Below are 144179 nucleotides of genomic sequence, written 5' to 3'. Positions count from 1 at the left end.
CCTCTGAATTTAACTAGTTTGGTTTTTGGAAGGCAGACATAGACTATTATTAGGATTACACCCCAAACATGTCTAATTTGTGTGCTATATAACCCAATTATTATTGTGATTTGATTTTAAATTATTTCAGGAAAACCTTAAATGTGTTTCACTTCATTCTCTTCTCTTTAGTCTATGTATAGTTATAGCTAACATTTATACAACACTTCTGGGTTAAGTGTGTTACAATTATTATCTTACTTGATCTGCATAATCACAAGTATTATTCTTATCCTCTTTTTACAGATGAAAAAAATAAATCAAAAAAGAAGTTAAGTTCTTGTGGTGGGAGGCAGGAGGTGGGAGACATATCTAACTCGTTACTCCCCTGGACAAATACCCTTTCCCTCCCCACTTCTCTACCCAATCTTTCTATGCCCAAACTTTAGTTGTAGAATCTTGAGCTGTGATCAAATCAATTAATTGCTGCCCTTTCCCTCTTCTCTTCTCTTCTTCTTTCCCTTTCCCTGTCCTTCCTTTTCCTCTTTCCCTTTCCTTTATTTTCTTTTCCCTTCCTTCTTCCCTTTTCTTATTTCCTTTCTCTGAAAAAAATGAATAAAGCATTTATTAAGTGCTTACTGTATGAAGTGAACTCAATGTAGTGACAAGACATTTGGAAGGTTTCTGCTCTAGTAGAAGAGAGCTATGGTTTTTAGAATGGCAAAAACAGTGACAAATAAGATGTCAATATCTCTTCTTTAATAGAATTTTCATTGATAAAAATCACATGTGGTTTTGATGTAGAAGAACCATTTGATAGTCTCAGGAACTTTGGTGATGAGAATTTTCTTTCCTGAGTCTCTAGTAGCACCCACTTCTCAATCCTAGACTGGGAGTTTCATTCTATTCTCCCTATGTACTACTTACAATCCCTACAACTTACTGGAGTAAAATGTCCCTTTCCTGATCACTTCTTGCTTGGATGTATCATTTCCCTATTAGAAAACTCTTTGAGTTTACTTTGGAATTTGTATGCCTAGCACTTAGCAAAGTGTTTAATAAATATTAATAAATATTTTATATGATAAATATAACAATTATTTTTCTTTCATTCATTCTTCAGCTATGGATGAGAGTTAGTTGCTATTTTGTTGGAGTATTTTTGAGGCATTCAGCATAAAATTAAAAAGCTACAGGATCTTGATTGATGCTATTGAGGCAATAATGACAACTAGAAATAAAAGAAAAATGTTTGAAGTTTAAATTGAACTAAATTGCCCTTGATATTTCTGTCTACATATACAATAATGTGTTTACACATCCAATGATCTTGAGTAAAAAAATAAAGCAAACCCAATTAGTTGAGCTTAATAATGCTTCTATACAAAAATGGCTTGTTAAGCAAATTACTATGGATAGATATAAATTCTAATTCAATGTTCATTTATTTATGTGGCATTGCTTTAAAAATTATGTATTTTTCTTCTTTAAAACATATCTATTTGGTATAATTATTTTAATTTGTTTATCACTGGTACTGCAAGTTCTAATAGTAGAAATTGAATAAAGGAAAAAGAAGATAGGAGTTTTTCTTAACAACAGAAACAACAAAGCCATTACTTGAGGATAGGTAAATTGGAAGTGTAATATTTAGATGTATAAATATATAAAAGGAATAGAATGATGATCAAAAAGGCACTGTATGCTATTTTTATTTATGAAAAGTATATTAGAAAGACAACTCCTTCTCAGGTTAGATAATAAGACAAAGAGACGTCTTGAAAATAGTGAGTGATCCTGAGGAAAGGATGTTGTATAACATCTAAACTACAGATTGACTTATTGAACAAAATGTGAGTAAAAATAAGCAAGCAGTTGTAAGTGGAATAGAAGCTTTTCCTTAGAGAACTATAGAGAAGAAACTTAATAGAGAGGACCTTCCAGACCCTAAAATCTATCAACTTACAGAGAGAGAGAGAGAAAGGAAAGAGGAGAGAGGAGAGAGGAGACAGGAGAGAGGAGAGAGAAGAGAAACTCCCTGAAACTTGTATCAGGTTAATTAGCTTCTAATGCTTCAAGAGTAATTTTTTCTTTCTTTCTTTCTTTTCTTTTTCTTTTTCCAAAAAGTTAATATTTGCTGCTGACAGCAAAGTCAAATTTATTAAGTGCTAAAATAGGGAAGGTTCATTTAAACCCAAACTTGAATAACTAAAAATCAAATATTACACTGGACTATAGAAATGGCTTTCAGAGCTCCAGAGGAAGCCTGTATCTGTTTGACTAATTTTAAAAAAGTATGTAAAGAGTTTCAGGGCTTCTCTGTATTTTCTGTCTCCACAGGAAGATATTTGCAGAAAGAATAGTTAATAACTACCCCAGAGTTATTTTTGTTTCAGGATGTTCAACAAACATTCCATTAAATTTAATAAACATTTATTAAGTATCTATTATGTGAGGATCAGCATGGGGTAGTAGAAGGGGAGACAACCTGTAACCCTGGAAGACCTAGGTTAAAGTCTCAGCTTTCTTTGTATTGATTATAACGAATTTGTCCTGTACATACCTTGTTTATACATAATTGTTGGCAGGTTGTCTCTCTCATTAGAGTAAAAGCTGTTTTGGAGGGAGGCCTATTCCTTCTCTATATCTACCCATTCATCTCTCTATCTATTGATTGATCTATCTATCTATTCATTAATTTGTTGCCTTTCTTTGCACCCCCGGCATATAGCACACTTCATGGCACATAGGAAGTGCTTTAATAAATGTTTGTTTACTGACTGACATACTGGCTATTTGATCTTGGGTAAGTAACAATCTGCATGGTAGAAGAAATCGCTTCACCTGGGAGTTTCCTAGACCAATGCAATCACAGACTCAATCCCTATGCCCAGGTAGGAGGCTCTGTGTTATGTGATTTTAAGTGAATTGAAGTAGGAATAGTAAAAGTTTGCTGTGTTCAGACTCTGTGGTAGCATATGTTTTGCTTCATCAATAGAATCAGTTATAGCTGCTATTGATTTTATTCAATAATTTCATTTAAGTTTATTTAAGAAATGGCTGGCTGGAAATTGTCTTGAAACATATCTGACATTTTGGAACCCAAAGTAGGTTATGTAGTTTATTTCTTTAATATATTTTAGCACTTATGGTATGTTTTGTTTTTTTATAACATGCCTGTCATTGCAACGTCATGCATTGCTAAATAAATCATTTGTCTGGATGAAATTCAGTTTCTTTATTCCATCCTAATACTGTTGTTTGGTTTCCACATTAATGAGTGAAATTGATTCGTGTTTTCACTGCAGAGTGAAGCTTAGGGCAGGTAGCATTCATATCTTTTCAATAGAAGTGCCCTATTATAGTATAAAACCGGAGTCACCCTAATGCTTCTAAAGAAAACCTTATTTAATAAATTAAAAGGGAATACTTGTGATGCATTCTGCTGAGGGTAACAGGAATTTTTGAATAAATATAATAGATTTTGATATTTCTTAGGTATATTATAACCTCAGTGTTTCATATAATTGTTAATAAAAAATTAATTGAAGCAAATAATAATTTTTAGTGTTTGCACTAATTCTCAGTGGCTGATTCTACCATTTGGAGAGATGCTCTGTTTCTCCCACCCATTCTCCAACATCTAGCAACAAATGATTTCTAAATGAATACTTAATTGACTTCTGTATCACAAAAATAGAAAGTAAAACCCAACTAAAATTATATTTGTTCCAATTGGGTTTGTTGAAAAGCAATACAACTAGCCAAATTTCAGGCTGATATGTACTAAAGGAAATGTGAAGGTTGTCAGGGTCTTTTCATGTACTTCCAGGTAAATTTTTCTGGCTTATTAGAGTTCCTGATCCCCTATCATGTATTGCATACATATGTAAGTAGAAATTCTACAGAAGGATTATAGGATGGCCTTTTGTAATCTGAGATAAGATTATTTTTGCTTAGAGAAAAGGCTCCATCTCTGGTAATGCTTAATAATCAACTTTCCTTCTTTGATTGGTCATGAAATTTTGGGAGCATTGACTAGCTAACATGTAGGCAAGCTCATAGACATTTTTTCTGAACTCAGTATTTGGATAATTTGGCTTTGTCACAAATTCAATATCACTAGCACCTTCAGGTGCAAGTGGCAATTATTATTTGGGCTTACATTGGGAATTTCTCATAATTAGCCTAAGGGTGACATTTATTCAGGAATATTGAAAGTAAGCCATTATCTTAGACTGACTATCCTTCACAGTTCAGGTGCTAATAATTATCCTAAAAATGGCTTTGGAAGAAGGGTCTTGGAGTGCTGGGGTACAAGAGTGGATGACATGATATGTGATAAGCCTCATCAGGCTTCTTGCAAAAGATCCAAAAGGGGAAAGGAAAACTGCTGAATTATTAGTATCTAGAATACTTGGTGATAAATGGCTAGTTGTAGCATTTATATAATATGTGTATAGACTCATGATGAGGTAAATTATTTAAAAAAACAACTTTCCTGTAACAATGTCAGTATCAATTGGATTATAGCTCTGGAACTTGAAATTGGAAGAAGGAACAAAGATATATACAGTGAGAAGATAGCTAGTGAGAAATTGGCAGAAGAATAAGGTGAAGCATACCTGGAGAAGCTAGCCTGCTATAGTGGGCCACAAGTGAGGCAAGCACTATTCAGAACCTTGGTAGTCAAAGGGCAAATTTCCTTGAATTGAAAGGATCACGTAATCCAGGGTATCATCTGGTCAGTGTGGCAAATTTAGCACAGCACCTAAAACATAATAGTTACTTAATCCATGCTAGTTAATTGACTGAGAAGGTTAATTAACCCAGAATATGGTAGGAGAGTTAAGATTCAGACATAATGTAATTAGATTTACAAACTCATTCACCCATGATATCTTTGTAGACAATTCAGAGAGATGTATGTAAGATCAAAGCTTCTTAAACTATGGGTTGCACCCCTATATGCAGTTATATAACTGAATGTGGGGATTGCAAAATGATGATTTATTACCATTAAATGTTTGATTTATATACCTATTTTATATACCTATATAGTCAAGGTCACATAAAACATTCTCAGATAAGAAGGGATAGTGATTGTAAAAAAAATTAAGAAGCCTTGTATTAGATGATAATCATTAGAAAAATTGGGAAATCATTTCTGGGGCTCAGCCTGAAGAAGTAGAATGGTGGTAAGTGAATCAATGTATCAGTGTTATCCTAGAATGATGTCTTTTGTTATATACAATTGTTCTCTTTATCATTTTTATTAATAACAAATAAAAGCATAAAGTTAATAATTGGATTCAAAAATTAGGATGTAACAGTATCTCAGGAAATTGGAAGAGAAGACTCAAGTTAATAAAATGAATTCCAGTGGAAATCAGTATAGAGTTCTACAACTGATATACATCAGAACTATTGTATTCAGCTTTATCAGACCACACTGAAATATTGTGAACATTTTCTAAGTGCTACATATTAGAAAGAAACTTGACAGTTGTTTTATTTTTATTTTAATAGTATATTATTTTTTATAATTACATGTAAAGATGATTTTCAACTTTCACTTTTATAAAATTTTGAGTTCCAATTTTTTTTCCCTCTCTCTCTTATCTCCCTCTTTTCCATGCTACCAATCTGATATAGGCTACATTCGTTTTTTAAAGTATTTTCACATGAGTTATGTTGGAAAAGAAAAATCAGAACAAAAGGGAAAAACCATGAAAAAGGATGAAAATAGCATGCTTCAATCTGCATTCAGTATCCATTGTTCTCTCTCTGGATACAGATGGCATTTTCCATGCAAAGTTTATTGGAATTATCTTATCTAAGGAGAACTAGATCTATCATAATTGATCATCAGAATCTTGCTCTTCCTGTGTACAATGTTTTTCTGATTCTGCTCACATCACTTAGCATAAATTCATATAAGTCTTTCCAGGCTTTTCTGAAACCAGCCCACTCATCATTTCATATAGAAAAATAGTATCCCATTCCATTCATATACTATAATTTATTCAGCCATTCCCCATTTAATGGGAATCCACTCATTTTCCAATTCTTTGCCACTACAAAAAGAACTGCTATGAATGTTTTTGCACATGTAAATTCTTTTTTTCTCTTTTTATGATTTCTTTGAACTACACAATCAGTTGTATTCTGCTGAATCAAAGGATAGGCACAGTTTGATAGTTCTTTGGGCTTAGTTCCAAATTATTCCCTAGAATGGTTGAATCAGTTCACAACTCAACCAATAATGCATCAGTGTCCCAGTTTTCCTACATCCTCTTCAACATTTATCGTTATTTTTTCCTGTCATCTTAGCCTATCTGATAAATATGAGGTGGTGCCTCAGATTCGTTTTAATTTGCATTTCTCTAATCAATAGTGATTTAAAGCATTTTTCACATGTATATAGATGTCTTTAATTTCTTCATCTGAAAGTTTCCTGTTCATATCCTTTGATCATTTATTAATTGGGGAGTGATTTGTATTATAAATTTGACTCAGTTTTTCATATGTTTTAGAAGTGAGTCCTTTATCAGAAATACAGGCTATAAAAATTATTTCCCAGCTTTCTGCTTTCCTTCTAATTTTGGCTGCATTGGTTTTGTTTGTTCAAATCCTTTTTTAATTTAATGTAATCAAAATGATCAATTTTGTAATAATATTGTCTATTCCTTGTTTAGTCAGGAACTTGACACTTGTAATAAGCTCATTGGATAGTGACTATGATCTGAAGGAGAGCCTTGAATCCATGTAATGAAAGGATATATTCAATTAATGAAAGATATTTAGCCTGCAGAAGAGGAGATGTAGGATGGAGTAAAGGGAAATATTATTGTGGTCCGAGTTTTTGAAGAACTCCTCTGTAGAAGGATTTGAATCATTCTGTTTGTTGTCAGAGGGCAGAAGCAGGAGCAATTGTTGAGAGGTAGGTATAGGCACAATGAAAGGAAAAAGATCTTAGAGTTGTCCTAAAGTGAGACAATTAAAGTGGGATGTCTCCAGAAGTAATAGTTCCTTTTCACCTGGATGACCATTTACCCATGACACTATACAAGAGATTCCTGCTGAGATATGAACTGGACAAGATGAATTTATAAGATGTTATCCAATTCTCTGATTCTATGAAATCCTTTCTAATATCCCATATAACTCTGAAATCTAAAAACCAATTCTTCAAGTCCAAACTATTCCACACATTTAGGTACTAAGCTAGGTTCCACAAGCTACATACAAAATTCAGTTGATTCCACCTCTTTATTGAAAATTATTTAGAAATCCAGAATTAGCTTAGGCTAGGCAAACCTTGAAAAACTCAGTTTGGCTTATATTCCTTTCTGAAACTTTTACAAAATATGCAAAAAAAAAAGAGAGAGAAAGTTTTAACATCTTGAAACCAGTTTGGAAATCTCATGGGATGTAGTTCTCCCACATGATTTTCAGAGCTTCCTGGTTTTCTCCAAGCCAGCAATAACAGAACAGGCTGTGTTTATGGTAATTCTGCTTTTGGGTGAAAACAGGAAAGGGAGAGGCATGTGAAAATTGAATAGGAAAAATAGTGAATTGAACTTAAAAAAACTGATTTCAGCTTGGGAAAATAAAATTTGAGAGAATTTGATGTTATACAAAATCTTTTCTCCATTTTTAATGGGATTTATAAAACCTACAATACATCACTAAAATATTATTATCTTTCTGGTCATTTTAAAAACATTTAATTCTGCAAGCTGTAGAAAGAGACTACTGTACCTTTTGGGTGTGGGTTTTAAATGCCAGGCTAAGATGACAATCCTAAATTCATCTGTCTGCCCTATTTACAGTAGCTACTTTGCCTGAAAGACCTGTCATTTTCCACTGACGTCAGTTCTTAGGATCATGTCCAATATTTATGCGCCGAAGGGGCAGGAATCCTTCCAACTACCACTTAAGGGTTAGAAGAAATATTAATACCTTTATATTTTCCTTAAGATTCTTCTCATTAGTTCTATCAATGCCTAGTATGAGCTGTACTCATCTTAGTTCCAGACATAATAGAAATCCTAGGTACCTCCTAATTTGGACTGATCCCTAATGTGAATAAAAACTGCATTTCTCAAATGGAATACAATGGGTTTATGTTCACTAGTTTGAAGGTGAATTTCTTGTTATGTGAGCCAATGCCCTTAAGAAACAAATGCTATTTAGATATTTTGTGCTTTCAGGGTGTGTGTTCACTCTTACTGTGGACAATAAACATATTTCCTGCATTCTACTATCACAGTATATTTTCTCTAATCCTTTTGAAATGGTGTCATCCCCTCCTTCCTCCCCCTCCATCCCCATCTCCCATACTAATGTTATTCTTTCTACAATGGCAACCTTGGGATAACAGAATGAATCAGTAAATGCTTTTCTTTTTCTTTGAGGCATTTCTAATTTTTAATTAAAAAGAAAAGTCAGACTCTTGCTGATCACCTAGAGGAGTGTGCCTCTCCATGGTTACCTGTCACTCAAAGAGATCTAGCTTTGAGGAATGCTAATTAGCCTTGTTAAAGTGCTGGTAATTGAGCTAGAGAGATAGGCTGCTGAATGAACATGTCTGTATTCAACACTGCCTTGCTTGCCATATAAATGAACTAGTATAGTGCTGAAAATGAAGGGGATGAATGGAAATCGAGGTGGAGAAGAAAAATACAAGCATTCAGTTTGTGATTTTTTATTCTGAATTCCACATCGATGACCAAAATGCAACCTGGAAACAAATGATTATGTTCAAAAATATTTTCTTTAGCTGCTTTCTACTCTATGCTTTAGTATTTGCTTGCCAAGGAGTTTTATAATAGTTAATGGATGTGAAATGCATCCCAATATAAGTTATTATGTTAATATACCATAACAGAATAACACTGATAATAATAGTAACAATAACAATGGTTTGTCTAGAAAGAAAAAAAAAAGACTTCCCTTTTATGTAGTTGGCATTAGTTTCCATGGGTACTGATTTTATAATAATAGTTCTTAGATGGTTTCTGAGGCATTAGAGAGAGAAATCTTGGGCTTGCAACCAATGAAATTAAAGTGTGAATCAGAGACATTATACCAAGATATATAATTTTTGGGGTCCAACTCCTTATTCTTAAAAATAAAAGAGGAAAAACTGAGAAGATATCCTTCATAAGAACTTACTATTAAAAACAACATTCAAGATTATTTTCCCCAATTACTACAATTAGAAGAAGCATAGAATTATGGAATGATTGAGTTGGAAGGGACCTCAGGAATGCTCTAGTTTGCCCTTTTCATTTTATAATCTGTGGAAAATTACAGCATATCTCTAGAGGTGAAATGATTATAGATTTAAAGATTCAGAAAACTTTGAGAAAACAATGTCACATAAATCAATAGAATCATAAATATGAAACTTGGTCATGAATCTAAATCATATTTATCTTAAACTATTTAATCGAGCAGGTTATAGTGGTCAGCATGTAGCCTTGAAATTAAGACATACTGGATTCAGACTCTGACTCTGAAATTTGCCAACTATTCGAAGCTGGGTTTACTCTCTCAGAAATCCAGTGGCTCTAAATTGCAGAGAAAGTACTAAATTGGTAAAAAAAAGAGTTTATTCACCTTGAAGTTATCTATGCTTGTGAATCACAGGTCCCATATCCTTATCTTCCTACTTTCCTTACTTCTAATTTCTCTTTGTACTTAAAGTTATCCTTATAAGACAAATATTCATATTAACTGAGAGTGTGGCCTCCTTGTTTGGTCTTATTATTCTTGATATGACATTGTTTCTGGGTGCTTCCTCTCCAGCTTCATTATTCTTCTCTGAATATAGTCTAGTTTATCAATGGCCTCTTTTCAAGGAGCCTTAACCAGTACTGCAAATGTGTTCTGATCAGGACAGAGCTACCTCAGATTACTTCTTCCTTTGGTCTATACTATCTATTTTACAAATTATTTTTTCCTAAACTAATACTTTTTTTTTTGATAACAGCATCCTATTGTTGACTCATGATGAGCTTGTGATGAGCCAATCCTTATTTCTCCTTTTTATGTTAAACCCATCTTTCCTATCATGCATTCATAAATTATACTATAATCCCTCTATATTTTTGTTTTTCATTATTCCAGCTGTGGAGATAATCTTGAACTCTCATTCCATTGACTAATATTAGCTTATTCCTTCTAAGTATATATTTGTAATTTGAAAAGCATGTTACATTGTTGATTTAAAAAATGTCACATGGAAATACTGAGAAAAGAACCCTGCAACATATCATAGTTATGTCATTCCATTAATTCTTCTTTATGCAACACGTACCTACAACAGGCAAGGCATCAGTACTGATCACCTGAGGGGAAAAGGTCCAGGAGAGGCAAGAAAAGAAATTCACTCTCAATCCTCAAGGAGGTTACATTCAGCATTTGTTTTTAGTTATGGCATCACAGAAGTTTGGAAGAAACTTTTAAGAACATCTCAATCAACTCCCTCATTTTATAGATGAAAAGAGATCTAGGGATTTCATGTGACTTGCCAAACATCACACCAATAATAAGTGCCAGAGGTTAGTAGAAAGTGTTTAGGATTTGCAATTGGAGGATTTGGGTGTAAATTTTAGCTTTTCTATTTGCTACCTGTGTCATCTTGGACAAGTGACTCAACATGCCTGGATTTTTATTTTCTCCTGTGGAAAATGAGGGGATTCGCAAATGGTCAGTCAAAAACATTTAAGTGTTTAATACATTCTAGTCATTATGATCTGAGATGAGAATACAAATTAAGAATAGTGTGGTTCATTCTCCCAAGGAGCTTACCTTCTAATAGAAAAGACAATACATAAAAGGAAGCAGGAAAAGGAGAGAAAAGTACTTTTTGAGGCCAAAATAGAGAATGTCCAGAATGCAACCTGAACAGAAATGAGAAATGGCTGGTTAGGGTGCCTTCCTTCAACAGAGATTCTGGGAGGAGTCATACAATCAAAGTGAGAGGCTGCAGGGGCACTGAGGAAATATCTTTTGTATGAATTCTAGTGAGGCAATGTGTAAGGCTTCAGGATGAAGAGTTGGGAGTGGAGGAAGATCTTTGTGTATTCTGGAAAAGTATGAGACATGGCTCACCAGCATGATCTCTTTAAATGGGAAGCTCCAGATGGCCTCTGAGATCACTTCCACTTCTAGACTTAATTTAAGTAGGCCTAATTTTTTAGATAGGCTGTGAACCCAGGAACTTTGACTCATGAGTCAATGCTTTCTCCACTGTTACAAGGCCATCTTCTTTGTTAGATATTACTTCATTCTAATGACTGATCTCAATGGACTATTAAATTAAGCTCATCATAGAAGTTCACACTTAATCTCCTTAAGTAGCTTTTCTGCTCTTGCCTTTATTGTAACATCTCTATTGTGCAATCCTCAACCCAAGTTTATACGATGAATCTTCCCCCTTTCTTTCCATCCATCATACTTGCATATATCACCTACTTTGACTCATTTGCTCCAGGAAGCTTTTCTTGCTTTAACATGAACAAAATTCTGTCCGCATAAAGGAAACACACCTACCTTTTCTCTTCATAGCATCTGATACTGAGTGCTTAATAAATGTTTGTTGACTGACTTATTGCGCGCAATTATTTGCTTGCCTATTTCTCTTATTAGAACATAAGCTTCTCTAAGGCAGATACCAAGGCAAATATTTACCATGTGCCCTGGCTAAAAATCCTCTAGTCACTAAATAAGAAAGGATGATGATGATAACCTAAAAAGTTATGAAATGTTATTGATCAATAACAGTGAGTCACTGCTAATGCAGATAGCCTACTGGCTATCAATGGAAATTCAGATGACAGGAAGATTTATTCTCTAGGCCACCTGGGAAAATTACATTGGATCACCAGAGCCAAAAAGAATTAAAAGTATGTCAGGTGGGCTCTTTGCCACACCTTTTTACACCTGGCGAATGAGGAGTCTTGTCACATCTTGTCAAATCTGCATTGTTCATTTGAATGGAATGGTTCAAGCAGACCAGCCCTATTCCCTTAACTCTTGCCAGGCCACTCTGGAAAGAAACAGATCCTAGCATTGGAAGAAAGGAAGTCTCTGTCTGCATTCCAAGAAAGACATCTCATTCACAAAAGGTGCTAATTGGCTTGCAGTTAGTGCTATACCAAAATGTTGTTTGGTGAAAGTTTTTTTTTTTTTTTTTTTTTTAATGTGTGTGTGTGTGTGCTAAGGAAGTAATTCTAGCTATTTTTGTTGTTTGAATCAGGTACTCTATTTTATTAATCACAGCTTAAATTGTGTTAACTTGGATGAATAGTTATTTGGGTGAATAGTTATTTACATACCATTTACAAATACCAAGTGTAATGATGATTTAGCATCAACCATTATAGATATTTCAGGTGTATGCTAAATTAGATAACATCCTTTCTGCCAGTTTCTCTTATTAATCAATCTTTTCATATTACTAGATGGTCATCAACTAAAGATGTTAATCACTGAGTGTCCATACCATTAGCAATTATAAGACTCAAATTTGTTTTTGTTTTGTTTTGGTTTTTTGATTTGTTTATTGTTCTGTGAGTATCCTTAAGTCTTCTAGTTAGGTGGTATAATGTATAGAGCTTTGGACCTGAAGTCAAGACCTAACTTCAAATTCAGCCTCTAACACTTACTGGTGGTGTGATCATCTCAATTTTCTCAGCTATAACATAGATGTAACAAAAGCATTCCTCAGGTTGTTGTGAGAATAAATTGAGATAATGGCTACAAAGTCCTTTACAAACTTTAAAATGCTATATAAATGTTAGTATTATTATTGCTGTGGTTATTATTTATTATTGTTAAATAGCAAAATGTAGGGAAAAGACCTTACAACAAGGAGTTAAAATCAATCAGTCATCCAGAATTTAATGTGCCTATTATGAACTAGTCACTGTGCTAGGCTTTGGGAATATAGAGACAGATAAAAATGGTCCCTGTCCTCAAAGAATTTGAATTCTAACAAAGATTTCAGGGGAAGCAATAATTATATAAATGTTGTTTCTCAATTACTTCAGTCATGTCTGTCTTTTTATGATCCCTTTGGGATTTTCTTGGCAAAGACATGGAATGATTGGCCATTTCCTTCTCCAGCTCATTTTACAGAAGAGGAACTGAGGCAAACAGGGCAAAGTGACTGGCCCAGGGTTACACAGCTAATACATGTCTGAGGCCAGATTTGAACTGAAAAAAGATGAATCTTCCTGACCCTAGATCTGGCATTCTATCCACTGTACCACTTAGCTTCCCTCAGTTGCATAAATATGCTAAATAAAGAAAAGATAAATTTTGATAGAGAGGTAGATAGTTGGGGATCAAGAAAGGTTCCCTACAGAACATGTTATTTAATATCTTTGAAAGGAAACAAAAGATTCCAGGAGGAAGAGAAGAGGTGCTAGCACATTTCAATAATGGGGGGAACATATAGGTCAAAGACATGGAGATGGGAGAAGTTTTTGTAATATATGAGGAATAGGAAAAGAGCCATTTTTGTTGAATTGGAGTTCAGAAAGGGGAGATGTTATAAGAGAGGAAAGGGTATTATATGCATCATTTCATTTCTTCACTTCCAAACCCCCAATATTGAAGAAAGCTGAGTGAAGGTAACATTGTTTATTAGTCATATAGATGAGTAAGCTGAGATTTATATAGAGGAGCCAAGGTACTTGCTCCAAACTGAATACAAAGCAGGTCTGACAAATTCTGTTTTGTTTTTTGAAGTCAGTTGAATTCATAATTAATTATCTTTAAATATTTGGCTGGTATAACTTTTTCAAGTTACTAGCTATTGAACTGATGAAATCTTTGGGGCTTTTCCCATGTAGTCAGCTGATTTTTTTTTAAAAGTGAGAACTTTAATCACATTAGCTTTCTAATTCCAAAATAATCACCTCTTTTAAAAAATGAAGCATTCATTTTAAATTATCATTGACAACATGGTGAAAAGGGAAAATTTTTTATCTAAATTTAGCTTTTGCGTTAAAGACTGAATTCAATTATTGGTCTGTAAGAAATGACCAGCAGGATGAATACAGAGAAGCTTGGAGAGACTTACATGAACTGATGCTAAGTGAAATGAGCAGAACCAGGAGATCATTATACACTTCAGCAACAATACTATATGAAGATCAATTCTGATGGAAGTGGCTATCTTCAGCAATGAGAGGATCCAAATCAGTTCCAATTGATCAGTGATGAGCAGAACTAGCTATACCTAGTGAAAGAACACTGGGAAATGAGTGTGCGTCACAATATAGCATTTGCACTCTTTCTGTTGCTGTTTGCTTGAATTTTGATTTTTCTTCCCAGATTTTTTTTTACCTTCTTTCTAAATCCAATTTTTCTTGTGCAACAAGATAACTGTATAAATAGACACACATATATTGTATTTAACATATACTTTAACATGTTTAACATGTATGGAACTGCCTGCTATCTAGGGAAGGAAGGGAAAAGTTGGAACAGAAGTTTTTGCAAGGGTCAATATTAAAAAATTACCCATGCATATGCTTTGTCAATAAAAAGCTGTAATAAAAAATAAAGACTGAATTTAGTCTAAGCAACTTGGTTTCTGGTTAAAATATGATGAAAGTTCCATTTATGAATCTCATGCTATTTAGGTAGAGAGTTAACCAGCTGTCCTACAGTCTAGTGTATAGATGGATTTATTTGAATCAACATGGGAAAACCCAAATTATCTATACAAATTAAAATCATGTGGCATGGTTTTCCAGATTAGACAATTGGAAGAATGTTTAGATGGGAAGGGAAGGGAAGGGAATAAACATTTATATATCATTTACTATGTATCTTACCTTGCTAAGCATTTTATAAATATTATCTCATTTGATCTTCACAATAACCTAGAGAGGTAGGTGCTGTTATTATTCTCATTTTATAATTGAGGATACTGAGAAGTTAAATGACCTGCCCAGACTCATATAACTTATAACTATCTGAATTCAGATTTGAACTCAGGTCCTCTTGACTTTACTGTGTCACCTGGATTCATGGAGGCTTCAATGAACAGATATTTTTGTGAGATGATTTGATAAATGAAAGGTCCTGAAGAAAAGGAACTGAACTTGTTTTGGGAAGACTTTTTTTTGGTTGTTTAAAAAAATTATTTGTGCATTTTATTTTTATAATGTAGTTCTTTCTGAATATATTCTTCTTCCTTATCACAAAAAACAAAAATAATTAAGCAAAATCAACTGATATAACATGCAACCTTTCTGATAATATAAGCAAGATTTTTTATATGTATTTTATTTTTATATTTTTATAGTACATTTTATTTTATATTTATATAGTATAACTCTCCTACCTTTCCATTAAAAAGAAGGAATCTTATGTCCTCAGCTCTTTTCTGGAGCTGAGTGGGCACATTACCTGATGATTGACTTTATTTAACTGTTTTCATTTATATTGCTATTATAATGTTTGAAGGTTTAGAAAGTACTTCATTCCATAGTGTAGTGTCTATATGATTCTGCTCATTTCAATCTATATCAGTTCATATATGACTTTCCATATTACTCCAAATACATTATGTTTATAGTTTATGATACAATATTATTCTATAACATTCATATGCTAGGAGTTGCTTTGCCATTTTCTCATTTTCAAAGTACCTATTTTGTTTGCAGTTTGCAGTTATTTGCTAATCTGCATTTGAATTTTGGCCTTTCTCTTCATTATTTGTGTGACATTGGACAAGTCACTTAATGTCCCTGGACCTCGGTTTTTTATCCATGTAAATGGAATGATTGCACTAGATAATAACAAATGTCTCTTCCAACTCTAAAATTCTAACCTTATAATCTTCTACAAACTAACAGATCCATAGTTTGCATATATAGCACTTAATGGTAGCTGGCACATCTAAAAGGCAAGTCATAATTCTCAAGAACTACTTTGAGATATGATATATTCAGTGATGTCAATATGAGATACCCAAGGTGGAGTTCCCCAGTGCAGCCACACCACAGTGTCATGCTTGACTGTCTTGTTTGTTCCTAGTGGGCTGTTTCTTCTTCTTTTACAAGTCACTAGGCAGAAACTTTTGATATACTGCCTTTGTTTTTAATTTCACTTCTGTTAAGCTGAATGCCCATTCAAGAAAATCAGCTGTGTTATATTGGAGATCTTATAATATTGAACAAGAAATTACAGGAGAAATGGGTTTGGGTGCTACTTACTTAACAAAGGAAAATGATAGGATCTTCAATTAACTTTTGATGTTTTATTGTAATATTGAAGTTTAAATATAAATCAACATCATAAAGTAGGATTTAGAACTGGAAGATATATTAAGGGTAAGTAGCCCAGTGTTCTTTCTTTGGAGATAAAGAAACAAACCCAGAGGATGAAAACAACTTGCTCACAGCTATAAGCTTTTCAACCTAATAAAATCAGAGTTAGGATTCCAATCCAGATCTTTTGATTCCAAATTCAAAGGAGTGAGATTCATAGTTTGGCTTATTTAAATGTTGGATTGTATATAGTAGATGCTTAATAAGGCTTTGCATGAATAGAATTATTTTGCTGAACATTTTTATTTTTGGAATTCTATGTTGGGATTAGATTGGTTTTATGTTAGATGAAAATTTACTAATTTCTTTTCTATCTTGAGGACAATGCAGGCTTCTTGAAAGCAGTGACTTTTTTTTTAACCTTTGATTATATTCCTACTACCCCAGATAATGTCCGACACATAGTAAATGCTTAACAAATACTTGTTAAATTGCATTGCATTTTTATGTGGATTTATTTTATATTCTGCTATTTTGCTAAAATTATTAATTGTTTCAACTAAGTTTGAGAATTATATTTGGGATTTTCCAAGTTTATTATAATATCATCTGCAAAAAAAAGATATTTTCCTATCTCATTCCTTACTCTTATTCCTTCTATTTATTGTTCTTCTCTTATTGATATTGTTAGCATTTAAAAAAATGAATGCTGTTTTCCTAAAGGGTATTTTTAAAGCCACCTTTCCAATAGAATGTTTTGGCTAGTATAATGAAACCATGATTTACATCAACATTCTCATGTAGATTTACCATAGTGTTCTTTTCTAATCAAAGTTGGTCAATATGTCAGGTGTGGAAGAGCTTTTGAAAACAGAACACTACAACCTCTGACTTGATAAATGCCTCCCCTGCTTGGGCTCTCCTTTCCTTCAATGCTCCACTGTTGTTATGGAGACTTTTAGCAAAATGTACTTTTGTCTTCCACATGGTTCAATATCTTGGCATGCTCTGCTGTTACCATGGAGATATTTGGACATGAATTTTGCTGTTCCTTTCAGCAGCAGAGCACCTTCTTGTGCCTCAGGCAGCTGTGTGATGTCACTGGGTGACTGCAAGCATCTAAAAGAGAAGAGGAAAATTGTAACTAGTTCCAACCTGTTCCCTAATTGAACAAACAAACAAATAAACAAACAGCAGTGAAATCCACACTTGGGAAGGGGTGAGAACCTTATTTGAAATCACCATCTTTTAGAACAAAAATGTTATTGATATCCAGGTGTTGGAAAATTAATATTATTGATGACCAACCTAATTTAAGAGCTTTGCTGGCCCCAAATAAGAGGAAAGTTGGGAGTGAGAACAGATCTATATATTCATTTTGTTTCAGCTCATTGAAATTATATTATTAAAGCTTTATCATCACTAAGCATCAGTCGTTTCTCTCCTTTCCTCTCCCCCTCCTTTTCCCCTCTCTCCATTTCAGTCTCTTTATATAGAGAGAGACAGGAAAATTGGAAATGAGAATGGATATACATGTTTATTTTGTTTCAGCTCATAGAAATTATATTATTAAACATTTATCATCATTAAGCATCAGTCGTCCTCTCTCTGGTCTTTCTGACTCTCTTTATATATGTGTGTATGTGTGTGTACATAGATATGTATGTTCTGAGTAGTTAATTATTGACTAATCAAGATATTTGGATTTCTACTATATCCAAATGAGTGACCCTGGCCAGCTCTTCACTTTTCTGAATCTTAGTTTATCCATGAAATTGGGGATAGTAGTATGTGCACTACTTATCTGAAAGGATTGTTGTCAGGAAGGCACTTTGTAAAATATGAAGCATTATATGAACGTCAATTATTGCTGTTTAAATAATTATATCAAAGGGGCAGTTATGTGTTGTAGTGTTTAGAGTGCTAGGCCTGAAGACAGTAATATTCATCTTCACAAATTCAAATCTAGCCTTAGATATTTACTAGTATATGATACTGAGAAGGTCACTTAATCCTGTTAGCCTCAGTTTCTCATATGCAAAATGAATTGGAAAAACAATTGGCAAACCACTCCAATATCTTTGCCAAAAAAAACCCAAATGGGGTCAGACATGACAAAAAATGACAACAGTAAAATTAAGGAAGTGACCAGTGAATTTTTTTGATATGAAGAGTGCTTCATTATTTGAGTTAGAAGATGGAAAATTGTGAGGACAAAATATCAGCTTCTTGAAGGGATAGATCATGTTGTTTATTTATTTTTATTTAAGCCTGATTGCTAGTAGCATTTAATAAATGCTTGTTGATTTGAATTGGATACTGAAATCCATTTTCATTTAAAAGCTACATTGCTTAGGATTCTTTAGGTAATGAAGTAAAACATGTTCCATAGGGAAGTTATGAGGGCAAATGAAATAATATATATGAAAATTGTTATTTTTTCTGAAGAAATGTCATAACATTTAAGATACGAATAAAATCTCATTAGGTAAAATATTATTTTATCTGTGCATAAAAGTTTCCCAGACCTTGACCCATGGTCTACTCTTTCAAACAGCACAGATTATGGTTTCAGCACAAATAGTTCCACACAGATTTGGGGAGTTCAATGCAATTGAGGTATTTTAGATTAAATACTTCTTCAATTTGATCTTTTAGGGAACCTATCTTTTGACAATACAATGAGCAAAGATGCTTCTCTACTCCCTTCTCCTGTTATTACTGAATTTAAAGTTACATTCTACAAAAAAAAGAAACTATATCTGAGCCTCCTGAACTGATATCCTTTTTTCTTGGGGTTTAATAAGCAACTGGATATTCATGTGTGCAGATAGATAAGATACATGTATAACCTTACTGGAAAGAGAATGTATTACATCTCTCATGGATAGAGTCACTTCTCTATCATTTGATGGGTAGCCAGAGAGGATACTTAGGCTGAAAAAAAAAATTGGTATTGGAGTTATAGAACATAGGTTCAAATTCTACCAGGTACCTTGGCCTTGACCTTGGCCAATTCACTTAACAACTAGTAACTTCCTTGCTCTTCTTCTCACAAGATGCTCCATTTCCTGACAGGGAATTTTCATAGTTGGCCTCCATACCAAGAACTCTTTCCTTCCTAATTTCTAACTTTTGGCTTCTTTGAAGCCTTGGCAAAAATCTCACTTTTTATAAAAAATCTTTCTTGGTCCCCACTAATTTTGGTCCCTATCATCTGTTGACTGTCTCCCATTTATATTGTCTATATCTTGCTTATATATATCTTGTTTGCTTGAATTTTGGCTCCTCCACTAGATAGGGAACACTTTTAAAGCAGAGATCTCTTTTGCCTTCGTTTGTATCTGTAGTGCTTAGCACAGTGCCTAGCATATAGTTGAAACTTAATAAATGTTTGCTAGCTAACAATAATCATGGATTTTAATTTCCTCATTTATAAAATACAGTGGTTGGATCAGTTAGCCTCTGAGATGGCTTCTACTCTATATCCATTGTTTAGAAGAGGAAACTGAAGTTTACAAGGGATTCATCTAATTTTCCCATGCTCAAATAAAGAATTGATGAGAGAAATAAAATTAAATTTCTCTTTCTTGGCCCACAGTTAAGAGTACTTTCTAAATAGACAAGGCTGCTTTCATTAAGACATGATGGCTACATTGTATGGTGAATTCATTTGCCAATGAAGAAATCATGTACAAAGAGCCTAAAAGTAACTTACTGGAGTTATATAACTCACTGGTAGAGATGGTGCAAGAATATGTGACCTGAGTACTAGTCCATTTCTCTTAACACCTGATAAACTGAGCAATGTCTAAGACCCTTAGGACACACAAATAAGGCTAGTCTGTTTCTTGATTGCTTTTCCCTATGAGCCAATGAGAAAATTCTCTGTGATATAGTTATAAAAACTTGGCCTGCATTGAATTCATGATATCATATAAACTTTAAGTTGGAAAACTCTGTTTATCTAAAAGAATTCTTGTCCTTGTTAGCACATTGCTTTATCTTACAGATTGAGAATTATTTTTCCAAGTTTGTAACGTGAAATTCAAGTCTGATCGGAAATATACTTTGCAATGGGGAAATGTACTGTGAGCATTTATATTTCTGTGTATATGATGCCTTCCAACCTTAGCTTTATAGGAATCTGTAATTACCTGATTTCATAACATTGCTAACATTATTTATTCCAATACTGTCATTGTGCACAAGAGCTTCATTATAATTATTACTGAATCCAGGTCAGGGACTATGCACTGGAGTGTCTTACTGAAATTGGTGGAGAATATCATGTATAGATCCTCTGTCAGAAAAGATTCCCTACTTTTAATTAATGCATTACATATAAGTGAAGATGATTTGCAAAGGGAAAATAATTTTGCTTGGAGACCACACATAAGCCATTATCAATCTGATGAAATGTTGATTGTATGCAATTATCACTGTAAAAACGCATACCTTAAGCTTCTTCAATTTCCAAATGACTATGCCACTATAACATTTTGGGGGGTTCAGAATTATTCTGTAAGTGGAAATTATTCAATTATAATTAAAGCAATGACCTTCAAGCAGAAGAAGATTGGTTTCCCACTGGAGAGTGAAAAAAGTTAGAAAATCCCCTAGCTATGATTATATGTGAATAGAAGTATTCAGTATACCACATTCTAGTTTCTCTTTCTCCCTATATATCTGGCTTTATAACAAGCAAATTCTCCAAAGTAAAAAAAGGGAGTATGTGGGCATCCTCATTGTAGGACTCTAGGGATCTCATCTAGTATAGTACTAAATTGACAGGTAGCCCACTAATTCAGCTGAGATAATTTGAACCCATTTTGTGTATCAACACAGACCTGACAAGATGCTAAGTTTTAGAGCATATTATGGGATCCAGTGCCATTATGAACTATTATTTTTGTTTAGGAAAAGGGAACTTTAAAATAGGAGCAGCAATTATTAACTACTTGTTAAATATCTATTGTGTTCCAGGCATTGTACTATGTGGTAAAAAATACAATTTCTCTCTTTCCCCCTCTCTCCCAATGATACTTCCCATCAAGGAGCCTATGTTCCATTGGGAAATGTGACATATACTCAATTAAGTTTATATTAGTTACAAATAATATAAATACCACTTAACTTTTAGAAAGGATGCCTTAACATTTAGTGGAATCAAGGAAAATCTAAAATTCCAGAAACTAGTATTGAGACTGAGCTTTAAAAATATATATAGGTTTTTTTAAAGAATGTAGAGACTAATGACTATAATGAAATTATTTCTTCTTGATAATAAAGATTGAATGGAGATGGACTAGTCACTGGTCTCCTTTTGCTGAAGATGAAGACATCATCTCAAGCTATACTCACAACCCTATGCTGATTCCCCCCTTACTTCCCACTTTATAGGTCCTATCACATATACACAGGGAATAATATCCCTGTGGGGGAAAAAATTGGATAGGAATGGATATACAAAATGAATTATATAATAAGAAATTTTAATTCTAAAAGAATAAAAATATGAATTAAATCTTAATTAAAATTCTTCTTAACAAGTTTGCTGATAGCTCTCAGATGTAGTTCCTTTGTATTTGCTAAGGAGTTTTCCTTTATTCTAAGGTTCAAAGGATGAGTATATCAAGAAATGACTGAAATTAAAAAAATGAAAGGCAGCAATAAGGCATTTTAAAAAGGTCTATTGATAGGTATTTGGAAATTGGAAATTCCTTATAAGAGGAAGACTATAAGTGAAAATTAAATCACTCAAACCTCAATATGGATTGTAGAATTATAGTTTCCATTGAGAAACATCTAAATTTGAGGGTAGTGAAAGCTAACTCTGGCTAAACACAAACTAAATAGAGATGGATTTGTGAAAAAATGTTTCACAAATTTTATTTCACATACAAGTGAATAGAAAAATAGGCATAAATTTAGGATTTACTAAGTATAAATATGAACATATTCCCATAAATGTTGCCTGGAAGATTGTTATAAAACTTCTATGCAGACAGTTTCAGTACTCCATAATCTGTGATTGTATTAGTCTAGTTTTTCCTTCTGGTGACACAGACTGCATCCTCTCCCAATCTTAACTGATGCTTTATCAATTACTATGATCAGTGAAAATCACCAGTTAATGAAAGTTTGAGTGATAACTTTCTCTGAACTTAATGGCAAAATTCTTAGATGATAGTCCAACATTATTGGACTAGAACTTGAAAACTTTGGTTTGGTAAGGCTTGCCAGAGCTTGAGGTCTTCTGCTTTTGATATGATAACCTATGTGTTACAATGAGGAGTGTATGTGAGTCTGTACAACCCATTCAGGCAATTTTATAGTTTAGGTCTCTGGAATACATGTTTAAAAGAATTTCAAATAAGTAAATAATAGCTAAATCGATAAATGGCAGGAAGTTAAAACTGTGTTTCCTTAATGGAAGAAAAGAGAAGTCCCTCACTTGGATGTATGGTGGGATAAGAATTCTGTAATTTATATGTGTGTATATATTCAATGGCCTCACTAAAGTATTTTAGTAATAAGAGTAATATATACTATTAGTAATATATACTAATATGTGTGGATACATGTAAATGTACACACACATACAATTTTTTCAACAAATCCATTTCATGTAGTTTGTTTTTAACTAAAGAGACCAACTTTGATATTCCTCAGTAGAGACTATAATTCTACCATCTATATTGGGGTTTCCTTGGTTTTCTTTTTATTTGTCTTCCTCTTAAAAGAGATTTTATTGTTTAATCATTTCAGTTATTTCTGATTCTGTGTCAGCCCATTTAGGATTTTCTTGGCAAAAATACTGGAATTGTTTGCTGTTTCTTTCTCCAGCTCATTTTACATTGAGGAAATTGAGGCAGATGGGTCCAGAGTCCACACAGCTCAAAAATCTCTGAGGCCATATTTGAACTCAGATTTTCCTGAGCACAGAGTCAGTGATCTGCCCACTGCATCACCTGACAGACTCATATTGTGTGTGCATGCATGTGTGCATGTATATATGTATAACATGCAAACATATATATGTACATATATTTATATAAAATAGGATATATTCTATATAGCATATATTAATAATAAGAAATACTTTAGTGAGACCACTAATTAGCATAACAAATAGAGTACAGAACATAGAATCAAGAAGACTGTTATTTGAAATCTGCCTTAAAGAGTAGTTGTGTGACCCTAGATGAATCAATTAATCTCTCAGCCTCCATTTCCTCATCCAGAAAATGGAAATGATAATAACACCTCCCTCACAGTGGTGTTGGGAGGATCAAATGAAATTAAATGTGTAACACTGTAAACCTTAAAGTGCTAAATACATGTTAGCTATTATTATTTTTTTTACTGATATTTAAGAATATCCACTATCATAGTAGATAGAGAAGTAAGTCTCAGAATTAGCATAACCTCAGTTCAAGTCTGGTAGGCTGACACACATTTCTGCTATTAGGTAACTCTCTAAGATTACAAATTGCAACAATTGCAGATTGGCATCAGGAAGCTCCATATACTAATAAAATCACAAATCCAAACTCTCTATCAGTCTCTTTTTCTCTTTTTACATATTTACATTAGAGTCATTGTATCTATTATGGTCTTCAGTGAAATAGATGTAACAGAAAGGAAAGTACAATTTAACTTGCATAATTAATATATAGGTATCAAGAGAAAGAATGGTGGAAACAAGGTCCCCTAGATGTGGAATCTGAATACCTGACTTGTGTATTAGCTTTGCCACTTATTGATTGCATGAAACCTGTGGTCTCAGTTTCTGTTCTATAAAACTAGGGGAGGATTGTCAATAAGCATTTCCTAGCACTGAACTCTGCAGAACACCCGTACTCTGTGTAATGTAAAGAATGATTTACAGAAAACAAGTTGATGGTAGTGGTACTTTTTCTATATACTAGTGAATATGAAACTATTTAATTATCAAAAATATTCATATAACACTGACTACCCTAACCCTTACTGCATGGAAGGCAAAGCATGTCTTATTTTACCCCTCCCTCAGAGTTCTCCCATAATCTTATGGGGCACAGGAGTGTCTAGGCTCTCTATAAATGGTTCTTGTCCCACTGGCAGTGTTCCTTCTGATTTTAGGGCTGGTCCCAGAATGCCCAGTTTCATTTAGTCACTAATAATTGGATTAACTTTTACAAAGATATATTTATTTCAAGAGATATAATCCCAATATGCAAATTTACTGTCCAAAATGTGCTTCTTAATTTTCTTCCCTTCTTGCACCACTAAAAATCTCTAGGGAGGTGGGAAAGATTAGATCCATAGTTTAGCTTGCTTCTTATAGTATGTAGTTGCAGTTTCAAGTCCAACCCCTCCCCTCTCCTTGGGCTCAAGTTAAAGTTGGCCTGACTTCTCTGACCTTTCCTGCCAGGCTGGTTTGGCTTCAGCATCCTGTCTGCAATCTTCTACAATCCAGATTCTAATATCACCATGGTTCAAATCCAATGAAGATAGACCAGGCATCTAAAATAGAAAAGGACAAACAATTTAGAACAAAAACCAAACACCCTCAAACCTTCCTGGTTCTTGTACCTAGAGTAAAAGAGGGAGGGTAAGAAAAGAAAGTCCTTTACCTTTTCCCAGCTTAGTTCATAGTGACCATACTATGAATGAACTATGAAATCTTCATTCTCTGGGCACAGCAGGAAAAAAGAATACAACAAAGAACAACAGCCAAAAAGAAACCAAGTATCTTATTCTGGCCAGTTTTAAAGACTCTACCTGTTTAAGTCATGTTGCAAATCAAAGAAGGCCGCACCCTTCCCATGTGGTAGAGGATACAGAGAGCTTTCCTCCATGTTATGCTATTTGGGTATTCTCAGGGAAAGTCTCTCAGGGAATCTCTAAGCCTATTTGAATTTAATCTAATCCTATTTACTTTTAAGCTTTAAGATTAGTTTTGTTTTCTTTTTTAGTATAAAAAGTGGCTTGATTTAATCAATTTTATTTCAACATACTCTTGTAATTACATTATATAAAGGCTATTTAAAACTCCATGCTTCCCTTTTCAAGACCAGCATTTATGAAACACTTCAATATATTTCAAATTACAAAGATTAAATTACCTTGAAAAATGCTAGTCATAGTATCATAGATCCACAGGCTAAAGAACCTCTGAAGTTAAATACCTCAACCATCTTATTTTATAGATGAAGAATGTGGAGTTCAATTAGGTTAAATTTACCCATATTCACTGAAATGTAACAAATGTCAAAGCTGAGACTCGAACAGAGGTCTTCTCATTTCTGACCCAGGGACTTTTTTTCATTATAACACACATTACAACTTGAGCTCCTTCACCACTCTATGATTTCTTAATATTCATGTTTAACATTATTTACATAAAGAAATATAGGAGAATGGGTATAGAGAAAGAATATGAGGTATCAAATGAGGAACCTAACTAAAAATAACTTCTTATTTGGTTAATATACATGAGAGTAGAACTTGAATGACATACAATAGTTAGAAGAGGTCTATTAAATCATTATAAAGGTTATGTACCATACTTGTAAATAAAAACATCCTGCTAGTGTCTCATAAGACCTGGATATAAAGATAAGTCCATCTGATCTCAAAGGAACTTAAGACAGCCTGTGTAAATGGGTGTCTGTGGTTAAAAAATTTTCTTTAGAAAATTATTAGTTACTGACATTTGTTCTCTTAGCATTGCAATACAGGAAATAGTAGGAGGGAGTAACAAGTGTACATTAAATGATGGAAAATTATGTGGGCAGGTGAGAATCTTCATGGGACCAGGATGTTTTTATACAACACCCTTCAGAGTATGATAGAATTTGAGAATTGACTGATGAGCTGATTTTGGAGAAGAAAATGACAAATGACAAACTACTCTAGTATCTTTATGAAGAAAATTCCAAAAGGGGGTCACAAAGAGTCAGGCATGACCAACTCAACAAAGTTGAACTGATTGTAATTTCAATGGCATTTATCACCTCACTTAAATCCTTGAACAGCTTGATCTTGAATGTCAAACTTGAAGAATAAATACCAAAAGATGTGATAACCTCCTCTTCTCTTATCTCTGCTTCCTTTTTCTTTCCTCCTTCTCTCTCCTTTTTGTTTTCCTATGTTTCTCTGTCTCCCTCTCTAACTTTCTATCTCCTTTCCTCTCTTTTCTATTAGTACACACTTGATAACCTTTTCAGAAACTATTCTACCAACTATTATAATTTTCTTAGCTATTAGATGCTTGCTCTCCTAAGAAAACAAATCTTTAATCACTCTAAAAGCTCTCTGCTTCCACAGGATTGGGTTTTCTCTTAATTGATGTTCATTATAAATTCCTGTGTACTTTGAAAGATAGTTTTATAAGTTCCTCCAAAGTTAATAATTTGGTGCCCACTTTCTGGTGATAAGAAGAAAATAATTATTGAATTGGTAATATGGTGAATAGAAAACTTGACCTGTCAAAAAGATCCTGAGGTCAAAATCTTCAGACAGTTTTTAAATGTAGTTTTGTGACCCTGGGCAAATCAGTTGCTCTCAGCCTCAATTAACTCACCTGCAAAATGGGGATAAAATAATCATTTATATTACTTCCCAGGGTTGTTGTGAAGACCAAAGAAAATTACATTTGTAAAGCACTTTAAAAATCTTAAGGTACCACATAAATAAACTATTATTAGTTACTTTATTACTAGCTCAAGTTAAAATTACATCTGTAAAGCACTTTGCAAATCTTAAGGTACCACATAAATAAACTATTATTAACTTTATTACTAGCTCAAGTGAAATCAAGGAAGATAGCAAAAATACTTTTATCTCTTTTTATTGATAGTGAAACTGAGACCTGGAATGCTTAAGTAATTTGCTAATGGTAATACAACTAGCAAATGTCAGAATCAGAACTGGAACATCCAAGGCTTCTGTCAGCTATTACTATTATTAATAACATATTTAGAAAAGTGAGAAATTCAAATAGTTTCAGCTTCTAAATAGAAGGCATTCATCTTTGGAAGCTTCATTTAGAATGAACTTAAAGTTTACCTCCAAGATAAGAACTAACTAAATTACATCTTATTATTTAGTTTCAGCGTCATATTGCTCACTCTAGGAACTTACAATCTAATTCAGAAAATCTTAATGTGAACTGAGACAGCAATATTACACATATAAAAATTCTTTTCCCCCTAAATTGCATTTCAGAGCATTTACCAAATCTATTATTCTATTTTAAAACTTTAGTGATTTCCTCACTAAAATTTAAGCAATTGATGGTGTTTCCTTTTTATAAGTAACATATTTGAAAGTTCTCTTTTTGGAGGAGTTAGATCTACATCTCAAACACTCATCAATTGTTTGGGCAAGAATTGCAAAACATAAGGGAACTTAGTGTGGCTATATAGTATTATGAAAATCCTGGAAATATAAAGATTTTAATATTTTAACACCTCTATAACTGATATGATTGGTGTCACCAATGAAGACTGAAGCAATTCTATTTTATTTTCAAAGAAGTAAGAGAAAACATCTGCTTAGTAAATCTAAAGCTTAGGAGACATATTGGTTCACAGGAAAAGGCTGTTTGAAATGGTCCTGAATTTTCTCACTCTTATTATCCTAATAGTACCTATCGACTCTTAGACATGCTGATGAGAATTCATGGTCTTTCCCACCCCCAACCCCTCACCTACTAAAAGGCAGACTGAATCTTGGCACTTGGGTCAAGACACTAGTGATATAACTCATTGCCAATTCAGGTAGCAGAGTGAATGTAAGGAAGCACAGGAAGATAGTTCTTTTGAAATAATAAAGCTATCACCTTACAGCTATTCTATTATTTATCCTTGCAACATCCCTAAGGAATAGGTAGGGGCAGGTATTGTTATTTCCATCTCATAGATGGAAAAACTGACACCCAGAAAGGTTAACTGATTTACTTAAGGTCACATAGTGAGCCAGTGATGGGATACTAGATGTTCTGATTCCCTAGCAGCATTTTTCCCATTAAATTTGATAGCTATTCTTAAGAAACTTGGTGGGCAGGTAACACTGCATTATATAAATTCCATTTTGATGAATCAATAAAGGAATAGGAGGCTGCACCCATATTTCAAAATAGAAAAGGTTCCCACAATGTTGGACCTACCTTGGGTACTTGGCAAATTGACTGGGCCTAAATTGACTGCAGGTCATGGTCCCTCAGTACTTTAGGGCAGTCCATTCTACTTAGAAACAGTTATTAGCTATAAACTATGGAGGTCTTTCGGTGCTTGTGATTTTATGCAGGGCTAGCCCTAGATAAAATTCTTAAATTGGTCAAAATAGTTGGTACCCTCCCATTTCCTTTTTCAGTTTCCCTTCCTCTCTCCCACTCACTCCCTTAAATACTCCCTCTACCTCTCTGTCTTTGACTTTCTCTTATTACAAGTGCCTAGACCAAGAAGGTGTTAATTGATGCTGGTTTAAGGTGTTACTTCTTTTAGATTGATTTGCATTTTAATGGAAGCCTCTGAAAGAGGGGAAAAGCCTTGAATGAATTTCTACACCAGGACAGGTTTGTTGAGATCATCCCCCAATAAAATCGTATCATTCAATCACCCATTTCAGTGATTCACAAAGCCAGCCCTGGTTTCACACATCAGTGAATTTACATGTTGTTTTCCACATTACTTCAGGAACTCCCCCCCACCCCCACAATGGCTTCTAATTCTTCATTTCTTTTTCTTAAGTAGGTAGGTATGTTTTAAATGTTTCTGATGATACTGACATTGATAGTGATAGTCACAAAGAAGAATTCCATGGTTCTTACAAGGTAGGTGGAAACACCATCACTATAGATCTGGGGACAGGAAGAGATCTCAGAGGTTACACTTGGAAGTTTTTTTGTTTTGTTTTGTTTTGGGAAAAAAAAAATTATAATGGCAGGGTGGGGCTCAGGTACTTAAGCATTTGCAAAAACAAAAACAAAAACAAAACCTTGACTGATATATTCCTGGCATAAGCAGGGAGTGTAGAGAATTGAACAATATCGAATTAAGAGGTTCCTTAATACATCCACCTTAAATTAGTGTATTTTCCCTTACTCTATGAGTAAACAGCTCTAATTTCAAAAATAAGGGAGGAGATTTCTAAAGAATCAGCTGGCAGTGAAGTAATCCTTTGTCAGTCTGCTGCATTTCCCACACAATGACAATGGAAACCTACCATCAGTCAGGCATGAACTCAGTTTTTTTTTTTGTTTTTGTTTTGTTTTTTTTTTTTTGGTTCTCTACCTCCTTCCTACTCCGTCATCCCCCCACTGATGGATTTGCATTGATCTATCCCTGCTCACTTACCTGCTTCTCTTTGTAATCAAGGGCAAGCTCTTTGAGATGGCTTACCAAGATTGTGGATGCAGTTTGTAGGCTTGGAACAGGCTCTCTCTGTGTAAAGGAAACTTGCCCGTACAGAGATGGGAAATATGACCTTGGCCTCATTAGTAGGCTGGTTTAGCGGAGCTTGCTAAGCAACCCAGACTACAAAGAGCCACAGGATGGATAGAACACACATGGCCATTCACTTTGTAATCAGCTAACATATAGGTTGTGTCAACACGAACATACACTGGTTGGAATGTTTTGACTGTCAAGTCAGTCAAGAAAACAGTCAAGTCAGTCAAAAACAGTCAAGTCAGTCAACATGCTTGTCTGACTTTTTTTTTTTTTTTTTTTTTTTGGACTGACTAGACTTTTTTGTACTGATTTAACTGGATTGTGTGTGTAGACACAGCCAATTTTTACTTGCCAAAAAGGGGTGTTTTTCAAATGTAACTTAATGAAATAGCTAGGTTACAGCATATAAATTCAGTTCTTTATGAATATATGTCAGGCTATCAAATCAGCAAAGGGTATATTCTTTCTCTCTCTTTTTTTCTTCCTTGTTTGAAAATATAGATAGGGAACATTGGGTTCTTGATTAGATGAATTCATGGTGCCATCTAGTGTTCAGCTCCAAGATTACCACTGCTATGAGGAGAAGTTTTAATCAGACATTTATTGATTTATAACAGAAACAACAGCGATAGAACTTTACTTTCTCTGTTTAAGTGATGATTTAGATGAGTGCTTGGCCTGGTATGTTCCCTTCTAAGGGTGAAGAAGGTAATCTAATATAAATAATGGTTCAGGAACCCTAATGATGTTAGGATTAAATTAATTAGAAAAAAAATATCTTAAAATTATGGATTTGGAACAAGAAAGGACCTTGGAAGTCAGATACCTAACCTCTAATTTCACGGATGGGGAAAACTAGTTTTAGAGATTAAATTACCACAGAACGTTTGAATAAACACAAAAAAGTATCTGAACATGTTCTTTCGTCCTATGCTTTCATACCAGACACATGATTAGACAGGGAGGACTAATCTTAATTAATGTTCTTTAAAATAATTAAAATACTTTTGGGGTTGTTTTGAGACTAAAATTAATAATATATGGGAAATAATTTGTAAACCTTAAAGCACTAAATCTGAATGAATATTATGATTATTATTAATGAAAGTTATAACTCAAGGGAATCACCCTTCCCAGAAATAATGTGACATTTAGCTGAGCAATATTGGCTCAGAAATGAGTTTACATTATTTATCTTTTGTGACATGGCTCATATTGCTAAAGCATATCCCGAAAAAAAATTTGTGAGAAAATTGATGACGGCACTTAAAGTTTCAAAGAAGAGAGGCAATCAATCTAAGACTTTAATAAAGCAAAATATCAACCAGCATGCACCATTGGCTGTTTTTAGCAACTGTAATACCAAATGAGCTAACTAGTGTGAGAGAATTAATCTGGCGAGTAGCAATGTTAACAAATGTGTATTCCTGAGGCAAGTTAAATACTTTTTTTAAAAAATCAAGAATCCTCAGTAAAAGCATTTTTTCCCCTCTGAAACAATAACAGAACAGAAAAAAGCATGAGGAATTATTTGTGGTAGAACAGCTCAAGAAGAATTACAGTGATGTTTGAGAATAGGAAGTGTTTGATTTCACCTGTTAGAGATATGTCAGTTCCCTTTAGCCAGACCTGGCCATCACATTCCTGAGGACCTCAGCTATGAACATAGTTGGCAGAGGTGGAAGTTCTTAAAGGAATCCAATTCTTACCTCAGCTCCATGTCCTTAAGAAAATTCTTCCTCTCTCAAAAGCATTGATAGATGAGAAATATGAAGAAGTTCTAAGAGCTTGGGGGAAAAAAGATATTTTAAGCAAAAGAAACTGCAAGGTAAAAAATGGGAAATTAACAATTTAAAGGAGGAAGATTTTTATATCATCTATAATATTATATAGCTGGGAGATAATGGATGTGCAGTATGTTCTTTTTTCTGAGTAAAATCTTTCAAATACATTATTTTATTTTATTTTATTTTTTTTTGCTTGATGAGAAGAGTACAGATTACTGTGAAGAATTCTACCCCTGTTCCATGAAGGATTCTTAATCCTTCTGATTTATGTTACTGAAAGATTCTTTTCACAAAAAGCCATATTGAAATGATAATAGTAGCCTTGCTCATCAAACCCATTAAAACCAATATTTCCAGAATTAAGCTAATTCATTCTATCTAACAAAGACTAAATAAAATAATATAGATAATTTTTTTTACACTGTCCCAGATTCAATAGGCTACAGATTATGAATTAATTAGCTATTGAGGCATATTATCAATAGTCAGAATCAATGGGAATAAATCTAAATATAGCTTGACAGCTCCAGCGTTTTCATTGAAGGAAACTGTTTTAAAAATCTGACTAACCTTATTTTAAACTTGAAAATATTTGAGATTCTTTAATCATAAAAGATATTTTATGGCTGTTTCTGGTTCAAAATGGATGTTCTTAATGATAGTTGATGGGTTAATTACTTATGAGGTGCTGTTACTGTGCCAGTATCATTTTTGAAAATAGTTTTTCATTTGGTTTTCCTTCTACTAATGCAAATGAGCAATTAGTTTATTACCCAGTCTCAGAGTTGTCTGGGTCACTGAGAAATTAAGGGACTTTGCAACTGAATCACTAATTATGTATCCAAGCTTCAAAAACTTGAACTTAGGGTTTTTATGGTTTTAATAAAATCTGAACTCCTTGAATGCAAGAAGAGTTTCATGTTTGTCCCTAGGTCTCCAGGACCTAGCCCAGTCTGGCACCATAGTGGGCACTGGATACTTTTTGAGTGATTGATTCTTAAGACCAAGATCAATTCCTTATTCATAATATGACATTGCCCCTCATATCATACTGAAAGGAAAGAGCTCTTGAAGTTGTAAGAAGATTGAGATCTAAGCATGATCCTTTGGGGAAATTTTATGCTAGAATGATACTTATTTAGGGTTTTCTACAATAGAGATATCTATTAATACTGGGTACTAATAATTGAGTAAAATCTTCGATAATTTTGATGGAAAAGTCACTTGGTTCTATCTACATTATGACAAAAATTTAATTTGTTAAGTTAACTTACCTGGTTTGCACCAAATCTCTCTCTCTCTCTCTTTTTTTTTTTTTTTGGCAGGGATGGGAGGGGTGGGGGAGGGCGAAGAGAGGAAATGAGACAATTGGGGCTAAGTGATTTGCTAGTGCTAAGTGTCTGAGGACAGATTTGAACTCAGATCTTCTTGACTCCAGAGCTGATGCCCTATCCACTGTGCCATTTAGTTTCTCCATGCCATGTAAATCTACAATATTTACAACAAATGGGTCCAATCAATAATTTATTTATTTTCAAAGGAAATGAATTCTATTTAGATTTTATATACACACATCAGTTTATAGGAGAAAACATTTTAAAATTCACTTAAACATTTGCTTTGAATTGAAAAATGAAATGGTTAGCTATAGTCAAAAGTTGATTTTTTTGATCCAAATATTTTTCCTACCTCAAAACAGCAGGTAATTTAACTGAGATTAATTCTCTCCCTCCCCCAACTCTCTATTTTAGCTAAGATAGAATGAGGCTAATATCTCCTGAACAACAATTAGCAAATTCATGAATTATCCTGCTCATACACCAAGCAAACTGTCTGTTTACCTAATGGGCTGTGACTTGATTACAGGCCATTCCTGACCTTCAATAAACAAAACTTTGCTTATGTTTCAGAATGATTCTGAATTTTCCAAACCTTTCATTTCACACTAGGGAGCCCAGCATAGTCAACATTTTGATTTGTAAACACCTATGATCAAGGCATTAGATATGATTTAAATTAATATTTATCCTTTGGAATTGAAGTAAAAACATGAGGGCAATTCGTGAATTTTATGATTGTTCCATGGACATTACCCCTATTCAGTCATTAGTTTGACATCTTTTTATTTTGAGCTTTATGAACTAATAATGACATCTCTGGATCTTTGTTCTTGTTACAAAAATTTATACAGTACTTTAAAGTTTCCAAAGTGTTTTTAGTACAACCTTGCATGGCAAAGTACTATTTTATGGATGAGGAAATCTTACCCATGCTAGGGAAATGTTACAGGCAGAATTTGAACACAGGTCTCCTGATCTGAGTCCAATGTTCATTTTAATTGATGCCAGCCAAGGATTCAAAAAAGAGTATCTTGGTTTTTTTTGGAAGCCAGTAACTCAATAAACAATTGTGAAATGCCTACTCTGTGCCAGCTACTGTCTTAAGCATTAGGGATACAAATTTGAAAAATAAAGACTTTCTCTATTCTCAAACAGTTACAATCTGATGGGGAAAAGACATCACACCAAAATGAAGCTGAAAAGGTAGTGGGAAATAACAAGCCTAGAGATATCATGGAGAAATCCCAAAAAATGGAGCTTGGAGGGAAATGAAGAGATTTCTGGACTGAGTAGCCTCCTTAAAATGGTAATTTGGAGAGGAATTCTTTAATCCACTCTCTAATTTGAGTGGCAAGGAGTATTGATAAAGTATGAATGCCAAAATTGGGGCCATCTTACAGCATGATGAGGTTTCTGATGATGAAGTTCCTAGGAGCATGATGGAAAAATTCCAAAGGAGTGTAGGAGGGTAGGAAATTTGGAGGGAGGAACTTTCTACTCTGCACTCCAATCAGACAGGCAGGGGTTATTTGTTCCTTCCAGCTGTTTAGGGATTATCTAATACAAATTTTTATGTGAAATTTGAGCTATATTTTAATATAAATGTTTAATTACTAATGAATTAAAGAGACAGTGCAACATAGTAGTCAGAGAATCAGACTTCAAGCAAGGGAGATATGGTCAAGTCTTTCCTCTGATTAAAAACTGGCTTATGTGATCTTGGGCAAGAAAAAGCCTCTGGGAGGTTGTAGGCAATTCTTGAATATTCTAAGCTGCAGAGCAGGTAGGTACTGACCTCTGTTGATGGAGGGAATATTTTATCTCGATGAAATCTCATGTGTAGTCCAGGTTCTTAATCTCTCAATCATGGGAAATAATAAGTCTTGTCTCCCTGTTAGATTATAAGCAACTTGAGGAGAACTGTCTTTTGCCTATTTTTTGTATCCCTAGCATTTAGTAAAGTTCCTGGCACATAGTAGGAGTTAAATAAATCTTAATGATAGATTGATAGAATCTAGTATATGCTGAATCCCTAAAATATAAGATTCTCTGTCAAGTTCTATGGAAGATATGAAGAATTAAAAGATAACTTCTTAGCAAGTTGTCCTTTGTAAATAAGTACTTTAATTATTTGTGGAAAGAAACATGGGTTATGTCTTAGTAATATTAAACCAAGTCTCTTCACATATTGTTTTTTTTTTTAACATTTAATACAAATTAAAAAGTGATCTGAGATTTTCATAAATAGAATAAAAAAGAGTCAACAACCACATACATGAAGTGATTTAAAGTTCCCTGAAATATTTGGAACTGCCTTTGGTGCTCCAACTAGCTCTGACAGTACTTTAAATTCCTGAGGTGTTCATTTGGGTTAAGACATTGAAAGCCACTATTAAAATGCAATTGTTACATGGGTAGGATAGCATAGTTAGCCATTAATGCTATTATTTTTTCAAGAAGAAGAGGGCTTAGACAGTGATTGAAAAATAACCATTTCATGGTTTTGCTAGGGCCAAATCTTACTAATGAAATTGCATTTTTTCCCTTCAACCAATGGGGACAAAATGTTTTTAATACTATAAACAATGATACTTTGACAAAACATTCTTTATAGCAGAATGCTAATAATTCTCAAGGGCACTCACATAACTTTTAAATCATAATTGTTAACTCAAGGAACTGATAACATGCAGTGAGGTTCAAAGGTTTCCTAACAAGCTAATAAATAGTATTAAATGCAGCTGGAATTACTCATTGTTTTCCCTTAGCCATCCAGGTCTCTTTCAGAAGATATGTTTCTTACATTTAATATTTCCAGGTGCCTGAAGTATTTTATAAACATTTTACTAATTTAAAAATGTTTTTTGTAAATGTTGCAGGTGTTAAAAATGTGAGAATCCACATGCTATTCTAGGTAATGCTTTGTATAGTAATTGCAAGTTTTGTCATTTTACCCACTTGATTTAAAAAAGGCCTCTTTTTTTAGCTTAAATATTCTAATCTTTGTTCACACCCATTTTTAATTACCCATCCTGAAGAGAAAAAAACAACAACAACAACAACAAACAAAACCCAATACCTTTGCCAAGTATAACATTATGCTCTGTGTGTGTGTGTGTGTGTGTGTGTGTGTGTGTGTGTGTGTGTAAGATAGCTTGAATGCTAAAATATTTATGCTTTTTCTGACCTATATTATCAACTCTTCTTGACTTAGTGGTAGGCAATTGTTGTGCCTCTTGGCTAAAAGAGCAGTGCCATGAGGTTTCAGGTTCAGTGCTGCCAGCTATGACTGAGGGTACCTCTAGATACTTCAGTGCTTTGCCCCTGGCAAAGAACTTAAAGTGAGCACAACAAAACATATTGTTGTAAAACAGCAAAAATGCACCCAGTTTGCATAATTCGGTGCAGCTACCAGACTCACAGGTAGCTATGGGCACTCCTTGCAGCTTTGCCAGTCTCACTGTCTTTGAACAAAAGTGTTTTGTTTTAGGCCATCCTGGGGGGGAGGGTTCCTATGGGTATTTTGAAGATGATTTCAAGAAGACATTTTTTTGGTTTTGTTTTGCCTTTTTAAGAAAATCAATCACTGAATTTTAATTTACTTGTGCAAAGCTTGAGCAAAGGAAAAGCCACTGGGAAAATTCTCAGTGGCTACAGATGGCATGTTTATTTGATTTATAGTTGATGCAAAGAGGGACAGATAGCTAACTCACTGGATGACAGAATCAGAATTCAAAATCATCTGGAAAGTCTAAGTTACTGGATCAAATCTGCTAAAGTGAAATTACTAGGGATAAATGCAAAGTCTTTCACTTGGGTTCAAAAAACAAACTTCACAAGTACAAAATGGAAGAAATAGGAAATGTTTACCTAAAATTACCTGAGGTATTGAGCTACCAGCTTAATATAAGTTGACTATGTAATGTGATATTAAAGAAAGAAGGATGTTTTAACAGTGGCATCATGTCTAGTACTAGAATTGGGGATGTCTTGCTGTCCTCTACTAAGGGTCAGATCCCCTGTGCAATATATGTTCATGTTGAGGCACTGAATTTTAGAAAGGATATTAACAAAATATCTGAGATCCCAGAAGAGGGCAAGCAAAATGGTCAAAGGGTTCAAGTTAATTCCATTTAACAATTAGCGAAAGAACTTGAAATATTTAATATGGGTTAGAAATAACATAGGTGGGGTGAAGGATTATCTTATGCTGGAGGAATTTTATCTGTTCCCTATGATTCTCAGTCCCTCAAAGAGTAGAAATATGACTGATGGGGAGAAGTCAATAGGTAATTCAGCCTTTATGTAAAGCAAAAACTCCATGCTAACCATGAAAGTTATCCAAACGTGCCATGATCTACCTGAATTCCATGGGCTGTTTCTCACTAGAGATCCTTGAAAAAGATTGGATGGTCATCTCCAGTGATGGTGTAGAAGAGATCCTTATTTAGTTATGAATTAGTCTAGATAGTCTAATAGGTTTTAGATTCTGAAATTCTTTTGTGCCTGCTGGTGCAAAATGAAATAGTTCTGTCTTGGCTTTCAGAAACCTATTGTTGGACATCAAAAGACAGTAAAATGAAGTTTTCTGATGGCAAAATTAAAAATTCTGAACTCAGAGGAATAATTTAAGAAGGAAAAAAGTGATATATATATATATATATATATATATATATATATATATGTATATATATATATAAATGTAAGAGAGGATTAATATCTATTCAATTTGATGAATATTTATTAAGTAACTACTCTGTGTAAGGCCCTGTGCTGTATATACAAAAACACCAAATAGTCTCTGCCCTCAAGCCTGAAGACTTCTCTTTAGTGGGCCCCAAATTTCCAGCTCCTTCAGCAATTCCTCACACAACAGAGTGGTTTAAAGTTGTAGTGTTAAACTCAAATAGAAACAGAACTTGCTTAATCCATAAATAAGAATCCCTGTGGTTCACATATTGACTTAGTTTTAAAATGAAATGTTATGTGTATTGTATTATTTGTATTATTGTATTTATTGTATTAAAAAAACCCAAATTGCTAAATGTTTCCCAATTACATTTTAATCTGGTTTGCGCTAGTGAGTGTTGTAGGCAGTTTGTGACAGTTGGCCCATGTTTGACACTTCTAGTTAGTTAAAGAACCAGGGTTTTTTATATTCATGAGTCAGAGAATCTTGCTTCAAGTTCATCCAATTCATGTAGTAACTTTGGACAACTCATTCAACCCCTTTGGGCTTGAGTTTCTTTACCCATATTGAGTTTATACTAGATTATTTCTAAGACTCCTAGTTCTAAATTCTTACTTAGCTTCTATTACTTTCACTCTTTTGGTTATTTTTTTTAAAACATGTGCTCTACTTATCAATATTCCTCTTAAAATGTGGGTCCAGAACTGAATATGCTACTTTAGATATGATTTGACCATTATAGATCATTATAGATGATAAATTTAGAGATGGAAGGAAGGGATGAGGGAAAGTAGGAGGAAGGAGAATTAAAAGAGGAAGGGAGAAAGAAAGGAAGGAAAGGAGAAATGAAAGGAAAGGGGAAAATGGAAGAAGAAAGGGAAAGGAAAGAGTATTTACATAGCACCTATTATGTTACAGGAACTGTGATGAGTACTTTACAAATTTTGCCTCACTGAATCTTCATAAGTCTCACCATTTTAAAGTTGAAAAAAAAAGTAGATAAAGGTTATGACTTATCCAGAGTTACAAGATAACTAAGTGTCAGTAACTAAGAGATCACATTTGAACTCTAGTCTTACTGACTCCAGGTCCAATGTTATATTCATTTCACTTTTTATAAAAAAAAACCCAAAAAACCAAAAACATACAATCTTTTTCTCTCCTTTCACAGAAGAGGAAACTGAGGCAAACAACTTTAAGAAGTTATACAACTTGTCCAGGATCACACAGTTAGCAAATGTCAAAGTTAGTATTTGAAGTCAGGTCTTCTCTACTCTAAGCATTCTCTCACTTCTCGACAGGAACACTGAAATTATTACTTGCCTTATTCTGGTCACTGCTTCTATTAATATAATTTAAATAATTCATCCCTCATAATTCTGCTCCAAAGTCTCATCATGGCTCAGTGGTGATCACAAACTCATGGTCTCTGAGAAGTTGAAAAGGATTTAATTATGAGCTTATTGATGAACTTAATGTTTATTGTGTGAGAGACAGCTTATTAGCTGTGCTCAGAAAACTTCAACATTGCAGTGATTTGTTTTTTGGCAAGTACTAAGAGTTAGTGCTTAGCTGACAAAGCCTTCAAGAATACAAGATTAGCTCTGAGTCATGATGAGGCTTTGGAGTGGAATTTTTGGGGAGGAATTCAATAATAAACATCAAAAATAAAATTCAATAACAGAATTAGTGTCCAGATCTTTCCATCAGCAATTTCATGTTTGTTTTTATCTCCTTTCAAGAGAGGGAAGAAATCAATGAGGTAATGAAACCATCAGTGGCTGCCAGCTACCATTTTAGTGGATTATATAAAAACCAGTATTCTTCCAGTGAAGTTCTAGGGCTATATATATGAGGTTTCAAAAGAATTGAAGTTGAAGGTCACCCAAATGATAATGGAAACACACATAGTAGATATGAGTAGATTATAACACATTATAAATGAGAAATTACATAGAATTGTTTTATAGGGATATTTAACAACTGATTCTCCAGAGGAAAATGCATGTATGAAATGCTGTTTTTATTGTTGTTTTTGAGGTAATCAGAGTAAAGTGACTTGTCCAGTATCATATAGTCAGTAAGTGTCTGAGGTTAGATTTGAAGTCCTCTCTTCTTGACTCCAGGGCAGGTGCTCTATCCACTGTGCCATTATATGACACTTTTAAGTTTAATCAGCATTATTAACATTCCCCCATCACTTTCTTAAATCTATATACCAAACTAAACTATGGATCTAGTCCCAGTTTATAGTATTTGCCAAATTCCAAGGTATAAATACTCACAATTGCCTTTTGTAAACTGATGTGAGTTAGCTCCAGTGCACTACCCGTGTTTCCCCGATAATAAGCCCTCCCCCGAAAATAAGCCCAATTGAGATTGCTATTGTAGTGAAGATGATCCCCTGTGCTACACGCTACATTACGGTACCCTCTGTATGCACTGTCCCCTCCTCTCCCCTCCCCCAGGTGAAACGCATGCCACGCTCCGAGCTGCATCCAATCAGAGCTGCAGCAGTGAGCGCATCATCCTGTTCTTCCCCAGTGATTTGCTTGCTGGCGCCATTGAGAGCAGTATCCTGCTGAGGCAGGGCAACATAAAAACCCGGTATGTAAGCGGGAGTGAGGGGGCATGATGGAGGATAAAAGAAGAACTCAGGGGGCATGATGGAGGATAAAAGAAGAACTCAGCCAGCACTCACCGCGCTAAAGAAATGAAGAACTTCCTTGCAGAAAGAAGAATAGATTAAGTAATGATTCCTGTAGGAATGTCTCCAGATCCTTGATATTGCAATAAACAAGCCATTCAAGGACCATTTGCGCATAGAAATCAATGACTACATTGAAAATAGAATGGAAAGAAATCAGTGTGGAAACTTTGTGAAGCCCTGTATGCAAGAAGTTGTGACTTGGGTGAAGAAGTCATGGGATAAAATTACTGACAGCTGTGTCGCCAAGGCACTATGAGCAGGTTACCTGGACAAGACATGTTCATTTAAAGAGAGTTGTATGGCAGGACATGACAGATTGGGTTCCACTTCTTCTGAAGGAAATAGAGGCGCAAGACATCCAGGATGGAATTCAGGGTATGGACACTTATGACGATGTTGTTGAAGAAGATGACATGATCATTATTGAATAAAGGTACTTTTTTTTGTTCACATTTACCTGTTTATTAAAATTGCTGTCAATGTTCATTAAAATAAGCCCTCCCCTGAAAATAAGCCCTCTGGGGTTTTTCTGTCCAAAAAAATAATAAGACAGTATCTTATTATCAGGGAAACATGGTAGTACTTGAGATCATTATCTTATCTTTTCTTTTCGTTTTTTGCTGAGGCAATTGGGGTTAAGTGACTTGCCCAGGGTCACACAGCAAGGAAGTGTTAAGTGTCTGAGATCATATTTGAACTCAGGTCCTCCTATTTCAGAGCTGGCGCTCTATCCACTGTGCCACCCGGCTACCCTGCTTGAGATCATTATCAAAGAAATATATGATAAAAAAGATTCCATCACAGAATAAAATTTTGGAATAACAGAAGGACATCCTATGTGTTCCATTGGTATACACATGTAGTACCTGGAACTTGTCATAGGTAGAAATCCAGAAAGCCATATGAAGAAGAAGAGAAGAAAACAAACCTTTATTAATCACCTACTATGTGCCAAGGCTTGTACTAAGCACTTTACAAATATTATCTTGATACTCACAATAACTCTGTGAGGTAGGTTACCCCCATTTCACAGCTGAGGAAACTGAGGCAGATAGAAGCTAGATAATTTCCTCATATAGGTAATGACTGCCTGAGGCTGGATTTGAGCTCATATTCAGAGTCCAGGCCTGTCAGCATCAAAGTACTTTGTCATTCACTATCTGTTCCAAACCCTAGCTCAGGAGCTGATGTCAATTTGTTTTACTTTTTCTAAGCCAGCCTGAGTATACATTGGTCGAACTAAAGGACATTTAGTCAAACAGTATAGTAAATTAATTGATGACTTGTCCCCATGTAGACATGAGGTATACTGTTTCACAGATAAGAATACACAGGCCAAGGGAACATGAGTAAACAAGAAATATATGTTGAAATCCTGCACCTGGCAGAAGCATACATGTGGCAGAGGTTGTGCTCAGCTAGAATACTTAGATGTCCAGTGCTATGGAGCTGCTGTTTCTCTCTAGTGATACCAGTCAATCAATAAACATTTATTAAGCTCCTGCTATGGTCCAGGCACTGTGCTAAACTCTGAATTTGACAAAATTTTGACAAAATTCTGTCCCTGCTCTCAGAAAATTCATAAAGGAGAGACAACAAAGCAGATCTTATGAAAGACAAACAGGAAATATTAAGAGAGAAAATGTCCTAGAATTAAGAGGAATTGGGGAAAGCTTTCTATAGAAAGTAAACTTTACCTGATATGGAAAGGAAGCCAGGGAAGACAGTAGGAAGGGAAGTTGAGAGGAAAGAGCATTGCAGGTATGGGAAACAGCCAGAAAAAAAAAGCCTGGAGTGCAGAGATGTAGTGTCTTGTTTTCTGAAAAATGAGGAGGCCATTGTTATTGGATGGAAAAGTACATGTCAGGAGGTAAGCTGTGAGAAGATTGTAAAGGCAGGAGGGAACTAGGTTATAAAGGGCTTTGAATGCCAAATAAAACATTTTGTATTTGATCGTAAAGGTGATAGGGAACCAGTGGAATCCATTGTGTAGAGGAGATGGCATACACTTAAAGAAAATTACTTTGGTGACTGAGTGAAGATGGATTGGAGTAGAGATCCTTCAGACAGGCAGACCTCTCAACAGACAATTGAAATTGTGCAAGTATGAGGTGATGAGGGCTTGCACACAGTGGTGGTAGTGTTAGAGAAAAGAAGGGCATAAAAAGATATTGCAAAGGAGAATTTCACAGGCCTTGGTGACAGATTGCATATGGGGTGGTGAGAGATAATGAGAATGTTATTTAGATTGTGAACCTAAGGGACTGAGAAAATGGTATTACACTCTATAGTAATAAGGAAAATAGGAGTGTATATAGATATATTGTGTATGTATGGCGGTAGGTGGGCAAGTGTTTAAGAGGGAAGATAATGAGTTTGATTTTGGATATGTTGAATTTAATATGCCTACTTGACATAGTTTGAGATGTCTGAAAGGCAGCTGGAGATACAAGGTTAAAAATCAATAGAGAGGTTAAGATAGGAAAGTTAAATTTGAGAATCATCAGCAGAAAGATGGTAATTAAATGCATGGGAGCTGATTAATTTACTTAATATGAAAGGGAAAAAGAAGAGGGCCCATGACAAGATACTATAAAATACCAATAGTTAACATATATTTATTAGATGAACATCCAGCAAAGGAGACTGAGAAGAAATGATTTGATAGGAGGAGGAGAAACAGGAGAGAGTAGAGTCTTGAAAATCTAGAATGAAGAGGGTATCAAGGAGGAGAGAGTAGTCTTCAGGGGCAAAGGAGACAGAGAGGTCAGAGAGATGGGGTTTGAGCAAAGACCTTTGGATGTGGGAATTAAGAGATCATTGGTAAGTTGGAAAAAACAGTTTTGGTGGAATGATGAGGTCAAAGTCATACTGTAGTCATGAAGAGAATTGGTAAAGAGAAAAGCAAAGGCCCTTATTATAAACACTCTTTTCAGAGTTTAGCCATAAGAGTAGAAGAGACATAGGATGATAATTAGCAGGGATGGGAGGATCAGTTGAAGGTGCTTTGAGGATGAGGAAACATGTGATAGTTGAGGATAGGAAGACAAGACAGGGAGAAGTCCAAGATAAGTGATAGAAAAGGGATGACAAAGGGAGCAATCTTTTGGAGAAAACAAGATAGAATGTAACCAGCTGTGGTAGTAGAATGATTAGTGTTACTATGAAATAAAGTTAACTTTTCACATGAGACAAAAATGAAGAGATTGTGATATAAGTGAGGAAGAGGAGAGAAGAGGGAGCTCACAGTTTTATATTGTTTTTGCATCATTTTGTACTCTTTACTGGGTGACATGTCTCTGCTTTCTGTGGAACATTTTAACACCATATCTCTACTCTTTGATGGGTTTCATGTTCTTTGTGTTTCTTTTTTTTTGGGGGGGGGCATCTCAGATTGTCTCATGATCTTTAAACTGTTCTCTGACGATCTTCAGTTACTCAAGCTACTTAGGTTATCTGCTGCTCTATTTTACCATCTACTGGGAATTAATGCTTAACAAGTCTCTTCCTGGTAAAGGAAGACTAAAGCTCTTTTAGTTGACAGAGAGAATAACAACTATTACAATTACCAGGTAGTGAGCAAGCCAGCAATAACTCTAGACTAAAATTAATTGTATACTTTTAACTGCTTTTCTTTGGGTTTAAATTCAAAGTCCCTCTATCTACAATACATTGTATATTTTGTGATTAGTAAGCTATTGATCAGTTCACATTCTCAAAAGCATTTTAGGAACACTATTCAACAAAACTACATAGATGCTGTACGAAGACTACTGCAAGTGAGAATACCATCAATTCCCATGAGCTTCCTGATTAGCATGTCAAGCAACCCAGGAATAAGAACTACCTAGGTGTAATTATCAGGGAAATCTTCCTCACCTTTGTTTTATGTTCCTACTTTTATTTTTCATATCTGTCGGAAACAACATTGCTGGTCACTGAATAGCATTCTGGCTGTCTCAAAAGGGTTAGTTTCCCAACACATGCAATGCCAATAGAGATAGAGGAAAATCCCTAGAATGTTGGATGCACCTCCATGGAAGATTTGTAAGAGCATATAGACAAAAGTAAAGTAGAGAAGATATGGATAGATTGTAATTTGCATCACTGAAAGGAACATTTAAATCTATGAGATCATAAAGTCATGGAATATCCAAATAACAGATATGATCTAGATTTGGATTAATGTGCCTCCAAAATGTGACTATTATATGAAAAAAAAGATAGGAAGCTACTGTTTCTATGATTCAAATCTATAAGGCTTTATGTGATCTAATTCCAGGTGGGCAAAGCATCAAGTGAGAAAACTAATCTTATTTTATTATGAATAAAGGACAATGTTTTACTCTCAGATCTTTGCCAAGATAATAGGAAAACACACATACACACTCACATACACATATCCAAGTCCCAATTACCTTAACTAAGGTTTAGGAGGAGTCAGACTGATACATGATATCATTGACATTTTTTTTAAAGAATATATAATTTAAGAGACAAAAATCTTTTCTTAAGAAGTAGATGCACAGACTAATTGGTTTAATATAGTAGTGCTAATGTCTTATTAGAGAACAACTATTAAATCTAGAGTATAAATACTATAAATGGACATATCCATTTGGGAGAGCATTTAGAGTACAGCAGGAGCTGGAGGCAAAGCATCCTTGATTTTAAAAGAGATGTAGCAGTGTTGAATGACAGACCTGTGGGTGATCCATGCCGTGAAGGGAAACAATAAACATAGATCTACATGGGTCAGGTAAATGAAATTTAGTGTATCTTTAATAAGAACAGGAACATCCCTGAAGATAATAAGCTGGCAAGTTGGCATGGAATTCTATATACTGTCTTGTCCTGTAAGTGCTGTAAGGTTTATTAATAATACTCCAATGTCACATTTCCCAGGCATTTTGCAATAATGTTGGTTGGGTAATGTATTCACAACAAGTGTTAACATTCCTTAGGGAAGTTCCCCATGGTTTGAAGTGTCTTTTACTATTGTAAAATGAAGACCAATAAAATGAAGCAAGGACAAGCAACTGAAATCGCTGGAAAACATGACCCTAGTGTATTGGGTAAGAGGCAGTTGTTTGACTTTTGTATAAACAGGAATTAATAAAGTGATACTGAAATATATAGATAGCCAGGATAAACTATAATTTAATCTCAGCAAGCAGAAAAAGATGCAATTTCAAATTTACTTCTATATGTAGCAGATGTCTTAATGGTTTCCAACAAATTGAAGTTAGAGGGATAATTTAAACCAAGAATCCACTGATCATTAATGGGACTGATTTGTCTCATACTAAATTTATTAATTAGATTCATTACTTAATTGAGAACTTACCATACTTATTTCTGAGATCAGTTTTAATTCTAATTGACATGACACTATATGAATTCTTGAGAAAAAATCAGTGAGGACATAGGAGAGAGTTATAGCAATTAATTGATGTTGGTTGATGCTAACTCCTGTACATTATATTATACCATTTCCTCTCCTCCCTGTCACAGATTTATATATAGTAAGGAAAGTTTTGACATAAATGGGAGAAAAGGTCAACTAGAAATTCAATATGCTGTTAATAGGTAAAGATTATCTTATTATTCTTTTTTAACCCATAGATGTTTAATATCCTATGAAATCAAATATATAATTATATAGATTCAAAATTAATTGATATCTAAGTCAATTAACAAATATTTACTTGTTTTTGAAGGTGAAAGGTTTTTGAGTGGACATAATGTATATACATACATTTATATGTGTGAGTAGATGGGAGGAATGAGTATATGTATGTCTAGGGAATGTTAGTGTGTGGGATTTTATACTGAGGTAGACAATCATGAATAAGTCAGATCAAGAGAAACACAAGAGTTATCCTGGGTTGCTGTTTATTAAACTCCTCAGTAATTCTGTTTCTGTCCATTTATACCCCATTTAATAGAGTATTGGATGTAGAATCAAGAAAATCTGAGTTGAACTCCAGCCTCAGATACTAACTAACTGTGTGACTCTGGACAAGGGACTTAATTTCTGCCTCAGTTTCTCCAACTCTAAAATGAGGGTAATAATAGTACCTATCTCTAGGGTTATAAAGATCAAATGAGATGAAATTTTTACAGTTATTTAGAAAGCTTAAAACATGATATAAATGGTAATTGTTATTATTCTTACTACTATGAATTCTAATTGTATTCTGAGGAGGCTAATTTCTGCTTATCCTGCATTGGTATATTTGTAAAGGACTCCAGCTTCCCTTTGTCCATCACAGATTCTCAGACACTGTGAACATCCAGAACCAGTCCTTATAGTTCTAGGCAGGGCAGATTGCCTGGAGTTATGGCATATGCTGCTTCAAGTCACAAAACCAGAATCAATATCAAGATGCTACATATACATTCTCAATATCTTTTGATTTGTAAAATATCAACAAAGGCTGTAATTAGTTCAGGATTATCTCTGAACCTTGAAATTCAGGTTTCATGAATTATGAACATTCCTGTTCATATAATGAAGAAATGATGCAATATGAATAATGAAGAAGAATGCAAATGAACTTAAAACATATTCTATCTACCAAATTGACAAAGGCTACATAGAATTCAAGGAGGAAGGTAACTGAGAAAGCAATTAACCTGAAAAATTTCTATCAATAAGCACTGTACTAGGATTTCAGGCTATGGATACAATGAATCTGACATTCTAAAAGGAGAGAGAAGAAGTATATGTAAGAGCATAAGTAATACACATATGAAGAGAATAAATATTAAATAATGCTGTTAGGGAAGTGCTAGCAATTAGAAAATCAAGAAAAGCTTCATGTAGAAGGGAGTATTTGAGTTATGTCTGGAAGCAAGAGAGGAATTCTAAGACATGAAGGTAGGTAGGCAGGCAGTTCATTATAAGTTTGGGGAAGGGCTAGTGCTAAAACAAATGGGAATGAATGAGGAACAGGGATGATATTTGATTGGATTGTGGGATGAGGGGGAATATTCAGTATAGCTGGAAAGCTAGGTTGGGACATAATGTGAAGGACTAAGTAAATTAAATTGGTGGCACAGTAGATAGAGTGCTGGGCCTGGAGTTAGAAAGGCTAGTGTTCCAGAGTTCAAATCCAGTCTCAGACACTTACTACCTGTAATCCAGTAATCCTGAAAAAGTCACTTAATCTTCATTGTATCAGTTTCCTCATCTGTAAAATGAGTTGAGAAAAGGAAATGACAAATTACTCTAGTATCTCTGCAAGAAAACCCCAAATGAGGTCAATGAAGAGTCAGACATGACTGAAATGACTGAACGACATCAAATATTTTCAGAAAGCAACAGAAAACTGCTGCAAAAAAGGACAAAGATTCTGTGGAAGAAGACAAATTCAGAGTGGTGAGAAATGTTTAGGCGTTGTGTAAAGCATTCGAAAGAAAAGCCAAGACAACTGTCACATTTAAATTATATGATCTATCTCTTCTCTAATTCCCTTCTTTGCCTCAGTAAACCTGGAAGTATGGAAGCAGCATAAGGGGAGAAATGAAGACTCTAGGTTTATATTCACGGCTAATACAAGGAATGAAGGAATGAGAATTAATTGATTGCTCACAATGTGCTGGACTCTCTGTTGAGTTCTGAAGGAAAGTGGAACAACTTCTTAACTGAAAGTGCTTATTTACGTTCTAAGGAGGAGAGATAATACAGAAAAGGGAAAGGTGATCAAGAAAAGGATTTTAAGTTTGGAAAGTCTCAGGGATGGCAAAGATAATAAAGAGGGCAGGATTTTTCCAGAGACAATACTAGAATTGATATTATTATGAAAGCAGTAGAAAGTAGAGTTGGGGAAAGAGTATGCCTGAAGGTGAAAATGTCCTGATTGATCTAAGGAGGGGATGGGAAATATGGTCTGGAGTTCACTAGATATAATGAGCCACGTGAGTTTTCATTAATAATCAAGACAGAAAGCGCAACACTAAGTGGATTACCCTATGAACAAATTTGTATTTAATTATTCTTTACTTTCTCTTTTTTATAACATAGTTTCCCAAGATTCTCCCTACCTCCACAGTCCTTAAATTAAGGTTTTCTTCCTCTCTTCCTTCTTCCTTTCTCCCTCCCTCCCTCCCTTCTTTTCTCCATTCCTTCTTTCCTTTCTTCCTTCCTTCCCTTCTTCCTTCCTTCCCTTCTTCCTTTCCTTTTTTTCATTTTCGTTTCTTTCTTTCTTTGGTCTTTTCTTTCCTTCTTTCTTTCTCTTTCTTATTTCTATCTCCTTTCTTCCTTCCTTCCTTTTGGTAAAGACAAATAATTTTATTTTTATAATTTTACTAGTATTTATTTTTTCTGATTACATATAACATTCCTTTAAGAATTTGGAGTTCTCCCCAAAGAGATACTAAAGAAAGGAAAGGGACCGGTATGTGCCAAAATGTTTGTGGCATCCCTGTTTGTAGTGGCTAGAAGCTGGAAAATGAAAGGATGTCCATCAATTGGAGAATGGTTGAGTAAATTGTGGTATATGAACGTTGTGGAATATTATTGTTCTGTAAGGAATGACCAGCAGGATGAATACAGAGAGGACTGGCGAGACTTACATGAACTGATGCTGAGTGAAATGAGCAGAACCAGGAGATCATTATATACCTCAACAATGATACTGTTTGAGGATGTATTCTGATGGAAGTGGACCTCTTTGATAAAGAGCCTTAATTGATCAAAGATGGACAGAAGCAGCTACACCCAGAGAAAGAACACTGGAAATGAATATAAACTGCTTGCATTTATATTTTTCCTCCCGGGTTATTTATACCTTCTGAATTCAATTCTCCCTGTGCAACAAGAAAACTGTTTGGTTCTGCACACATATATTGTATCTAGGATATACTGCAACCCATTCAACATGTAAAGGACTCTTGCCATCTGGGGGAAGGGGTGGAGGGAGGGAGGGGAAAAATCGGAACAGAAATGAATGCAAGGGATAATGCTGTAAAAAATTACCCTGGCATGCGTTCTATCAATAAAAAATTATTAAAAAAAAAAACAAAAAAACAAAAAAAACAAAAAAACCCAAAACAAAACAAAAAAGAATTTGGAGTTCCTAATGAAAAAAAATCAAATGAAGGTGGCCTAGCTGTACCAGATCTAAAACTATATTATAAAGCAGTGATCACCAAAACCATTTGGTATTGGCTAAGAAATAACCTAGTTGATCAGTGGAATAGATTAGGTTCAAAGGGCAAAAAGGTCAATAACCTTAATAATCTAGTGTTTGACAAAACCAAAGATCCCAGCTTTTGGGATAAGAATTCACTGTTTGACAAAAACTGCTGGGAAAATTGGAAATTAGTATGGCAGAAATTAGGCATTGACCCACACTTAACACTGTACACCAAGATAAGGTCAAAAATGGGTCCATGATCTAGGCATAAAGAATGAGATTATAAATAAATTAGAAGAACAAAGGATAGTTTACCTCTCAGATATGTGGAAGAGGAAGGAATTTGTGACCAAAGAAGAACTAGAGATCATTATTGATCACAAAATAGAAAAATTTGATTATGTCAAGTTGAAAAGCTTCTGTACAAATAAAGCTAATGTAGACAAGATTAGAAGGGAAACAATAAACTGGGAAAATATTTTTACAATCAAAGGTTCTGATAAAGGCCTTATTTCCAAAATATATAGAGAATTGAATCTGATTTATAAGAAATCAGTTCTCTGATTGATAAAAATGGTCAAAGGATATGAACAATTTTCAGATGAAGAAATTGAAATTATTTCTAGCCATATGAAAATATGTTACAAGTCATTATTAATCAGAGAAATTAAAATTAAGACAACTTTGAAATACCACTACACACCTCTCAGATTGGCTAGGATGACAGGAAAAGATGATGTTGAATGTTGGAGGGGATATGGGAAAATTGGGACACTGATGCATTATTGGTGGAATTGTGAATACAGCTATTCTGGAGAGTGATTTGGAACAATGCTCAAAAAATTATCAAACTGTGCATATCCTTTGATCCAGCAGTGTTACTACTGGGCTTATATCCCAAAGAGATATTAGAGAAGGGAAAGGGACCTGTATGTGCAAAAATGTTTGTGGCAGCACTCTTTGTAGTGGCAAAAAAAATCTTTGAGTGGATGCCCATCAATTGGAGAATGGCTGAATAAAGTGTGGTATATGAATGTTATGGAATATTATTGTCCTATAAGAAATTACCAGCAGGAGGATTTCAGAAAGTCCTGGAGAAACCTACATGAACTGATGAAGAGTGAAATGAGCAGGACCACGAACCAGCTACACCCAGCAAAAGAACTCTGGGAGATGACTATGAACCACCATATAGAATTCCCAATCCCTCTATTTTTGTCCACCTGCAGTTTTTATTTCCTTCACAGGTTAATTATACACTATTTCAAAGTCCATTCTTTTTGTACAGCAAAATAACTGTTTAGACATGTATACTAATACTGTATTTAATTTATATTTTAACATATTTAACATGTATTGGTCAACCTGCCATCTGGGGGAGGAGTTGGGGGAAAGGAGGGGAAAAATTGGAACAAAAGGTTTGGCAATTGTCAATGCTGTAAAATTACCCATGTATATAACTTGTAAATAAATAAATAAAAAACTATAATAAAAAATACTAAAAAAAAAATGAGCAGGACCAGAAGATCATTATATATTTCAACAACAATATTATATGATGATCAATTCTGATGGACATGGCTCTCTGAAACAATAAGATGAACCAAATAAGTTCCATTTGTTCAATAATGAATAGAACCAGCCATACCCAGCAAAAGAACTCTGGGAAATGAGTGTGAATCACTACATAGCATTTCCAATCCCTCTGTTTTTGTCCGCTTGCATTTTTGATTTCCTTCACAGGTTAATTGTACACTATTTCAAAGTCAGATTCTTCTTGTGCAGCAAAATAACTGTATGGACATGTATACATATATTGTATTTAACATATATTTTAACATATTTAACATGTATTGGGCTACTTGCCATCTGGGGGAGGGGATGGGAGAAGGGAGGGAAAAGTTGGAACAAAAGGTTTTGCAATGTCAATGCTGAAAAATTACCTATGCATATATCTTGTAAATAAAAAGCTATAATAAAAAATAAAATAAATAAAAATTTGGAATTTCAATAAGGGTCTTATTTAATAGCCTTTCAAACACTGAATCTTTCCTGACTTCCTTTCTGTCATCAGAATTTATTTAAGCTGTTTGTCAATCCCTCAGAGTCCTGATAATCTATCCAATTAATTTATATGACTACACTTGTGTTATATTTTAGTAGGGACTTTAATAATAAGTAAAGAAAGATGAGGAAAACCTCAAGGGTGTCCATCACTCCAGGGTTTTATCTTTTCTCACTATTTCCCAGTAGCCTTCTGACCCTGGATGATCTTTCTGCTCCTGTGGCACTTTTCTCTCATTGGTCCTTGAGGAAACTCCATTTTAGTGAAGGACTCAAGCCGATTATGTTCACTCATTCATCCTCTCTGGGCTCTCCTCACACTTCCAACTGCTTTCTCCACCATTTATCTTTTTGGTCTTCCAATAGAATTTAGGCTTCCTGAGGGTGGAAACAACCCTCCTCTCTCTGTCTCTCTCTGTCTCTCTCCATATCTATCTATCTATCTATCTATCTATCTATCTATCTATCTATCTATCTATCTATGATAGATAGATAGATAGATAGATAAAATTTGTCTTTCTGTCTGTTTATTGTATTTGCATTCCTAGCACTTAACAATGAAATCAAATAATGTGATAAATTTGGAGTCAAGAAGATTCCAGGGTTCAAATCCCTACTTTAAACATTTTTAGATGTATGAATTGGTGTAAATCATTTAATCTCTTCATCCCTCAGTTTCCTCAGCTATAAAATGAGGGCATAAACCTCCATAGACTTTAAGACCCCTTTTACTTCCCCTCTATGATCCTATGATAATGGAACCTTGGTAAATTTGAGGTTCAGACTCTGAGCATGCTCTATCTGCTGCCTGAGGCTGAGTAGTCTGATTCCAGAAAGATATCATAAGGTTTAATGGAAAGATTTTAATCCTTTGATTCAGAATATGTGCAACTATTCTGACTGTTTTTAATCCCCTTTCAGGTAAAAAAGAAGATCTTTTTGATTGACTGTTTAGCTGAAAAAAGAATATATTCAAAAGGTATTAACAAACCAGGGCTTTTCTTTTTCCTGTCTGGCTTCATGTGAGTGAGACAATTATGGTGTAAGTCTCTGCAGGGGAAATGTCCTTCTCCCTCCCAATGCTGACTTTTGGCCCATAAATATAATTTTTTGTTCTTTGCCTTTGTTTACTTTCTTGATTTTTAGTTGGAATATTGAGATTCCTACGATCTTGAGAATTTTAAAAACTCTCATTGGTGAGTTAGCAAATGTCTGAAAGCTGGAGTCCATACCAGAGTTTGCTGCTGCCATCTCAATCTGGCTCAAAAAAGAGCTTTTAGGTTGTGACTGAGATGACAATTCAGCAATGAATTTACCTTTAAATCCAAGATTCTATAAGCAGAGTTGTTCTGGAGCAAGCTTAAATTGGGGTCTGTAAAGATAATTGTTCAATTTTTAGGGTGAGAATTATTACACTTCAGAAATCAGCAAACACTACAATCAAGTCTTGATTTATTATTTTTTGATTGCCTAGAATTAAGAAAGTGATGGAGAAAATGCCAATAATGCGTGCAAAACTTAAAAGTATGATATAAATATGTACTTACCTATATGTGTGCATATATATGTGTGTGTGTGTGTGTGTGTGTGTGTGTGTGTGAATATACATTCATGCAAATATACTGCATAGACATATATGGTTAAGTGTTTATCAGAATGCTTTTCTCTATAAGAAAGGAATTAATTTAGTCCATTTGCTATGCTGAATTTAGAAATGAACTTAGTAGGGCATATGCTTTGCAGAGCTGAGTTAAATTTGAGCCCACTTTCCCCATGGACTATGTAGTGAAAGGAGAGAACTTGCCCCATGCTGTTGGGGGTATGTGGGAAACATCTGTTGTATTCTTGCCATATTCTCTACTAAATATCCCTTTGTAAAAGCTAATTGAAATTAGCTTTTTAAGTGAAATGGAAGTGTTAATCAATTGATATGGAGAGAACATACACATCTCAAGTTGATAGCATTAGAGAAATATACCCCAACTTCTTGTGAGTGACTCTACAACCCTGAAAGGAAGATGTAGCTGATTTTACTTTAGAGTATTGAGGCCAGCATCTCCTCATACTTTGATCTTCCCTTTGTGCCTTTGTGCTGGATGCCAGGAATTTTCTCCTTATTTTCTGACCCTTAGAATTTTTCTTCATGACTCAATTTAATTTCCACCTTTTGCAAACCTTTTCTAGTTTCCCCATCTGGTAGTGCCTCCTCTTCTAGTACTACCTTCCATCTCTTTTGGATGTTTCATATATATATTTCTATTTTCATACAAACTGTCTCCTCTATTAGAATTTAACCTTTTTGAGGAGAGGGACTTATTTTTCCCTCTTTCATCTTTAGTGTTAAATAAAGCATAGGTACATAGCTTTTAATAAATGCTTATTAATTGAATGATTAAATGAAGGGAATTGATAGTGACCTACCTGTTTTGCACATGGTCATTTGAAATACCTCTATAGTTTCTTCTTGTGTATTCTTCAAGAGAGAAAAGACAGGGTGAAATTACTGATTATGTGAAGCGTTTTTGGCACATGTCACCTTTTTCAGAGCCCTTTATTTTTTATTTTTATTTTTTTTTCTTGACCTACGTGACTTTCTTTCTTTTTTTTTTTTTAAATAACTTTTTATTGAAAGAACCCATGCCAGGGTAATTTTTTACAGCATTATCCCTTGCACTCACTTGTGTTCCAATTTTTCCCCTCCCTCCTTGCACTCCCTCCCCCAGATGGAAAGCAGTCCTTTACATGTTAAATAGGTTACAGTGTATTCTAGATACAATATATGTGTGCAGAACCGAACAGTTCTCTTGTTGCACAGGGAGAATTGGATTCAGAAGATATAAATAACCCGGGAAGAAAAACAAAAAAGCAGTTTATATTCATTTCCCAGTGTCCTTTCTTTGGGTGTAGCTGCTTCTGTCCATCCTTGATCAATTGAAACTGAGTTAGCTCTCTTTATTGAAGAGATCCACTTCCATCAGAATATATCCTCAAACAGTATCATTGTTGAGGTATATAATGAGCTCCTGGCTCTGCTCATTTCACTTAGCATCAATTCATATAAGTCTTGCCAATCCTCTTTCAGAGTCCTTTATTTCCTCTTTGGGGATAATCTGCCCCTAACCTTAGGCATGTAAAGCACTTTTTAAAAAATAATAGCTTTTTATTTTCAAAATATATGCAAAGATAGTTTTCAACATTCACTCTTGCAAAACTTTGTATTCCAAACTTTTCTCCCCTCTTCCCCCATTCCCTCCCGTAGACAGTAAGTAATCCCTGCGTATTTTAAATATGTGCAAGTTAAACATATGCAATTCTTCTATACATATTTCCACAATTATGCTGCATAAGAAAAATAAAATCAAAAAGGGAAAAAATGAGAAAGAAAACAAGCAAACAACAAAAAAGGTAAAAATACTAGGTTGTGATTCACATTCTGCTTTCTCTCTGGATGCAGATGGCTCTCTCCATCACAAGTCTATTGGAATTTGCCTGAATCACCTCACTGTTGAAAAAGATCCACGTCATCAAAGATGATCATTACATAATCTTGTTGCTGTGTACAATGTTCTCTTGGTTCTACTCACTTCACTTAGAATCAGTTCATGTAAGTCTCTCCAGGCCTTTCTGAAATCATCCTGCTGATTGTTTCTCATGGAACAAGAATATACCATAACATTCATATACCATAATTTATTTAGCCATTCCTCACTTGAGCTTATACTCAGTTTCCAGTTTTTTTTTTTGCCACAACAAAAAGGGATCACCTGCAACATTCATCATTATCTTTTCCTGTCACCTTAGCCAATCTGAGAGGTATGCAGTGGTACCTCAGAGTTGTCTTAATTTGCATTTCTCTGATTGCAATTTAGTAATGTAATGCACTCTTTAACAGTAACTCTGTAACGGGTCTCTCGCTCAGCTATCGACTCTAATCCCTCAGGTCATTCTATAGGATCTTGATATATGACTAGATGGCTATAAAACCTGTCATGGACTCCAACTCCCAGACTTCTGCTGGTTTACCATTCAAAGCTCACAACTTATAACAGCTTATAACAATCTCCAATTCTCCTTTTTACTTAAGATTCAGGGTTTGAAAGGCTGCTAAATAACAAAACAGAGAAACAAGCAGCAGAAACTGTAGAAGCTGTACCTTTTAGGGCCACATCTCTACACTTCAGATTTGGAAGGCCTTTTACATCATTATCCTTCTCACCCAAACAGGACCTAGTCAAGAATGACCCAGAGTAAAGCATTTTGCTGGTTGGTGTATTGTGAATGATTGCACTCTTTCCAGCCACACAGCCCATCAATAGTCTATCCCTTTATCACATGGTTAGCAGACTGGAACCAGTTACAGTATGTCTGTGCACGCTCCAAATCAGGGAGCAGAGCACTTCTATTATACAGCATCATGCTTTTGTGAAAACAGTTCTCCAGCCTCTCCCAGATGGGAATTGTCTTCTCTAATCTTTACCCCAGGCTCCCCCCACCACTATCCCATACACAGAGATGAAGAAACGGGTGTAAGAGGATAAACAGATGTCAGAGATGGTATTCAAACTGAACCCTTCTGATTTCAAATCCTTTGTTCTTTCCACACAAGGATGACATTAAGTAGGAAGTAATTCATTTGTTATCTTCATCACAGAATTAGAACAAAATAAATTGTTAAGTTTAGAAAAGTAGGAGATCATCCAGGTCTCATTGCTTTCACTCAAAATCCATGAACTGTCTTCCTCTACAAGCACATAATACAATTTCTGGGCTCAGTAAATTTGAATGGATTGAATGTCTTGATTTTTACAGATCATTAGGTTACCTGACAAATTGAAACCTGGTTTCCTCTTGCTTAAAATTTTGTTTAATTTTTGTTTTTAATTTTAATTTTGTTTAAAACCAATCTTACACATGTGACATCTTTGTTTTTCAGACCTAATCTCCAACCACTTGAGACACTCAAAACAGTCCTTCCATTTTGTTTCTTTTTTGCATCATCAAGTGAAAATACACATATTAATACTAAATGCGTGCTTGTGTCTTTTCTGTTTATTATCTTAAAGCTGCTTTTGATCAGTATTTAGTGAGAAAAGATACCTTAGTCAAAACCAAGTCATTCTATATCTATGAATTTTGGATATGGTCATTAAATCTAGCTAAAAAAACACTGACCTTTCCTAGATTGTATAAAGTATTTGTATCAAATACTGAGAATTTGAGTCTAAACTCATTATAGGATCAAAATTTATGTTTTTAAAGGGCATCTGATCTCAACCATCTTTCTTTGAATTGTGTGTAATTCCCTTCCTTCCTCAAGTGTTGCTCTAGATTCAATTGGTTCCTCAAATTCAATTGGTTTCTCAAAATTTTAATAACCGGATCCCCTCCTACCTCCAGCTTTTTGTGCTGCTCCCATTTCAATTTCATTCAATTTCCTTCATTTTACTTCAACAAATAATTTTAAAATATCCTCTTTGTACAAGGCACTATGCTAGATGCTGAAGATCCAAAGTTGAAATGAGATTATAGTCCCTATTGTCCAGGAATTTTCAATCTAATAGGAGAGAAAAATCATAAACATTTAAAAAAGTTAAAAATCATTAAGAAAGTTCCAAAATATTCTAAGAAATGTGGGGGAAATAAGTACCCAGTTCAGCAATGATTTTGCCCATAGTACCTGTTATTGGGGAGACTGAGGTTGGTGGATGATTTGTGTTTGAAGTTCTGAGGTATTTTCAGATTAAAACCAAGAGAGGTAGCTGGTGATTCCCTCCTAGTTTTTACCATCCTTGATTTGGGTAACCATGTCATCTATGTTTTTATCTAAGTGAGATCACTGAAGTACTATCAGTAGAGGACTCACTCTAAGTTGATATTGGCTTGTCAAGTTTAAGCCAATTAGTGGAAGGCCTCAAATATCCCCATAAGTAAATTCAATTTACTAAGTGTCTACTATGTGCAAGGTTTTTACCAGGAGGTATACAATGGGAGCAATGAATGATTTTGACAAGAAGCGTGATATGGTTGGACTGATCAACAAAATAATTCTCCAACGTGAAGGTTAGGCTTGATTAGGAGAGAAACTAATGACAGGGAGATCAATTGACAGATTATCACCATAGTCTTAGTAAGAGGCAATAAGTCATACAAATTTGCTTAAAACTAATTTTCTCAAATGAAATTCACTGGAAACACAAACCCTGTGGTTGTGATATTAAAGATTAAAACCAGTACATATTACCTGAAAAGGAAGTCTGAGTTTGGAATAATTGATCCATTCCTTTCTATTCCTTTACAACTCTCCATCTCTACCAGCTACTGCCTGACCAATCTCTATCTCTTTGCTTTGTGAATAAAATCTAAGATATTGATGTAACAATACCAGGCTACAATTAGATCTGCAATAGAACTGGTATGATCATTGTTTTCCTTAGTTCTCTCAGTTCTAAACAAGGGAAAACATGATTACTAAAGAAAGAAGTCAGGCTCTATTTCTTATAGGCTTTTGTTCTTTATGTCCCCAGCACAGAGCCTTGGAGAAAATTATGTAAATCTCTCATTTGGCTTGCATTTAGATTCTGCTCAAAAGCAGAAGGGAAAATAGGCATGTACTCAATATACAATATAAATTGGGCACACAAAGTTTATTTTCTCTTCAGATTGGGCTACTGACATCTCCAGAGTTTCATCTATAATGTCATAGATTTCATCTCCAGGAAATCTTACGCTACCCCTAGACTACTCAGGATGAAAACACATTCCATGTGTCCTCTCCATCTGATTTGTTGTTTCCTCCCAGAACCTCCGCATAGGTCACCCATATCTTCATTAATTTTCAGGCTTCTCCATTGACTCATCTCCATGGGACTTTGCTATCATGTCTTCCCCTTTTCTCCCACAGCTACTTTTATTTCTTTTCCTACTTTTAATCTCTCTTCTATATAGGTTATTTTTGTTCATTAGAATATAAGCTCCTTGGGAATAAGGACTATATTTCTTTTTATTTCTGAAATGTTTGTATTCCCAGAGTTTAATACTGTGCCCAACACAAAATATTTAATAAAATGCTTGTTGACTTGATGACTTGATACACCAAAATGCTCTTATGTAAGAGATCAAAATAAATTAACAAAGAAACAAATAGCATCAAGAGCAGTAATATTACATTACTACTAATATATCCTCCCTGGAGCTTGATACTTAAAACATGAAAACTAGAAGCAATTGGGGGAAATCTTTATTATCCAAACAAATCCTTTCAGGTCCATGTCTTCGGGCAAGTCAGGCTAGGGGCAAGGTTTATCTTCCTGCTTTGGAATACTAGTAGGGAGTCTTCCTGAAGTCCTTGGCAGTGTTGAGGTCTTTTGAAATTAACCCATTGTCAAATGAATCTATTGTCAGAGATACAAATTTTGAAATATTGTGATCATGTATTCTATTAGAAATAATAGTGGTTTAGTGAACATAGCATTTGATCTAGCATCACATAAAAATAGCAACATAATCATTTGTTCTCTGTATGGCCTTGGACAGATCATCTAACTTGTCTTGACCTCAGTATCTTCATCTGTTAAATGAGAATGTTGTTTTCTTCTACTTCTGCATCTAAGTTCCTTTGTATAAGAAGCAATAATGAGCAGGAAAGCACCTTTTTTGAATAAATTATGGATCAAAATAATTGGTACTTCTTTAAAATGTTCCTAGGAAAAGATGTTAATTTTTAAATAAACTGATATTTTTATTTATAGTTGCAAATATAACCAGATGTGCAGAATAAACTATAACTCTGAGTGTTGACAGCTTAGTCTGAATAACTAGTTACACAAAAAAGCCAACTTTGAAAACAGGGCCTATTTCCTCATTTATAAAATGATTAGGCTATGGTAGGTGTTAGGGTATGGCAAATAACCTTGAAGGTCCTTTCCCGGTCTAAAATTCTATAATCTAATTAGACATGGACACAAATATCTATAACACATTAGAATACAAGAAGCATGTAGCACATAAATTCTGATTCTAATTTGTCTTAATATTTTGATTCCTACAGGGGGTCATCTGTATTCACAGATGTTTTTTCATGATTTAACATATTCAAAATTCACTGTGCCAAGTAAACTCTAGAATGAAGAAAACCAATTGCAAATATGAGGAAGGGGATGATGACTGATGAGAAAATAGTGATTGCAATGTTTATTCTATGTGTTACCTGTTCTGCCTGAATGAACAAATGAATGAATAAATTAAAAAAAATTATTAAGTACTAATGCCAAGCATTATAAGATGTACTGGGAATATATGGAGATGAAGAATAGAGGGAGTTGGGAACACAGAAGAAAAAGAGAAAACTAAATTTAGATAATATTTTTAAGAAAAGATAATAGGTAAGGGCTGACTTAGGCTGGGCTGTTAATGTATACCTGAGATTAGAGCAAAATGAAATACTTTTAGTTAGTAATTTATAAAAAGAGGCTTCTTTAGCCAAATGAGAAAGATACTCAGTAAGGATGAATACTGATTTGGGTAGATACATCTTGTTTCATCTCCACAGAAAAATGTATCTTGTCATAAATGCAGGGTGATTATCTGCCTAGTCTGGGAGATGCTGACTCCATAGGGGCTGGCCTATTTGGACCTTTAGGCAACCATTGTAAGAACATAGATTTAGAGTTAAAAGAGATATGAGAGTTTGCCAAAGTTAACTTATTTAACAAAGAAAATATTGAGGTCAAAAGAGTTAAAAATATAGAAACCAGGGTCACAATTATTAAGCATCTGATAAAGGGTTTGAACCTAATTCTTGAATCCAAGCCCAGAAATTTATCCGTGATTTATCCGTGACATTCTGCTGCATCAAAATAATAAGACCATAGGATCATAGATCTAAAATTGAAATGGACCCCATTTCTAGTCCAATCAATGAGTAAATAGGCATTAGAATGGTCAGCAATTTGAATAAAATCACACAAGATTTGAGCTCAGGCCTTCAAATCCCAGTCCTAGGCTCAATCAAATCTTGGGGATGACTTCTTTCCCTTTAGGAGAAAGAATTGTATTAGTCTATATGGAGCAGAAACTGATTGATATGATTCCTATCACAAGAATAATCCCTTTAAAAGGTAATTTTTTAGGAAGACTTTGATTTTTATATTTGTCTCCCCTTAATAAATGCTCAGTGAATTAAAATGGTTTGTAACTATTCTTCTAAAAGAATAATAGCATCTATCTGGCAAAAGATTATGAGGACTCAGCTTAATCAATTGGAATGAAGCCAAAGATCATGTCTGGAGTCAATCTGGATTCTTGGGAAAGGAAGGATTTTAAATAGGAAAAAAGGAATGGGATTAAATTTGGCCACTGATTCAAAGAGTAAGGACCTGCATTAATGGAAGAATTTTCTTGATGATTCCTCTTAGTAGATGAAACTAATTAAACCATCCTTTATCACCTCTGGGAAACAAAGGGAGCACTTAGGAAACATTGTCATCTAGTTTGAAAGATACCACAATGTATTTAAAAACTCCACTAAAAATGGCAGAGAGGATTAAGGCTTAGACCATGGTTTTCCATATTGTCAATGGAAGAAAGTTAATGGCTTATCCAATCTCCTAAGAAGTGCTTTCAATTTATAGGCACAAAAGGGTTGAGGTGAAAGCCAGAGGCCTCTATATTCCATGGATATGGATTTGACATGATATTCATTTGGGAGAAAAGTTTTAGATATGAAGAACAAAGATACAGCACCATTTCTTATTAGAAATGTACTGTGCATAACTTTTGAAATAAGAAAGAATATGTTTGTATAAATTGCCTTGGGTATGTCATGCAATAAAAGGGAAATAAACAAAGAGAGGCTAACCTCAGGAGTCCAAGATGAAAGTGAAAAGAAACAATTAGTTTAATGATATCTGTCCAAATAAATGCAGCTATCCTGTGGTCATAAGAGAGTGAAAAAACAGTAGGAGGAGACTTTGGAAAGAGACATTGGAAATTACTGTTATTTTTAAAAGAAAGATAGATTTAGAATTGTGATGGGGAATGTAAAAACAGATAAAGTATATAGAGATGAATCAGAAAAGTACTAAGAAAACAACAAGTTGAAGTTGTCTCTTGGAGGATAAGGGGGAAGATAGAGAACATTTATTTGCAAAGAGAACTTTGAAGTTTTCAGAGAAGGAAAAAAAGGCAGAAACAATGAGAAAAAGAAATGAATAGAAGGAAAGATCAAAGAAAAGGGGAATAATAAGTCCATTGTAGATAGATTCAAAGCCTTAATAGGAAGAACATGGGATTGTGGAAAGGAGGGAAAGAGGTATAATGGCAGGAGTTAGGAGAGGAAAGAGAAGAGGGAGTTCAAAGGAAGTCTTGAAGGACTAAATAAAATCACACAAGTATGGTGAAAGCACAACTTCCAGTGGGATCATGTCATGCAAATCACATCAGAATGAAAAGGATGATGATGAAACCTAGAGGACTCTGACCTTACACATAATAGGCATTCAATATAAATTATTTGTAGCCTGAATAGACGCAATGCTAGTGCAAGAACCAAGGCAGAAAATAGAGAGGGGGAATATATTGCCTTTGATGGAATGAGTTTGGGATCCTTTGTCCTGGTCAATAGGGCAAAAGAGACTCATAGGGAAGGAATTTTTGTTTAACTCATATAATGTGGATATTCAAAAGCGATATGAGATTTGGGTTGAAAACATGTCTTAGTAGATATAAGTCGAAGAGGAAAGAATAAGATTTTTAGTGTCCATCTATAAAGTTAGTAAAATGTAGAAGAGGTGTAAGAATATTAAACCTTTTTATTATTTGACTTCTATCATTTTCGATCTGCCAAGAATTGCTATTATTTACCCATTTTGTTTTATGTACCATTAAAGAGAACCTCAGCTGTTAAACAATCAAAAGTTCTGCACCTTTTATATTCTATTCCATTCAATAAAATTTTAAGTATCCCTTCTTTTATGAATTATTTATTTTTTGAAAAAAATCACTGTATATTCCTTTGTTAGTTGATACTTTTTATTGTTAATTGAACAAAGTAAAAAATCTTAAATTGAACAAAAATAATGGAATGAAGACAGTTCTCTGAGTGCATGAATATGTTTCTAAAAATTGTTTTGCTACTAGAGCTCTGTTCTTTCCAACATAAGTTTAGGTTTAATGTGTGAGGAATGCTTTTATTTAATGGATCTATTTTTTCAGTGGGAATATTTGAAGATACATTTCAGCTTGAGTAAGCGGGAAGTTTACTGCTTGTGTCTAATACCCTTCTTTTATTGGTTTTTAAGAGTTTCATTGCATTGACAGTGTACTCCCTGAGGCTGCTAAAGAAAAGAATGGGGGAGCTGCTGTTGGAAATAGATCTGTACATTACATGGAGCTTCAGAATGGATTTCTCCAATGACCAGGCAATTAATTACCTCTTCTCAACACCCCTTTTCCCAACAATTTTATCTTTCTGGCAAGAAGTCTTTGAAATCTATCTGTATCTGTTTTCCTGCCATACAATTATAATTCCTTATGTGTTCTGAAAAAGGACAGATATGAATTTGAGCAACATTGTTATACTAGAGTAATGATTATCAATAGTGATAATGAAATGTTTTATTTATGGCGATCTCTCCAAGAAGCCCAAAGCATTTCAGGACCTGATGTAATGAATAAACCTTATGCTTTTCCTATGAGAAGAATGAAAATGTTCAAACTAAGCCTGTATGGTCAGGCTGGTTATATATCAGGGATATTATCTAAACATTTACCAAGTGTTTGAAAAATGAGCTTGAAATCCTGTGATCCTATGAAATAAGCAAGAGAGATCTCTGACAAATGAGAAAACAAAAATTAAATGAACCCATTCCATATCACACAAATAGACTAGGATAGGTGCTCAGTTCCCCTATTTTTAACTTGGATTTTTTATGTTTTTTAAAAAAAAAAAATTTAAAATAAAAATCTATATATTTTGTACCTTCTCAGAGATATAGGGAAATTTTCATTGTTCTTTGAAAAACTATGTCCTTTTAGGGGGTTCTGAATTATTTGCATTATACATCCAATTTAGTAATCTTCTTGGAACAATAGTGAATCAAATTTTACATATATATGTACATATACATAAAAATATACACACATATATGTATATGTACATATATATAATGCATATATATTCAATTCAAATGAATAAGCATTTATTCAGTACCTACATTATGCCAGATCTTATACACACATATAAGCTATGTCAATCTGTACTGATTGAATCTATATATCTATATCTATATCTATCTTATTGTTTAGCTGACAATGAATGTTTTCTGATTTTTTTTTGCTTTGCTTTTTACTTATCTTACTGTTATACTTGCAAACTATATTTTCATTAGAAGAACTCTCTTTTCTCTTACAAGGGCAAACTATGGTATTGATAATTATGTCCAGGATAAAGGAGGATGAAAGTTTCACTTTATTCTATTATTGTCAGATCACAAAGCTAATACCATGATAAGTTTGGAGGACGTAATTTTGGAAGGATGAAGAAAAATTATAATGTATCCATAAGAAAATACATTCATAATAAAGAGAATTGAAACTGTTGCATTCACCCCCACAATAGTGCTATACAAGTCAAAATACAGTTCTACAAATTTTTCTTGCCTTTTGGTGGCAGAAAATTCTGCAAAACCCTTTTCTTAGCTCACATATTGATCAAGGTATTCTTTACTTTGGTCCCTTAGTCAGTCATCCCAGATTCTTTGTATTTTATAGGTCAGAATTATTTCTAATCCACATGAGCCCTCAATGATGGATTTTACTTTTACCAGTCAGTGAGATATTACATTTGATTTATAAGAACATAACTTAATATCAATGTAATTAATGTAATAATAGATCACTTTCTGCTAAACCTTAAAATTATTCTCTTATGAAGATACATGAGTATCTTCAGTGAAGGAAACCAACCTTTATAGGAATTATATGTAGGGTTTCTGAACATAGAGTACAGGACCTTTGTGTACAGAGAAAATATATAGTGAAGCAACTCACTTTCACATTACAAAGTTGCTGTTTACTTTTAGTATAATAGTGATATTTCTTTCTGGATTGGTACCCCACCAGAAATTGCTCTCTAGAGCTCACCTTTCAAGGTAGCAGAGTTTTTTGGAGGTAAGACTCCTTTTTAAACTCTTTTCATCAACTTCTCACTTCTATGCAAATAGCAATGGTTGTGGTGACATAGAGGGATGTAAGGCATTGACCTTTTTCTATTTTCCTCTAATGACACTTCTCAGACACCAGTCTCTTCTAAGACCCCATTTGCTTATATTCCTTTGGAAAATATTCTCCCTAATATACACTTTTTCTTGATTCACCCTCTCTCTGGTCTCTATAACCACCTCCAGTAGCTAATGTCTGCAACAGAGGAGCCATAGGGGCTATTTTTTTTCTCTCTTTCCAGTGAATAAAGATTATAGTTACTTTCCAATGCAATTTTTTCTAGTTATTTCTCTGAAAATATATTTGCTGCTGAAGAAGACATGTCATGTTAGGATAGCAGCAAATATATTTTCAGAGCTTTCCTAGATTGTATAAAGTATTTGTATCAAATACTGAGAATTAGAATCTAAACTCATCATAGGATCAAAATTTATGTTTTTAAAGGGCATCAGATTGATTCTTGGTCATACTTATCATACATTGGCAGAACTGTCAACTGCTTAGTTCTTGTTGTAGAAACTATGTCATATAAGTTTCAGTTGAGATAATGAAAATGTTTAGCTTTGATAAGAAAAGATTTAGGAGGTGGATCATGATAACTCTAAATATTGGAAGTGGTTAAAGTGGTAATAAAAGATTAAATTGATTTTTACCAGAGGAGAAAATTAAGACAAAATTAAATGATAAAAGTAATTGAGACACAGATTTCAGTTTTTTAATAAGGAATGGTTTTCTACTAATTAGAAGTGCTCAGTGGTATAATGGATAGAGCACTGGCCCTGAAAGTCAGGAGGACCTAAGTTCAAATATGATCTCAGACACTTCTTCTCTACAGCTTGATCACTCTCTACACTTGCACACAGAACCTGGCAAGTCACTTTATCCTGACTGCTTCAGACAGAAACAGAGATAGAGACACAGTGAGTGTGTGTATGTGTGTTGTATATGTATGTGTGTGTGTATGTGTGTGTATATGTGTGTGTGTGTGAGAGAGAGAGAGAGAGAGAGAGAGAGAGAGAGAAAGAGAGAGAGAGAGAGAGAGAGAGAGAGAGAGAGAGAAAGAGAGAGAGAGAGAGAGAGAGAGAGAGAGAGAGAGAGAGAGAGAGAGAGAGAGAGAGAATGAACATAAATTAGATCATCTACCAGCCTTGGCTTCCATAAATCTCTTCAAGGTTGTTAGGTGAATTCCAAGAATCCTGCTCTTTTTCTACCCTTGCGAGGGATGCCTGACACCCACCCCATTGTCTCTGAGGGAATTCCTTGTCTTCACACTGATCTTTCTGCTTTCTTTGGCTGCCGGGGCATCTTAGTCCTGATGTTATGGTTTTGTATATGAAGTGCCATGCTTTCATTTCTACTGTTAGGATTGCTTTTGAGAACATAAGCTTCTCATGTTCCAAGCTCGGAGTCAAGATGAGTTTGAGAACAGAATATTCTTGTAAACTGTACTGCCCATATTAGCTTCTTCTGGTTTCTGAATTTAAAAGCTCATCAAAAAATGTAAAGGAATGTCATATGTTTGGGCTGTAGTATTTCTGGTTTATTGAGGTCTATATCTCTTGGTTTATCTGATTTGGCAGGAGGAAGAAAGCAAAAAAAGCATCATTAAGCAGGCAGGATTAGTTGAAACTGGGAATTTGAGACCATGAATGAGAGTTAATGTGATTGTTAGCAAGTAAATTAACTTTCCTGAGCCTCCTTTTTCTCATCTATAAAACGGGGAGAACAGTACTTGTATTGACTTTCACAAGGAGGTTATGAGCTGTGTTTTATAAGGTGCTAAATGAATCATTTCAGTCTTCATAATTTTTTCATCATCATCAATTTTGTTTTCCAATCCCTTAATTCTTTCTCATAACTCCTGGAATGTAACTTGCTTATTCCATTTGAATATTTTTTACTTACGTTATATCCTCTACCTAGAATGTCTGTTCCTTATTCATTTGATCATTCTTACTGACCATCCATTATATTAATGACATTATGCTAGGTGTTAGGGAATATACAAAGATGAATTACTCATAGTTCTGGTACCCCAGGAGCAAATGTGGCTTAATAGAGAAGTTGGGTAGGAGAATGAGATGTACATACTGAAAACTAAATCAATAAGCACCTAATGCCTGAATGACCTAGAGGTAGTGTTATACAATGGAAAGACTTTGACTACATGAGTCAGAAGACAAGTCTTTGAATCTCAACTAGGGAAAATCACCTTAGTTTCTTTGGGTCTTAGATTCCCCCATCTGTAAAATGAAAGGAATGGACCAGATGGCTTGTAAAATCCTTTCTACCTCTAAACCCCTGATTACATGACCTTAGGCAAATCACTGAACATTTCCAGACCTGAGTTTCCTTATTTGTAAAAGAAAAGGATTGTATTAGATGGCCCTTATGGTCTCTTCCATTTATTATTCTCTGATAACACATACAAGATAGAAAGTGAAAATTTATTAAAGGAGATATTTATACAAAATTTTGTGTCAGTTCAAATGAGCATAAGATCACTTCCCATCTAGCATCAAGAAAGGAGGAAACATTTGAGCACTTCTTTGACAAATTGATAAAAATGAGGCAAATACACTTTAAGTGATTTACCAAAGGTCATATAGCTAGTAACTTTCTGAAATAGTATGTGAACTCAGATCTTCTTGAGTTGTCTCAGTATTTTCTCAAGTGGGCCTTCTAGCTTCCTAGAACCAGTATTTGAATTCCAGGCCTTCCTCTTCTAAATCCAGTGCTATTTTCTAAGAATAGGGATCAATTTTAGCTAATGTAGAGGTTACCCTCAGGACAACCCATCCCACAGTTAGCTATTTGTAATGGGCTGAGGCTTGAGTTGATGCACTGAGGTCCCAAGCACATGAGGCTAAATAATAATTGGACCATACTCTATTAATATATATGCTTGGAGAAAGAATGTCCCCCGCCCCCTTTTTGTGCAAGTCCTGATGTGTTGTATAGGAAATGATGATTTTGGTGGGTGTAGGCAGGGGAGTGGAAAGGGAAGTGGTAAGAGAGACTGCTGGCTGGAGTCTTGACACAGCTGCTCGTATTGCTATCGCGACCGCCCTTCACCTCCGATTCCCCTCTGCTAGCTGGCTTCCTGTCACAGCTGCCCATATTGCTATCGCAATCCTTCTTCACCTCTACTGAGAATAAAGATTGAAGGTTTTTCCCTTAACCTGAATTTCTGACTCTGGCTGATTTTAAATATGCGGTCATCACAGCTATTCCTTTCAATTCTTGTAGCCTCTTGTTCAATACTGCTCAATTTGACAGTCATATTCTTTTTAATTCTTCATATGTAGGCAATGGAAGTGATCAACTAAATGCCTTTTTCTTCTTCTGCAGGAATATATGTCAACTCTTAGTCAGCTTCAAATAGGGTTCAATGACAAAGAAATTGGTTCTTTGGAATTACACAAGCCAAGGACTCCTATAAAGGCAGTAGAGGCAGGGAAGTGATAGTAAAAAGAATGACTCCAAGCTCTCACACTAACTTTACCTCCTTTCTGTGATATATGACTCTCTATTTCTCTAGGACTTCTTGTAAAGGGAAAGGAAAGGATGCACTTTTCCAAAGGGAGTTTTGATAGCTTTGAACACATGTACTAACTCAGCAAACTTGAGCCTAGTAAAAAGTCTTCTGCTTCTTCTATGTGGATAGATGACCAAAAATCAATTGGGAAAGATATACTTTTGGGGTATGACTATTTCTGGAGTTTGAGAATCCCTCACCTCTTTAATAAGTGCTGGCTGCATTTTAGCAGGAATCCTTTGCAACTGTTATGCTGCTTTTTAGAAAAGATAACCACTCTTAGGAACAAAAGTTCAATTCTTGCCTAAATTGTCAGTAGGCATTCACCTTGAGGGAGTTATTCTGACAGTGCAATAATGAGTCAAAAGTGAAATGCCAGCAATCTCACCAAATGCTTATTGTCTTCATATTTCAAATACCAACCTTCTAGGACCTTATTCATTATAAGTATATTGTGTTCCTTTGAGTTACTTTTATAGGGTAGACATGAGCCAAATCTGAGCATCCAATGATTTTCTCCAAGTGTTTTTTCCCTTGGGCGGGGTGGGGGTGGGAAGATGCATATAAAGAGACAAAGATTTTGAAGAGGAAAAAAGCCTAACCCTTCTTGTTAGGGGTCAAATTTCCCTAGGACTAAATGGGTCTACCCACATAAATCCAGAACTAGAGACTCATTTATAGAGAGAAGGTAAATAACTTAGCTCCTTTGGATCTATGTATTTATATGTTCATATCTAGGGCAAAAAAAATGCATGTATCCTCCCTAGTATTTAGCAATCCCCTTCACTGATTAATCATACTCATATCTGTTTATGTAATGAAAAAGTAAATAGAAAGCTTCCTGTTCTTATTCTCCCTCTTCTCCAGTACATAGGAGCCTTGATGGACTATCATGAGTTGAGGGTTAGCTTAGTATGCAGAGACCAAAGATGGCATCTTATTTGAGACATGAAGCTAGAACTGTGTTTATTAGTGCCCATGAGTCATTCTGAAAGAGGAAAGGACCAGAACGAGAAATGACCCAATTTTCTAAAATGTCAAAATTCTTTCTTTCAGAGAGAGAGAAAGAGAGAGAGAGAGAGAGAGAGAGAGAGAGAGAGAGAGAGAGAGAGAGAGAGAGAGAGAGAGAGATTCATTTGGTTTGTAATGCTGAAACAAGAATAAAAAAGCTGGATCATAGATCATTTGTACTCTCCATTCAATCCTTTGATTGTCTTTTATTAACCTTGAAAACAAGGTTAAATGATTTTTAAAAATGATTTGATGTTTTTCATGATAGAGAACTGATTTTGGGGTTTTTAATATTTTTTCCCTACTTGGAGGTTAAACCTTTTTCCTTTGTCCTATATCTAGCTCATGTTACTATGAGCTCATGGCCTATGGAGAAGCCTCACTGAGCTTCAACTCTTGAGATGTGTGTGTTCTTTATGATTTTAAGATTGATGCTTTTGTGTGTCTGTATAGGTGGAGGTGGGGGCATTAGGGGAAGGCTAGTTTTGAGGTTTTGGGCCCTATGTATAGCAGGAGGCCCATGTCATGGTCCTAGTTACCATGGTTACTTACACAATTCTTTATAGGGTTGGGCTCAAATTAGGAAAATTATGACAGGCCCTAGCTGTACAAAATCATTCCACACATTGTCAAGCCCACCAAACTGAAAGTAAATTCTATCATCACAAGCTTTGCAGCTCAGCTAGAGTTAGACTGGTTTCTCATTTCCTAACTATTCTCTCTGTCTGTCTGTCTATCTGTCTCTTTGTCACTCTTTTCTCTATTTTCCCACCCCTTTTTCTCTGTCTTTTCCTCCCTCCCTCTGTCTGTCTCTCTGTCATTCTCTCTTACTCTCTGTCTCTCTCCTCTCTTCTCCTTTTTCCCTTTCCCTCTTCTCTCTCTCTGACTTTCTTTCCCTCCTTCTCCTCTTCTTTCTTTTCTCCCCTTCCTCTGAATCTCTCCTTCCCTTCCTTTCTCTCTGTTCCTGCCTTCTTTCTTTCTTATTATCTTTCCATCTCTCTTTCATCTCTGTATCTGTTTTTCTCTTTCTCTCTCCCTCTCTCTTTCCTTCTTTCTCTATGTCTTTCTTTCTCTCTGTGTGTGTCTCTCTGTGTCTGTATTTCCCTCTCTATGTCTGTCTCTGTCTGTCTATCTTTAACTTCTTAGTCCTTTTGCCATATTTATTCTCATGGTTTTTTTTCTCTTTCTCTTTCTAGCCTGTCTGAAATTCTCATGGATTTGAATTTATCTGTAATTTCTCTTCTTGGGCTGCACTCGTCAGAATATTCTCATTTATATGATAATACTTTTTATAATAAAGAATATTAGTAATAATAATGATCCCAATATAAGGGAATATATGTATTATCCAATCTCATGAGCATTTAACATGTACCTGATATACACAAGGGACTTAGCTAATACCTGCCCATATAAAAATAAAATGAGAAATAGCTGTTGACTTTAAGGAGATTACATTTTACTTGGGGGATACAATACAATGTATATCAACATAAGAGTTGATATTTATATATTCCTATTCATTTTTCAAAGCTCTTTATATATCGTTTTTGTCCTTCCACCAGCCTTGTAAATAGATGTTCATTATTTTTTACATTTTACAGATAATGTACTTAAAGTTAAGAGAAGTTAAATGGTTTGACTAAGATCATCCAGTTAGTGTCTAAGAAATACTAACACAGGTCTTTCTGATTTTAAGTCAAGTCCTCCACTATGCTATTTTATAAACTTTTACAAATATTAGTTCTTATTCTCATTCTCAGTAACAACAAGCTGTTACTTATGTACTATCTGTTGATGCTTATAAAGTTCTTTGCTATAGGCAGTAATAAGAATTATTGTCTTCACTTTACAAATGATGTGACTGAAATTCCTAGAGATAAAGTTATTTTTCCATTGAGGGGGGAATTCCAACAAATAATAATGCACAGTTGGGATTTAATCCAAGATCTTCTTTCTTTCCAATTTTACTATTTGTACTAGCCACACTCATGTGGCTCTGATACTGATTACATGTGATTGTGGGCAAATCAATTAACCTTCTGTCAGGAAGATCTGAGTTCCAATATAGCTTCAGATACTTACTAGCTGTAAGATCCTGGAAAAGTCACCTGTCTGGTTTGCCTGAGTTTCTTCATTTGTAAAATGATCTGGAGAAGGAAAAAGCAAACTACTTCATAATCTCTGTCAAGAAAACACCAAATGAGCTCATGGAAATTTGGACATGACTGAAATGACACAGCAGCAACAACAAATCCCCTCATTGTACATATGAAGAAATCGGGACCAACAGATTAATAACTTGCCTCAGAACACATGACTGTTTAAAAAGCAGAATTAAAACTAGAATTCATAGTTTTTGATTCATAGCACAGAATTCTTTCTGTATATAAGATGTGACAGAGCCTTTGAAACCTACTGACCAGTCTCCATTTCTATTGATTCATGTGCCTGCAAATACTTTGTAGAGGGCAGCAGAAATTGAAAAATTTCTGTAGGAATTCCAGCATCCTGGACAGGAAACTAATGGAGATTGGGAAGAGGACATGGGTGGCATTTTTTTTTTTGATAATAACTTTTCATTTTCAAAATACATGCCAAAATAGATTTAAACATTCATCCTTGTAAAACCTTGTCTTCCAAATTTTTCTCCTTCCCTTTCCCTACCTCCTCCCACAGACTACAAGCAATCCAATATATGTTAAACTTGTGCAGTTCTTCTAGTCTTATTTCCACATTTATCAAACTGCACAAGAAAAATCAGAACAAAAAGAAAAAATGAGAAAAAAAATGAAAATACTATGTTGTGATCCACATTCAGTCTCCAGAGTCCTCTCTTTAGAAGCAGATGGTTCTCTCACAAGTCTGTTGGAATTGTCTTGAATCACCTTATTGCTGAAAAAAGCCATGCCCATCAAAGTTGACCATCACATAATCTTCTTGTTGTTGTGTACAATGTTCTCTTGGTTCTTATTTCTCTTAGCATCAGCTCATATAAGTCTCTACAAGCCTTTCTGAAATTATCTTACTGATTCTCCTGATTCTCTCTGTTCCTGTCTCTTTCTCTGTTTTTGTCTCTCATAATAGCTTTTTATTTTTTTAAATACATGCATGTTGGAATCTTTACAAACTGCTAACTCATTAGAATTGATAGATTATTGCTCTGATATTACAAGAAGATGTTTTGGGCCAGAACCTGAAACAAGGTACTAAGTAGAACTAATTAATACAATGCTTGTGTTCACACCTTCACTCACTGGAGTTCACACATTTGGGAAATTTCAGGGTTTAGTATGAGATATCTGAATTCACATCTCCCTTAAAGCTCTTAGGGCCAGAGAGCACTATGGGAGAAAACCCATAATCCCATTCTCTCAGAAGAGTCATATATAAGGCCAGTGAAGAGTGATTCATTCCGGAATATTTTCCATTTGGCTGGCTGGTGGTGGAAGGAGAATTTTCAGAGGAAGAAGCTACAAGTCGAGAGTTCAATTGAAGACTGAGAAGGCTCTCTCAGAGGCACAACCAGATTCATCTTCATCTCACACCACTATGGTGTCTGGGCTCCTGCACTTCCCTTACTGAGACCAAGCTGGTCTGAAAGACTCACCAGAAAGCTAGCTGAGCCCCAAGTGAAGGAGACAAGAGATTCATTCCATCTTTGTGCTGGCTGGAGGCTGAAGAAAGCAGAGGCAGAGGCTGAAGGACAAAACCTTTGGATTTGGAGACATTCGGAGGGAGCTCTTGGAACCAAGCAGAGAGATAGACTTCAACTAACCGGGCTATTTTGAAAGGAGAAAATAAATGTTTGCATTTTTACCAGCTGGCTGCATTTGGGGTAATTATTGATCTGAACTGATACTAAGGCTGCCTCCAAGAAAACCTCCCCCGAGAAACCTGCACCTCTCCCAGAGAGAACCATCATCCTATATTATTATTATAAAGAAGAACAAGAACTCCACACATGCAGAGATAGTTTTCAACATTCAAGCTTATGAAATGTTCCAAATTTTTCTCCTTCCCTCACTCATATCTCCTGGACAGCAAGTAATGCAATATAGATTAAACATATGCAATTCTTCCAAACATGTTTCCACATTTATCATGCTGCATGAGAAAAATTAGATCAAAAGGGGAAAATGAGGAAGAAAAAAATAAACAAGCAAACAACAACAAAGGTGAAAATACTGTTCTGTGATCATCATTCAGTTCCCATAGTCTTCTGTCTACATGTAGATGGCTCTCTCCATCACAAGACTATTGGAATTGACCTGAATCACCTCATTGTTGAAAAGAATCTGTCTATCACATAATCCTGTTTGTTGTTGTTGTATAGAATGCTCTTTTGGTTCTACTCAGTTCACTTCTCCTCAGTTCATATAAGTCTCTCCAGGTCTTTCTGAAATAAACTTGCTGATTGTTTCTTATAGAACAATAATGTTTTGTTACATTCATATACCATAATTTGTTCAGCCATTCCCCAAGTGATGGGCACCTAGTTCTTTGCCACTACAAAAAGGGCTGCTACAAACATTTTGCATATGTATATACTTTTTCCTTTTTTTTTTTTTTTTTTTGATCTCTTTGTGATATAGACACGGTTTGATAGCTTTGGGGCATAGCTTCAAATTGCTCTCCCAAGAGGTTGAATCAGTTTATAACTCCACCAACGATGTATTAGTGTTCCAATCACAAGTGGTATTTTTCATGCCATCTTCCAAATGATTATAGGAATTTTGGAAGGGAAGGAATTGAGGAAATAAATGACTTCTCATGTAGAGTGTATCAAAGGATGGAATTTAATTTTCTAATCTATAGATAAGATGCACATAAAATGATGAGACAGTAAAGTGGAAAGATAGAAGTAGAAAGTTTTTAAGGTCTGACCAGCAAAAAGACAGAATAGAAAGTGAGACATGCTTAGTAGTTGAATTTCTCCCTAAGACTCTATAGACAATAGTGGATAGGTAACTTTTGTTTGGGGTTATGTAGAAATCTTCTAGTTATAGACTAAAGATGGATCATGAAAACTAGACAATCATTATGAAAAAAGGTGGGAAACATTCAAGAAAGTCAGAAACCTGTTATAGACGTTAAATAGAAACTGAAAGTACTTCTCCCCTCACCCATTAAGAGTTTATGTATGCAACAAACTAGTATGTGTTAACCACAAGAGTTATTGAAAAAGAATGACAGAGAACACAAGAACTCACAACTAGAAATTATGGGGGAGGAAGAGAGAAAAGAGAATTTTACAGTTGCCTGAGATGAACATCTTCTGTTTCATGTATCACCTAGGTGGGAACAATTTTCCAAGTTATTCTCTCTGCCAAAGAAGTGATTCAAGGGCTGGAGGAATTGTTCTCTATTCTTTATATGATCAAGAAGAATGAAGTGTGTCTTAAAATAATAGGAAAAATAAAAAGAAAAGAAAGAAGAAACCTTTCAGAGATATAGCAAATAGAGAATGTATATGAGGAAGTTGGAGAATAGATGAATGAAAAATAGAGAGAGAAGGGCCATCAAGCCTTTGGGGATATACAATAGATTAAAATCTTTTTCCAAAAAGGATGGAGGTGGATCCTTTTAAAGGAAGGATCTTTTCATGCTCTAAGGAATAATGAATGATATATCAACGGAAGAGAAGGTAGCTAAAACTAACCAGAAAAAGAGAGGAAGACTAAAGATTCGAAACCTTACTGAGACAACTAATGGGCAGCCTAATGCAAATAATAGAGAGATATATTTTTGGGAGGGAGATGTACCTGGGATGTAACAAGGAGTAATAACCAAGTCTTATCAAGCTTGGTGTCCATTACTCACTCATAATGATTCATGTAGTGATAAAAATATTGTTAGAAGGATGTTAGAAAGCATTGTTAGGAATTCCAAGGTAATGACAAGAAGTTGAACACCTCAAGAAAATAAATGATGTTCCTATTATTTCTGCTGATTGAATGGAAGGCCAAAGATGTGAAGTAAGAAGATGAAAGACAGATAGAGCTATATAGATGAATATAGATAAATAAATATAGATAGATGGCTAGATAAGATATTTGCTAAGTGTTTGCTATATACCAACTATTGTGCTAGTGCTGAGGATATAATAAAATGATGCACATGGGAAACCACCAATCAATTTAGATTTAAAAACAAAAACAAAATCATATAAAATATGATAGCAATTATTTTGAGCTTTTTTTGTTGAAAGATGACGAGATGTGGACTAGTATAATTAGTTGCATTCAGAACTAGTTGAATAACTACACCCAAAGAGTATCCATTATGATTCAGTGTCAATTTTGAAGGTCTCCAGTATAGACATAAAGAAGGCATAACATTGTGCCTTGGAGTGGATGAAAAAATAAGTTATGGGGACAGCTAGTTGGTGCTGTGTACAGAGCACTAGCACTGAAGTCAGGAGGACCTGAGTTCAAATCTGTCCTCATACACTTAACATTTCCTAGCTGTGTGACCCTGGGCAAGTCACTTAACCCCAATTACCTCAGCAAAAATAAAAAAGAAAAGATGTTATGATAGAGGAAAGATAAAATAACTCAACAATTATTTTGCTCCTACATTTTTAGCTGAGGAGGATAATTTTTGGATTGGAGGAGTTGAAATCTGAGGTGAGTGGGAGATTGGAAGAAAGCTATGTTGACTTTGGTGAGTAACTTGAATCAACACAGCCCCTCTTACTAAAAGAATTGTGTCATTATAAGTGATCTTTGAAAGATTTTGGATATTTGGAACATTACTACAGGACAGAAGAAGAGCAGATTTTATTTGATTTCCAAAAGAGAATAAAGAACTGAATCTACAAAGAGATCAATGAACTTGACTCTTATTCCAGGCAATTTGACAGAGTGAAAATAGTAAAAGTAAAGTTGTAAATATCCAGAAAAGGTACTGATGATCACAAAGAACCTCTATGTCCTCACCATGAATAAATTAAGGTTACATTAACCTTATTTTTCTCATTGACTATGTTACAAAGCAATAGTACAGAAGAATGCTGCAGGCACATTTTCCATAGATTATAGCAAAACATTGGATAAAATCTATTATTCTCTTCTTTTACAAAGATAGAGAGACATGGGTTAGTGCAATTATTTGCACTCATTGAATCATCATAGTTTGAAATATAGAAAGGATTTTATAATCTCTCCAGTCTATTTTTTTCTCTTTTTTTTTTGGGGGGGGGTTTCATTCTATAAGATATTCTATTATTCCATCAAATTCTACTCTATCAAAGATTACAAAAACAAAAAAAGGAAACTTTTACTTATATTAAGTAGAGAATATAATTTATAACCAATTACTTCACAAAGTGGCAATTCAATAAACATAAAATTGTATTTCATTCTCATAATAGGAAAGAGGGAATATTCAAAAAGTACTTTATTTTTTTCATCAAAGATTTTAAAACACAATGTCATTATTGTATTAGATAAGTGCCTGAAGCTACTATTCAAATGACAAGGCAATTTTCTGGCTATACACTTCTGCAATTACAAATAGCACTTTCATGACTTAGAAAACAGCTCTTACTTAGTGAAGCTTTAACCTTGAAATGCATGATCTAACATATATTATCATTTGATGATTTACTGCTAACAATGTGGAAGAAATGTATTTTTAATTGACTAAACTAGTATGAAAAATATAACTGAGTAGTTTCTATTCTCTACCTAATATTTCAAGAAAGATACATAGTAATAGTTGTGGGAATGTTTTGAAATCTAAGAAGCATCTTGAATATTAACATTTTTATTGTAACTGACCATCATTTCTTCTTCCCATGCTAATTTTTGCCTGTTCTTGGTGTTTGGATAAGTCAAACTTATCCAAACTTCATTTGATAATTTGAACTTTCTCTAGTTCTTTACTTTTCTTCATTGATAACTTGAATTTTCTCTAGTTCTTTACTCTTTTTCACCATGTTCATTATAAAGTTTACTTGATATTTTTGCTTGATCTATTATTTTTCATGGCTTCAATTCTAGTATTTGTTAGTTTCATTCTGTTTTTTTTTTCAAATTCAAATGAATTATCCATTATAGAGTCATTTGCCATTTTCCTTTTAGAAGACCCCTGACTTTAGGAAAACTGTTGTTCTTTTCAAAGTCTTTGACTTACAAAATCTGAACATCTTTCAGTGGTGGACAAACATTATGCTATGTCCTGGAACTGTGGTCCAGAATAGAAATAATATTTCTCAATGAACATCTTGACAGCAACCTCGTAGTCTTTGTGAAAGTGCCATTCATTTTACAGGTGAGAAAACTGGGTATCAGGGTAACTGATTCATATTATTCATGTTACATTGACACCCGTAAGACACCAGAAGAAGTGCTCAGATGGAGGCTTGCAGAGAATTTATAGGAAGTAATGCATAACTATACCAGGATGAGTTTTGGTTAGCTTATCAGCTTTGCCACTGGAACGCCCACCAAGTTTACTCTCTTCCCATGTAGTCCTGTGGATGGCTGTCCTATGAAAGCATCTTACACCAGTCATTTGGTTCATAATATGGAAAAGCAGGAGAGATTTCTGGCTCTTGCCCATGCTTGGGTTTCTCTCCATCCTTATTTCTACCTGCTATATTCTCTGGCTTCCTTCAAATCTCAACTAGAATTCCACTTTTTGCAAGAAGCATTTTCTGATCCTTAGTAATCTTAGTGCTTTCTCTCTATGATTATCTCCAATTTATCCTGCATATATTTTGTTCGTACATAATTGTTTATATGTTGTTTCTCCATTAGATTGTGAGCTCCTTGAGGGTGAGACCATTTTTTGTTACCTTTTTTTGTATCCTCAGGACTTAACACAGTGTCTGACACATAGTAAGAATTTAATAAATGCTTATTGACTTCAAAGTAGCCAAAGAAATGGCAAAATGCAACTTTAATTACCTCCAAAGTATAGGCATTTTGTGTGCCAAAGGAATACAAATACAGAAATAAATCTTTAAAAAATTTATCTTGCCTGAATATTGTTCTATTTCTCTGACTTTTGCTTAGATGCAGTAGACTTCACAAAATCATAGATTAAAAACAAAAACATAGATTAATTTGACAGTCATCTAATTTAAATCCCTCATTTTACAAATGAAGAAACTGAGGCCCAAGGAGGTTAAGTGAGCAAGCCTTGCAGAGGAGGTAAATAACAATACAAGATCTGATGTCAAGTCCTATGACTTCAGGCTTATTGTTTTTCATTGTACCCTTTGTTCTTCTTTAAGTGGTTATATTTAGATCTTTTAAGAATACATAGATAACAATTTTCTTTTCTAATAGATAGTTAATCCTAGATGGTGCTTAATCCAAACATCTTTCATATCTCTATTTTAAATTCATTTTTGAATTTTTTAAAGTAAGAGAAAAACAGTACCAATTCTATTTTTTTTTGGGGGGGGGAGCAGATGCTTAAAAGGTTTGCATTCACTCTGACAATCAAGAATGTGCCAGCACCTATAAGTTTGCATTCTGGGCAACAGTTCTAGGTTTGTGGTATTTTAGATTGGGTGGAATGTTTGCTAACCTCAAGACATCCCTTGGAAGCTATTTGTTTATTTTTATTTTTTAAATTATTTTATTTATTTATTTTTAAAACAAAAAATGAACAAATAAATATTAAAAAGAAACTCACTCAAATCTCTAATGTCTTTCTTATGTATCTCTGGCTTAAAATTACTTTCAGAGTAGGTTAAAAAAACCATTAATTGAGGAATTGAGGATAATGGAAAGATGAGTTCTAAAGCCTTGAGGGATGCATCTCTCTGTGTGTCTGTTTCTATATGTATATGTTAGAGGAGCAGTTATAAACTATTTTGTGTATAAACTTTTAAGTTTTAACAGAGCTTGTTCTTCAGTCTGATTCTAATTCAAGTTAACTCATTCCATTCCCACAAAAGAACCTGTTGTAATATGAAATAAAATAAATTATTTGAATTTTAGATTGTGATATGTTGAATCCATTGCAGACTGAGACTGACTTGACCCAACACCCTCAAATAATAGCACATTTTTCTAAAGGGAGGGAAAAAATCCCCAAGACTCACTAACCTGACCTTCCTTATGTAAAGTGTCGAATGATAAGTGACTCTGTCTGACTGACTAGGCCCTGTTTAAATGACAAGGTCATAACTACTATGGAGGAAAAGTAATAATCAGCCCTTTTTTAAATTCAGTGCCTTGTGTGAATTATATCATTCTAGAATCTGTCAGTAACTTCATGATTTGAAAGTCATAATCACAGCTCTGTGATACAAATGCTGGAGTCAAAGCCATCAGATAATATATGTATGTTATTTATTAATTAATCTGAATAATGTTTAATCTGTGAATCTGTAGTTCTTATGAATTTCAGGATTCAGGTCACAAACCATGCTCAGGAGTTGCTTCATCACATTTTCCAAGCTCTCATTGTAGTTACCAGTGAGGTTCTGAATCTTTCCTACTGTCTGTTCATCTATTTCAGTGGAGAGGTTGCTTTGGGAACCCATTATCTGCAGAGGCAAAAAGAAAGAAACTTATTGAGCCAAGAATCATTTATTATTACTTATCCACTTTGTCAGTGACTTTTTTTTTTATTAAAGCTTTTTTATTTTTCAAAACATATGCATGGACAATTCTTTGACATTAACCCTTGCAAAACTTCATGTTTCAATTTCCCCTCCTTTACCCCATGCCCTCCCCCAGATGGCAAGTAGTTCAATATATGTTAAACATGGTAGAAATATATGTTAAATCCAATATATGCATACATATTTATACAATTATTGTGCTACACAAGAAAAATCAAATCAAACCAATAAAAAAAAGAAGCAGAATAAAATGCAAGCAAGAAACAACAAAAAGAATGAAAATGCTATGTTGTGGACCACATTCAGTTCCCTTGGTCCTCTCTCTGGGTGTAGATGACTCTCTTCACCGAACAATTGGAACTGATTTAAATCATCTCATTGTTAAAAATAGCCATATCCATCATTTTCTATTTTTTTGTAATATATTGGAAACCCTTGAAATTTGACAAATACTTTAAACTTAGAGTTAATACTTTAGAAACCTTTGATATGACCCTGAGAAAAATTCAATATAACTCAAAAATGTTAGAAGTGCACTGAGCAAAGCATCTAGACTAATGTCCTGCTCTGAAGTGACTCTACACTCTCCAGGGCTGTGTCAAATAGAGAACTTGAAGTCAGAAGAGTTTCTAATAAGGCCTCAGTGATAGTCTGAGAACCAAAATAACTAAGAAATATGCTATGGGGTAGAAATAAACTGAGATAATGAAAGCATTACAATTTTTAAATTAATTAAATATGAATTAATATGAATTATCTTTTTAGGTGTGAACTTAGGAAGCCTTCATGTACAGAAAGAGAAAAACTGTTTTTAGCAATTGAAAATGAAAAGCAAAGTGGCTGACCAGGCTAAGAAAAGGAACAACTTGGGCTTTTACTACCACCTGGTGGCTGACTCAGATATTGCACTCTCAGTCACTTCAAATCCCACTGGCTGGATTTAATCCTGAGGTCATTAATGCCCATCTTTCTGCACTCATCACTGCAACTCATCAAGCCAGCCTCCGAAGTGTGGTGGAATCATAATCTTCATTAATTCCCTTTACACCCACAGCCCATATAGCTGAAGATCATTATGTCACCATCCACTCTCACAATTAGTCTTGGGTCCTAAAAGAAGGCAAAATCTTCCTTATGGGTTTTAGGGGGATCTTCCTGAGGGCTTAGGAATTTCTTTAATGCCATTTAATCAAGTCTTCATTGATATGCTTCCTTCCTAGATTATTGATTGATTTTTATTTAGTCATTTAGAATTAAGAACAGTTGATATAAAATATCCTTCTCTCCACCTCTATAACATGGAGAGTCCAGGGAACAGTGGGATCAAGCTTAGAGGTTATGTGTGGCAAAGGGGTACCTCATAGCTCCCATTTCTTCCACTTAAACATATGAATCTATGTCTTTGTGTCCTTGATTCCCAACATAGACACTGCAGTTGATTAGGTCATTGGAAGGAAATCTGAAACCCGCCAGAGCATTCTTAGCTTACCAAAACCTCTTCTGGATAAATCAGGAGGAACTACCTGGATAAGAGAAGCTCACCAAAACTGAAGTCAGGGTCCCTCATTACATGCAGTTGGCTTTTTTCCAAGACTTCAATTAGAATCTTTACTCATTTCATTTTCTGAAATGAGTCCATTCTTGACAACCTTGAAAACTTATAGAAGGCATCCATAGCATGATCGAGTTTTTTTCAGTCTAAACAAACAATTCTTGTATGACATTTTACTTCAAAGCTTTTTCAAGATTAAGGTCTTTGAAGGATGATTTGATTGGGCATCTTATCACTGAATTTAAATAGAGTGAGTTTAAGTAAATTGATTAACCTACCGTTAAAAAAAATTACAGAATTTTTGAAGTATTAACTTAATAATTAAATATTAAGTATGAGTGAAGTGTAAAGGCGGTGAAGAAACTACAAAGATAGAATTTACCATCTAGTAGATAAAACCACCAGGAGTGAAAGATAATCATTTTCAAAATAAGCCTATTTTGCATCACACTTTTAATGCTAAGTTTTCATCTAGCAAGATACAGCTGCATGTACAGAATGAATGCTGAAAAATACATTTAACCCATTGTCCAGACATTACAATGTCAAAAGAAAATTGATTAGATTGATTTCTCTTTCTCTAAATTGACGGGTATTGTTCTTGCTGAATATATTGAATTAGTCAGGTGGGTTGGCATAGGAAACCATAGGCACATCATTGCCATTAAAGTATAGATACATATACCTCCTTTACATTAAAAAAAAAAGAAACTTATTCCTGAAAAATTGAGGGCAAAGTGAACTTTCTATGAAAGAAAATGTTTAATTAATTACATCTAAAATATTTAATAAGCACCTGCTTTGTATATGCATGTGTTTATATGCACATACATGCATGTATGCATACATGTAATACTCTAGATATACAAAGATGGAAAATGACCCTGTCTTTGCCCTTGAGGAATTTGCATTTTAGTGGGGAAGAAATGAACATTTATTAACTATCTACTAAGTGTGCTGAATTGTGCAATAGAGAGAATGCTAGATCTGAATTGAGGAAGATGTACCTTCATGAATTCATATCCAACTTTAGACACTTACTAGCTGTGTGATGCTGGGAAAGTCACTTAACTCTGTTTGCTCAGTTTCCTCATCTGTGAAATAAGCTGGAGAAGGAAATGGCCAACTACTTCAATATCTTTGCTAAGAAAAAGCCCAAATCAGACAAGAATGAGACACAACTGAGTAGCAATCATGTGTGAGGCACTGTAATAAGCACTTTACAAATATTATCTCAGTTTATCCTCAAGATAACATGGGGATGTAGATGCTGTTATCACACCACTTGAGGAAACTAAGACCAAAGTTAAGTGACTTGTCCAGGATTACACAGGTAGTAAGTATCTCAGGTAAGGTTTTCATCCAGGTGTTCCTGACTCCAAACCTAGAGCTCTCTCCCTGAATCTCTTAATTGACCTTATTCCATGAGGAAGTTTGTATGTTTATGATTCATATACACAAATAACTATAATAAAAGTTAGAAAAGGATTGTGTGCATAAGAGATCAAACTTTAGATGTCTGAGAGATCCAAGGGAAGAGGAATTTTTTCTGTCTGGGGGAAAAAGAGAAGGCTCACTATGATATCTGAGCTAGGAAGTGAGAAGGTTAAGGTTATAGGTAGACAGAGTGAGTGGGGAAGGGGATGGTCTGTGTAGTCAAATGACTTTTCCATAAACAAACAAACAAACAAACAAAACTATCGAATATCAGAAGCAAGATTTAAGCCTTGATCATAGGGGCAACCATCAATTTAGAGTTACAAGATTAATGAGTCTAAATCCCTCAAAAATGAAGAAGTTCATGTTCAGAAAGGTGAGACCTCCTGTTTAACGGTCATGCAGAGAGTAAGCTGCAGGACCAAGTTTAAAAGACAAATCATTTGATCTCCTCAGGCACACAATCTTTCCTATCTACTTGTTGTCTGAATCTAAGTTTTATTGTAGCACAGACATTCAGAAGACTATTTTGGCAGTGATGTGGAATGATAGGGTGGAACAATATCATTTTAGAGATATTTTAATCTTTTTTTCCTTATTTCAATTCTCAGTGTTCCCCAATGCTAAATTTACCTCTTTAATAATCTTAAAATCTCTGGCAAGAAGTTAATAATCTGTAAATTAAAACAAAGTGTGGGGAACTCACATTAAATTTCAAGGATTAATGAAGTGAATGGGAAACAAATTGCATTTCTAGTTCACTAATGTATAACTGAAATTTGACATTTTCTTCAATTATGATGAAGGCAACAAACATTATTCTGAAAATTGTTCCATAAGATTCATCAGACTACCAAAAGAGCTCAAATGTCAAGAATGCCTTATTTAAAAAAATTCTGCATTTTATAAAATTAAACATTCTTCTGTAAAACCAACCATCAAATCCTAATTTATCTATTTATGAAAGTTGGTTTCCTTTTTCAGTTTTATTTAAGTGTTTTCTTTCTCTTTTCCTGTGAGCTTTTGAAATATATATATATCCCAAAGGTATATAAGGTGCTTAGTAGAGGAAAATCACTGTAAGCCTCTTCTGGAGGACCACAAACTGCAGTGCCCATTTGATCTTCCTAAATCCTAAACTTGAAATCAAATTAGCTTGAGTCTGTCCAGGTTCTATTCCAGTTCTCTTTATAGTACAGGCTAAATTGACTTTCCAGTTCAAAGAAAAATAGCTTTGAAATGATATTATAGCTCCTTAGACATCCGATGGCTTATTCGAAATAACATTTTGATGAGTTAAATATAAATGAATTAGAACCATATGGATTGTGTTTTCCTTGGTGCTCATAAGATTTTAAAAATATGGTGGTGATGTCTTATCAAAATGTGTTTGGGGTTTGGCTAAACCCCAAACACATTTGAAAAATAATTTGGAAATATTTCCTAAATTTTCAAAGCTATAAGATCTGCCATTTTAAAATGGAAAAAAAGAACCACACCAAAACTTCAATAATGAGAAATGTGTACTTGATAGAGAACTGTTGTCAGGAGACTATTTTACTTTTTTATTATATAGCTAGGGGTTATAGCTTCAAGGACAATAACCCTCAGGATGCTTGGTTGTTATTCTGTTGGGGACAAATGGAATGTTTTACAAAAGTTGAGCTGACAAGTTGTGATTCTTGTTCCTTCTTAACATGTGAAGTTATCAATTTCCTCCCTCCTAAAATGTAGTCCAGCTAATTCAGTATAACTCAGATTGAGACATTTTGAATGAAAAATGCAAAGATGTAATAATAATGAGGATATCCAACAGTAGTGGTGGGGGAGGTGAGAATGGGAGAAGATTCATGGTCTCTCTGTTTAGTGATGGTCACTAGCTTTTCCCCATCAGTCACTGATGGGAAATTCTATTCACTTTTGACTTTTCAGCAGGATAGAAACTTAGGGCACTCAATATGACCTTCCTAAACTTAGGGGCCACAGTTGAAGTAAGCCTTCTCTCCAGGGGAAAAACTGCTAATACCACCTCTGGCAAAATGGTTTCAGTGGATTTTGAACTCCCACCTTAACCTTCTCTCCTGGGCTGTTTCTTGGAGTGATTAGATGGTATTTTAGGAAGACAGTTCAAATTATATACCAGACATTTACTTGCTATGTGACCTCAAACAAGTAATTTAACCTTCTTTGATATCAGTTGTCTCAAAATTAAAAAAAAATATCAGTTTTCTCATACAAAAATGGGAATAATAGTAATAGCACTTATCTCAAAAGACTGTGAAGAGGATCACATTAAGATGACAAATGTAAACCTTTTGAGAAACCTTAAAATATTATATCTATCTATCTCTGTATCTATTTGTATCTCTCTATGTCTGTCTGTATCTCTTTTATGTATGTATCTATCTCTATGTATCTATGTATGTATGTATCTATATATCTCTGTATCTATGTATATATCTATATACACTAATACACACATATATATGCATAGTAGCATGTGCACATGTATGTATAAATACGTAAGGCAGCTAGGAAATGCAGTGAATAAAGTGCTGAGATGGATTTTCAAGAAGATACTTAGTAGTTCTGTGATTCTAGGCAAGTAACTCTATCTGTTTCCTCATCTATAAAATGAATTGGAATAGGAAATGGCAAACTATTCTTTGCCAAGAAGACCCAAATGAGTCATGAAAAGTAGGACACAACTGAAAAATAACTGAACTGAATAGATACATACATATTTATCTATCATCTGTCATCTATTTTCTCTATTTCTCTATATATGCTATTATTATTTCAGTATCCTTTAGATAGTGAACTTTACAATTACCATTCCATTTTTGTTGGTTAATAATAAAAAAAAAGTTTTGTTAACACTACATTTAATTGATTTGCTGCAATGAAAATCATCATATCCTTTTTGAGGAGCCACATATAGAAAGTTAAGTTTAATGAATTATGATGGTTGTGAGACCATAATTGCCTTTGTATGAATTTTGGAAGCATCACATGGAACTCAATATGATTATCCCCAAAGACCCTTTTTTCTTCAGGTTCCAAGGAGGTCTTCCTGCTTGACCCCAGGCTTAGGTTAATCATGATGAGTCTTGCCTAGGATAACAATACAATGAATACAGTGAGGTCATGCCAAAAGTAGAAGTACTGAGATGATTCTTATAATAAGCCTTCAGCAGAGCAGCCCCATGCACCTTGGCCTTTCTTTCTCTGTGGACACAGTTTGATCAGCCAGCTGTGAAATTGGCTTAGGTTTGAATTGTGAAAAGGACAAGTTTTTATTCAAGTTCAATGCCAATGGTTAATTTCCTGGAATAGATTTACATCACATGCAACTCCTAGGGAGTAATCTTCTTAGCTATTGCATATCAAGAAATTCTGCACCCCCACAATCCCATGGTGTGCACTATTAGGATGGCTTTAGTGTGGATTTTTGTTTCATTTTTGATGCAGAAAAAAGGCAAAAAAAAAGCTTCTTGTTCTTGTTCTTTTTTTTTTTCTTATTGTTATTCTTGTTCTTGTTATTCTTCTCCAATAAGGTAGCCAAAAATAGTGATAGTTGGGAAGATATGTTCTCAGGTACTCTTGTCTCATGGGTTCATCATAATTGAATAGGAAAGAGTCAAAAAAAGAAATATTATCCAAAACACATGATTCTGCCTGATAGATACTCCTTGATTAAAAATAGATCTTTTTTGTGTCCTTCAAGAAAGGTTTATTACAGATGTCTGTTGTTTGAAGTGCACTTACCAATCACTATTTTCAAACATTATTGTGCGTATCAATTTAATGTCTTCCCTTCCTTCCCTATCTTTCCTTTCCCCTCTTCCACTCTTGAAATGATCTTGGACTGTGAGAAATGGAACCAGACTTCTATATCATTTTCTGATCAACATTTTCAGATGTATATTATCTCCCAATCCCACCCCACCTATTCATTCTGGTTTCTCTTCATGTGTTGCCTTTATCTTATGAGAATATAAGATCATTTCAAGGAAAAGACTGTCTTACTTGCTTCTATTATTATATTCAATGCTAAGTACTTAACTGACACATAGTAAGCATTTAATCTCTCTGTCACTCTCTCTGTGTCTCTGTCTCTATCTCTTTATCTCTCTTTCCATAGTCAATCACTTGATTAGCATTTAGAAAGTTCCTGCTCTATCACAGACACTGTGTTATATACTGGGAATACAAATAAAAGGGCAAAAAATAAAGTACCTGCTTTTGAAGTTCAGTCTAATGTAGGAGACAACACATAAGCAACTATATATAAAGAAGATATATTCAAGATAAAATGGAAGAAATCTCTGAGAAAAGGAAGTAAGATTAAGGAAGACTAGGAAGGGCTTCTTGTAGAAGGTAGTTTAGTGCAAGGTTAAAGAAATATCAGATGGCCTTTGCACACTCTCTCTATATAGGTTATTTTCTCATTTGTGGATTTCATATTACTTTTCCCCAACCACTCAGTCTTAGAGAGAATGATTGGTTTTTTGGAAAGGGCTTTCATAGAAAAGCCCTAAAACCACTTAGAAAGAGAAAAAATGGTGAAATGGTTACATAAACGTGCTATTTCATTGGTACAGGGAAATTCCAGCAAGGATATTCCCTTTCCCAAGACAACTATAGAATCATTTTTCATTGTATTCCTGTAGTATGCAGTATTACCACTATTACCACTACTACCACTACCATTACTACTACTACTACTACTACTACTACTACTACTACTACTACTACTACTACTACTACTGCTACTGCTACTACTACTATGTAATTGGCATTTATATAACAGTTATTAAATGCTAGGCACCACGCTAATTGTAAATTCTTTATAATTATCTTTCATTTGGGCCTCATAATAACTGTTATGAGAAATGGGAGCTGTTATTATTCTCCTTTCACACATGTGGAAACTGAGGGAGACAGCAGTTAAGCGATTTGCCCAAGATCACAAAATAAGTAAAATTAACTCAGCTCTTTCTAATTCCAGGTCAACTCTATATCCACAATGCTATGTTACTTTCCCAGCTTAAGTAATCTACATATATGCCTTCTTTCTCCATTGGAATAAATAGATTGTGTTCTATACAGAGTAGGTGTTTAAATGAATGTTGAATTTGATTAAATTGGATTGGTTTAAATCATCTTCTCCAACCATTTAATTCTACCAATGAAGAAACTGAGATTAAGAATCAGGTTGTCCAGATAATCAAATATCAAAATCAACTCTGACTTGGTCTTCTTATACCTTCTTCAATTTCTTTTTTTTTTTTTCAATGTTATAATGTCTCCCATAGGACTTTGCTTAAAATACATGAGAAATTAATTGACATTCATACTTACCAAAGATAGTTTTTCCTGAAATTCCTTTTCTTTCTGCATTCTAAACTGATTTATTTCAGCCATTGCTTCTTCTTTTGCTTGTTTTAGCCTTTTACCTTTTCCTGAAAATTAAAAGAGATGTCTGAGGGAAGCAGAAAATGAGGAACCTTTGAAATGAACTGTAGTTGAAATCAGAATTTCTTGCTTCAAATTTGGGGTCTGCCATTTATAATTTTAATGTGACTCTTCCTTCTTTAGGTCTCAGTTTCCTTATCTCTAAATTGAGGGTGTTGGGAAAGTCCCTTTCATTTTCAAGAGCCTATAATTCAATAGAATATAATAATATACACATATTTACATTATTATATGCATCCTTGCAAACATATGCATATGTAGCTATATGGTACACCAAACCTTGAGTTCAAATCCAGTCTCAGGTATTTACTGGTTCCTTGACTAGGTAAATTACTTTACTTCTATCTCTCAATTTCCTCATCTGTAAAATGAAGATAGTAATAGCATCCACCTCCAGGGATATAATGAGGATTAAATGATATAGTAATTAGCATAGTGTTAGGCACATAGTAAACACTGCATAAATGTTAGCTATTACATACATACATATGTATATCTATGTGCATATGTATACACACACATATACACCTCACATCAGAAGGAGGAGATCAGGTTATTTACAAGGTGCCAGTCAGTAGAATCACATTACCATATATTATAGAATTGTTGGAAGCTTGCAAAAAAAAAAAAACCCAAATATAGTTACACAGATCGTGAAACATTTTCCATTGGATTTCTTTAATGTTATGAAAATGGCAATTTTCTATTGCACTTTCATGTTTAAGTAAAATAGCTGTCTCTTTTACTCATAGCAATAACAGCCAAAGAACAGATTTTAGCTGTCATTGGTTGGGAAAGATATTATTTGGTCAAAGTTTGGTACTGATTTGCTGCCAAGAACCCTGTTGTCTCTACCAACTGGATTCTATTTAACACTGGCAGCTAGCCAAGTCCCTACAAACCTACAACTTGGACTCTACTAAAATGGCTTACATTTTTGTTGTTGCATTTTATTGGGATTTTTCCCTTAACATTTTCTGCCTGTAGAATGAGTGATCAAGATTAAGAGCACATCAAAGTAGGTTTTGTATACTAACTTTCTATGGGGAGACTTGAAAGGGATTGTAAAACCAATATTTTTTAATGGCAAAGAGATTCAGTTAAATGGTCCTTCACTTTTATTAAGGCCAAGGGTATAAGCATTAAGTCCAAAGACTGGCAGACTATACTGTAAAGTTTTAGTACAAAGGTAATGCTTTGGATAGCATTGGTTAAAACCTGAAATTTATGTCTTGAACTACTGGAATTGGATCTATAGGTCAAAGGACCAAACAAATCTTAAAACCTTCTCACTCTCATCCCCAGGAGTTCAATAGTAACATTGCAAAACTCCTTAGTCATTGCTAAGATTAAATGGTTTAAGAAATCCTTCACCATGTTTCTGATTCTTTATTTCTAGTCTTTTATATTCCAAATATCTTGTCCAGGTAATATTTCTTCTCTCATTCCCTTAAGACAATGGAATAATGCTTCTTTATGTCTTCTTTCATCCAATATGATCTGTTGAATAGACTTTAGTTAAATTAGTTTGTTTTAATAATAATAGTCATAGATCATATTCTGTATTGGCTGACAGTTTACAGTGTGCTTCCCTCTCAGCAATGCTTTAAATATGTAGTGCAAGTGATATTATGACAACTTGACAAATTAGGGAACATATTCAGAATGTTGGGTAACTTGCCTAAGATCACCAGCAGTAAATATCAGAGTCAGGACTTTTGGCTAGAATAATATTCTTTCCACTAAACCATCCCCAGTGATGTTATAACACAAGATAACAATTTGATGTATAGGAAGGTTCTGTGAACTTGTCAGTATGGAAAACTACCTTTAGTTACACAAGTTGCAACCTATAAGGGGTAAGCCTGAATCATGTTTGTACATTGTTAGTTTAGGTTTGCTTTTAGAAGAAAATGAGATACCCAGAGGCCATTCAGCAATTAACAAAAGTAGCCACACCATAAAAGAGATACTCCAGCATTTGCTTGGCTAGTGGTCACCCCTTCATAGAATATGAAAATACATCTGTAGCCTGTGGTGACTTGCCCATTGAGTCATCTACTATATGTGAAGAGTCCCAGCTCCACATAGGTGGACCTTTTTTTTTAAATACCCTTCAGTGACAGGAAGCCATTTTCATTGCAATAAGAGTATACCTGAAAGCTATGTTAAAGGAGGCAACATTAGCCTAACTCTTGTTACTGGGGATAAGGAGAACATTAGTAGAAAAAGAGCCTATTACATAAACAAGATATAACATGGTAGATGAGAATGAGAAAGTTGAGTGAGGAATATAAAAGTTAAGAAACTTTTAGGTTATGGCAACAAAAAGATTATATGATGACAAATTCTGATGGATATGGCTTTTTTCAACAATGAAATGATTCAGGCCAGTTCCAATAAACTTGTGATGAAGAGAGCCATCTCCACTCAGAGAGAGAGGGCTGTGGGAACTGAGGGTGGATCACAACATATGCTTGAATTTTATTTTCTTTCCCATTTTTTTACTTTTTGATTTGATTTTTCTTGTGCAGCAATTGTATAAATATATATATGCCTATATTGGATTTAACATATATTTTTACCATGTTTAACATATATTGGATTACATGTCATCTAGGGGAGGAGTGGGGGGAATGGAGGAAAAATTGGAACACAAAGTTTTTCAAAGATCAATGTTGAAAAACTATCCTTGCATCTGTTTTGAAAATAAAAAAAACTTCAATAAAAAAGAAACTTGTATGTTTAGCATTGATCACATAAATCAGCAAGTATCAGAGGCAAGATGTGAACATAGGTTTCATCTGGCCATCATTCTGATTATTATATCATGATGCCTCTTATATGAGGATAAAGCCAGCAAATGTAACTTTTAAAGAGAATATTGTTTTTAATAAATCTATGATTTTGTAAGAGTAGACAACTAATATTTTTCTTACTTCAGGTGCTGTGTTTTATTAATCGATGAAAAAATTTTAACAACTTTATTTCCTGAGTAACGAATACAGAATATTAGTATCTCTATGAATGCTTATAACATTTAAATTGCTTTATATCATAATAATGTTCAAAACTAATATCACTGCAATTGATCTCTTAAAATCTGTGACTTAGCTTCAGGATACAAGTGTTCTGAGCTTTCTGCCCCTTGACCTATCTTTCCATTTGGATGTTAGGGAAAAATCCTTTTAGTTTTTCTCTTCTCTTTTTATTTCTTGGTTGCCAATCCACCTTACTCTCTCCTTTCCTTTTATATTACTTCTTTTTTCCTTCTTTCTTTCCTTCCTTCTTCCCTCCCTCCCTCTTTTCTTTCCTTCCACCTTGCTTTTTTCCTTTCTTCTTTCCCTGCTTCCCTCTTTTTCTTTTTGCTTGTCTGCCTCCCACTCTATGTGCCTGCTTCTGTCTCTTCTTGCCTCCCCTCCTGCCTTCCTTCTCTTTCTTCTACCTTCCCATTGAGATGAAGATCGTTACTTTGGAAGTCTTGTTTTTAGTTTCTTTTCTGTTGGCTAAGAAAGTAGACTTTAGTTTTGGCCTCACAATCATCTCCAGTGGCCTCATGGGAAGGGTTTGTTTTGGCCTAATCAGTAGACAGGTATTAATTAAGCACCTTGGACAAGTATTAATAATCCTCCATAATCTCATCTTCTTTTGGGAGAACACTTTCATATTTCCTACCTTTGGAGCTATCAATAAGAATTTCATTTTCATTATACCATTGTTTTCTAAAGTATTTGAGTTTTTGTTAAATAAGTATTTTTGTAATAGTTCATGATATTCTCTATCAACTTAACTTGTTTGAGCAAATCATATTTTTCTTTTAGTAAGGTTGGGCCCACAAGGCTTTCTAATAATGTCCAGGATCCTGAGAGTATGATACTTAACATATTTGGGTTTGGCAAAACATCATATAGACATGGAACTAAAACATAGGTCTCTTGTCCTTAGAGTACTGCTCTTTGCTCTATAGTACATAGTCCTCAAGTGATCTTTGCTCAAGCTGGAGGCTGCAAGTAGGACAATAGAGAAGTTATAAGGGGGCAGATTTCAAGTGATGATAAAGAAGAATGCTTAAAAATTTCAGCAGTCTAAAAGAATATTAGACTGCCTGAGAATAACAAGAATGGCTTTGTTCTTGAGATCTTCAGTTGGAACCTGCCTAGCCCATCCTCAAGGATGCTACATAAACTTCAGTGAGTAATTGCTGTATTACCTCTGCAGCCCTTTCCACCTTTTGAGATTTAGCAACAGAATATTATAATACAGTTAAGAACAGAGCAAAAGTTCATTGATTCTGGAATGGCTTAATGATTCAGGGACATGAATGTAGTGGAGTACTACTATGCTATAAGAAACAGCAAAAACAATCAATACAGAGAAACATGGAGAGCTTCGCATGATCTGATACAGAACGAAATAAGCAGAACCAAGAAAACATTCTACAACATCACTACAGTGTCAACAAAATAAAAAAAAAACAAAACAAAACAAGCAGAAGGAAATGTTGAAAATTACCATGAATAAGCAAGGAATGAAAGAAGAGATTTGAGAAACAGTCTTACCTGGTTTCTTTACCTAGATGGAAAGTTCACAAATATGGAGCATTGAATGTATTTTTTGATTTTTTCAATATATTGATTGATTTTGTTGATTTTTTTCTTTTTCTTTTCTTTGTATGTACACACACACACACACACACACACACACACACATATCCAGAGAGAGAGAGAGAGAGTGAGAGAGAGACAAAGAGAGATAAAGAGAGACAGACAGAATACACAAATAAAAACACATGTGTATGTGTATTTAGTTAAATGAGATTGTTCTATGAGTGGGGTCTGGAGGGATTACTGGTAGAAATACCAGTGATGTAAATTTTGTGTATGTATATAAATATAAATGCACATACATACACACATTATTTTAAAAACAGATTATGTGCTACCATGACTCTAGGCAAGCTTTAATAATCTTGATAGCATACTTCAAAACTGCTCTAAAGCTTTGATGTTGGCTGTATCTCCATATGACAAGTGAGGAATGTGGTAAGATAGGTGGAAATGGCAATGTGACCTTATCCCCTGGATTTAGCTTGTCTTTGTACCTTTTATTTACACTCTCATTTATAGGGCAGAATAGAAGAAATTTAGGATTTAAAAGCTAAGGAACCTTAAACTGTAGAGATGCTTGGTAGTTATTAGACAAATAACCATTCCCTGACTTATAGCCTAGCTTTCAGAAATTGAAAATTAAAATGTATATGGCATGTTCAGCATAAGCTAGGATGAGGACTCTGAATCTAGGATGAGGAGCCTAGAGAAAAGATTACTCCTTGACATTCATTAACTGGGACAATCATGCTATTTGTTTTTTAATGATTTGACACTGGAAGCTAAGACTTTGCTGATGAGAAGATTTGTAGCCAAGATCCTAAGAGAAGAAAGCAGAACCCCCCAAGAGATTTTTTTTGTTTGTTTCTTGGGAAGAGTGTTGCAACTCTTCTAAGAGTTGAGAAAAGTCCAGGGGTTTTATTTTAGCTGAAAGAATATGGAATCATCCATTTTTTTTCCTTGAAAAATAGCCAAAGAATTCAGGTAGACCAGAAGCATTATCAAAATAAGAATCCGCCTAAGCAAAAGTTGGTGGAGCAATATTTGAGAAAGACTACAGCACAGCAATGATGTCCAGTCCACACTATGGGACCTATCAACTGAAAAGTACAATACCAGAGGGGAATACCAAGGAAGAAACAGAATTATTAGAAGACATCAGTAGTTCTGCACCATTGAAGATGTTAATTTTCCTTCCAATATGTATTTGCTATCCATGCATGCTTCATGTATGTGTTTATATACATGTGTGTACCATGACCACTCATTCTCCTTATATGTGTACTTTGCCATATATATGCCCTGGCCATATGTCTCCCTTATATGCTTTCCCCTCCAGTTTTCCCTGATCCCAGATGTTTCCTACCTCTGTGTGAATTTGTGGGACAATATACTCCCATTTGAATTTTTAAAACATTTTTCTTTCTATATCATTTAATAAATTATTTTTGAATTAATTAGATCCTCTAGTGGACTATTAAAGATAAAAGTATTATTAAGACCCACTGAGCGTTTAGAATATGTAGAGCCTTTGGGAAAGTCCTTGACTCTGGAAATTATTCCCTAGGGGACCTATACTAAATGCTCAGGATAGGGATCCTTTGAAGTCTTCACTTTTATTTTTAAGATCAGGTCATTTTTTGATTTGTTAATTCTATATTTTAAATAGATTGGTGAGGGCAACAATTCTTCCTTACGGTTTATTACTTGGGAGGTGGGAGAAGTGAAAAATTGAATTTATAGAATTTTTTTTCCAAAATGAAGGCAGAAATTTGTTAGTTATGGCATATCATCAAATGAGCAGATAGTCATTTGTATAATAGTTTTTTTTATAAATAGAACAGATGTGACAATGAGATCACCCAACATTCTACAAATGTTCAAGTAGTTCTCTATTGTTTGCAAACTGAACAAGCCTTATTGAATTCCCCTATTTTCTGGAGATAAAGGTTGGTTCTTAGATGATAGATGAATTAGTAATCTTTCCTGGAAAGGTTATAAACTTTCCAGGTTAATAGGCCATAAAAGAAGACTGTTCCCAGAATGTTCCCTACCATAACATGACATAGGAAAAGGGCTTGAGTATGTGTGTCATTAATTAAAATGAATTTTTTAAATAAAATAACCCTTAGGAATCCATAGCCCGGAATTGTAGTTCTGACCCCATTTAATAGTTTACCAGTAAGTCATTTGACAAATCACTTCATCTGTATCAGCCTTCCTAAGAAAATGAAGAGGATAATAATCTGCAAACATCTCTATAATAAAGGTATTGTGACATATTGTGACAGGTTCTATCAAGTCAGAACAGGTGGGGGTGATTGTTGTTAGAGGATCACTCTAGCTAAGTACACTGAATTTAGCATCAGAAAATTAGCAAGCAGATGTTTGCTAACAGTGGAATGGGTAAAAATAGAAGGGACACTGGAACCCCCATATCTCATTGCAAAGAAAGAGTAATATATAGAAAGGAATAGAAACCATACTGATGGAAGCGCTGATATTTTGAGGTTCAAAGTATTAAAGAATCTATAATCCAATCTAAATTTTATAAAGACATTAAGTATAGGAATAATGAAAAAATGGGGTCCAAATGAATGATAACTTAAACCATATTAGCCATATAAAGTTTCTTTTACCTAATACAATATATACTTTAATGTAAGGACTGTATCTGAAGCATAAAGGAAGAAGCAATTTCTCATTTTATATGTGTACACAAAGAATTTTAGTATTGAAATAAATATTCATGTACTATTTTTTTAATCTCAGGAAACAAGTTCTGAAATTTTATGGCCCTGAAATTTTGACTTGCAAGGAAACATTTTTAAGAGCTGCTTCCCAGAAGCTTTGTTTGGATTGGGAATGTTCAAATTAAGTAAGGATGTTTGTAGGAACATAGAAAAACATAGGTACTTTATAGTACCTATAGATATATAGGTAGAAAAACATAGGCACTTTATTGAATTTATGGAAGCCTGAATTTGAGTAAAAGTAGACAAAATAAACAATTGTTTATGTAGTTAGAATTTCCATATGGGTGGCTTTTAAAATGTTTTCTTTTTTTAAAAGTGAAGACTTAGAGGTTTTTACAAAATGTTTGTTTATATTTGAACATTTACTAATAATTCATTATTACAGAGAGAGTACATAGAGTTCTGGTGGCTATTCAACCAGCGTCCAAGCTCTGGCAAGCCTGTTGAAGCAAGAAAGATTTTGAATGAGGTATTATCTCTGTTGTTCAAGGACCTGCCTAATTAAATTAAGAACGATATCGCCACTAAATAGAAACTTGAACAAAAATTGATTTTGTTTAAACTAGAGCAACTTGTGGAATCTGCTAAGGCACAAAAGGGTTAAAATAGTGAAGAAAGTACCCATATTGATGAAATAATAGTATCTTGTATTTTTTATCTCTATATACATATATACACATACATACATATAATGTATATATTTTAACAATTCAAACCCAATCAATTGCCAAGCCTTATCAATTCTATCTTCTCAATATGTCTCATATAAATTCCTTTTCCCTCTTCTCTGCCATTCCCCCTCCAAAGTCAATGTCATCCTGGTTCAAGCCTTCATTATCTCTTTCCTGGACCATTGCAATACTCCTAATTGATCTCCATATATCTAGTCTCTCTAAACCATAGTCCATAAAGCAGTTAAATCAATATTCTCAAGGCATAGATCTGCCCATACCACTCCCTTGTGGATCAGATCATATGTCAACTTTTCAGTGAAATCTTCCATACTATTAGTCACTAAGTGACAAAGTGATTATTAGAACACTCGAGTTAGAGGGAAGACCTGACTTGAGATACAGATTCAAACATTTGTTAGTTTTGTAATCCAGAGTAAATTATTTAATTTGTTTCAGTTTCCTCATTTGTAAAATGGCTATGTCAATGGTAGTTACTTCTCAGGATTGTTATAAGGCTAAAATGAGATATTTGTAAAGAACACTTTAAATTTTAAAGAGCTATATAAATGCTATTCTTAATTTCCAACCAGATATGGTCTCTCCTTCTTCTGAACCCCAATGACTTTCTTTTCCAATGTAAAAATCGTGATCTCTAGGCTTGAAAACAAAGATGCTATAGCAAAGAAAGAAGATTTTGGAAAAGGTAACATGTATTCCACTCCAGACCAAAATCAAGAGCTTCCTACCAGATGCCATATATCAGATTTTTCTTTAAGTGACTGTTTCTCAGTGTGCCCATGATATCTACCTATCATCATAACAGGCACCTGCTGGTCCCTATTCAAGTAAGAGAGAAAATTTTAGAGAGGAGTTGCTGGCTCAGCAATTTTCTGGATTGACACAGCAGCTGCCACTGTATGTGATACTACATATATTGACATTGATTATATTCCATGGAAGGAACTATCTTTAGTACCCACTGTTTCATTAGATGAAACTAAAAATGAATAAATGAGATTTATTTACATCAACATCTTACTCCTTATCTGTGAAATCCAGTCTTTAGATCTGAAGATGGACACCATTGCCTTGGAAACAGTAGCAGAGAAGCCAACCAGAAAATGCTAGGAGTGTATCCTATCAATTCTTAACCATTCTGGCAATGCATGGAGACATTTGGAGATGCTAGTAAGCTCTGTTTAAGCATATGCTAGAGCTTTAGAGAGTACTCTTCTCCATTGGAGAAGCATTATATTTTCAATGAATAAATAACAGTAATAATACAGTTCATTAAGAATTTCACAAATACTATATTCTTTGATTCTTACAAGAGTTTAAAGCAGAATGTAGGAATAATGCAGAAATATTATACTTAAGGACAACCACAAAACAATCACTAGTAAGTATAGTGAATGTTAGCTAAATTATAGAGCACAGATATGAGAATCCTGACATCTCACACCTTTATAGAAGTTGGAGGCCCACAGATGGAGTACATTGCTTATACTTTAAGGCTTTTTCATTGTATAAATCAATTTTTGTTGACAACTTTTTTCTTTAATTGTGTGTGTGTGTTTGTGTGTGTATGTGTGTGTGTGTGTGTGATAGGGGCAGCTATTTGGAGCATTGAATAGAAGACCTGACCAAAAAAAAGAAAAAAAGAAAAAAACAGAATCAAACTTTTGTTTAACGAAATGCCTTTTAAATTAAGACAACTCTGAGATATCACTGCACACTTGTCAGATTGGCTAAGATGACGGGAAAAAATAATGATGAATGTTGGAGAGGATGCGGGAAAACTGGATCACTGATGCATTGTTGGTGGAGTTGTGAATGAATCCAACCAATCTGGAGAGCAAGCTGGAATTATGCCCCCAAAGTTATCAAACTGTGCATATCTTTTGATCCAGCAGTGTTACTACTGGGCTTATACCCCAAAGAGATACTAAAGAAGGGAAAGGGATCTGTATGTGCCAAAATGTTTGTGGCAGCCCTGTTTGTAGTGGCTAGAAGCTGGAAAATGAATGGATGCCCATCAATTGGAGAATGGCTGAGTAAATTGTGGTAGATGAATGTTATGGAATATTATTGTTCTGTAAGGAATGACCAGCAGGATGAATACAGAGAGGACTGGCGAGACTTACATGAACTGATGCTAAGTGAAATGAGCAGAACCAGGAGATCATTATATATCTCAACAACGATACTGTTTGAGGATGTATTTTGATGGAAGTGGATCTCTTCGATAAAGAGAGCTAATTCAGTTTCAATTGATCAAGGATGGACAGAAGCAGGTACACCCAAAGAAAGAACACTGGGAAATGAATATAAACTGCTTGCATTTTTGTTTTTCTTCCCGGGTTATTTATACCTTCTGAATCCAATTCTCCCTGTGCAACAAGAGAACTGTTCTGTCCACTGCACACATATATTGTATCTAGGATATACTGTAACCTATTTAACATGTATAGGACTGCTTGCCATCTGGAGAAGGGGGTGGAGGGAGGGAGGGAAAAAGTTGGAACAGAAGTGAGTGCAAAGGATAATGTTGTAAAGAAATTTTTTTCAAAATAAAAAAATAAATAAATGAGATGGCTTTTTAGAGACTTGAGAAAAGACAGTGGAGCATTGTTGGTGATATTTAAAAAAAACCCTAAATATGTTTTTAAAATTATTTTTAAAAATATAATCATATTCTAATTTTTGATGTAAGGATAAAATGTTGAGTTAAAAGGGACCTTTGAAGTCATTTAGTCCAAGTTTCCCATTTTATAGATGAGAAAACCAATCCTTAGAGATGGTTAAGTGACTTCTCCAAGATCACATAGGTAATTTTAGAAGAGCTGAGCTTGGAAGTCAGGTCATAGACTCCTTCCTCCTCTGATTCCAATCAAAGACTCTGTTGCTGTCCTCTATATGAACATCATGTTCTTGTCCATGGTCAAACCTACTTCTTATGAATCCCTCTAAAACTCATTACTATATCTTAAGAGATTCCTTTATGAAAATTTTCCATGGGAATATAGACTTTAACTTAAAACCTAGGCATGGCCATAACCATTAGAATCCTAAATCTGATTGTGGTACTCTTGTTTCCATGCCTATAATTCAACTAATAATGGTGATGGCTAACATTTACATGGCACTTTCTGTGTGCCAGGCACTGTGTTGAGTACTTTACAAATATTATCTCATTTGATCTTCACAATAACCTTGGGAGGTAGAGGTTGGTATTATTTCCATTTTGTAGATAAACTAAGGCAAAGAAAGATTAAGTGGCTTGGTGAGGGTCACCTAATTAGTGAATGTCTGATGCTGAATTGGAACTGAGATCTTCCTGACTCGAGGCATAGTTCTCTTGCCATCAGAGCATTCCATCTAGCTGCTCAATTAAAAAAAAATAATAGGAATCTATGACGTGCAGTAGAATTTATTGGCTGGTGGGGAAAAACAAAGGTCAATGAGAAATGGCCTTAGTCTCTAGATTTTATATATTATCAAAACAAGCTTGTTTTACTAATTGAATAGATACATTGGAAATATCAAACAGTATTATGCTTTTGCAATATTATGGACCCGGAATAGTTGGTTACTTTGTTCAAGTTTAATACATCACATTTTTAAAGGTGGAAAAAGAAAGTCAATTTTAAAAAAATTGGGGGAAAGAGGAAACATGAAAAAAATTACCTTGATGTTTTTAATCGCTCTTTTTATTTTTTAAAACTAAACCTAGGATATCTTTGATTTTTATATCACAGCCATTTTTTTGGCATACTCCCTATCTTTAAACCAAATTCTCCTTTGTGACAAAATAAAAGCTATGAATGGTTAAAACGACCATGTTTGGCAAAGTATTTTGTGAGCTTAGTTGTGGAAAGGAAGCAAAGTAGGTCCCTGACTGTAAAGAAACTTTTCTGGGGTATGGGGAGTCTTGGGATCCCTCTTTCACTTCCCTTTGTCCATTAAATGGCTAATGAATTGGATGTGGCCGTGTTGAGAGAGGGCTAGCCTGCCCCTGCAGAATCTAGACTTTGTTTACTCTGACAATGCACTGGTCAAAGCCCCAAACTTTGAAGGAAATGGAAGAAGGCAGATAATGCATAATTATCTTTTCTCTGAACTTTAGGATGTAGCAAGAGAATATAGTGCCATATGTTTTGCATGACTTCACATGCATAATTGATATCATATTTCTCATCTTCTCAAATGGGAGGGGAGAATTTAGAACTAATTTTTAAAAAATTAAATATTAGAATTTTTTTAAAAATGTAATTGGGAAACATATAAATATATAAAATTTTAAAATACACTAAAAATATTGTATAGCAGAGCGTTCCAGTATCTTTGACAAGAAAATATCAAACTCTTGTTTTTTGTGTGTGAGTTGGAGATGATTGAAAATTACCCAGTAAAAATATAGTAGACAGAGTAAAACAGCCAACTACAGATCTGGGAGAGAATCTGGGGACATATAGTGGGGACAGTTGGCATGTAAAATTAAGGGCAATACCAAAGGTGTGGCTGGAGCCCGTGGCAGCTGGGAGGACAGATCATTTTTGTGTGTTTTAATTTTTCAATCCTCTCAGCTTTCTCTATAATTTTTCTGCCACTTCTTATCCCATGCCCTCTCTCTTGCCCCTTGTAAGTTTTCTTAGATGGAAAACTCATATTCATTTCACCTCTGCCTTAGATTTCAGGGTTAGATGGATAGAATAGTTTCCTCCTCAAAATCAGTGCCTCATCAGGCTTGGGTTTGTTAAGAGATAAGGCAAAGAGAGCTTTATGGTGTTTTTTTTGTTTTGTTTTGTTTTTTTTTCCATTTTAGAAGACCTGCTCTAGTTCACTTGCAAACTGAGAAGACAGAAGGGTCTGTAAACTCTAGAACAATAGGATGTAAGTCTCCTTAAGAGAAATAAGGATTTCTTTTTTTTTCTTTTTTTTTTGTCTTCAGTTTATTTATTTATTATTTCAGTTATTTATTATAGCAGTAGGTGATAATTGAGTTGAATTAAGTCTTTGAGGGCACTTGACACTGCCACCATCTATCATGACTATAACTGAAGTTTGCTAATGTTTTCCCTTCAAAAAGCTTTTTGTACAAATAGGTCCCTTTCTCTTTTCTTTGATCTTTGAAACATATATGTAATTAGTAAAGTTTTTAAAGAATGCTACTAAAATGTAGGAGTGAGAAAATTATCTTTAGGTAGGGTTTCTTAACTTGGGGTAAACATACCTCTATGAGATCTCATTTCAGGAAATCTAAAAGCTTGAATAAAAAAGAAAATTTATATCTTCATATTTACTAACTTCTAAATCAAATTGAGTATTTCCTTCTATTTATGAATTTTTTAAAAATCTGAGAAAAATGTCCATAAATTAAACAAAAGGATATTTAGAGCAAAATTTGGGAATAAGCAAGTGGAAGCCCAAATCCTTATAACATATAATCTAGTATTTTATTCATTACTAAAAGTCACATTGAATTCTGGCCAGGATTCATTGAACTCAAAAAATTCCTTAGATTTCTAGGCAGTGCTGTGATTAGTTTAAAATTAAAAAAAAAAATTACTGCTCTTGGCACAACATGTTCATTTTTATGTTTGTTGGTTGTTTTTTTCTCTTTCACCTATCTCCAGGCAGCTAGATATAGGGTAAAGAAGGGCTAAATAAAGATAAAATAAAATAAATTAGTGCAAACCCATAGTAATCTCTTTCAATACAATGAAATGAATTAAAATTTATGTACAGATCAAAAACAAAGGAGTTGTTTAAATCAATGAATTTAGTCACCTCCTTGATTAGTAGAGATAAGAAGTCAGATAAATTTTTCTAATCCTAGATTCAGCTACAATGCAGTGGAAGTTACTCTGGAGTGGGATAACCCAGCCCTGCAAATACTGCACAGAGGAATCATACCTCTCTTGAGTCAAACTAATCTGTTAAGACACCTATATGATGTTGGGTTCTTGGGCAACAATATCACACATTCATTTTTGAGCCTCTGATGACTTAAAAAACCTGGAAAATTTGAGGAAGGTGATTTTTTTTTTAATATGAACTACTTCTTTAAAAAGATCTTTCCCATCCTTTGGTAATTCATTTTTTGAACTTGAGGAATATATACAAATTAACATTTATCCCCGGTTCTGCTCACTTCACTTTGCATGAGTTTATTTAAGTTTTCCCAGGTCTTTTTGAAACCATCCTGCTTGTCATTTCATATAACATAATCCTTTAATACCACTTATTCAGTAGTTCCTCAATTGATGGACTTTTCCTCAAATTTCAATTCTTTGTTACCACACAAAGAGCTACTATTAATTTATTTATTTTTTTTGCACAAATAGATCATTTCCCCTTTTCTTTGATCTTTTTTGGATATATACCTAGTAGTGGTATTGTTGGATCAAAGGGTATATACAGTTTTATAACCTTTTGGTTGCCAGAATTTTTGGCCTATTTCCCAATTCTACCAATAGTGCATTAGTATGCCACTTTCCCTGACTCCCTAGAGTCAGAAGGACTTGAGTTCAAATCTGTACTCAGAATTTGATACTTATAGCTTGTAACTCCAGGCGAGTCACTTAACCCCAATTGTTTGCCCTATCCCCCCAAAAAAAGCATTTGTTAGTTTTAGTTTCTGTCATGTTATCTAATTTGATAGATATGAAATGGTATCTCAGAGTTGTTTTAATTTGTATTTCTCTAATCAGTACTGTTTAGAACATTTTTATGTGATTGATAAGTTTGATTTCTTCTGAAAGCGGCCTGTTCATATGTTTTGATCATTTATCAACTGGGGAATGACTCTTATTTTTATAAATTTGACTCATCTCCTTATAAACTGGCTTTAATCTCTTCCTCTCCATTTCCTGTCTTCTTTTTAACTACATTAATTTGTTTTATTTATACAAAATCCTTTTCATTTAATAAAATCAAAACCATCTATTTTACTTGTGATATTCTGTTTCTTTTGTACGGCCATAAACACTTCCTTTATTCATAGATCTAACAAGTACATTTTTTCCATGCTTCCCTAATTTATTTATGATGTAACACCTTTTATGTCTAAATCATTTATGCATTTAACTTTATCTTGTTAAACAATGTGAAATATTGATCTTATGCTTAGTGTCTGCCAAACTGCTTTCTAGTATTCTCAGCAATTTTTGTCAAATGGTGAGTTATTACCCCCAAACCTGGATCTTTGACTTTATCAAACATTAAATTACTATGGTCGTTGCTATTGTGTATTGTGTATCTAATCTATTCCACTGATCCACCACTCTATTTCTTAGCCAGTACCAGCTTATTTTGAAGGTTACTAATTTGTAATTAATTTTGAAATCTGGAATTGCTAAGGTCATCTTCCTTCATTCTTCCTTTCCCCCATTAATTGTCTTGATATTCTTGACCTTTTATCCTTCCAGATATATTTTGATAGTTTGGCATGGCACTGAATAGGTAAATTTCCTTAAGTAAAATTGTCATTTATTATATTATATCATGCCTATCCATGAGCAATTAATATTAAGGGATTTAGCCTTTTCTTTTATCATATGAAAAGTATTTATTAATTGTTTATCTTGTGGGTAGATTGCCAAATACTTTATATTGTCTACAATTATTTTAAAAGAAATTTCTCTTTCTCTTACTGTTGGGTTTTGTTGGTAGTATATAGAAATGCTTATGATTTATATGAGTTTATTTTATATCATGCAACTTTGATAAAATTGTTATTTCTTTCAACTAGTTTTTTTAGTTGATTCTTTAGGGTTCTTTAATTATTCCATCATATCATCTTCAGAAGGATGTTTTTGTTTCCTCTTTGTTTATTTTTATTTCTCCAATTTCCTTTTCTTGTCTTCTTTCTAGAATTAGTATTTCCAGTATTAAACTGAATAATAGTGGTTATAATGGGCATCCTTGCTTCACTCCTGATCTTCATGGGAAAACTAAATCCAATTCTCTATGTGTAAAATGAAGATTTTGGATTAGAATATTTTTAAGATTCCTTCCAATTCACCTTTTTGGTCCAATTTTAAATTTTGATCCTGTCATCCTACAGTAAGTTGAAGAAAGGCAGATTTATTTTCAATCCAAAGAAAAACCTCTTAACAATTAGAATTGATCCAAAATGGAATGGATCCCCTTGGGGAGCAGGAAGTTTTTCTCTCAGTGAAGATCTTCAAAAAGAGTCAAGATGACAATTATCTGATATATTATACTAGAGGAGATACCTGCTTGGGTACAGGTTAGACTAGTTTTCCCTAAAGTCCATTCTAACTCTGTGAGTAAGCTTTCTTCTGGTTAATGAGTAATCAGTTTTGTAATATACCCACTTTTATAAAATCCAAATCCTCAGAGATTTGGGGGACCTCGGTTTCCCTATCTGTAAAATGTAAGGCTTGGATTAGTTAGCCTCCCAGCTCTGGAGATTTAAATATATATATATATATATATACACACACCCAAATATGTGTGTGTGTGTGTGTGTGTGTGTACATATGCCTATGTATGCAAACACACACAATAGAACTGCTAGCTTTTAAATTAGTAACTAACATCTACAGAGCCTTATAGCTTTTTGAAAGTGTTTTCTTTACTACTCTGTGAGTTGCATTAAAAATATGGCTATATCCATTTTCTCCATGAGGACACCGAATATCACCTTGGTAAAGTGACTTATCCATAGCCAATCCAGTGTCAAGATGAGGGGTGGAAATCAAGCCATTTGTATCTAATTCCAGGGCTCTTAATACTTCACCATTCAGTTCAATCATCTAACTTAGCTGGTTTAAATTATTTAAAGTCTTCATCTTGTCTTTATAGAGAAGAAAGTTTTAAAACATGATAGCTAAAATCCATTTCAGCTCTAACTGTGATTCCACATCTATTTAGAGAAGAAAAGAAAGAAATAAAAGACAGTAAAACATAAAAGGTTAGCTCAATAATAACAGATTTCTTATGCTGTGAAGGTCAGGTTTTATTTATGTTTGCCATGGAATGAACTGTATTTATTTGGAGAGTATGGGTCAGGTATTTTATGTAGCTACTGTAAACTTTTGAGTGGGGAAATCTGGTGTTAGCCAGTGAAAACTGTCTCCAAACTCCTACATTCTGGGACAAAACACTCACTGGGCAAAACCAAGAACAAAAGTTATCTGTTAGAAATCAAAACATTTTCTGAAATGTCTGAGGAGAGCCAGCTTCATGTTCTTTCTATGTGTGCAAAGCCCTGGGGATACTCTGAACAGATAATGATAAGACCTGTAATTTCACTGGTAAAGGGAACTCCTGGGTGAGTAAATGTCATCTTTGAAAGCATGAGAACATTGAGAAATTAAATCACCTGCCACAGTTCACACAGGCAACATGTGTCAGAGGCTAAATTTGTATTTAGATCTTTCTGGTAAAGAAGCTATACTTCTCAAAAACAAAACTTAAAAGCATTCTACGCCTTTAAGAAGTTAACTTTCTACTGGGAAGATTCGATATGTAAACAGATGAGAATATGTATGATTATTTGAGGAAGGAGAGAACACTAACAAACTGAGGGATTGTGAAAGGCTTCCCATTCATTTAAAAAGAAAAGAGTTTATCTTTTGCCCTTACACTGGAATTTGAAGCTTTTGCTTACTCCCCACTCCCAACAGCCTCCATTAGCAGACATAATCAGTGAGAAAAATATTTTTCTTTTTTCAAGTAAGTTTGGAAGAGAGTGAAATGATTGATTAAAGTTGTTTGAAAAGACAATAATATTGATTAAAATTGAGTTTAATGTCACTTTTTTTGACAGAAATCTCAGATGACTGACTGTCATGTCTGAGGGAGAACTGGCTTTTTCTTTGGAACATTTTAAATTACTCTAATTTTGATAAGAAAAATATATAAATATTTTAAAAATTTGTAGACTTGGCTTCATAGTTTGCCTCATCTTCAAAATTATTTCATATTCATAAATGTTCACATAATCAGAAGTGTGGCACAGTGAACAAAGCACTAGACTGTAAGCCAGAAGATTTGGGTATGATTCCTGACTTTGTTCTTTGGCTATAATAACACTGGATAGGCCACTTAACCATGCTGAGCCTTACTTTCCTCATCGAAAAAATACTTATATTAGCTGCCCAAAAAACATGATGATGAAGAAATGAAGCACTTTGATGACTTTTATGTTATACATGTTTGTGTATTTGTGCTAGTAAATGGATAAGCATTTATTAAGAAGTGCTTACTCTGTGTCAGAGACTGTGATAAACAATGGAATTACAAAAAAAGGCAAAAGTCAGTATCTGTTTTCCAGGAGCTCACAATCTAAAGGGGTGGGAAGGAGACAACATGAAAACAATTAGGTTTGTATAGGGCTACTGGGTGATATAGTGGATAGAACATTGGTTCTTTAGTCAGGAAGATTAATCTTCCTGAGTTTAAATCTAGCCTTAGACACTTACTAGTTATATAATCCTAGGCAAATCACTTAGATCTCCTTACTCAGTTTCCCCATCTGTAAAATAAACTGGTGAAGGAAATGGCAAACCTCTCCAGTATCTTTGCCAAGAAAACCCCAAATGCAGTCATGAGAGTAGGACATGATTGAATAATAACAATAATAATAACATTTATTATGTACAGAATAAATTGGAAATGATCAATAAAGATAAATAGCATTAAGGAAGATCAGGAAAGGTCTCTTGTAAGTGGGATTTTATCACAGAGTGAAGGCTAGTATAGGCAGAATTGAAAATAATTTTTTGTAAAAAGGGGGACTTCAGTTGAGATTTGAAAAATCCAGGAGGTAAAGATGAAGGAGGAAAGAGAAAGACATGGAGGACAGATAGCCAGAGGGGGAAAATGCACAGGGAATAGCAAAAGATTAGTATCATTGGATGGAATAATGTGGGGAGGGAAGTAACGGATAAGAAAACTGGAAAAAACAGGAAAAGGCCAGGTAATAAAGAGCTTTAAAAACCACACAGAAGATTTTATATTTGATCTTGGGAGCTACTAGAATTTATTGATAAGGAAGTAACCTGGTCAGATCATATATGCAAAATTATAAATTGACTTATATTTTCCTCATGTACAATAGTAGCAGCAGCAGCAGCAGTATATTGTTACTTTAACGTTTGAAAACATTTTACACAGTTATCTATTAATCCTCAAAATAATCCTGTGAAGTGACTTTTTTTTTGCAGATTGGTAAACTAAGTCTGAAGGACTTGTGCAGGATCACATGGCTTAGAAGTCTCTGAGATAGCATTTGAACTCATCTTCCTGATTCCAAATCCATCCATTAATATATAAAATGAAAGGGTTGGGCTGGATGACCTCTGGCCCCATCTAACCTTGGATCTGTGAATTTACCTTCCTACAATTCTATACTTATAGTGAAACATCAAGAATGATCTGATTCAAGAATGAATCAGATAAAAGTTGGGAATAGAGAGTTTCTTGTGCTTACATCTGCTAGGGAATTATGCATGAATTGATTAGATAAAAGCTTATAAAAATAGCCAGCTACAAAAAAACTTTCATATCAATGATTCAATTTGATCCTCTAAACCTTGTGATGTATTTACTATTTGTGTTTACTAGCAGAGTAACATAATCCAGAATCTGTGGGTTTCCAGAAGGGGATTAATCCAAGACTCAATATTGACAATGTCAGGCCCTATTACAGGTCTCTGAGGCTTTTGGTTTCTGTGGGCTTACTAGCAGCCTCCATTGCCTGCTCTACCAATTTATTGATACCTAATCCTAAACTTGAAAGCCTACAAACTTTATTCTCTACACTTCAAAGAAGACATGGAAAATCTGTCTGGTCTTTTTCTAGTTGTACTTCTTTGAATGTTCCCAGTACCTAGTTTGTATTTCAAAGTCATGAAATTGATTGATTTTTTTCATTCATTTTTTTCATTTTATTTATTTTTAATCCAGATAAAAAATGAAATATTTCAAATCAATAGTATTTTAACTTAAATTTATCCAGTGTTAAAATATTGCCATTACTTTCTTGATTAAGCACTCATTAATATTTCTAACATGCTAACATTTCTAACAATACAGAAGAATACCTTCTTTACATATCATATGTATCATGCTAGTGACTAATAAAATCTTTATATGTTCATTATTATTCATTGATTATAATATGAAATAAATATATAAATAGAAGTCATATTTCCCCCCTGTCTTAATAGGATTATTGTGTGGAAACTATTTTATAAATCTTAATATATAATAGAAAAAATGAACTATTGTTATAATTCCTCATTATAAAGATGAGGAAACTAAGTTTGAATGATTTGATCAAAGTTACATAGTAAATAAGAGAATTGGGATTTGAGTATAGATTTTATAAATCTAGGGTCAGAGTTGCAAAAGACCTCAATCAATATTGAATCCAACCCCAAATCCTATGATACCTCTAATCATTGATCTTTCAATTTTTACTTGGAGACCTCTTAAGTTTGAGGAAAGAGGGATCCATTCACTACTTCCCATGGTAGCACATTCCACCTTAAGATAATCCTAATTTTGTTGTGCAATTAATCTAAATTTGCCTACATGTAACTCTTATCTATTAATATGAGTTCAGTCCTCTGGACCCAATGTTGTTGCATTCTAAGAATATTTTAAATAGATTACCATGGTATTCAATTTTTTCTTCTATAGTTTTTGACAGACCCACTGAGATAGCAATAATAATTATTATAGAATTTGTACTACATGTAACATTAAATATAAAGAAAAATAGCTTCTAGCATAATTTCTTTCTGAACTCTATTGAAAAGGATGAGAACAAAATGATGATAATAATAATTAGTAATTGACATTAATGATAAAAAATGTTTCAATTTTTGCAAATAACAACTAAATGACCTTACTTGACCTTCACAACAGCTAGTAAGTGTCTGGTTGGTACTAAATGTGTTATTATTCCTTTTATCTTCACGAGGAAACAGACTTAGAAGGGGTTAGAGATTTACATGCAGCTGTACCATATTAATGTTATTGTATGAAGAAAGAGAAAATTAGAGGAACCACTGAGAAACATTTAAAGTTAGAAATGCTAGCTTTGGAGTTTAGCTTGCAGACAGCTGAACCATGTGATAGGAATATTTTTAAATCTTGGAATGAAAAGCAATTAAGAGGGGAATCTGTTTAAGGATTTAGTTACTAGTTACAAGACCTTTTGGAAAAATGAACTGGAGCAAAGAAATAGTAGGGGTGTAGAGCCAGTGAGATCTCAATTTCAATTTGGTTTGGGTTCAAGAAACTCCATATCAACTCCAGGATTAGAGGAGATTCGAAATTAGAAACTATTAGACATTCTATAAACATTAGAGAAAAAAAATACCATTAAGATGAGTTAGAACTTACTCTTTTTGGCTTCATCCAGCTTATCTTTGGCTCGTTTTTCTGCTTGCAAGAGTTGCTGGATTCCCTGAGACTGACTGGCCATCATTGTCTCCTTGGGATCAGGCTGCATAGAAAAACTCTGATCCCTGGGGAGAGAGACTTATACTTTTGGTTATCATCACATCACTTGGAATGTTTTGTCAACAGATTCTGGTCATAGATATCTTGCAACAAACTAGATAGCTCAGGTCAGATAGCAAGAGCTCTCATAAAAAGCAGGGTGCAGTCCAGAAAACTAAGGTAATCTATTTCTAGTGACTTGGAGAACTTACAATTTGAAGAGTCTAAGAGCTTTTACCTGTGATGAAAAGAAACCTTAGTTAAGAACTGGAGTAGAGCAGCATAACAGTAGAATATTGGATTTAGTTTCAGGAAGATGTGAATTCAAATTCTATTTTCGATGGAACGTAGTGTGTATGACCACAGACAAGACATTGAATCTTGGCTAAGTCTCAGTTTTCTTGTCTGTTAAATATGGATATCTGAAATATAAATCTTATAGCCTAATTCTCAGGGTCAAATGAAATAATGGATATAAAGTGCTTTACAGTATCTGAACCATAATCTAAATGTCAGTTAAAATTTTTATCTATTTATATACATAGAGCTGGAAGAAAGCTTAATATTTAGTTCAAACTTTCATTTTACAGATAAAGAAATGAAAGCAAAGGATTAAGTGGCTTGTCCAAGATGAAAAAGTAAATAACAAAGGAAATATTTGAATCTACAGCCTTTGATTTCAAAACCTGTGCTCTTCCCCAGTTTTGTAACATGAGTATTAAATTAAATTCGAATGAATATGGTCATATGGGAAATGACTACTATGAACTTGACGAGGGTGGATTTGAGCAACCTGCAAACAGGGTGAACACTGCCCTTAAACTTTATCAGTGAAGCCAACTGACCAAAAGAGAGCTGTGGATTTTATTTACAGGCAGGAAGAAGTGATTCTATTCAACTCAAGAAATATTTATAATTTTTCAATGTCTACTTGGGCACTGGAAATAAAAGATGCAAAAAAAGACAGTTCCTGCTCTAAAAGAGGAATGTGTCATGTATATAAATAATTACAGGCCTGGGGGTAATTAAGTATAGAGGATTTGTGGCATGGGAACAACAGAAGGCCAAGGATCAGTTCTGGTTTGGGAGATAAGGGGTCTTTTTGGAAAGATTAAGTTATACCTTTATTTGTAATACATTGATTTCTCTGTTGAAGTTCTGTTTGTTTAGTTGTATTCAACTTTACATGACTCTATTTGGTGTTTTCATGTAAAAGATACTGGAGTGGTTTGCCATTTTCTTCTCTAGCTAATTTTACAGATAAGGGAACTGAGGCAAAAAAGGTTAAGTGGTTTGCTCAGTGTCACAAGGTAGTTAGTGTCTGAACTGGGAAAGGTAAATCTTCTTGACCCCAGGTCTGATACTCTATCTACTATGCCACCTAGCTGCTCTCTTGAAGTTGTGTAGAAATCATTATTCAATACCTACTTATTTTTGGCCAGATGATAGAAATTCCAAACTTTTTCTTTGATTCTTTCCTTAGTTTGACCAACTTATTTGATTCTCTTATATTAAAAATGTTGAAAGGAAGACAATCAGATTTTTATTTTATTTGGAAGATGAAGAACATTTGATTAGAAGAAGGTTAAAAGGAAATAAATAAGCATTTAAATAAAACCTACTATGTCCAAGAAACTGCAAATTATTTTACAAATAATGACCTCATTTTACCCTCACAACAAGATAGAAGGTAGATGCTGTGATTATCCTCAGTTTCAGTTGAAGAAACTGAGGCAGATAGAGGTTGTGTGTCACCAGCTAGTAAATGTCTGAAGACAAGTTTGAATTCAGAATTCCTGATTCCAGGTCTCTTTCCTTATCCATTGGGCCATCTAGCTGAAGAGATTATATTACAGAGGTGAATTTTAATCAGAGTTTTGAATAAATTGAAAAAAAAATATAACACTGAAGAATATGGAGGGAATTTCATATGTTGGAAGAGGTAAGGTGAATCTAACTTAAAATATTTCAAAGTATTTATGAGACCAGAAAGGTTTATTTGACAAAAGTAATTGCAGTTTAGAATGAAAAGAAGCAATTCTGAGAAATGTTATAGGAAAATGGTCAATTATGGAAAGGAAATAAATAAAAAACCTTTCTTGCCTACCCCAACTTCAAATCACCTTATATTTATTTTTTGTTTAATTTTAAACATCTCTCTCTCTCTCTCTCTCTCTCTCTCTCTCTCTCTCTTACATATATATATATATATATATATATATATATATTATATATATATATATATATGTATATATAAAACATGACTGGAAAAAAGAGAGACAGAGACAGAGAGTCTTCTTTGATGGAATATAACCTCGTTGGAAGCAAGTATTCTTGTGTATTCTCAGTGCCTATTGTACTTAATAGGTACTTCATAAATGTTTGTTAATTGAGTGAGAAGTAAGGGCATTGGGAATGACACTGAGGCAACAACTTTGCTGCTGATAGGGATGATAAAGTCTGAAAGAGAGAGTGAGTGAAATTTGGAAGTGGAAGTAGTCTCACTGATGAATTAGTTTATGGAGTACAGGGCAGGAAGACACACTCAATAAATTTGTATTGAAAACAAACATGTTGGACTAGAGAGAATAGGAGGTGTTGTATAGACTTCAGATTCCATCTGCTTCTCCAGAGAGAATGGGGGTTAAAAGCTGCTTTAATTACAGAATATAGCAACCTATGGTTGGGAATTGCTGGCCACTGGGGAACAATGGTGTTAGATAGGAGAATTCAAAAGCCAAAGCTAAATCAATAGCTTAAAATAGAAGGCAGAGTTCATAAAGAGAATTTCATTTTCCATTGAGAGATTTTTGTATGCATTACCAACAACAGTACTTTAATGATATATCTGAGTAAGTTGTGTTTGTAACCTCTGCCATAAAAAGTTGGTGACATTTTTGTACATGTATATTTTTGTACAAGAATATTGAACATATATTTAAATTCCTACATATTAACCCACCCTTTCATAATTAGTCTGTTTAATTCTTAGAGCTAAAGGTGTTTTTTCCTTGATGAGATTATGAGTTCTTGGAGCAGGTTTTGTCTTTTACTTTTTTTTGTTTTTTTGTTAGCCAAGCATTTAGCACAGTATCTGACATATGACTATTTTTATTGATTCGTGGACCATTTTAACAGCCTGAAGAAACTTGTGGACTTCTCGGGAATTATACTTTTAAATGTATAAAATAAAATACATAGTATTACAAATGAAAATCAATTATCAAACTGTTTTTAAAAACCATATTTATGGACCGCAGGTTAAGAATCTTTTGTGTGAGAGGAACTGAAAAATATGATCTGGGACCAGGGATGTGTCACATGCTTGTAGTTTCTGCTATTGCAGAGGATGAAACTGGTGGATAGCTTGAGGTAGGGGAATTTTGATGTCAGTAGGGCAAAAGTCAAAATCATGTGCTATCTAGAACCAATATGGTGAGCCTCTGGGATTGGAGTGGGAATGGCATCAGGCTATTTAAGGAGGGAAGAATTGATTATATGAGAAGTGAATCAAGGTCAAATCATCTGTGCTTGATCAACAGAGTTAAATCTATGAGGAGCCATTGCATTTCCAACCTGGGGGAGCTAAGAGAAGGAAGGATTGATAGGAGGGAGGGAGGGTGAGAAAGAAAAAAGAGAAACAAAAAAAGAAAAGGAATGAGAGGAAAAGGAAATAGAAAAAAGAAACAAGCAAAGTAAAGGAAGAGAAAGAAAGAAAGAGAAATTTGGGCTCAGGGGTTAATTGACCTGAGGTCAAATTGAACATTTATGCTTTATATAACCTATCAGTGTTTCCAATGAGCTATACAGTGAGCATCTGCCCATTTAATTTTTCTAAGCACAACAGAGGACGATGAAAAGACTTTGCCTTGATAAAACTGTCAACTCAGGGATGTCTAATTTCTGGCTTCTAGCCTATTCTTTCTTTATCTCCTCCAATGAATATATTATAGCCTAGTATCAGTCATACTTTTGTAAGAACTAATTTTCCTGTGGTTTGCCTCTAGTTCATACCCTCATATTAACTATGAAACTTAAACCCAAAATGGTTAAAAACTAGACCAATGTCCTACACATAGCAAAAGGGGGAAATTTTAGTTGTAGTTATATTCTAGGCCAATGGTAATAAAAGGTCAATTGTCCTAAAGACTAATACTAAGTGATACCATGAGGATTATGCCTATATTCTCAAATACTATTCACCCAACTGGCACTCTTTTTTGGCCAGGAATCCTATTGGGTTCCTGGTGTGTGGCTACTACTCTCCCTTAGTTTTGAGAGCAAAACTGGTGGGGAGGGGTTGGATTTCTAGTTCCATCACTTACAAGCCCTATCAGTATATTTTCTACTAATTCTCAGTCAGTAACCTCAATTGACTTTTTAGAAAATTATTTACCAAAATGGTACAGCAAGAAGAATTGGTATGACAATGTTTTCCCAAAGCCAGGGTTATCTACACAAGATCCCTGAGGAAAGACCCTGAAAGCCTCAAAGTACAAAGGTAGCGAAGGACCCATATGACCCAAAAGTAATCACAACTCCTGATTATTGGAAGCCTTTTGTAGGGGCCTCCAGAAGTCTCCTTTGAGTGAAGCTCTCTGCCTATGGTCTGAGTCAGTGCTCCTAAAACGTAGAGTTCAAAGCCAACATTACTTTTCTGTTATATGGGGAAGGGAATATGTAAAGGGGAAAGAATGTATAAAAGGGAGGGAGTGTCATATCCTTTGAAACTGCTTCCTCCCTCAAATGGCTTATTTTCATCTCCATCTATGAGCTTATTTGTCTGTGTTTGTAATCAGTGTGTTTTTTGCTAATCCTGGCTGGATGTGGGGTCGACTATTGGTCTAGTCTCCCCAATAATAGATGCAATGATGGTGGAGATGATAGTATAACACTCCATCTGGGCTCATTCCTTTTCCCCTCTATCACACTGTCTCTCCATCTCTATGTGCAATATTCTGCCTTTTGATACTACTATTGACTGATTTTTGCATGATTAAACTTAGATAGACTAATTAAAATTTTTTCTTTTTAATCTTTCAGATTACATGTACAAATAATTTTTAACTTTTGTTTTTAAGAATTTTGAGTTCTAAGTTTATTGCTCTTCCTCTCCTCCCCCTGTCTTGAGACAAAAAGCAATTAGGTATAAATTATATATATGCAATCCTGCAAACTATATGTATATATGTCTATGTTGCAACAGAAAATATGGACTATATCTTCCTCAATATCTGCAGGTATTTAAGACCCAGAAAAAGAATGCTCTTATCATCAAGTGTTAACACAAAGAGAGATGATGCTAAAGCATATGCTTTGCCATAGATCTTGCTGCTGAATCCTAAAGAGTATTAGGCTTTTCCATATACTCTAACACTGAATCCTCCTACATGGATTATGTCTATCTAATAAGAAGTGATTTTCATTAAATCCAGAGCAGTCTTTCCTTTTATTGGCATCCCCAGTGTTTAATAAATATTTTTGGCCTATAGTCATTTCAGCTAGATGATTCAATGCCCAGAATGCCGGATTCAGTATCAAGAAGCTCCAAGGTTAAATTCTCCTCATATTTGCTAGCTGTATGATCTTGAATAAATCTCAGTCTCAGTTGCCTCATCTATGATATGTGTCTAATAACACCTTCCTCCTAAGTTTTTTATACAAGTCAAATGAAATAGTAAAATACTTTGCAAACCTTAAAATCCACCAGAAATGATGGATTTTTAAATAAATCTTTAAATAAGTGCTTTTTCATTCATTCATTCATCTACTCATCAATCCATTTATTTATTCCTCTACTATTCATCTGGGCAGGTACAAGGCACAGTAGATAGAGTATTGAGCCTGTCAGAGAGACTCACCTTCAAGCCAAGTTCAAATCTGGCCTCAGACACTTCCTAGCTGTGTGATCCTGAACAAGTCACTTAACCCTCTTTGCCTCAGTTTCCTCCTCTGTAAATGAACTAGAGAAGGAAACCACTCTAGTATTTCTACCAAGGAAACCTTAATTAGACCACAAAGAGTTGGACATGACTGAAAAACAACTTGAACAATGATTCATCTGTATTAGTGGAGAGGGTTCTCATACTTGAATTTTCCAAGCTGAATGCATGAAAGATTCTTCCCAAATATTTGTTCAAAATTCACTTAATTTTTTTTTTTTTTTTACAAATTATCATTATTTTGTATAAGAAAAGAGCCAAGGATCAGGATGTAAAACTGAGGTTATGATTCCTGCCATTATAATCTGATGAAAGACTTCTCTATTCTTTTAAACTCATACTTCATCTAATCAATGTTTAGATTCTAGAGAAGAAAAGAACCTGGAAAGATAGAGATAATTAGGATCTACTTCCACAAAAAAATCCCACCAAAAAAAAAAATCTGAAAACAATAACAAAGTAGGCAGCCTTGCTGGGCACCAAGCTTTATCTTAAATATCTTTTTTAAGGTACTTTGTCTTCTTACTGCTTCATCTTATGCAAGTCCTTTAGCTATCTCAATACAATTTCAGTTGCAACACAATTCAGTTAGAGCTGGAGGTTGTCACCAGAAGACAATGCTGACAGCAGGGCTGTTGCAGGATGACTACAATAAGTAGCAATCACTGTTTAGTGTGCAGTATGCAGGTTTGCCTTTTGAACTGCTATACTTGGCTTCATTTTCCACTTCTGCATTTAATGTCAAGAAACTGTCATTAAAAAAAATCTGTTTTTATTTCCACCAAGATTTTGCAATTAAATACATAAACTCAGACAGATCCATAGACAAGAGGGAAGTTGATTGTGGAAGTTAGTTACCAAACATGAATTTCCAGGCACATACAAAAAGATCTGCTGACTGCAATTGAAATTGTAGGATTTTTCAGAATATTTGGGGGATTTACTACTATTTTCTCAAAGCTGCTGAGTATGTAAACAAATATTTCATTTATGATTTTGTGGGAAACAAGAGATAAATCAAAGATATAGGATTCATCATCGGGTATTGTGGTTTAGATACTTATTAAGTAAATGTTTGTTGAATTAAAAGTGTGTAACTTATTCCATTAGAAGTATATGACTCATGTGTGGAAGCATTTCACTATGCAGATTACTGGGGTTCACTTCATGGAATTTCTTATTTCGCTGACATAGCCCCCACTCCAAAAATCTGGGAAAATTTCCATCTGATGTCCTATAGTTTATTGGAGCCAATTCCCATTTCAAACTAACCGTACACAAAACAAAGAAAAGAAACTTTTATTGGAAGATCTTAGGAAATGAAATAGGACTTTGGAAAAAGAAATGCTCTCTGGTCAACAACCTGTTTCTAAGGCCTGGTCTGTGATCTGGTCAGACAAGATCAGGGTTCCCATGGACACTGATTCCTGCAGTTCCGTGAAGCTTCCCACAGTGCTTCTTCCTGCAGATCTTCACAATTCCCAGCAGGTAATAACAGGTGTGCTGCTTTAGGCAATTCAACTCCCAGCAGGCAATATTCCTTAAGGCAGCTCCTCCTGTAGCTCTGCATAGCTCCCACTAGCCAGCAACAGATGCCCTGTCAATTCCCCATCTAAAGTTCCAGCTCCCAGAAAGTATTGTTCTTTGTCAAGGTTCCACCATAAGTCCATCAGATAGTGTTGCCCATTCCTCAGACCAGGTTCTCCTTTAAATACTATCTTTGCCCACTGACAGGGGAGAATGCTTCCAAGGATGTTCCTGGTTTGAAGATAGCTTGGTCTACTTCATTCTCAGAATTATTCAGATTTTTTGATATTACTCATAAAGAAGCTGATCTCACAAATGCTGATCCAGGCACCAGGAATCTTACTGTCACTTTCTTCAGGAGGATCTTAGTTATTAACACTAGGTTCAGACATAGAATTTATAAATCTTAATTCCTGTTCCCCTTCAGCTACCTCTCCCTTTCCCCATCCCAGAGCACTAGTTACCTGACCAGAAGCTGACAAAACACCCTGATTCCTTCTGATTTAACCTCTTAAATCTCTAAGAATGTCTCTAAGGCAATTGGGTAGAATTATCTAAATCCTCCCAAACTAATTCCCCCCTGGCTCTGATAGAGGAACTTTTTCCTTATCTGGGCTACCACAGCCACCTCTCCATTGTAGCCTCAATCTCTGACCTACCTGAAATTAGGACTCCAGTCCTGGCATCCTCCCAACTCTGCTAGCTGAGCTTTTTGTTTAATGCAATCAAGGTTCAGGCCACCATTGTCCTTCCCCAAACCTCCTCATCATGCTCTTTCTATTCCTCCACAAAGTCTTTCTCCCTTAGAATGTAAGTCTTTGAAGGTAGAGGTTTTTCTGCTTGCTTGTATTTATATTCCTAAAGCTTAATATAGAGCCTGCCATTAAACAAATGCTTGATAAATGTTTTATCTCTCTGTGTGTCTCTGTCCCTCTTGTCTCTGTCTCAGTCTCTTTGCCTCTATCTTAGCCCTCTTGTCTTTCTGTCTCTCTGTATCTGTGCCTATTTGTGTCTATCTGTCTCTTTTTCTTTCCCTCTCTCAATCAATCCATCTATTAATCTCTCTACCCATTTATCTGAAATCAAGTCAAATGCTCAATAATTCGGTTTTAAAACATTTAAAACATTAAATCAAACAATTCCAGTAAATCTTTTTGGGAATCGATAGCATGAGAAATATGTGGTCTGATGACACTTTGGCTACCAGGGAGTTCCCCTGATTATGGGCTGAGCAGGCAGTTGTGCATATGTTGGGGGAAGTGGTCCATCACTATTGTTCTTGATATTTTGATTCATTATCTAAGAGAACACCACACATATCAACTCTGATGGCTCTTTGCTGCTTATACTCCTCAGGCAGTTCAAATTACAAAAACCTTTCTTTAAACACACCTGGCTTAAGTTTCCCGATTCTTATCTGGGTTATCTGCCATTTGTAGCTGATAGGATCACCTCCATAATAGGGCTAGAGTTTTCTTTTGACTTATGTGCATAACATGATCAGGGAAGGCTTTCATAGTTACTAATAACAATCTTTGGATAGCACAGACTATTTACATTCACTTTACATAGATTCCCTTATATAATCATTCATTAGTAATTTTCATCGTCTGCTATTATCATAAAAGGAATCTGACTTTAGTTGAAATCTCTGCTAATCAAGTTCATTTCTTTTGGCCACCAATACAACTTGTATGTCATCTCCTGCAACTTTAAGGGACAGAGGAAGACGATATGGGTAGCAGTGATTGGTGACTCCCTGCTGAGGGGTGTTGAGGCAGCTGGCTGCTCCCTGAAATAACAATGGAGAGATCTTATGTCCTTCTTGTGCATGTATCTAAGATCTGACAGTGAGTCTCTGGGGACTTTTTAAACCATATGCCTTCCACCTACTTTGGTAATTCATGGAGATTCATTGATGCTGCCAGAAAAAATCCAGAAAGCATCACTAAAAATTACTGAGTATTCAGCAAGAAATTAAAGACCTTAGAGATATAAACATTGTTTATTGCCACTGCCATCCAATGAAGGCACCAGTTTCAGAAGAGAAAGATGTATTCATGTATAAAGCTCTGATTAAGAAGATATTGTTTAAGAATTGGGTTTAGATTTCTGAATTCAAGCTTAAACAGACACCCCAGGCTTACACTCTAATATGCTTTAAGTATAAAGGAATCAAAGTACATGATAATTCAAAATTCTCTAAATCTCTTTAATAAAAAAAAAAAATAGACCAACTGACATAAAATGGACGCAATTTTGACCACAGTGTATTTGCATATAAATATACCACTATACAAAATACTATATAAATGCTAGCTATAAACTGGGATAAATGAAGCCCCAGAAAAATACTCTTGGTTTGGTGAATAATATGGAATAATGCTAAGAGTGCCTTCAGACTGTTCTGGAATCTAGGGGCAGGTTGAGAATCATTTAGAATTTAGAAATGTTAGAGAGAAGCTAGAAAACACATATGATGTTTGCTATACATGCAAACACACCTCCTTTATATTTCTCCATTAAGATAGATACCAAGGAGAACAGGGAAGAGAGGCTAGAAAATGCAAATGATGTCTTGGACGAGTTTTCTAAGACAACAGAGCTTCCCAAGTTTCCTGTGTAAGTATCTAGAGAAAGAGAGAGAGATGAAGAGCCAATAAAAAATACCCTACTTCATATTCTGAGGAGTGAAGCCATCACCTTTCCAAATGAAGAAAAAGAAAAGGAGAGAACCAAGTCAGAAATGGAAAAACTGTCAGATTTGAACAATTCTATACCAGGCAAAAACATAGCTATGATGCCAGAATATGGGCCCAAGGCTTTGGGTAGGGGCACAAACATTGTTCCTAAGAAGAATAGTGGATGGGTTTTCTATTTGTAGCACATATATGAAATACAATACATATCACATTTGTGGCATATGTAGCAAATAAAATACACATAAAATACAAATTCTCTGAGGCTTTCAAGTGGGCATCTTGGATGATCCTGAAGTCAGGAAAACTCATTTTTGTGAGTTCAAATCTAGCCTCAGAGAGTAGCTAGCTGTGACACTGGCAAATCACTTATTCTTGATTGCCTCAGTTTCATCATCTATAAAATGAGCTGGAAAAGGAAATAGCAAACCACTCTAGTACCTTGCCAAGAAAATCCAAAGTAGGTCATGAAGAGTCATTTCCAGGACTGAAATGACAGAACAATAGCAACAATAGAGTTCTCAAATAGACTTATTGGTTTTCTCTGTGTCTGCCACTTTCTATTCTTTTTATTTACTTATTCATTCATTCATTCATTTGTTGTTTTTTCTCAATAGTATTTTATTTTTCCAAATACATGTAAAGATACTTTTCAGCATCATTTTGATAAAACTTTGTGTCCTAAAATTTTCTTCTTCCCTCTTTTTTCTCCTCTCTCCCCAAGACATAGGCTAAATATGTACAATCCTTATAAACATATTTCCATATTTGTCATGTTGTGCTATTTTCTCTTCTTATGACTATTTATATCATATGCTGGCCAGGGTTTAAATTTCTTTATTACTCTTGGACAATAGTGTCTCTTGAGAAAAATGATATTTTCTTATAGGATTATACACTCAGGAATCTCTCTTAACATCTGACACAGATGAAAGGCAGCATGGTATGATGAATAGAATTGGCATCAAAATCTGAAAGACCTGGGTTTTAGTTCTACCTGTGATATTCTACACTAACTTGTGACTCTGGACTTTCTTGTGATTAGCACAATGCCTAGCACATAAGTAGGTTTTAAATAAATGTTTAGCAACTGATTGACCAATTATTACTGTTTCAGGTCACTAAAATATATATGTTCAGAGAATGTATTAATCTGCATTGGTAGAGACAGTTCCAAATTAGGACATTCTTAGGCCTATGAAAATTGCCTATACTGACAAAAAAAAAAAAGTCTGTGTCCCTACCAAAGATCTGTGCTATATTTTTGCCTGATAGGGAATTGATCTAGTTTGATAGTTTTTTTTTTCCCATTTCTGATTTGGTTCTCTCGTTTTCTTTTCCTTCATTAGGAAAGGTGATGACTTCCTCTCTTCTCTACTAGCTCTTTTCTATCTGTCTCTCTCCACTTATATAGGAAATCCGGGAAACTATTTTTTTTTTAGAAAACTCAAAACAAGACATCGTTTGCATTTTTTAACCTCTTCCTCAGTGTCTAAATTTGTTCTAAGATTAAAAGCAGTTGCAAGATTTTAAGTGTTGCCTTTATTAGCATTCAGTAACATTCACCAAACCCAAACCATCAGTGTTTTGTGGGCATTTTCACTTATTTCTTTAAAGTCAACAATGATAATAACATAGAACTAGCATTCATACAGTGCTTGCAGGAGTCCTCAAACTTTTAAAATAGGGGGCCAATTCACTGTTCCTCAGACTGTTGGAGGGCTGGACTATAGTAAAAACAAAAACTTTGTTTTATGGGCCTTTAAATAAAGAAACTTCATATCCCTGGGTGAGGGGAATAATCGTCCTCAGCTGCTGCATCTGGCCCGCTGGCCATAGTTTGAGGACCCCTGTAAGGTTTTGCAAACTGTGCTACAAATATTATTTCATTTCTCTGGATTGGAACTCCCACCCAGAAAATTTTGAGGTGATTACTCTTTTTAGAACAGTTATGATCCTGACATCAGCTCTCTTTACAAATGCACAGTTCACAAAGTTAAAAAGGGAAAAATATTATTTAAAAGTCTGTAGAAAATTAAATACATCTCACAGCAAAGCTCTTGGAAAACACTCACCTTCCAATGAGCACTCCAATACCAAAGGTATATCTGTATACAGCCTCGGTTATTGCCATATCAGGCAGAGCTCCTAGCAGGTTCATGTTGTAATTGCTATTGTTCAGTCATGTCTGACTCTTTGTGACTCCATAGATCATAGTACACCAATATTCTTTGTGGGGTTTTCTTGGAAAATATTCTGGAACAATTTCCCTTCTCCAGTGGATTCTCCAGTGGAATCCAGTGGATTCTCCAGTGTAACAGAGGTTACATGACTTGCCCAGTCATATAGCTAGTAAGTACCTGAGGACAAATTTGAACTCAAATCTTCATGTCTGAACTGAGCCATCTAGCTACCTCCAATTGGTTCATAGGATCACAGGTTGAAAGCAATAAAAGAGTCTTGGAGTCTTTCTAGCCCAGCCCAATCATTTTACAAATCAGGAAACTGGAGCATAAAGAACTGGTAAACGTCTAAGGCAGGATTTAAATTCAGCTTTTCCTGACTATATCCAAGAATCCACTTACCTACCTACAAGATGCTTTCTCTTTGTGCAGTTTTGAGCAGCTCCCAGAAGATGGCGACAGGGACCATTCTCCTCTGCTGCTCTTCCTGACTTGAGTATTATTGGGCCTTATTTATTCTCTGTCATGGTTCCCTAGCTCTTAACTGTCTCCTCCATTGCTCTAAAGCAGTGGTCCTCAAAGTCTAGTCCAAAGAATTGTTGGGGTCTCTGAAACCCCTTCAGAGGGTCTACAAATTCAAAGTCATTTTTTATTTCTAATATAGTAAATAGCTATAAATATAACCCATGTGAACAAAAACTCTTTGAATATATCCTCGATAGTTTTTTTTAACAACATGAAGATACTGAGAATAAAAGTTTGAGAACCACTGCAAAGGCTCCTTTTCAGAATTATCTTTGTTTGTTAATGGGAAGTAGGTGGTAAATTTCAGTTAAAGGCTAGTGAAAATAAAGATGGATTTTTTTTAAAAGTTGAAGGTCATAAACACCCTGAAATTAATTCACCTAAATCCCAGTCATACCCTGTGTGAACACAGTGGCAGGAGATCATGGTCTTCCCACCTCATTGCTCTTCTGAAAGATTGCTAAAACAGGGACCTCTCTTGATAGGCTTGAGTCTCTCTCTCTTCCTCCAGCTCACTGATTCTAACCCCATGAATGTCCTTACCTCTCTCCATCCCAGGATTCCAGTCACCAAGATTCAGAAATGATGGACTTCTCCAGACACCTGGGAGAATAATCCCCCTGATTCAGCGAACATTCCTAATTCACAAACTCATAAAACATAATCTTCTTAAATTAAGTTTGAAATCCCAATGTTGGCCCCCAAGGGACATTATTTAAATCACTACATTGTTACTAGTTCCATCTAGGGTAGAAGTATTAGTAAGGGGAGGCCCAGTCCCTGGGGACCACTTTGTTGAAAGCCTACCATTTCACATGATTGCAACACAGTGAAAGGGGAAATTACAGATGGATTGAAATAAGCTTGGTATAGCAAATGAACCTTCAAACTAATGGGAACTAGATTAATTTCTTTTTAATTGGTGGGGGAGTTGACTTGTGATTTCACAAGGATAGAGAATAGCCAGTAGGGATGGGGAGTGTTTGATGAGGAGCTCCCTCTACCTGAACAGAACTACAGTTTCTTTGAGCACTAAGAAGTGATATGCTTAGTAAAGGTCATACAGTTATTTATGTCAGATGATAGATTTTTCTAATATATGTAATGAAAAGAAACCTGGACTTAAAGTCAGAAGCATTCATATGTCCAAAGGGCTATCAAAGTATGCATACCCTTTGACCCATCAATCTGTATCCCAAAGAGATCATAAAAGAGGAAAAAGGACCCACATGTGCAAAAATGTTGGTAGCAGCCCTTTTTGTAGTGACAAGAAATTGGAAACTGAATGGATGCCCATCAGTTGGAGAATGGCTGAATAAGTTATGGTATATGAATGCAATTGAATTTTTAAAATAGAATATGGAAATAGGTTTAGAAGAATTGCAGATGTTTAACCTATATCAGATTGCTTGCTGTCTTATGGAGGGAAATGGGAGGGAGAGAGGAAGAGAGAAAAATTTGGAATACAAGTTTTTGCAAAAATGAATGTTGAAAACTATCTGAGCATGTATTTGGGAAAAAATACTATTAAGCAAAGAAGAAAATGTGTTTAAATTCTTGTTCTGTATTAACTGTGTGATCTTGAGTGAGTCACTTAACCCATGTGGGCCCCAGTTCCTCATCTGCATGATAAGAGAGTTGAAGTAGGTGGCCTTGCATATCTCTTCAGTTCTAAAATTATATTCTTTGATCCCAGGACTTTGGAGATGAATTTTTGGATTTTGCTTCGCTAGATGCAATTTTATTTCATAATTTACTTTATATTTTAAAAGGGAATGTAAACTGAATGCTCTATAAGCTTTATTTCACTTCAGTCAAGAATATCATAGAGGGGATACACTCTTCAGGTAGAATTTGAATTCTGTGTCCTCTGAGATACTACTCAACCATCCAATTTTAACATTCTAAGATCCTGATATCATATGCAATAGAATTTACTTGAAGAAGTACAATTAACTATTGACTATCATACCACCTAATTCCATTTCTCAATAATATGAATATTGAAATATTATCATATTTGATGCAAAATACTTTTTTAGTTTATAAAATATTCAATGAATAATTAATATAAAAGTAGAAATTGAGCCTTTAGTCATAAATCTTTACAACATGCCTATTGTTAGAAGAATTTTTTTATATGAAAAAGCTGAAATTGCCTGCTTAAATCACTTCAAACAACATTTCTTTGCTAACAAATCTTGAAAGGTTTATACAAATACCAGTTACTATTAATGATGATGGTATTGTCAGTTAATATATTAGATATAAACTAATCTAATCCTTTTGTTTTACAAATGAATAAACCAAGGTATAGTATTCTACCTTATAACACATAGTTAGGGACATACCTTGATTTTAGTTATTTGCTGATTTATTTCTATATGATAGGAAACTATTGAATGTCTATGCAAATATAAGGAATACCATCAAAGGGGACACAAAATTAATAAGAAATTATTTATGTCTTATTGTAATTGGCCTCTGGAAGGTTCTAATAGAGTAGAAAGAAATTCAATACCGAGATGTTAATGAAATGAACAATCATTCTTGATCCCTCTTAATTCTACTGCTTAATTCTTTCTGCTATTGCTGCTGTTCAGTTGTTTCACTCTTATCTGACTCTGCTATCCTTTATGGAATTTTCTCAGCAGAGATATTGGAATGGCTTTCCATTTCCTTCTCCATCTCATTTTATAGATGAGGAAACTGAGGCAAACAGGGTTAAGTGACTTGCCCAAGGTCACACAGCTAGTAAGTGTTTTAAGTCAGATTTGAACTCAGGAAAATGAGTCTTCCTGACTCTAGGTCTAATACCTTATGTACTGTGCCATCTAACTGCCTATTTCTCTCTACTAATTATTTCCATTTATCCTGTATTTATAGCTTATTTTCATATAGTTGTTTGCATATTTTCTTGCCCATTAGATTGTAAGTTCCCTGAAGGTAGGGAGGTCTTTGGCCTTATTTTGTATCCCCTTGTGCTAAGTATAGAGTCAAGTACATAGTAAGTATTTAATAAATATTTACTGAATGACTAAAACTATGCAAAGAGATACAGAGGTAAATAAGACATAGCTCCTGTCTTCCAGGAGTCTACAATAGAGTAGAAAAAATATATAAACTGAGATATTGAACTGATTCCCTAACCTCCCCCTGCTTTGTGCTTTTGGCTGCAAAGACATTTAAATATGAAACTAAACTATATTATTCAGGAACTTGCATTCAATTTCCTTCCTTAATTTAGAAGTTTAGAAAATGAGTGATTAAAAAAAAAAGTATGCTTTCTGGTGGTGTTTCAGTTAATTGTTGATAAATTGCTTTCATCTTTGCTTATCACAAAGCTGAAAGCTTAATGACTAATGTTTTGAATAGATACATTTGTAAATTTAGCAGCTGTTCACTATATTTTTAATAATTTCCCTTTTTCTGCAGTTTCAATTCTACTCATACTTCCTCTTACATAGCCTTGTCCTCATTGCCCCCAGCTCTACTTATCATATCCTTCTTTACTCCTAGGTCTAATACCTACTCTTATGCCCTCCCATGGAACAACCCTTCAATCTGAATACTAGTCAGAATTAGATTTTAGAACTTGGAATGATTAGTACTTTAGCACCTACAAACAGGCAGCATCTTAAACCCTCACAGTTGGACCTGGCTTCTCATTTCTCTTTACACTCTTATTTTGACTCCCTCCCTTTCTCTGCTACCACCCATTACTTTTCTCCTAGCTTATTGTAATGTCATCTAAATTAGGCTCCAATTTTTTCTTTCTTCACTCTAACATTGATGTAGTGGCCAAAATAATTTCCCTAATTTTATACATTTTCCTGCACATATATATCCCTCTTTAGAATTTCCCTTTTTCAATAGAGGTATCCCTGTCTTGCCAGTGGTCAGTGCCCAAGATTTGCAAGTTCAATGTCATCCTCACTTCTTCATTCTTATTCACCCCACATAGAAAATAAGTTGCCAAATACTGTCATTTTCATCTGCACATCTCTTAGTTCTGACATCCCTTTCTCTGTACTAACAGCCTAGTTCCAGTCCTCAACACTTTTCTCCTATAATATTGGAATAGCATCACAATGGTCTTCCTGTCTCTAATCTTTCTCATCTCCAGTCTTTCCTTCCTCTATCTATAAAAGTAATTTTCCTCAAGAGAAAGTCTGATCAAATCACCTCCCTATTCAATTAATTGCAGTGGCTCCTCCTATCTCAGTGATAAAATATATCTTCTCCTGTATTGTAATAAAAACTCAACATAACTTGTCCTTAATAGATTTTCCTAGCCTTACTGCATATTCATCTCCACACTTTCTGTAGCCTGGTCAAACTATCCTTAATGTTCAGTCTACGTCCTAACTTCTTGCCTTTGCCATGGTGACTTCTTATCTTCAGAGTAGATGTCCTTCTTAGATCTATCTCTTGTCTTCCTCAAGTCTCAGTTCAATTTTCCCTCCAAGTTTACCTTGTATCATCTGCTCTGTATGTGTTTTGCGTATTCTTATAAATGTGCATATAGTCTTCCCCATTGAAATAAAAGCTCCTCGAGGTCAGGAACTGTTTCACATGGTCTTTATATGCACAGGAACTAGTGGGAATATTACAGGTTCTGCTTCCTAATGCATTAGACTTGATATAGTATTCTCCTGCTCAAAAACCACTCCTTATCAATTAAGGATAAACTATAAATTCTCCTTAATATGGTATTTAAGTTCATTCACAATCTGGTTACAATCTTATTTTCTAATTTTATTTCAAACTATTGTCCATGCATTGTGTCTTAGCCAATCAAAAATCGTTTCCTATTCCCTCATATTACTTTTATATTTCCCACCTTGAGATATTTGTATAAGCACAGAATGCACTCCTTATACAAATGTTTATTGAAGGCTTTCTCTTTCTTTGAAGTCCAGTTTGGATAGCACATCTACCATGATATCTTTCCCCAAATGAAGTCAACTTCTTCCTCATCTTTGTAAGAGAGGTCTATCTTTTGAGCTTATTCCAAGTTAAAAACATATTTATCTTGGGCACATGAGTACATGCTCTGAAGAACTGCAGTCTCTCTCTTTAATGGCTAGGTGACTTGTGACAAGCCAATTAAACACTTTGAATTTCTCTTTTAAAAGTGAAAAGGCTAACAACCTACCCAAGATAGTTCTTCAAATAATAGAAACTGTGTAGTTTAGTCAACAGCCAGCCAGCTTTGGAGTTAAGATGTCCTGGACTTATGTCCAGTCTCTGACATATATTCTCTATGATACTGGGAAGATGGACTTAAAGCCTTTGTAGTAGCAAAAAACTGGGTAAAAGTGGCCATACAAAAATTGGACAATGATTAATCAAGTTATAGTATATGACTGTAATTATATTATAGGATATGACAAAGGGATGGATTCAGAGGATCTGGAAAGGCTTTTATGAAATGATATAGTGTGCGTAAATCCAGAAGAACAATTAATATGATAACTGTTGTTCAGCCATTGTTAGTTATGTTTGATTCATCATGACTCCATTTGCTGTTTTCTTGGCAAAAATATTGGAGTAGTTTGCCATTTTCTTCTCTAATTCATTTTACAGATGAGGAAACTGAGGTAAACAGGGCAAAATGGCTTTTTCAAGCTAATAAGTGCCTGAGGCCAGATTTGAACTCAGGCAGATGAGTTTTACTGAGTCCAAGCTCAGTCCTCTATCCACTGTTCCACCTAGTTGTCCAAGATGACCACAGCATTATATGAAAGAAAGTCCCTGATGACATATAATTCCAGAAGAATGATGAATAAGCAAAATTCTCATTTCTTGGTGAAGAGTAATAGATTAGATACAGAATGAGATATAGATTTTTCAAATGTGGGAAGATACATATATACATATATATGTATGTATATATATATACATATATGTATTTTTTTAAAAATCTAAAAAATAACTATATTTCTTTGTTTTAATGGAGGGCTTTATTTTATTTATTTGAACAGCTGTTTGAATTAGCTACTCCAGGTATGATTATCTTTTTTTTAGAAAATGATAAAAAAAGTTACCTTTTATGGCCCCATTTGTCCAGGGACACATAGCTGCTTAGATCAGAGGACCCTCATGACTCCCAGTCTGTGTTTCCTTCCACCACAGCTCCTTTTTCATGGTTATATTCTTGTAAGGAATTATTTTATCTTAAAGTTTTATTACTTAAACAACTACTTTGAGCATTGTAAAGAGTTTCCTTATGCTATTCACCTGTTAGAAATTCTAACAAGTGAAAATGTAAAGCTTTCTCATTGTAATTTCAGTGATACATTTCTAATCTGATTTTTTTTTCCTTGCCTGCTCTTTCAAAAAAAAAAAAAACAAAAAAACCCCCAAAAAAACAAAAACAAAAACAAACTTTTGAGGCATTTAAAAAGAGAAAACTTTTATTAACTTGGGGATTCTTTGGTAGTAAGCTATGTTACCCAGTGGCCAATTTCTCTATTTGTTGTTTACTAAAACCACATTATAGAAGGTTGATCATTCCAGGAAAAAAAAAAAAAGCTCCCAGTTGCAGAGCTAATTGGTCAACTTCCCTTTCTTGTTTGACTTCTCATATCCTCCTCCTCTCATTCTTTGCTCCTTATTGCTCATTGGATATTTCAAAGCCAATGGAAAGATCTTCTCACTGTTGCTCTGGCTTTGGTCAGTTTTTATTTGTTCTTGTAGTTCTTGATATATGTCTCCAAAAGTGGAGCTCGAATAAATTCTAGGGATAGATTGAATAGTCATGCTTTCTCTAAGCACAGATGGTTAACATAGCATTTGAGAGAGATCTCAGAAGCCATTTTGTCCAAATGACTCATATTACAAGTGAAGATATTGAAGCTCAGAAAGGATAATTGAATTTTTCAGTCATTCATTCATAGGGCAAGAATTTAAACCCAATTTCTCTAAACCCAAATTTGACAATTTTTCCACTGCACCACACTGTAATATGAATATTCCCCATAACATTGTCAGAATCCCCTTTCTGATTCTATTCAATTGTGTGGAAGCCTTAAACCATGCATTTGGCCTCATATATGACTCATTGCTAAGGACATATAAGTGTGTATTTTTTTGTGTGTTCATTCATTTCAGTTGTGATTTTTCTTAACCTCATTTGTGATTTTTTTTTTAACAAAGGTACTGGAGCAGTTTGCCATTTATTTCTCCAGATTATTTTATAGATGAGAAAATTGAGGTGAACAGGGTTTAGTGACTTGCCCAGGAGCACCCAACTAGTAAGAGTCTGAAGCCAGATTTGAACTCAGGAAGATGAGTCTCCCTGACTTCAAATCTAGCACTCTATCCCTTGTACCACTTAACTGCCTGCTAGATGGTAAAGTTCTCTAATAGACTTTTGAGGCCAAAGAACGGATGACTTACTGCATGTAAAAAAGGGTGGTAGTTCAGCTCACTTCTTGGCTGTGATTCTCCAGATGGTAAGATGTAACATCAGTGATGGGTGGACAAGGATGAGTGCTTCTGTACCACCCTTCCATCATGGTGACCCAGCCCATTTAGAAACATGGAACTATTGACTATTTTTGCTCCTTTTGTGCTCATTCTGATCTTAAGTAAGCAAGTATCTAGCTTACTGAAAGTAGCTCAGCAAACAGACTACTGGGCTTGGCCAGAAAAACCTGAGTTCCAATCTAACCTCAGACACTGAATTGCTGTGAAATCTTGAGCAAGTTATGTTATCTTAGTTTTACTCATTTTTTTTCCCTCTGTAAAATGGAAGGCTGCTGCAACCTCCCAAGCTTGTTATGAAGATCAAATGAGATAATATTTATATATCATTTAGCACATTTTTGGTACATTATAAGTAGTATAAAAATTTAGTCATTATTAAGTATTATTTTAGGAATATGCATACACTCATCTTTCTCACTCTTTCTATATATATACACCTATCTCTATCTCTATCCATATGTATATATTTATATCTATACTCATCTATCTGTATATATGCCTCTCTCTCATCTATCAATCTATCTAGCTGTCTAGCTGTCTATCTATCTAAAACTGCAACCAATCTAATAAATTAAAAAAAATTCTAATGAATGTTTGTGAGGATAGAATTTCCCAGAGTGGTTGGGGCTAATAATAGAGGAAGTATCTACATTGACAAGAAAAGAACTGACTCAAGCATTGCCATTTTTGAGGAGAACAGTAACTATAATGTCCTGCACAGAAGGAATATAAAATGCCCAGTTACCAGTCTTGAGAAACTCCTTTATATTCTGGTGTTTAAATATTAACATCCTAGCAGATTATAGCTGTAATTGTGGGTTAATTCTCTTCTAAGGTGTTGTGATTCTTTTATGATTGGCATTCTTTTTTTATGTAGGAATAAATTACCTCTCTTGTACCTCATTCATACTGTATATTGAACACCAAATACTTTTTCTTTTACTTACCATTTTTGGCACTCCTTTGGAATTATAAACCATAATCTAATTTACTCTAATTCTTAGGATTTGGGGTTGGGTCACTTAAGCAGGAAAGTGTGAGAAGAGGACTTTAATTCAGCTAACAGCAAGAATTGGAGACAAGAATCTTTAAGGGTGTACTCAGTCAGAACATGTGCCAGGAGGTTGGTGGGGTCCTGATTTCTATGAACCCAATATCTCAATGCTCACCTTCAAAATCTTTATTCTGTTTGTTAGATTAATTACAATCAAGCAAATTTACTGAACCCAGAGCTCCTAACTATCTCTCAAGACAGAGTCTTAGAATGTTCTTTATTCTCTCTGACGTTGATATTTTGAAGATTCTCAGGCAATGTTTTGTGATGATTGCAGTCACTACTAACAATGTATCTGGACAAACTATTTTGTGTAGCTGTGTTTCTGTTAGTGGTTATTTGAAGAATGGTTACTATGTGTACAATATCTTTTCTTTTGAAATAAACTCAATTTTTTTCTCTCTAGATTATTTAACTGACATATCAAAAGAATAATGTTTACTTTATAATTTATTAGACTTGAATCTAATAACTAGGTCACATAACTAGGAAGTGTTAAGTGTCCCAGGTCTGAGGCCAAATTTGGCTATTGCTCTACCCACTACACCAACTAGCTGCCTCTACATTATTTTTTAAAATACATCTTTCTTTATGAATCATGTTGGGAAAGAAAAATCAGAACAAAAGGGAAAAACAGTAAGAGAAAAAAAGCCCAAAGAGAAAATAAGTGAAGATAGCACATATTGATTTACATTTAGTCTCCATAGTTCTCTTGTTGGATGTATTTCCATCCAGAGTTTATTGGAATTGCTTGGGATCACTGAACCTCTGAGAAGAACCAAATCTTTCATAGGTGATCATCACACAATCTTGCTGTTACTGTATGCAATGTATCATCAGTTCTATCTGTTTTGTTCAGCATCAGTTCTTATAAATCTTTACAGACTTTTCTAAAATCAGTTTATTCATCATTTTTATAGAGCAATAATATTCCATTACTTGCATATATCATAGCTTATTCAGTCCTTCTCCAATTAATGGGCATGCACTCATTTTCCAATTCTTCACCACCACAAAAAGAGCTGCTACAAACATTTTTGCACATATGGATCCTTTCCCCTCCTCAATGATTTCCATGGCATATAGACTCAGTAGAAGCACTGTTGAATCAAAGGATAGGCATGATTTTATAGCCCTTTGGGCATAGTTCATAATTTCTTTCCAGAATGGTTGGATTATTTCACAACTCCATCCATGATGAATTAGTGTCCTAGTTTTCTCACATCTTCTCCAACATTTATCATTATATTTTTCTGTCATCTTAGTCAATCTGAGAAGTGTGAGGTGATACCTCAGAGTTGATTTTATTTTCATTTCTCTAATCAATACTGATTTAGAGCATTTTTCCATATGATTATAGATGGCTTTAATTTCATCATCTAAAAATTGTCTGTTCATATCCTTTGGCCATTTATCAATTGGGGAATGACTTGTATTTTTGATTATTTGATAATTTGATAAAATTCTTTATATATTTTAGAAATGAGCTCTTTATCAGAAACACTGGCTGTAAATTTTTTCTCAACTTTGTCCTTCCCTTTTAATTTTGTTTGTACAAAACCTTTTTTAATTTAATGTAATTAAAGTAGTCCATTTTGCATTTCATAATGTTCACTAGTTCTTCTTTGGTCATAAATTCCTGCCTTCTCCAGAGTTCTGATAGGTAAACTATTCCTTGCTCTCCTAATTTGCTTATGGTATCTCTGTTGTTCTTTAATGTAAATTGTAATTGTGTGTATTATATAACTGCTTTCATTTATTTCTATCAGTTCATATAAAGCTCATGTTATTCTATATTCTTCATTTCTTAAAATGTACTAATATTTGACTATATTCATGCACTACAATTTTTTAGTCATTTCTCAATCACTGGGATTTATTCATTTTTACAAGCCAATATTTATTAGAAGTTTACTTGCCTTGAACACATCTTCATCAATCTAAGACTGACTCTCTATTCACTACACTACACTGTCTATCATAGGCAAATACATACATCTATAATCATATTTTCATTTGATTTGAGGTCAGAAAAGACCTAGACTTAAATCCAGACATGTAAAATTTACTAGTTGTTTAACTAATTAATCTGAGTCATTAATCTGAGATTTAGTTATATACTTTAACATGTTTAACATGTATGAGACTGCCTACCATCCAGGGAAGGGGTGGAGGGAAGGAAGGGAAAAGTTGGAACAGAAGTATTTGCAAGGGTCAATGTTGAAAAATTACTCATGCATATGTTATGTCAATAAAAAGCTATAATAAAAAAATAAAATAAAGTGTACATCTGATTATGAAAAAAATGAGACTTAGTTCTGCTGTGATAATATGGGAATGCAATTCAGTTCAAGTGAAAAAGTATTTATTAAATTCTTGCTGTACAAGAAATCATAATGCTTTCCCAGAATGGACAGCTACCTCAGAAATAAGACAATCAGGTTCAAGTCTACTCTTTGATCATATTTGCTTTGTGAAATAATACAAATCACTTAACAACTTAGGAAATCTAAAACTAAAAATTGCAGAAAAATTGTGGATCTTCATTGGTAGAGAAAATTTCTTTGCAAGGAGTTCCTTAAATTGATGACATCATAGGTCAGGACAAAAACAATAAGTACCAGGTATTATGCAAGGGCTGGATATATTGAGATAAAACAAATGAACAGTCCTCATTTTCAAGGAGAACATAATTACAATTAATATAACATGATATAATATATAGTTACTATTATAGTTAGTAATGGTAGTGGTAGTAACAAAATAACCTCTCTCCTTCCTATCCTGCAGGTACTCTCTCCAACTACTGCATTTAGCTTCAATGGGGAAAATTGGGCCATACATACTGTTAACTAGAGGAGAGGTACACATATAAGGAATATAATTGATTCAAGGAATCTTAATCTTATATTCTACAGAGACCTATTTTTTTTTTTTGGTGGTTTCCTTGTTCTGTTTTTTTTCTGGGTGAATAAAGTATTTCTCTCTTAAGCAGATCACTCATCTGGGCTCCTTTTACTTGTTCCTTTTCATAGATTAACTCCTAATAGCTAAGGATAGATATCTTTCAACTCAGGAAGTTCCTCTGAGTCTTTTGCTTTGACCGTGCTTGTGTGTGTCCTCAGCCAAATATAATGTTCCTGACTTACAAGTAGCTCTACTAAAGTAATTGTTGCTGTTTGTCCTTCATTCTCGAAGAGGACCATAACATCAGGGAGATGATCTTATGATATGCAAGCGAATTGGACTTAAGGGAAGGAGGACTGTCCAAGGTCACTTGCCTCACTTGCCCCTCCAGAGCCATCTGATTGCAGTGGCAAGTCATAGATCAAGATGACTGGAGAAAAAATAACATGGAAAAGGGAAAGAAGGAAGAGATTTTTTTGCTTCCTTTCACCCTTATTTGATAGGGAAGAGTAAATCCTTCTCAAGAGTTGTCTTCTTTTATATAAAGTTCTCCTTCTGATTCCAGAGATTGTATTTAGGGTTAGCCTCCCTATAGAGATTTCAAATAATTACTAAGCCCATGGCTGATTCTTAGCCTTTTAATAACTAGCTGCCGTCTAATTTCAACAACTTTAATAGAGAACTATAAAGAGCAAAGAGAAATAAGGTATACGTCATTCTATAGTCTTCATTTAAGACCTCAGCTTCTTCTCGTCCCAATTATCTTCCTTTTATCTTTTATGATTACATCAACTGAGTTGGAGGGTGGGATCAATTAATCATGAATAGTCAGATCAACTGTCCCCTTTCCTCAACAGAAAAGCAAAAGCATTTATCCACTCTACTTCTTCATCATTTTGTAAGTCTTTAATTTTCTTCATTTTATATTATGGATGTTATAAAAAAATTTTTTTTTGACTTGGTTCTGTTCACTCCATTCTGCATCAGTTCATGTAAATCTTTTCATGCATTTTTGAAGTATTCTTTCCCCTCATTTCTTACAGCACAAGAGTATTCCATTACATTCAAATACTACAATGTTTTCAACCATTACTCAGGTAATTGGCAATTAGGTTAGGTGGGGAAGGGAAAACAAGTATTTTTAATAAGTTACTGTTATACATAAGGCACTGTGCTAAACAATTACTATATCTTTTTTTCCTCTCAACAATTCTGAAAGATAGGTGCTAATATTATTCCCATTTTACAGTACAAGTAACTAAGATAGAGAGAGGTGAAGTGACTTGCCCAAGGCCCACCATTTTTAAATGTCTCAATTTAGGTTTGAATTTAGATCTTCCTGATTCCCAGCATACTACTCTATATATTGCACTTCTTAGCTATCTGGATATGGGCTATCCCTCTAGTTTCTAGTTTTATGCCTCTTCAAAAAGAGGCATTTTGTACATAAAGGACCTTTACCATCTCCTCTTATTTCTTTGGAGTATGAACTTAATAGTGATATAGCTAGATCAAACTGTCTATAACCCCTTGTGTTTACTTTTGAATTGTATTCTAGAATGATTGGTCCTATTCACAGGTCCATTATTTATAGATGTAGCAATATTCTTGTTATCCTATAGTCCCTTTATAATTTTCTTTCTTTCTTTCTTTTTTGGTCATCTTTGGCAGTTTGATGGATGTGAGATTGAAACTTAGAGTTTAATTTGTATTTCTCTAATTATTAGCAATTTGTAGTATTTTTTCATATAGCTATTATTTAGCTTTCTTCCCTTGACAACTTCCCCTTCTTCCTTCCACATCTTCATTAAGTAATGGCTCACTTCTTGTAAATGTAAATCAATTCCTTTGGAAATTAGAAAATTTTTGCAAAAAACTTTCCTGATTAATATCCTCTCCTTTAAATTTAATTTTCTTGGATGTTCTTGTGAAAAAAAAATCTTTTTAATTTTATGTAATAAAAATCATTCATTTTCCATTCTATGGCCCTCTCTATCTTTTGCTTATCCATGAAATTTTTCCTCTATCATAGATCTGATTGGCAATTTTTTCCTTATTTCTCCAATTTGTCTATGACATGACATTTTACACATATCCACTTGGAACTTATCTTGATATAAGGTATGAGGTATTGGTCTAAATCTAATTTATTCCAGATGGCAGTCCAACTCTTTCAGCTGGTTTGTTTATTTATATATCTATTTATTTTTTAAACAGTGAGACCTCATTTCAATGGCCAAGGACTTTGTGTTTATTGAACACAAAGCTACTTACTTTATTTGCTCCTATATTTTGAATACCTCATCTGTTTCGCTGATCATCTTCCATTCCTTGTTTCGAGAAATACTACTTTGTATTATAATTTAGGATTTGATAAAGCTAGATCCTTTTCCTTTTTTTGTTGCCTTTGATATTCTTGCTCTTTTTTGTCTCTATTTGAGTTTCATTATAATTTTCTATTAATTATGTAATCATTGGTAAATGTATTAATGTGTTATTGAATATATAAATTAGTTTGGATAGTTTTGTCCTTTTTATCATATTGACTCAGCCTACCCATGAAGGGACCAAGATACTTAAAAAGAAGAAAACTGTACAGATCATTTTTCTGCTATCATTTAACCAGAGATCTCAAACTCACTGATTGAATTTGGGGAACAACTTCTGAGTCTGGCTTTAACCAGATTAAAATGTAATTGAAAACTGTTTACAAAATGAATATTATTTTGTGGTTTCTAAGCCAATGTGAGGCCAACAGGAATCTCTATTTGAGTTTAATACTACTACAAATAATTATATTACCACACAATACCCTACCCCCCTTCCCCCACCAGCTGTAGAAATGATCCAGATATTTAAGATTGTAACTAAAACTAAAACTAAACTAAACCCCAGTGTGAGGGTAAAAAAGTCTTAGTGAGAAGGAAGAAAAGAAAGAACCGCCAGGTTATGAGGGAAAAGAAAAATTTAAAAGTAGCTCTTCCCTCCCACTGCACCCCCCTCTCACCAAGGAAAATGCCTTAACTATAGTTCTATTGGAGGAACAACAATCTATCGATTAATGATAAATTAAAGAAAAAGGCGTTCCCCCCTTTTTTCCTCCCAAGGAAAAAGCTTCAATTAAGGCTGATTATAGAAGATGGTAAGAACCTTATGTTTATGGTAAGGGTTAAGACATGAGCTGAAAGAAAAGAGCCTGTCTTAGTCTGACATCTGAAGGAAAGGAGTCTGAGTGAAATACCTTCCAAGAGCAAAGGACAGGCCTCAACTTGGTCTGATCCTAAAAGCAAGAGAAATCTAGAGTTCTTTTATACATTTTTAATGGGATTTTACTTTAAGACAAGACCCAAGCCTACTATAATAGATTATCTCAGCATCTTCTAGAAAAGACAAGGGGGCAGAGGCAGAGTACAAGGAAATGGAGCTTAGAAAAAAGATAAAAGAAAAATATCAGCAAGAGATAGGATCAAGTGCAGAAATATTTTAATTGAACTAGTTCCACTATGTAAAGTGGATTCCACCTATTTTTCTATTCCCTAGAATAATGAACTTGAAAGTTATGCACTCAAGAGCTCCAGTATCAACCACCATCTGCCATTACATTCATCTATCTTAAAGAGTGTAATATATTATTCTACTAAAGACATTAGGAGAGCTGTAGTTTACAGTTGAAAGACATATGGGAGATATTAAAGAGTATCTCTAGTCTAGAAACTTATGCTACATGACAGTGTCAGGAGGAGGAACTAAGGGAAGCCTTCTCTTTCTTTCCTAACACAGCAAGAAATGGGTGTTGGCTGAAAAAGTGGAGAGGAAGCAGAGGTGGTGAAGTGGAACTGTACTAGGAGTTTAGTATGCTGCAGGGGTGTGGTTGGACTCATCTATCTGAAACAGATAGTCATCCTGGTTAAATGGGGTGGAGCCCAATGATCTGCTTGTACTTAATGCTTGTACCCATATTTGTATTAATAGAAATATTTACTAGGCTATTGGGAATTTATGTGCTTTTAACCAAAATGTACTTATTAATTTCTAGTAGAATGATTTTTTATATTTGAATCTACATCACTGCAATGAGTCTTTGATCAGTAATTCAAATTTATGTAATTTATGTCACTTTCTCAGTGTGTGTATGTCACCCAATTTAAAGCTGCAAGGGATCTTAGAGCTCAAGTACAAGTAACTCATTTTATAGATGAAAAAACGTAGGAGATAAAGTGATTTATTTAGGGTCATATAGTCAGAAGCAGATTTGATATTAAAGGCAGGATTTGAACCTTATCCTTTTACCAACCAAACTAGTGATTCTTCTATTTACAGCAAGCTTATTAAAAGTTCTTTAGGAGTTGTTACAGAAACAAAATCCTCACCTTATAATTTTGAAATCACAAGTTCTAAACAAATTGGCTCAAAATATTTACCAATGTGTATATATTAATTTTTCAAGGATTTATGCTTTTGTCCTTTCAATGAAGATCACATTACAACTCTTCTACAACTTAGGAACTTAGAGAATTATCTATCTATGGCTCAGCGAAACTAAATAGTGTTTTTATCTTACAGCTGATGTCAGGGGAAAGCTTGGAATGCAGTTCTTCTGGATTCCAGGTCAAACAACCTTTTCATTGTGTCACCTCCTCAACTAAGAACATGTAGGACATATTTATAGTAAACACATCCCATTATGCACAAAGATAAAAGGATACTAATAAACTTATATTCTTAAAATTTTTTAATTGCCCCTCATATTATTTTTTGAGGAAAAATGCTTTGATTTAGATCAAGTAATAGTAACATATCAGAGTAAAAGACCTGAGAAAAAATGATTGGCTAGAACTAAGTTTTGTATGAGATGTGTGTGTGTTTATGTATGTTTTGTATTTATGTATGTTTTGTTGTCTTTTTAGGGCTGCTGAAATTATTTCAGGTAAAAACAATAACTGATGTTTATCTAACATTTTGTGGTTTACAAAATAATTTGTTTCACTTGATAGTGAAGTAACTCTTCTGAATGCTTTTATAATTATTATGCTTCAAAGATACTGCAGAAATTTTTTTCCTGAAAATGTGAAGTTTCAATATAATATCCTTAGGAAAAGGAGAAAGGAAATAAAGAGAAGAAGAAGAAGAAGAAAGAAGAAGAAGAAAGGAGAAGAAGAAGAAAGAAGAAGAAGAAGAAGAAGAAGAAGAAGAAGAAGAAGAAGAAGAAGAAGAAGAAGAAGAAGAAGAAGAAGAAGAAGAAGAAGAAGAAGAAGAAGAAGAAGAAGAAGGAGAAGGAGGAAGAAGGAGGAGAAGAAGAAGAAGAGAGAAGAAGAAGAAGAGAAGAAGAAGAAGAAGAAGAAGAAGAAGAAGAAGAAGAAGAAGAAGAAGAAGAAGAAGAAGGAGAAGAAGAAGGAGAAGGAGGAGAAGAAGAAGGAGGAGGAGAAGGAGGAGAAGAAGGAGGAGAAGAAGAAGAAGAAGAAGAAGAAGAAGAAGAAGAAGAAGAAGAAGAAGAAGAAGAAGAAGAAGAAGAAGAAGAAGAAGAAAGAAGAAGAAGAAGAAGAAGAAGGAAGAAGGAGAAGAAGAAGAAGGAGGAGGAGAAGAAGAAGAAGGAGGAGGAGGAGGAGAAGAAGAAGAAGAAGAGAAAAGAAAAGAAGAGGAGGAGAAGGAGGAAGAGGAGGAGAAGGAGGAGGAAAAGAAGGATGAAGAGGAGGAGGAGAAAAAGGAGAAGGAGAAGGAGGAGGAAGAAAAGGAGGAGGAAGAGAAAGATGAGGAAGAGGAGGAGGAGGAATAGGAGGAAGAGGAGAGAAGGAGGAAAAAGAGGAGGAGGAGGAGGAAAGGAAAAAAAGTAAAAAGTAGAGTTAATAAGTAGAATAAGGGGGTAGAGGAGAAGGGGAGGAAGAAGAGGAAGAGATACAGAATATAAGATTAGCAAGGTAGAAACACCACTTTTCTCTATAAACAGAACAATGGTTTTAGCTGCTCGCTCTAACCTAAGAAAAGCATATCAGGATTCATGAACATTCTAATCAGGAAGTGGTTCTTGTCTATATGCATTTGCTTTTGCTAATTTCTCTTCCTATATACTTATTTTGAATCTTTTAAAAAATGATTTCAATAAATGACATAAAGGAAAGGAGACTACCCAAGGTCTTCCAAGACCATCATGTGATGCATACAAAGCAGAGGATGAAATTAGATTTTCATGATTAAGATTAAGATTAAGAAAGGTGATTATATAAACATAAATTCTTATACAGAACATCAGAATGTGTTAACAGGAGCAGAGCATTGTAGGAAAGCATATAAAAACCATCCCATAGACAGCACTGGGTTCATTCTTATGGTGCTTAGAATTTTTATCTTTATGACCTAGGACATATGTTAAGGCTATGGAAAGTGGAATAACAAATAAAAATTAAAAGATCAGAATCTTACACCTTTAAGGAGAAGGCACAAAAGGAAAGAATTTTATCTTACCTTAAAAAATGACTGGATTTCCAAATATTATGTTGGGGAATAGAGATAAACTCAAAGCATCATTTAGGATAAAATATTAACACTGATCATATGGTATTACATTTATCCTAAAAGGGAATCTGAGAGAAGTCAATTCTGTTTCATCATAACATGAATAAATATGTTGTTGTGAGATACCTCAGTAGCCAGTGAATCGAATACTGGGCCCAAGTCCCTTTAAAAAGCCTGTAAAAAGGTCTGTAGAAGATGTTGACTGCCCTGGTGGACCATACTCTTGCTCCTCTGCAGAAATGTCAAACTGGTTGTAAAAATAACCTAGTGCAGATGGGATCTGATAAAAATATAATTGAGAAACATCCACTAAAGTAAATATAAATATAATACAATATAGATAATGCTAATTTGTGGTTTTCTAAATCAACACATGACCTTTAGGAATCTCTAAGTTTGACACCGTTGTTCCAAATCATCCTTTGCCATTATTTATCCCATTCTCAATGCATTTCCTACAGTTCTAACTATCTCTAGACTCATCCTAGCTTTGTTCGGAATACATAAGCCCAACCAAGTTCAGAAAAATTTATGTAATATTCCTTCCATACTTGTTAAGAACAAAAGAAGGAAACCATATTTCCCAGAAGTATATAAACTTTATCCCCATTGACATGATATTCCCAGAGATTCATCCTAAAGACTACTGCGCTTGACTGGCAGTTGTTCTTGGCTGATTTATAAATTTACAAATTTATAAATTGATTTTGTCATTATAAAGGATGATAATTAGTAAATGAAACTGAATAATAACATTGACAGTCTCAACAGATTGAGTTTTCTCTGTCAGTTACTTTTCCACAATACTATGTGTTTCCCAATCATTAATACATCTCTTTCTACCACTTTCTTTTTTAGTTTCTATTCAATGTGTCTTTCATAAATAAAGGACAGGTCCAAAATATGTTGTATCCATCACTATGGAGATAGTCCAGGACCTTGTATTCAGTATTCCCAGGCAGAGCATCACTTCTTAGTACAACATAGTCCATACCATTTTTCCTAATTCCTTCTGGTTGTTAATACAACACAATAGTTTGCCTTTATATAGCAGCTTAAGATTTGCAAAGTATTTTATTTTATTATCTTGTTTGAGCCTCACAACAGCCCTGGGAGTTAGATGTTACTTTTAATCATCATTTTACAGATGAGTAAATCAAGGCAGAGAGAAGATAAGTCACTTTCCTAGCATTACACAGCTAGTAAGTATCTGAAGGAACTTGTATATTTCTGACCTTAAATATAACACTAGACACTGTTCCACCTAACTTTGATAATGGGAATATTCTGAAAGTTTTTCCTTTGGTCAGATACTACTGTTGTTCTAGTATGATGAAGTCAGGAGCAGTAAAAAGAGGAGAGATGGTTAGAGAGAAAGATGGATAGATAGATAGAAAGGTAAATAGATATGACATTCATTAAGTGCTTATTGCTAAGCATATTATATAAAACTTTGGGAATAAGAATTCAATCAAACAAGATAAAACTTATTTTGGGGGGAGGTTACATTCTAATAAAATAAATCACATTAAAAGAGAGAATGAGAGATGTTAGGAATGTGAAAAGAAGCTTATCAGTTTGAGTAAAAGCACTTGCAAAGAATCTAAAGTCCAGAGAGCAAATTGAGTTGAGAATGAAAGCTGGGGATCATCAAGAAATGGTAAATAATAGGAGAAAACGATGTTATTGATTGGTTAATGGCAGTTGCAGATGATTTTGATCCAAATAGATATTTTTCTCTAATGTGGCAGGATGATCAAGGGAGTTCCTTATTTAATTTAATGAATTTAGCAAGAGGCAAGTTTCTGTGTGAGATTTCAGATTGTACCTCCTCATGGCCAATAAGGATATGTTCATGGCATCTTGCTGAGAGGACTAAAAACACTGATTAAAACTGATGGAGTGTGATTGCTTTCAACATGGATTGATTATCTGGGGCTATGTGGGAAATAGACTCACTCTTGCAAGAAGAGCTTATACCTTTTTGCTAATCTATAAAGAGTAACCATATTTGAATTTTCCCTCTAGCTTTCTTCTAAAGCATGGCTTTTTCTACTAATGACACCTTTTTGCTTAAGAAATTTTTACGTGTTCCTGGGATGTATAGATGTATAAGATAGGTATACAAATCAAACATTTACTGATAATAAATCATAATTTTGCAACTCCCACAGTAAGCTATCTGACTCAATAACAAGATCACAATCCATATTTTAAGAAGATTTGTTCTAGAGAAAACTCTGTGCTATAGGAGATAATTAATTACAGCTTTGATGAGCCACATGGAAGGAGTAGATCTATGTTTTCCCACATAATTTTGACAATAACATTTTAAACTCCAGCTTCTAAGGTCTAGAAGTCAGAAGCAGAGGCTTCTTGCATAATTTGATCACAGAATTTAGCCAGTAAAAGGGGTTTTATAGGTTCATGACAGTCTCAGCATTACTTCTTCACATTTAGCTCTGGTTTTGAGGGTCTGAGAATCTCTAATTCAATTAAGGGAAGACTTTCTTGAACAGGATAATTCTCCACAAAAGAAGAGAATCCCTAATATCCCATTCCCTTTCCCTCTATTTTATGTTATTTTAAAATTAGCAAACATTTGCTTTATCTTTTTGCAGTAAAGCAAAATATGGTCCATGTCCAAAAATTCACATTTCATTCTGTTACCTCTCTCTTTCAAAGTCTGCAGCATAAATTATGAGCAAACTTCTGGAATCATGATTGAACATTCATCAAAGTCCTTAAATCTTTCAAAATTGTTTATCTCTATAATATTGTGATTGCAAAAATTGTTCCTCTGATGCCGATCTTTTTATTTTTCATTCACTTCATACAAGTCTTCTCGGATTTCTCTGAATCCATTCCTTGTCTCGTTTTTTACAGTACAATAATATTTCATTATATCCATAAGTCATAATTTGTTAAGCTATAACCTGGTGAATAACCTACTTTTCAGTTCTTTATCACTGAAAAAGAACTGCTATAATTTTTTTGTATATATAGCTTCCCCCTTCATTGATCTTTTTTTGGGGGCATAATACTAGCAGTGATAGCACTGCGTCAGAGACTATTTAGTTTAGTGACTTTAAAGGCACAGTTCTAAATAATTTTCCAGAATCACTATACCAATTCACAGCTTCACCAATAATCTATTAATATAGTGGTGTCAAAACCAAACAGAAACTGTTCTAGAGTATTGAGGCCATTTACTAGTTTAACACTTTTGCAATAATGTGTCTATTTTCCTTTTTGATCATGTTTACCAATCTGATGGGTGTGAAGTAGAACCTCATAATAATGTTAGTTTGTATTTTTGGAGCATTTTTTTTCAATTGACTTTTGATTGGATGTCTTTCTCTGAAAAATGTTTATTTGTATCCTTTTACTAACCGTTTATTGCTTGGGAAATGGTTCTTATTTTTAAACATTTAAATCATTTTCTTACCTTATAAATTAGGTCTTTTAAAAAAGAGAAACAACACAAATTTCATCCCTTCCTCTCTATAGAATTGAAAGGAAGAACATGAGGACC

General features: G+C 34.4%; 1 protein-coding gene and 1 long non-coding RNA gene across 2 annotated transcripts; both read right to left on the bottom strand.

Moving 5' to 3' along the window:
• Positions 1 to 16250: 16250 nt before the first annotated feature.
• LOC127560020 (uncharacterized) lies at positions 16251 to 28554 on the bottom strand. The gene is made up of 3 exons (XR_007953251.1): positions 28441 to 28554; positions 24688 to 24791; positions 16251 to 17399 (listed from the first exon to the last, which is right to left on the bottom strand). It is a non-coding gene; the product is annotated as an uncharacterized LOC127560020 (long non-coding RNA).
• A 50968-nt stretch (positions 28555 to 79522) lies between these two features.
• Positions 79523 to 109909, bottom strand: ATP6V1G3 (ATPase H+ transporting V1 subunit G3). The gene is made up of 3 exons (XM_051998704.1): positions 109705 to 109909; positions 88168 to 88268; positions 79523 to 79736 (listed from the first exon to the last, which is right to left on the bottom strand). Exons 1-3 carry the CDS (start codon positions 109811 to 109813, stop codon positions 79563 to 79565), a joined length of 384 nt encoding a protein of 127 aa, XP_051854664.1. The 5' UTR covers positions 109814 to 109909; the 3' UTR covers positions 79523 to 79562.
• Between the last annotated feature and the right edge of the window lie 34270 nt (positions 109910 to 144179).

This window comes from Antechinus flavipes, chromosome 4 (assembly GCF_016432865.1).
Source record: "Antechinus flavipes isolate AdamAnt ecotype Samford, QLD, Australia chromosome 4, AdamAnt_v2, whole genome shotgun sequence".
NCBI lineage: Eukaryota > Metazoa > Chordata > Mammalia > Dasyuromorphia > Dasyuridae > Antechinus > Antechinus flavipes.
This window is presented reverse-complemented; position numbering and strand designations above follow the sequence as displayed.

Bases quoted from the DNA above. Each gene is read 5' to 3' on its own strand.
- ATP6V1G3 (XM_051998704.1), bottom strand. From the start codon at position 109,813: ATGCAGCCTGATCCCAAGGAGACAATGATGGCCAGTCAGTCTCAGGGA. The intron at 88,269-109,704 runs GTAAGTTCTAAC...TTTAATTTTCAG, and splicing joins GCTGGATGAAGCCAAAAAGA to GAAAAGGTAAAAGGCTAAAA. The intron at 79,737-88,167 runs GTAAGTATGAAT...TTGCCTCTGCAG, and splicing joins TTCAGGAAAAACTATCTTTG to ATAATGGGTTCCCAAAGCAA.